Source organism: Oncorhynchus clarkii, chromosome 28, assembly GCF_045791955.1.
Source record: "Oncorhynchus clarkii lewisi isolate Uvic-CL-2024 chromosome 28, UVic_Ocla_1.0, whole genome shotgun sequence".
NCBI classification, from domain to species: Eukaryota; Metazoa; Chordata; class Actinopteri; order Salmoniformes; family Salmonidae; genus Oncorhynchus; species Oncorhynchus clarkii.
The window spans coordinates 5,144,409-5,288,587 of NC_092174.1; the positions used below are offsets into that span (position 1 = coordinate 5,144,409).

The 144,179-nt window shown below is 43.0% G+C and overlaps 5 protein-coding genes across 17 annotated transcripts; 1 reads left to right on the forward strand and 4 right to left on the reverse strand.

Moving 5' to 3' along the window:
- The first annotated feature begins 2,982 nt into the window (after nt 1-2,982).
- LOC139387594 (nucleolar transcription factor 1-like) lies at nt 2,983-25,256 on the forward strand. 7 transcript variants are annotated; one of them, XM_071133947.1, is made up of 20 exons: nt 2,983-3,143; nt 8,204-8,310; nt 8,632-8,813; nt 8,994-9,077; nt 9,227-9,382; nt 9,608-9,672; nt 9,884-10,004; nt 10,164-10,274; nt 10,581-10,702; nt 11,066-11,207; nt 11,548-11,589; nt 11,711-11,848; nt 12,212-12,373; nt 12,644-12,772; nt 13,776-13,861; nt 19,879-20,068; nt 20,393-20,440; nt 23,670-23,810; nt 24,433-24,525; nt 24,709-25,256. In XM_071133947.1, the coding sequence occupies exons 2-20, from the start codon at nt 8,250-8,252 to the stop codon at nt 24,778-24,780; spliced, it is 2,145 nt and encodes a 714-aa protein (XP_070990048.1). In that variant the 5' UTR covers nt 2,983-3,143; nt 8,204-8,249; the 3' UTR covers nt 24,781-25,256. The 7 variants fall into 7 exon arrangements, with proteins under 7 accessions (XP_070990048.1, XP_070990050.1, XP_070990051.1 ...); XM_071133949.1 differs by having other exon boundaries at nt 24,436-24,525; XM_071133950.1 differs by having other exon boundaries at nt 12,644-12,754.
- Nucleotides 25,257-25,948: 692 nt separating this feature from the next.
- LOC139387592 (FAST kinase domain-containing protein 3, mitochondrial-like) lies at nt 25,949-62,606 on the reverse strand. Of its 5 annotated transcripts, none has more exons than XM_071133942.1 (12): nt 62,449-62,606; nt 61,896-61,944; nt 44,257-45,091; nt 43,646-43,961; nt 42,550-42,737; nt 40,646-40,794; nt 34,447-34,663; nt 33,974-34,133; nt 33,726-33,817; nt 30,461-31,088; nt 30,106-30,220; nt 25,949-29,828 (listed from the first exon to the last, which is right to left on the reverse strand). In XM_071133942.1, the coding sequence occupies exons 3-12, from the start codon at nt 45,047-45,049 to the stop codon at nt 29,742-29,744; spliced, it is 2,745 nt and encodes a 914-aa protein (XP_070990043.1). In that variant the 5' UTR covers nt 45,050-45,091; nt 61,896-61,944; nt 62,449-62,606; the 3' UTR covers nt 25,949-29,741. The 5 variants fall into 5 exon arrangements, with proteins under 5 accessions (XP_070990043.1, XP_070990046.1, XP_070990044.1 ...); XM_071133945.1 differs by having other exon boundaries at nt 25,955-29,828; nt 61,896-61,940; nt 62,464-62,598; XM_071133943.1 differs by having other exon boundaries at nt 25,955-29,828; nt 62,464-62,598.
- Nucleotides 62,607-72,057: 9,451 nt separating this feature from the next.
- Nucleotides 72,058-77,136, reverse strand: LOC139387542 (histamine N-methyltransferase-like). Its single transcript, XM_071133846.1, has 7 exons — nt 76,794-77,136; nt 76,662-76,704; nt 76,236-76,260; nt 76,038-76,145; nt 74,423-74,553; nt 72,743-72,836; nt 72,058-72,571 (listed from the first exon to the last, which is right to left on the reverse strand). The coding sequence occupies exons 1-7, from the start codon at nt 76,928-76,930 to the stop codon at nt 72,210-72,212; spliced, it is 900 nt and encodes a 299-aa protein (XP_070989947.1). The 5' UTR covers nt 76,931-77,136; the 3' UTR covers nt 72,058-72,209.
- A 13,381-nt stretch (nt 77,137-90,517) lies between these two features.
- Nucleotides 90,518-101,802, reverse strand: LOC139387096 (ATP-binding cassette sub-family F member 2-like). Of its 2 annotated transcripts, none has more exons than XM_071133098.1 (15): nt 101,722-101,802; nt 100,332-100,495; nt 99,903-100,115; nt 99,261-99,443; nt 98,736-98,907; nt 98,419-98,514; nt 97,054-97,156; nt 94,213-94,308; nt 93,458-93,577; nt 92,868-92,957; nt 92,590-92,700; nt 92,275-92,337; nt 91,906-92,034; nt 91,374-91,577; nt 90,518-91,052 (listed from the first exon to the last, which is right to left on the reverse strand). In XM_071133098.1, the coding sequence occupies exons 2-15, from the start codon at nt 100,465-100,467 to the stop codon at nt 90,936-90,938; spliced, it is 1,833 nt and encodes a 610-aa protein (XP_070989199.1). In that variant the 5' UTR covers nt 100,468-100,495; nt 101,722-101,802; the 3' UTR covers nt 90,518-90,935. The 2 variants fall into 2 exon arrangements, with proteins under 2 accessions (XP_070989199.1, XP_070989198.1); XM_071133097.1 differs by having other exon boundaries at nt 100,332-100,510.
- A 3,054-nt stretch (nt 101,803-104,856) lies between these two features.
- On the reverse strand, nt 104,857-110,489 carry LOC139387104 (phakinin-like). 2 transcript variants are annotated; one of them, XM_071133107.1, is made up of 8 exons: nt 109,919-110,489; nt 108,369-108,451; nt 108,061-108,217; nt 107,446-107,607; nt 106,989-107,117; nt 106,466-106,701; nt 106,087-106,169; nt 104,857-105,067 (listed from the first exon to the last, which is right to left on the reverse strand). In XM_071133107.1, exons 1-8 carry the CDS (start codon nt 110,363-110,365, stop codon nt 105,045-105,047), a joined length of 1,320 nt encoding a protein of 439 aa, XP_070989208.1. In that variant the 5' UTR covers nt 110,366-110,489; the 3' UTR covers nt 104,857-105,044. The 2 variants fall into 2 exon arrangements, with proteins under 2 accessions (XP_070989208.1, XP_070989209.1); XM_071133108.1 differs by lacking the exon at nt 106,087-106,169.
- Between the last annotated feature and the right edge of the window lie 33,690 nt (nt 110,490-144,179).

Genomic DNA, 144,179 nt, shown 5'->3' on the forward strand with positions numbered 1-144,179 from the left:
CAGTACCTCGTGGATTGGGAGGGGTACGGTCCGGAGGAGAGGTGCTGGGTGCCGGTGGGGGACATCTTGGACTCATCTCTGCTGAGTGAGTTCCACAGTCTCCATCTGGATCGCCCCGCGCCTCGCCCTCCGGGTCGTCCGCGAGGCCGGCGTCGGTGCGCTGCAGGAGCCGCTCGTCGGGGGGATACTGTCACGACTTCCACCGAAGGTGGCTCCTCTCCCTGTTCGGGCGGCGCCTACTAGCTGCCACCGATCCCTTTCCTTTTTCGTTCGGTTTTGTCTGTCTTGTGTTCACCTGTGTCTAGTTTACCTAATCAGTGGGGTATTTAATCTCGCCCTACCCGCTAGGTTTTGTGTGGGATTGTTTGTCTTACTGTCGTTGGTTTGGGTTGCGTTTTTTTTACTGCTTAAGCAGGTTTATTTTTCGGGACTGTTTTTCCCGCAAGTTAGTTTAGTAGAGGAGTGTGTTTCCTCCATTTGTTTTTTACTATACTGCGTTCCTGTTTTCTTGTGGCTGCTTTTGTGGTCCTGTACCTGTTGTGTTGGTGGACCAGTAATAAAATGCCCTTCTTGGAATTCTTGCTCTCCTGCGCCTGACTCCACACCCACCTCTCCTAGGGAGATTCTGACAAACCAATCATAACCCGAGGGAAAAATGATGTGTAATTCCCCCCAATTCCATGTGGTCAAAACATCAGCTTGTGTAATGTAGTAGCACATACTTTTCACACCATGGAAAGTAAAAAAAATACATACTTCTCAATAGTTTAACCATTTAGAGATGTAAAAAATGCTTCAAAGCATGATTTAACCAGGCGCTCTAGACTAGTGTCCATATGGCCTGTGCAACAGGCTAAATGTTTGATGTTTCTAGGAATAGGTTCATAACCTTTAATTGCATTGCCTGAAATACCATAGCCTGCTACATAGGCCTTTACAATTAAATTGTTCAATGTTCACTATCTCAGCTATTTCACATGACATGCCACCGGCCTACGGTGATTATTACATTCCAGTCCCAACTAGATGATGTGGGATTCCAGTGAAGGCTTTCTCCTTTCCCCATCTATTCGACCAGTTTCATTTAATTCTGTGGCAGTGTTGGCTGTGTTGGTGAGGAGGGTGCAATTGGGCCCGCAATTCTGGGCGTTCCAGCATGTGGGCATTCCTGCTTCTGCATATTTATACTTCTATTTGTCATTTTTTTAGTTAGCACAGCTGTCCTACAGTAAGCTGTCCTACAGTAGGTGACATTAATTCACAATAACATTGGATGTCGCCTATAAACCCCACAAAAGAAGGGGTGGGGGCAACAACGGTAGCTAGCTAGCTGTAGAATGGTAGACAGCGTCCTTTGTTCCCACTTGTCGGGAACTGTTTTCCCGCAGGCCTGTTAACGCTTAGCCGGCTAGTCCTAAGGAGGACTCCGGTACACAGCAGGTGGGAGGCAGGGACGACACTGTGTGCTAGCTAGTCAACTAGCAACCTAGCTAGCACACAGTGTCGCTTACTATCAAGCTAGTTAGTACACGGTGTCGCCCAAGCCTCTCGCCTGCTATGCTATGCTAGTGGCAGGTGGGGACAACCAGTAGGCAGTGTCCTTCGCTCCCGCCTGCTGTGTACCGGAGAAATCTGTGCCTGACACAGTGTGCTAGCTAGCTAACTAGCATGTTAGCACATGGTGTCGCCCCAACCTCCCTCCTGTAGTGCTAGTGGGAGGTGTGAGCAACCGGTAGACTGTGTCCTTCCCCCCCGCTGGTTGGGCACTGTTTTTCCGCAGTTCTGTTAACAATGGCAGGTGTTTGGCAGGCAGGAGTGAAGGACACTGTGTTCTAGTTTAGCCAGCTAGTCCTAAGGAGGACTCCGGTACACAGTTTTCTCCGGGAGGCGGGGGCAACATTGTGTGCTAGCTAGCTAACTAGCAAGCTAGCACACGGTGTCGCAGCCTCCCGCCTGCTGTGCTAACATGAAGCAGGGGCGACCGGTAGTGTCCTCGCCCTCATATGTCGAGGGTGAGGGCAGGTGGGAGCGAAGGACACTGTCTACCGGTGAAAAAACTCAGATACTTTTATTGCCCTTTTGACCCACATTCAAAAATGTCACACAAGCGTGAAGATGTTGTGCTTGTGGGGAGGGGGGAACAATGGGGTGCTCAGGGTGGGTGTTCATGCAGGAACCAATAGGATACTCGACATGGGGGGGACTCATGAAGGAACCAATTGGATGCTCAAGAGGAATGCTCTGAATTTCGGGCTGCAGTTTCACTGGGTGCTCGAAGGGGGGTGTTCATGCAGGAACCAAGGGGGAGGGGTGTTCATAAAGGAGACACAATGGGACTCTAGATCACATGCAGGAATGCCCTGAATTACTGGCTGCAGTTGCACACTATTGGTGTTGGTAGCCTACATGAAAGGCTGGACTGAGGAAAAAGTGAAGTATGTCCATGGTCTAGAGTTGTCATTTCAGAATAGGCATTAGCAAACAAGACCTTGGATATTATCAGGACACCTGCATGCAAATATATGGCTTGCTAGTGCTATAAGGCTATAGGCTCCTTGAACGTTTCATTTATTTTCCCTTGCCTTTCGAATTCGAGCCTTGAATGAAACTTTACATCCATCCTTGGATCTCTCAAGTCCCATTTTGGCTTGTTCTGAGGCCCCGTGTTATTCCGAGGATAGGCTAATCGGTTTAGCAGTCATGGACTCTGGCTAAAATGAAGGGGGTGGCCGATAAATGTCTAGTTAGAATTAAGGATTTTAAATAAGACACTATTGATAATCACTATAAGAATAAAATACAATCATGAATTGTCAACAAATACCGAAATGATTTTAAATTGATAAAATGTGTAAAATAAATGCGTTATTCATTAAAGATATTACAGAACCACAATAAAACAATTTCTTATGAAATACTGCCGCCTTTGTCTCCTTTTTTCTCGCATGTTTTCCCTTGGAGTTCCTCCCCCTGCGGCGTTGGGCGGAGTTTCATACCGAAACAGACGCTTCTTTTGTCGGATCCGTTTCAACCTGACTCCCTGGGGTTTACGGCTGAAAAATAGACACTTAAACAGCCCTAAAATAATTAACACGAATACCTTGATTTTTAGTATCAACGCTGGTTTCTAACTGTCACGAAAGGTGAGTGAAAAGTTGTGTTTTGACGACGTTATAAGCGATTTTCAAGTCGTGTCTCCCCCAGTCTTTGTAACACTCATGGCGGCTCTGCAGTGAGAGCTTTGGGGCAAGAGCAAACAGATGCGCCCGCTCGCGTATCTGTTTTTCAGGAAATCCTCACTTTATAAGCGTTTCTGAAATGTGCACTTACTCATTTTGGTAGCTTATAAAACCACATGGATAGTTAATTGTGCAATCTCCTCCAAATTATACCATTAACACGACTTTTCACAAAATAACGAATTATACTACCAAACTGCACGTGTCCTACACATCCAGGCTGTTAATAAGAAATTAAGTCGACTGAGCGTTTTTTTTATGTAACATTTCGTGGTATAATATAATGTTATTTTCAAAAATGTGTTCGGTAAGAATACTTTTCTTGCCAGCGGAAGCTGCGTTTTGACTCCTGCCGGAATAAGGGCGCCATTACTGGGGTAGGAAGCAGAAAACGGTCGGTGTTCCCAAGACATTTATAAGGCTATGAGTAGCCTTGACTCAAAAATAGAAGTACATTACATTAGCAATGCCACGGCCCCTCGAAATATTTGAATGCAGTATATGATGAGCATTTAATATATTTTCATAGTTTTAGATATTCCCAAAATGTATCGGTAGATGGGAAATGCATGCATGTGGCAAGTTTTTTTGTGTGCAATGTAGGAGGCCTATGTTCTCGAATAAGTTTGGAGGATCTGTTGTGTGTTCCGAAGTTTGACCTTATGAGCGGGCCATAACACTGTAGCCTATACACCGAGAAAGCGGCGCCTCGGTTGAGTGCACAGCTGCGCCACCGATTGGGGGATACGGGCGGGGGTAGTCGCGCACTTTCTGGCAGTTCGATTCAGCCCGCCGCCATGGAATGTTCAAGCTGTTCCAACATTCTATTCTCTAAAACGCTCCCTCCGCCTAGGCTATCTACCAAGGCTAGCCTATATACCAAACCAGTCGCGGTTAGTTAGGCTTTCGGTTAGGGGCCCGATGGAAAATAAGCAGAAAAATGCCAGCCTGGCCGCGGAACTAATCGGTCCCAAGCCCTTGATCATGACTCCGAGGTCATTGGACCTCGGTGTCTTCTGTACGGGAGTTAAGAGCCCTGTAGCTTGGTCTGAACATTTAACACACGCTCGCGGTACAGTTTTGGAAGCATAAGGACCTTATTTTCATATCTGCAACATAAAATAATTCCGCTGCCATTGAAAAATCACACGATGAAACAAAACATTGATCGGTCCTACAATTATATTGTGTGCCACTGCCCTGAAGTAGGCTACGCAATGTTGTTCTCTCATATGATAAAGGTTGGATAGATAGATAGGATGGACTGGGACCGAGGGTCCATGTAACGCTTATTAGTCTAATGATCTAATACACTGATTAAAATATAATAATATAATGTTAGTTTCAATCTCTTAAGTTCTCTATTTTCTGATCCACTTGTTTAAATTGAATAATATAAAACTGTTTTTAATTGACACATTTTCTACACTGTAGAATTGAGATTTTGATATTGTTGTGATAATTTTCTAAATCATCTTTATTCCTTTGAAAATGAATGGTACTGTCACTGACTGTGAAGACATGGAGTTGTGTGCATCAGTTCCTACAGGCTTCCCTTCAAATTCACTACAATGTTATCCTCAATCCCCTGCATATGCCAACACCTTGCATAGAGTCTAACAGCTAGGCCTAGCCAATATGTCTAAATGGATGGTTAATTTACAAATATGCGTAATGACATGGTGTTTTAGTACAATTCCAATGAAGTAGCCCAATAGGCCTAAACATATTATCTTGTGAATGTAGCCTAATGCACGGATTGCGTCGAAGGATTGTGCATCCCGGGCACATTGGCTGCCCCGGAACCCCTGTGATGTGCAGCTTGCATAGTAAAGCCCTGTCTGAGCAATTTTACGGTCCATTATTATAACCTATTGCAGGTCTAGAGTAGACACTAGCCTCTATACGATGAACAAGTAGCTTAAGTTAGCGGTATAGCTGAGAGGAATGCATAGCCTGTAACGGAGACGATGCCCCTGTTTTGGGATAACCTATGCAGCCTTCATTCCTCCCATCCTCGAAGACATCACCGATAGATGTGTGAAAATAGATTTTATGCTAGGCTACCAACCAAGTCATGTCAGATCAGGGATTATTTCTGTAACCTATAATCATTGGTCACCAGTGATCATATATATACACTGCTCAAAAAAATAAAGGGAACACTTAAACAACACAATGTAACTCCAAGTCAATCACACTTCTGTGAAATCAAACTGTCCACTTAGGAAGCAACACTGATTGACAATAAATTTCACATGCTGTTGTGCAAATGGAATAGGCAACATGTGGAAATTATAGGCAATTAGCAAGACACCCCCAATAAAGGAGTGGTTCTGCAGGTGGTGACCACAGACCACTTCTCAGTTCCTATGCTGGCTGGCTGATGTTTTGGTCACTTTTGAATGCTGGCGGTGCTTTCACTCTAGTGGTAGTATGAGACGGAGTCCACAACCCACATAAGGGGCTCAGGTAGTGCAGCTCATCCATGATGGCATATCAATGCGAGCTGTGGCAAGAAGTTTTGCTGTGTCTGTCAGTGTAGTGTCCAGAGCATGGAGGCGCTACCAGGAGACAGGCCAGTACATCAGGAGACGTGGAGGAGGCCGTAGGAGGGCAACAACCCAGCAGCAGGACCGCTACCTCTGCCTTTGTGCAAGGAGGAGCAGGAGGAGCACTGCCAGAGCCCTGCAAAATGACCTCCAGCAGGCCACAAATGTGCATGTGTCTGCTCAAACGGTCAGAAACAGACTCCATGGCGGTGGTATGAGAGCCTGACGTCCACAGGTGGGGGTTGTGCTTACAGCCCAACACCGTGCAGGACGTTTGGCATTTGCCAGAGAACACCAAGATTGGCAAATTTGCCACTGGCACCCTGTGCTCTTCACAGATGAAAGCAGGTTCACACTGAGCACATGTGACAGACGTGACGTTCTGCTGCCTGCAACATCCTCCAGCATGACCGGTTTGGCGGTGGGTCAGTCATGGTGTGGGGTGGCATTTCTTTGGGGGGCCGCACAGCCCTCCATGTGCTCGCCAGAGGTAGCCTGACTGCCATTAGGTACCGAGATGAGATCCTCAGACCCCTTGTGAGACCATATGCTGGTGCGGTTGGCCCTGGGTTCCTCCTAATGCAAGACAATGCTAGACCTCATGTGGCTGGAGTGCGTCAGCAGTTCCTGCAAGAGGAAGGCATTGATGCTATGAACTGGCCCACCCGTTCCCCAGACCTGAATCCAATTGAGCACATCTGGGACATCATGTCTCGCTCCATCCACCAACACCACGTTGCACCACAGACTGTCCAGGAGTTGACGGATGCTTTAGTCCAGGTCTGGGAGGAGATCCCTCAGGAGACCATCCGTCATCTCATCAGGAGCATGCCCAGGCATTGTAGGGAGGTCATACAGGCACGTGGAGGCCACACACACTACTGAGCCTCATTTTGACTTGTTTGAAGGACATTACATCAAAGTTGGATCAGCCTGTAGTGTGGTTTTCCACTTTAATTTTGAGTGTAACTCCAAATCCAGACCTCCATGGGTTGATCAATTTGATTTCCATTGATAATTTCTGTGATTTTGTTGTCAGCACATTCAACTATGTAAAGAAAAAAGTATTTCATAAGAATATTTAATTCATTCAGATCTAAGATGTGTTATTTTAGTGTTCCCTTTATTTTTTTGAGCAGTGTATATAAGCAAAAAAAAGAAACGTTCTCTCACTGTCAACTGCGTTTATTTTCAGCAAACTTGTGAAAATATTTGTGTGAACATAAGATTCAACAACTGAGACATAAACTGAACAAGTTCCACAGACATGTGACTAACAGAAAGGGAATAATGTGTCCCTGAACAAAGGGGGGTCAAAAGTAACAGTCAATGCAGCTGGTGGCCACACCAGATACTAAGTACTGCAGTGCCACAGACACGTTTGCGAATTATCCCTGCTTCACTCCTCACACAGCCGTTGGATAGGTCTGTAATGCTGAAATGCTATAGTCTAATTTATAGTCCCTTGCCCACTGTAGCTTACAGGTAATGGTTACTCAATTGAGTGGGCTGCTGAAGGTATAGTCTGGCTTTGGTGTATAATGGGCTGCAAAATAGTGGTGATGCAAATTTGGAGGGCAGGTCAATATAGGACATTTATTTACTAAATAAACTAAAGTAATTTTTTTTTTTAACAAAGTAGCATTTAACAAGGCTATATACAGGGGTTCTACACTATGACTATGCAAGGTGTTCACCTAGGCTACGCAGTAGAACTTTGCAGCAAATTCGGATGGCAGACTGACAGGGACTCAGTCCCAGGTCTCTTCGCTGTCAGTTACAGTGCAAAGAGTTTCTTCATTTGGTTGTGCTTATAACGCATCATGGTCGTTTTAAGAGTGTATGCCTATAGTCTGAAGTTGCCAGGGGGAAACTTGTGTGCACAGTGACGCCTGTTATACCAAACATTAGGAACACCCCATGGCAACTGTGCATGGCCTATTGGTTAGCCTACTTGTAGTAAAGACGTTTGACCTTCGTCAGCTGAATAATATGCACGACGTGCACCCTCTCCGTGTCAATGTTTTTGAACATATTTAGTCGTGGACATAACCATAGGATAACGTATTAGAACCCGTGGTTGGAACGTCAAAAGTCAGTTCTTGAATTTGAGAAATCTTCTTGTGTAGATCAATATCTTTACGTATTGGAATATCTGCCTACATGTACAAATTACCTCAACTAACCTGTACCCCGCACACTGACTCTGTACCGGTACCCCCTGTAATATAGACTCGTTATTTTGTGTTACTTTTAAATGATTTTTTACTTTAGTTTATTTGGTCAATATTTTCTTAACTCTTCTTGAACTACACTTTTGCTTAAAGGCTTGTAAGTAAGCATTTCACGGCAAGGTCTACACGTATTCGGCACCTGTGACAAATAAAGTTTGCTTTGATTTTGTGGTTCCAGAATCTCTAGGAATCGGGTCAGTTGAGCTGCCCACAGACGCTGCACCATGAACGGCAGCAGCAGTGTGCCCTCTGCCTCCCAGACCATTCAGATAAAAACTGAGCCAGGTAGGCCAAATAATCAAACCACCATTCATCAACCACAAGCTATATAATTTCTTCTAGTAATAGTTTTGTAATTTTGTGTATCCTTCCTTCATGCTTATGTAATTACATGTAGGTGCATGTTTTTATGTTGTAATATTGTGTTGAATTCTGGTTGACTTTGAAAGATCAATGTTTTTGACATTTGCTTAGGTATGTCTGTCAGTTGTTTATCTATTCCAGTGTCAGCTTGAGGTTTATTGTGTCTACTAAAGGGGCCAGTCAAAGCAAATTAAACACATGCCCTTTGATGTTGCTTGATGGTTGTCAGTTTGTCTGTTTTAGTTGTGGATGCATGGAGTAAGGAGGACTGCCTCACTCTTTTGGAGAGGATTCAGAGCTTGTTGCCTGATGGTGATGCCATGAAATACAAAACCACCGAGTCCCACTTTGACTGGGAGAAGGTCTGCTTCGGAGACTTTACTGGTGACATGTGCAAACAGAAGTGGGCGAAGGTGTCTACTGAGGTTAGCCAATCATAATTTCAGCCAATCACAAAAGCAGAAAATCTATTTTCTGTGTGGAGGGAAGAGTGTCACAGAAATTGCAGAAAAAAATGTCTGTCGTCTCTATCTACTGGCAAAATGGCACTATAAAAATGTTTACAACAGAATTTCAGTTTTTTATCTATTTGATACTGTCTTCAGGTGCGGAAGTTTAGGACTATGACAGAGCTCATAGTTGACGTCATTGAGTTTGTGAAGAACCCTTACAAAGGGAAGAAATTGAAGGTAAAGAATCAGATTTTACCTTGTACTCATGACATTCCATTAAATACTAGGGTTATTTGGAGGAGGAGACTTGATCATTCACAATACTGTTGCCAATCTCACGCCTTCTACCATATGAATGGCAATTATTCTGTTTTCCACCCTATTAGACACACCCGGACTTCCCAAAGAAACCACTTACACCGTATTTCCGGTTCTTTATGGAGAAGCGAGCTAAGTATGCCAAGATCCACCCGGAGATGAGCAACCTTGACCTCACCAAGATTCTGTCCAAGAAATACAAGGAGCTCCCAGACAAGAAAAAGGTGATGGTCAACTCTACCCTGCTTTTTCATTATGCCTTTGGGATCATCTTTATTTAATTCAAAGCAGCTCTCGCATCTAAACATGACATCACTGAACTAATTACTTTCTTTTCTTGCTTCAAATTTGATATCTTTCTGTACAGCTACACATCTTCAATTGTAGCAGCTCTGTTAGTTTTTCAGTTAATAGCTAATTCACTGAGGGTTACTCTCTGTTCCCTACAGCAAAAGTACATCACAGAGTTTCAGCGAGAGAAGGAGTCATTTGAGAAGAATATGGCCCGATTCAAGTGAGTGGCATTTTCTGTCTCTTTTAAGCCGGTTAACAAGTTACTTAGTGTTCGGTGGCCAAATTAACTTCCTCTACTGGATAATAACCAACACTTTCCAAAGCTGACTAATTTCCCTTGAAAAAAACCCGCAGGTGATCACCCTGTTTGTTGAAAGGGTATACCACCCATATACAGCTGCCTTAATATCTTTGCTCTTGTTCACGTCCAGAGAGGACCACCCGGAGTTGATAGAGGAGAGAAAGAAGTCGGACCTTCCTGAGAAGCCCAAGACGCCCCAGCAGCTGTGGTACAACCATGAGAAGAAGACCTACATGAAGCTCCACCCTGATGTGAGTGTTTGCAGAGGACCCATCCAGCTAAGTCTGGGATTTTGCTGAATGGAAATGTTGAGTGTTGTGCTTCCATTAATTCACCCTCAAAAGAAAATGTCCCTGTTGGAGTCCTTTGTGGTGAATGGTGAATGCCTTTCCTTTCTCTGGGGTTACCAGGTGAGCCAAAAGGAGCTGAAGGAGGCTCTGAGGAGACAGTGGTCCCAGCTCTCAGACAAGAAGAGACTAAAATGGATCAGCAAGGCCCTGGAGCTGCAGAAAGACTATGCGGTAAGAGGTTAGAGGTGAAGGGTCAAGAGTAAATATTTAATAGTATAGCACCTTGTCAGGACACAACTTGGTAATCCTTTACTACCTTTTCCTGGTAGAGTAAACCAGCACATTTTCTAATTCATCATGTGTGATATACACTGCCTAGAGAGTAACATGCACATTCTAAATAAATAGTATTTAATCCCTTTTAGGAAAGTCACAATCAATTACAATTTCACAGATTAAGTCTTGATGAGGAGAAATTGTCCATAATTTCTCATTGTCAACCAAAAAGTTTGATTGAATCTATGGTTCTCACTACAGGGCAGTATGAAGGTCTACCAAGAGGCCCATCCAGATGCTGAAGAGCACGTCAAGTCCGTCCTCACCAAAGCCGAGCGGCAGCTCAAGGACAAGTTTGACGGCAGGCCAACCAAACCACCGCCGTAAGTTGCTTGATCGGAGTCACATTATTTGAATGAAAGAATAGTGGGCAAGTGGAGAGAGGGTAGAGGAATGTATAGGGGCACAGAAAAGCGACTGAGGTGGCGCTCAAACCCCCTGTCGCCAGGAAATATGTGGTCCAGTGTCGGCAGCGCTACTACTGCCAGACCCCTGTGGTCTTTAGGCAGTTCTGTAAAGACCAAAAGGGATTTTTGCCCTCATTATTTTTTTTAATCCAGAGATTATGGATAGGAGATCCTTTATTTATTTGCAAACAGTAAGTTAGCTCTTGGTTTCTGTGGGGTTTAAAGACCTGTGGTGTAGTTAAATTCTATGGCGCTGAGCTAATGGTTTTCGGTCTTCAGGAACGGTTACTCCCTATACTGTGCCGAGCTGATGGTGAACATGAAGGATGTTCCCAGTACGGAGCGTATGGTGCTGTGCAGTAAGCAGTGGAAGGTGATGACGCAGAAGGAGAAGGACATGTTTCAGAAACGCTGTGAGCAGGTCAGTCTTGTTCAGCTCCGTTCATGAGGAAATGCAATGAAACACCAGTATTTTCTTTTTCATTTCGTAAACAAGTCCTGGACTTGGTCCTCTGCTTCTTTTTAATAGCTGCTTCAAGTATTTTGGCCTCTATTGGTTTCAATTGTTTGTTTTTTGCTGCCATGTCATTCTGCTTCTGGGAAACCTTGCAGAAAATATAGATAAATACCTGTTTATAGCTGTAGAAGTGTTGTGAAGGTTTAAAAGGATTTCTGTCATGATAACAAAGTTGTTTTTTTGTCATTCACAAATCTGAGCAATGCTCTTTCTTTCACCCTGCTGTTGGTGTTTCTGGCTACAGAAAAAGAAGCAGTATGAAATTGACCTACAGAGGTTTCTAGAGGTAGGTAGAACTGAATATAACCATATCTGTAGTACTGTACATATCACACTACTCATGCTTAGCTAACCTGAGTTTTAGAAGTGGAAGTCTATGAAAGCCTCTGTCGGTTCTGTTTCCCCAGAGTCTCCCAGAGGAGGAGAGGGACCGCGTGATGACGGAGGAGAAGCTGGGGGGCTCGCGGCTGGGCATGGGGGCTGCTGGCAGCCCGCATGGAGCCAAGTCCCCCTCCGCCAAGGTGGGTCTCACAAAACTACAACAGGTATGTCACCACCTATCAGCCACTTGGCAAGTTGGGATATAGCTTTCTAAGTTACAGTGAATGCTTTTTTCACCTGGTCAGGCACAAGTAAGGTTTACTAAGCGTTTCATATGTTGGGTCATGGGGATGTTTGAGCTGTTAAGCTACAGTGAGGGTGGATCGTTTACATTTTAAAGCAGTGGATGCTGGTGGAAGGAGCTATAGGAGGACGGGTTTATTGTAATAGAAAAATGGAACAGTTTCAAACACAGTTTGATATCCATTACAATGAGCACGTCCTCCTATTTCTTAAAAGTGTACTAGGTACACAATGTATATGTCACCTGCATTGACGCCAGGTTTGTCTCTATCGCATTCCTTCAGGAGCGCTGTCGCGAAGCTGAGCTGGAGCACTGGGTGCACGCTGGCCTAACGGCGAAAGAGAAGCGTGACGGCAAGAAGAGGACCAAAATCCCTGAGACGCCCAAGACTGCCGAGGAGATGTGGCAACAGAGCGTCATAGGAGACTACCTGGCCAAGTACAGGGTGAGCCCTAGATAAAAACATTTTTTTATAAACTGTAGGTCCATATACATAGTTTTCTATTTGGTTTTAGTGTTTTACATTTATATTAAAGTAGTTTTCTTTTCCAACAACATAACTTTACAACATTTTTTAAACACGGTATACCTTGGTGGGTCAAATCAAATTGGCTCGTGGGCCAGTTGTGGCCCCTGCCGTACTGCATCTAGGGATGCGTTTTAATCCATAGAGTCCTAAGGTTTAAAAATTCTGTGTCCTGTGTCTTGTGGTTAGAGTGACCGCAAGAAGGCCCAGAGTGCCATGGAGTCGGCTTGGAAGGCCATGGAGAAGAAGGAGAAGATCCCGTGGATCAAGAAGGCGGCCGATGACCAGAAGCGTTACGAGGTTCAGTACCGGCCCGTGGTCAGTGACCAGATGTTTGACCGCTGTCTTCTTCGGTTGTGCTGAAGAAATGTCAAAATGTTGGTTGCCCTCCCCCTCCCCACCCCCTGCCCTTTCTCTTTCCTCTCTCTCCACCATCCCTCCAGCCCAGACGGAATGTGGAGTTGGTGGATCCATCCCGTCTGAATGCGTTTGCGTGATCTCAGTTTTTCTCGTTCTTCTTTGTTTCTTCTGCTTTCTGCCATTGTACCAGAGTCTTGACATTTGCGTGTTTGTTTGCTGGATGTCACTGTTTGCACACTGTTGAAGTATGTAATGTGAGGGCCTCCCAAGTGGCACAGTGGTTTAAGGCACTGCATCGCAGTTGCTAGCTGTGTCTCTAGAGATCCTGGTTCGAGTCTGTCGCAGCTGGCTGTGACCTGGAGACTCATGGGGTGGCGCACAATTAGCCCAGCTTCGTCCGGGTTAGGGGAGGGTTTGGCCGGCAGGGATGTCCTTGTCCCATCGCACTCTAGCGACTCCTGTGGCGGGCCGGGCGCGTGCACTCTGACACGGTCGCCAAGTGGACGGTGTTTCCTACGACACTTTGGTGTGGCTGGCTTCCGGGTTAAGCAGGCATTGTGTCAAGAAGCGGTGTGGCTTGGTTGGGTCGTGCTTCTGTGAACGCGTGGCTCTCGACCTTCGCCTCTCCCGAGTCCATACGGGAGTTTCAGCGATGAGACAAGACTGTAACTACCAATTGGATACCATGAAATTGGGGAGAAAAAGGGGTAAAAAATTAAATGTATGTAATGTGTATTTCTATTGATTATCCATTCAACTGTCCCGGTGTGTAATTTTCATGGGCATACCATTAACCCTATTGCTGACCGGGTCAAATACTTTCAAATACTTGATTTAATTTGCCCGATACAATGGAGCCCCCGTATTCCAAGTATTTGACATGTACAGTACACCCAGGTGTGTGTGTGTGTGTGTGTGTGTGGACTGTGCTCGTGGTGTAATGACAGTTCTTCTCCCACAGAGGGAATTGTTGGAGTCTAGAATGCCCCAGTCAGGAGCAGGCCAGAGGAAACCCAAGTTTGAAGGGGAGCCCAAGAAGCCACCAGTGTGAGTATCCACACGCTGACTCTTTTGAGTGTTATTGCTATTACTGGTGTCTTTTTATCATATGGTTTCTTTTCTTGGCTTATCCTGGCCCATGTTCTTTTTCATTTTCTCTGTCTATTTGCTCAGTCCTTTTTCATGTCGTTCAAAACCTTATTCAGGCACTTTGTCTAGAACCTCTTAGATTCACTTGCTTTTGTGTGTTGCTAATTGTTGTTTGTGTAGGTCCCTTGTATGTCCCTTTATCAATTTATATAGTGCCTTCAGAAAGTATTCACACCCCTAGACTTTTTCCACATTTTGGTGTTACAGCCTGAATTTAAAACGTTTTCAGTTTTTGGTCACTGGCTTACACGCAATACTCCATAATGTCAAGATGGAATTATGTTTTTCAAAATGTTTACAGATTTTTTATAAAAAATTAAAAGCTGATATCTTGAGTTAATAAGTTCAGGAGTAACAATATGCTAAATAAGTTGCATGAACTCACTCTGTGTGCAATAATAGTGTTTAACATGATTTTTGAATGACTACTTAATCTCTGTACCCTACACATACAATTATCTGTAAGATCCCTCAGTCGAGCAGTGAAGTTCAAGCACCAATTCAACCACAAAGAACAGGGTTTTCCAATGCCTTGCAAATATGGGCACCTATTAGTAAATGGGTACAATTTTTTTTTAAAGCAGACATTGAATATCCCTTTGAGCATGGTATTTATTTCACTTTAGATGGTGTATCAATTAACTTAGTCAATGCAAAGATACAGGCGTCCTTCCTAACTCAGTTGTCGGAAACCGCTCAGGGATTTCACCATGAGGTCAAAGGCGACTTTAAAACAGTTACAGAGTTGAAGGATGGGTCAACAACATTGTAGTTACTCCACAACACTAACTTAACTGACAGTGAAAAGGAAGCCTGTACAGAACAAACATTCCAAAAAATGCATCCTGTTTATGACAAGGCACTAAAGTAATCATGCAAATGTGGCAAAGTAATTCACTTTTTGTCCTGAATACAACATGTTATGTATTCAGCAAATCTAGTACAAAATATTACTGACTACCATTCTCCATATTTTCAAGCATAGCGGTGGCTGAATTATGTTATGGGTATGCTTGTTACTGGGATGGGAGTTTTTCAGCAAATAAATGGAATGGAGTTAAGCACAGGCCAAATCCTAGAGGAAAACTTGGTTCAGTCTGCTTTCCACAAGACACTGAGATGAATTCACTTTTTAGCAGGACAATAACTTAAAAGGCCAAATCTACACTGGGGTTACGAGTTAGATTTTCAAGCAGATTTTTGTCTAAACTATGGCAAGACTTAAATGGTTGTCCAGCAATGATCAACTACCAATTTGACAGACCTTGACAATTGGGGAAAGGTTGCACAATCCAGGTGTGGAAAGCTCACCCAGAAAGACTTGCGGATTGTAATCGCTGCCAATGTTGATTCTAACGTGTATTGACTCGGGGTATAATATGTAACTAATCAACATATATTAGTGTTCAAATGTTTCTTCCACTTTGACATTACATAGTATTTTGTGTAAATTGTTGACCAAAAATGACAATTAAATCCATTTTAATCCCACTTTGTAACACAACCAAATGTGGAAAAAGTCTAGGGGTGTGAATACTTTCTGAAGGCACTGTAAATATGTATACTGGACAAAAATAAACGCAACATGCGACAATTTCAAAGACTTTATTGAGTGACAGTTCATATAAGGAAATCAGTCAATTGAAATAATAAATGGGGCCTTAATTTATGGATTTCAAATGACTGGGAATACAGATATACAGTGCCTTGCGAAAGTATTCGGCCCCCTTGAACTTTGCGACCTTTTGCCACATTTCAGGCTTCAAACATAAAGATATAAAACTGTATTTTTTTGTGAAGAATCAACAACAAGTGGGACACAATCATGAAGTGGAACGACATTTATTGGATATTTCAAACTTTTTTAACAAATCAAAAACTGAAAAATTGGGCGTGCAAAATTATTCAGCCCCCTTAAGTTAATACTTTGTAGCGCCACCTTTTGCTGCGATTACAGCTGTAAGTCGCTTGGGGTATGTCTCTATCAGTTTTGCACATCGAGAGACTGACATTTTTTCCCATTCCTCCTTGCAAAACAGCTCGAGCTCAGTGAGGTTGGATGGAGAGCATTTGTGAACAGCAGTTTTCAGTTCTTTCCACAGATTCTCGATTGGATTCAGGTCTGGACTTTGACTTGGCCATTCTAACACCTGGATATGTTTATTTTTGAACCATTCCATTGTAGATTTTGCTTTATGTTTTGGATCATTGTCTTGTTGGAAGACAAATCTCCGTCCCAGTCTCAGGTCTTTTGCAGACTCCATCAGGTTTTCTTCCAGAACGGTCCTGTATTTGGCTCCATCCATCTTCCCATCAATTTTAACCATCTTCCCTGTCCCTGCTGAAGAAAAGCAGGCCCAAACCATGATGCTGCCACCACCATGTTTGACAGTGTGTTCAGGGTGATGAGCTGTGTTGCTTTTACGCCAAACATAACGTTTTGCATTGTTGCCAAAAAGTTCAATTTTGGTTTCATCTGACCAGAGCACCTTCTTCCACATGTTTGGTGTGTCTCCCAGGTGGCTTGTGGCAAACTTTAAACAACACTTTTTATGGATATCTTTAAGAAATGGCTTTCTTCTTGCCACTCTTCCATAAAGGCCAGATTTGTGCAATATACGACTGATTGTTGTCCTATGGACAGAGTCTCCCACCTCAGCTGTAGATCTCTGCAGTTCATCCAGAGTGATCATGGGCCTATTGGCTGCATCTCTGATCAGTCTTCTCCTTGTATGAGCTGAAAGTTTAGAGGGACGGCCAGGTCTTGGTAGATTTGCAGTGGTCTGATACTCCTTCCATTTCAATATTATCGCTTGCACAGTGCTCCTTGGGATGTTTAAAGCTTGGGAAATCTTTTTGTATCCAAATCCGGCTTTAAACTTCTTCACAACAGTATCTCGGACCTGCCTGGTGTGTTCCTCTGCGCTTTTAACGGACCTCCGAGACTATCACAGTGCAGGTGCATTTATACGGAGACTTGATTACACACAGGTGGATTGTATTTATCATCATTAATCATTTAGGTCAACATTGGATCATTCAGAGATCCTCACTGAACTTCTGGAGAGAGTTTGCTGCACTGAAAGTAAAGGGGCTGAATAATTTTGCACGCCCAATTTTTCAGTTTTTGATTTGTTAAAAAAGTTTGAAATATCCAATAAATGTAAGGAGGAATGGGAAAAAATGTCAGTCTCTCGATGTGCAAAACTGATAGAGACATACCCCAAGCGACTTACAGCTGTAATCGCAGCAAAAGGTGGCGCTACAAAGTATTAACTTAAGGGGGCTGAATAATTTTGCACGCCCAATTTTTCAGTTTTTGATTTGTTAAAAAAGTTTGAAATATCCAATAAATGTCGTTCCACTTCATGATTGTGTCCCACTTGTTGTTGATTCTTCACAAAAAAATACAGTTTTATATCTTTGTTTGAAGCCTGAAATGTGGCAAAAGGTCGCACAGTTCAAGGGGGCCGAATACTTTCGCAAGGCACTGTACATCTGTTGGTCACAGATACCTTAAATATTTTTTTATCCAGTCAGTATCTGGAGTGACCAACATTTGCCTCATGCAGTGCGAAACATCTCCTTCGCATAGAGTTGAACAGGCTGTTGATTGTGGCCTGTGGAATGTTGTCCCACTACTCTTCAATGGCTATGCGAAGTTGCTGGATATTGGCGGGAACTGGAACACACTGTCGATCCAGAGCATCCCAAACATGCTCAATGTGTGACATGTCTGGTGGGTATGCAGGCCATGGAAGAACTGGGATATTTTCAGCTTCCAGGAATTGTGTACTGATCCTTGTGACAAGGGGCCATTTATTATCATGCTGTAACATGAGGTGATGGCGGCGGATGAATGGCACGACAATGGGCCTCAGGATCTCGTCATGGTATCTCTGTGCATTGAAATTGCCATTGATAAAAATGCAATTGTGTTTGTTGTCTGTAGCTTATGCCTGCCCTTACCATAACCCCGCCGCCACCATGGGGCACCGCTCGCCCACACAACGCCATACTGTACACGTAATCTGCGGTTGAGAGGCCGGTTGAACGCATTTCCAAATTATGTAAAATTATGTTGGAGGTGGCTTGAATTAATATGAAATTCTCTGGCAATAGTTCTGGTGGACATTCCTGCAGTCCAATTGCGCACACACACAAACTTGAGAAAACTGATCATTTTAGAGTGGCTTTTTATTGTCTTATATTTGCTTATTTATTTTTATCCCCTGTCCCCGCAGGAGGCCTTTTGCCTTTTGGTAGCCCGTCATTGTAAATAAGAATTGACTTGCCTAGTTAAATAAAATACCATTTTTTAGAGAAATAAGCTTTTTGTGCATATGGAACATTTCTGGGATCTTTAATTTTAGCTCATGAAACATGGGACATGTTGCGTTTTTATATTTTTGTTCAGTGTATTTAGATGGACCTATGCCATTCCTTTGCTTATGGATTGCAGTTTGTATCAGGGATGCGACAAATGGACAACGTTTAAACTGCAACATGTAACTTTTTGGGCGACCTGACCAGATTCACACTTCTCATTGAAAGCAAGTCCAAAAAGCGGTAAATCTGTTCTATGTGCGCCATTTCTAAGCTTCCCGTTCAGAAAGTTTTTAGTTTTGATGTCTTTTACTTTTGGTTTTGTACACCAGCTTCAAACAGCTAAAAATACAATATTTTTGGTTATGGAAAATATATTTCAGTGGTTTAGATGGAACAATTATTCTCTACACTATACTTGCTTGTTTTGTTACATAAACTGACATTTTATCCTGAAGACAACCGTTAATTCACGTTGACTTCTTTCCATTTCATTTCATGTATGTGCATTAGCGACTCGCAACAGAGTAAACAGCCAAGTGATCACAGTTCTTCTCCCTACATTCTCTTTTCCCTCCATTTACGTCTCTCACTCAATTTCGATTCGACCATTACTTATACACACACGAATGCTGCGCGCCTCCCATGAGAAATTACTGCCTATAAAAACGTATCTATCTAACTGATGGGATACACAAACAACTGTACAGGAGCAACATTCCTTGCCAAACCACAACGGCTTTACCATAAATTCAAAATGGACTGGTTGATTAAAGTAGGGAAATATGATGCCGTTTAGAATAATACATTAGTCTTGTTTATTTTAAGATGTTTTGCAAACTGCTATAGTGTGCCATTTTTAGAATAGGTTACAACCCCCCATAACTTTAGACAGGATCCAGACTGAAATATGCACAAAAAAAAACTTGTTTTGATGGAGGCAAATTGTGTATTCATTATTCTAGGGGCCAAGTTTGTTTCATGTTTAACAAAATTCTGCCCACTAAGTTTAAACTCACAAATGAAACACAGGGCAAAATAAAACAAGCACCAAATGTGGGTATCTACTGGTTAAAAGGGGAATAATTGTTGCTTTCTAATGCTGCTAGCTGTATGTCTCAACTCCCACTATAAAAAGAATAAACACCCTGTTGAAATGGGAGTAATGGTGAACAAGGATATTGCTGAGAGAGACGCACCTGTTTCAGTAGCGCAGGTTGCGGCTCAAATGGGCTTGGCAGTCCTTTAATTTGGCCGCATATCAACTGCAATCATTTCTGTAATCAGCGCTTTGTTAAAGATGTGTGTAGTGCTTTGTATCTGTGGCAAATAATTTGAAAGATGCTGCATATCCCCACTAATATTACAGCTATGTTGCGTTAGGTAGGCCTATTTTGTTAAATATTTCCCTTTAGGATGAGGAGAGGGACCTGTTAGTGGTCGTTTTGTGATAACTGCACTGTGATTTAAAAAATGTTAAGTATTACATTTCATTTAAACGTTCACACCCTTTAGTTTATATTGACTGATCTGTGGGTGTAATTAATCTTGAATTAAACCATTCTCCCTGTCGCTCTCTTTCTCTGCAGGAGCGGCTACCAGATGTTCTCCCAGGAGCTGCTGACCAACGGCGAGCTAAACCACTTCAGCCTGAAGGAGCGCATGGTGGAGATCGGCAAGCGCTGGCACAAACTCAGCCAGAGCCACAAGGACAAGTACAAGAAGCTGGTGGAGGAGCTGCAGATTGAGTACAAGGCCGAGCTGGAGGCCTGGGTCAAGGTAAGGGAGGGTAATCTTTGGGTCAAATAATGACTATTTGTTAGGCAACTTTCTGAACAGTGGACACCGAAGGTCGCCTTGCCTGAAAATAATCAAATAAGCATTAAAATATCAAACTGAACGAGACAGATTGCGTAAGGCGACATTGATACACGACGCAAACTTATAACCTGTGTTGTATTCTTCTAAAATCATTAAACAGTTGAAATGATAGATCAAATGTTAACATCAGAGCCTTTGGAAGAAATCCGTTTTAACAGAATTTATTTTGTCATTTCTTCCCCCTTACTATTTTTCCCTCTTTCTTTCTCTTTTCCCCTTCAGTCTCTCTCTCCCCAGGAGCGAGCTGTTTATAAAGAGTTCTCCACCACAGTGAGTTGCACTCTCTCAAATATGTTCTTGACATCCCACTCAACCCTCATTCAAGATAGCACTTCATATACAATGCCCCAAACATTTTTTGAACTGTTTATTCATCCGTTATTTTACCAGGTAAGTTGACTGAGAACACGTTCTCATTTACAGTAACAACCTGGGGAATAGTTACAGGGGAGAGGAGGGGGATGAATGAGTCAATTGTAAACTGGGGATGATTAGGTGACCGCCAGGACACCGGGGGTTAACACCTCTACTCTTACGATAAGTGCCATGGGATCTTTAATGACCTCAGTCAGGACACCTGTTTATGTCCCATCCGAAAGATGGCACCCTACACAGGGCGGTGTCCCCAATCACTGCCCTGGGGCATTGGGATATTTTTTAGACCAGAGGAAAGAGTGCCTCCTACTGGCCCTCCAACACCACTTCCAGCAGCATCTGCTCTCCCATCCAGGGACTGACCAGGAGCAGTAGTATGCAGGGTGGTATGCTGCTGGCAAACATACATTCATGCTATAACCCTTCAAATTGTATTTGTCACATATGCCGAACACAACAGGTGAAATGCTTACATACAAGCCCAACAATGCAGTTACGAAAAATGTGTTAAAATCCCGTTAGCGGGATCATTTGTCAACATCCGCTGAATTGCAGAGCGCCAAATTCTAATTAAATTACTAAAAATATTAATGTTCATGAAATCACAAGTGCAATATAGCAAAACACAGCTTAGCTTGTTGTTAATCCACCTGGCGTGTCAGATTTCAAAAAAGCTTTACAGCAAAAGCTATCCAAGCGTTTGTTAGGACATCTCTCTTAGCAGACAAAACATTACAAACAGCTAGCAGCAAAGTAGATTGGTCATGAAAGTCAAAGCAATAAAATGAATCGCTTACCTTTGATGATCTTCGGATGTTTGCACTCACGAGACTCCCAGTTACACAATAAATGTTCCTTTTGTTCCATAAAGATTATTTTTATATCCAAAATACCTCCATTTGGTTGGCGCGTTTTGTTCAGAAATCCACAGGCTCGAGCGGTCACGACGGTGCAGACGAAAATTCCAAATAGTATCCGTAAAGTTCGTAGAAACATGACAAACATTTTTTATAATCAATCCTCAGGTTGTTTTATTTCAACCGGACCGTAGCTTTTTCAATAGGAGCGAGATAATGTCTGCTCCAAGCTGTTGCGCATGCAAAACTCTGCTGGCACCCAGCCATCCACTGACACGATGTGATCCTTCTTGCTAATTTTTCAGAATAAAAGCCTGAAACTATGTCTAAAGACTGTTCACACCATGTGGAAGCCACAGAGAAAGGAATCTGGTTGATATCCCTTTAAATGGAGGGAAGGCATGCAATGGAACAGAGAGGTTTCAGGAAAAACAGCACTTCCTGGTTGGTTCAGACTATTTTGATAGTTTTGGAAACTTTAGTGTTTTCTATCCTAATCTGACAATTATATGCATATTCTAGATTCTGGCCCTGAGAAATAGGCAGTTTCATTTGGGTACGTTTTTCATCCAAACATCAAAATACTGCCCCCTACACTCAAGAGGTGAAGTAAAATTGTTTAAATAAAAGTAACAAATAATTAAACAGCAGCAGTAAAATAACAATAGTGAGGCTATATACAGGGGGTATATAATATAGAGTCAATGTGTGGGGGCACCGGTTGAGGTAATTGAGGTAATATGTACATGTAGGTAGAGTTAAAGTGACTATGCATAGAGTAGCAGCAGCCTAAAAGAGGATTGGGGGGGGTCAATGCAAATAGTCTGGGTTGCCCTTTGATTAGCTGTTCAGGACTGGGGGATACCTAGTCAGTTGTGAAACTGAATGCCTTTAACTGAAATGCGTCTTATGCATTTAACCCAACCACTCTGAATCAGAGATGTGTGGGGGGCTGTCTTCATCGACACCCACGTCTCCGGCGTCCGGGGAACAGATTTCTACCTTGTTGCTGGATCGAATCCCCGAGCTGACCTTTCGGTTACTGGCCCAACGTTCTAACCACTAGGCCGCCCCAGGAATCTTATGGCTTGGGGGTAGAATCTGTTAAGACGCCTTTTGGACCTAGACTTGGTGCTCCGGTACTGCTTGCTGTGCTTGACAATGTTTAGGGCCTTCCTCTGACACCACCTGGTATAGAGGTCCTGGATGGCAGGAAGCTTGGCCCCAGTGATGTACTGGCCTGTACGTACTACCCTCTGTGGTGCCTTGCGGTCGGAGGCCGAGCAGTTGCCATACCAGGCAGTGATCCAGTGCTCTTGATGGTGCAGCTGTAGAACTTCATACTCCTGCTATAACCCTTATCACTAATGCTATTATACTAACATTGAGTGGCTGCTGCCAACACACTGACACTGACTCAACTCCAGCCACTTTAATAATGGGAATTGATGGGAAATGATGTAAATATATCACTAGCCACTTTAAACAATGCTACCTTATATAATGTTACTTACCCTACATTATTCATCTCATAGGCATACGTATATACTGTACTCTATATCATCGACTGTATCCTTATGTAATACATGTATCACTAGCCACTTTAACTATGCCACTTTGTTTACATACTCATCTCATATGTATATACTGTACTCGATACAATCTACTGTATCTGCCTATGCTGCTCTGTACCATCACTCATTCATATATCCTTATGTACATATTCTTTATCCCCTCACACTGTGTACAAGACAGTAGTTTTGGAATTGTTAGTTAGATTACTTGTTGGTTATTACTGCATTGTCGGAACTAGAAGCACAAGCATTTCGCTACACTCGCATTAACATCTGCTAACCATGTGTATGTGACAAATAAAATTTGATTTGATTTGTATTCCCCATTCATATCCTTCATATTCCATAGCTACTCTTCTCTGTAGCTGGAGTACTAAAAGCTGACACCAAATATATTTGATTTAGATTAGTAAATTAGATTGCCTTGTTCTGTCGTTGTAGCCTGATGTGACTGCAGTAGAGACTATCTGTATGCACAAGCGGGCATCTAACGTTACTGCATTTGAATGGGGGGTAAAAACGTAATCATATTAGCATCTAGCTACTAATCATCATTGCTTTGAGCTTGAACCGTGTTTGTGTGCTGCCCACCCTCCATCTTTGCCACCCTGTTCTCCCTCTTCGTTCTCTCCCTCCACACCTTCCTCCATCTATTCATCCTCCTCCTAATTCTCTCCCCCACCCCGCATGCAGAAACGGCGGAGCACCACCAAGGCACGGGGCACCCAGGGGGCCAAGGTGTGTTTGATGGCGACAGTGAAGGGGAAGGTGGTAGGTGCCAGAGCCTCAGCAGAGGTCGGAGGGGGCAAGCGGGCCATGGCGTACCGGGCCAAGGTAACTCCGCCGCTCTCGCCAGACTGCTTCTCTCTCACACACAGAGAAGCATTAGTCACACTCACTCACTCACACACAAACACTCGGACTTTGAGGCAGCTGCATGGGTGGTGGTCAGACTGTGGTACCCTGTGCTGTGTGTGTGGGCTCCTGCAATTTTAATGGTTTAGGATTAGTTAAAGCAGGAGTTCCCATACTTGATCCAGGGGCCCCCCAGGCGCTAAACAGTATAATTATTTAAATCAGCTGTGTAGTGCTAGGGCAAAAACCAAAACATTCACCCAGGGGGCTCCCAGTACTGAGTTTGGGAAACCCTGAGTTAAAGTAGATCATCAAGACCTGGATTCCTCTGTGGGCTTTAGTCGTCCTTACTGTGATTAAGGCTCAAACAGTCTGCGGCAGTTGGAGTGTGACACTGATTACTCTTACATGCTTTTACGTCAGTATGTTTTTAGTTTGTGTGTTTAACTTGTTATCTTAAGGTGTTTGTGTGCGTGGTATTTGTTATGCTATCATGTTTGTCCTGTAATTGTGTATTCCATGTGCTGTTATAAATGTATATGCTGTGCACCATTCTGTAAACGTGTGAGTTTGCAGTAAAGACCCTTTACCTGCTCTCCAGCAGGATACGTCCGACTCGGACGAGGATGATAAGACGGACTCGTCAGACTCTGATGATGAAGAATCGTCTGGCAGCTCCGACAGCGAAGATGAGGTGAACGGCACTATGCTTTAGTGTAGACTTGGGTCAAATACAAAGTATTTGAGGTGTGCTTAGTTTACCTGAGTTTGCATTTTGAGAGATCTGATTGGACTATTCGATTGATTTAGTTTGCCTAGTACAATCACAGCACTAATAGTAAAATGGATTTGACCCAGATGTTCTACTATCCTCTAGAATGACGACGACCCATCCGAGGGCTCCAGTAGCTCTTCCTCAGAGGACAGCAGTGACTCGGACTCAGATTAGCCACCCCTCCAAATAGGAGGGGCTGTGCGGGACACACCTCCTCGCGAGTCAGGGGCGTCATCAAATCGCTCACACCTTTCTCACAAGGAGAAATGAGACTGGAGAAAGCGAGATGAAATAAAGGGACGAATGGAAAAGTCATGCTCCCCCTGTTGACCTGGAGCACTTTTATTCAACTGGGACGAGATCTTTTACAGGGGCTGTTACGCGTTCAATGCCTTTCTAGGTGTTTATGAACTTGTTGCAACTTTTTTTTTTTTTTAACTTAAGGAAATTTCTAATTAAAGCGGTTGAGGCTTTTTTTATGTTTTTGAACAAGACTGGTTTCTACAGAGTTTTTGACTGGGAGGGGCATATTGAGGAGTTTTTTGTCCTTGGGTCTAACAGTCTGTGCAGAGGGAGGACTGTTGCTGCTTTCCCTCCATTGAAACATCTGGTCAAACCCTCTAAAATAAAATGCACTTTTTTCTTGTGAATTCTTCGTGTGTGATTTCAACCGTTAGTTGATATTTATAGAGCTTTAATGTAAGAAGTATGCTCAGCTCTGTTACTGATGGGGTAGGTTTGCAACCGAAATGGCAGCCTATTCCATATAGTACACTACTTCTAGCCATAACCAAGTGAGCAGGTGGCACTTGAACGTGTGGGAAGCTAGTCTTATTATCCCTGAGCTCTGACACCTAAGGAAATTACATGCATCCACGACTTGACTGGTAATTAAGAGCTTCCGACTTGGGCATGAACGCAGCATTAGACGATCCACAAAGTACAGCTATACTTTTCCCCACTAACCTTGGCTGTAGGCGATTTCCCTAAACAATTTGTAGTACCTGTATGTATTAAGCTTCAGTATGACATTGCAAAAGTCTCCCTTTCTGGGCAAGCTGAGCAAATTCACAAATGTGTGTTACAGATCCATCACTCACTGAAAGCAAGTCTAAGAAGCGGTAGATCTATTTCTATGCTTGCAGTTTCAAACAGCTGAAAATATATTTCTCTATACTAGCTTGTTTTGTTAGGCAAACTCTTAGAATATTTGCAACCAGGAAATGGCAGAGTCCACCTTTAAATTCTGTTTTATCAATGTCAAAATTCAAAACTAAGTCATGCAATTTTCCATTGCTCATACTGTCGTTATGCAAAATGTACATAATTCACAAAACAAAAATGACATGTTGCTTTTGTTTTTATACAGACATATCAATATTTAAACAATCTCCAAACTTGTCTTTCCCCAGATATAATACACACATCCCCTGTACCAGGAGTGATACCAATAAATAAACACTCAACCACCTGTGCATAATGCATTTACAGTGTTTTGTAGACTTGCAACAAGCATTCAGAACAGCCATAAGATCATAAGGAATGATCCTTACGAATGCATTCATTAATATAAACCCTGTAATGTCGGTGTCCACAACATAAAAACATCCCCGTTATTTATGCATTGGATGTATCTCAATCCACCTGTGTCACACTTCCACATCTGCGGTGAAAGAGAGCTAGCGCCGTGTTTGTCAGACCATAAGACATCCTGAAAATCCATCTTCTCACACAATTGTCTGTGGCATCCGAACAGTTTGGCCTACATTCTATTATGAACCCTCTATGGAAAGATGACTCTCACGAACACGGCGGTTGTTTTTGTCTGAAGGGCCCCTGGTAACAGTTGAAAAAATGTATAGTGCCAAAAAAGAAAGGGGTTAGATACATGTAAACATTTTTAAAAACAAAAATCCTGATCTTTCACATAAGGGACAGACACTTCAGAACAAACTAACTTTAGATTTTTTTTTGGGTGGGAGCTAGCTGTTTCATGTAGTGAATGTTATACAATGCGTTTGCATGGGCTAAAAGTAGTAAGGCCCCATTTCTTTCTTCTATCAAATAATTTACTATTTTTTTTCATACTTCAAGGGGTCTTATAGTAAAATGATCCTTGGTATGACCTTAAAACAATTGCATTTAGCTTTGCCTGGGGAGTGTCAAGATGGAGGCACGGTGACTTCACAGTGCCCTCAGTCATCTAGTGTCAATATAAATCCTTGGCATTACCCTATTCTCTTCCTGATCGGCTACATAAACAGAGCAAAGACAAAACACCTAGTAATACAGGGGCGAAACCACAATTACAAATCCCATGAGCCATTTCTGCCTACCTAACAAAGTCCAAGTCTTTGGGGTCCTGTAAAAAGGTAATGGACTGTCTCTACAAATATTTGTGTCATTTTCAGCAAGTCCAGTATCAAACACCAATTTGTCCATGCAAACCACTGCACGACTTAACGCATTACCTCAATCATGCAAAACCTAGGTCAGGGTTCTATTTCAAATGCCACTGAGAAAACAAAAAGGTTCTCAGATTAGCTGTATTCACTTGTCTATTTCATAGCAATACACCTAATTTAACTAGACTGGTGTCTGGCAATTCCCCATTGTCAATGCAATGGTGGAAACTCACTTAAGGAATCACAAAGTCCTCTCTGAATGAAGTAATTAATTGAATGTCATAAGTAAAGTGTACCAAAGACAAAAAGAGACCAGGTAGAAAATAGATGCTCCAAAGTGCATTGCTTAGTTCTGGACAATGGAAAAGCCATTCTAGTGAAGACAAAAATATATAACACTTTTTTTTCTCATTAACTTAATTTATCCATCCTCATCCCTCATTTACAGACCATACGTTGCACACAAGTATTAGAAAACACAATGAAGAGGTCCCATTTGTTAGTCTCAATAAACCCCATGTCACTCAGTTACATTTGATCCGAATGAACAGTTGCGGTTCTGACGTCCGTAGCGAACCTATTACACAGTCCCAACATGCGTTACAACTGCAGTTCAATAAAACATTTATTTTATTTTAAAAAAGGGACTTCTTTTTTCATACACCACCAGAACATTGAACATCTCCGTATGACTATTATTATTATAATAATAATAATAATAATAATAACTTACTTCCCACTCGTTCACACCAAACCATGATCAAAACTAGAACTATAGAAATACGCTGGTCAAAACCTAAAATGAACACAACTATTTTGTCACGCTATTGTGATATATTAGAAATAGTCCGTAGATCAACAGCGCCTCTTCAACCTCAGGAGGCTGAAGAAATTTGGCTTGGCCCCTAAGACAACTACTAACTTCAACAGATGTTACCATTGAGAGCATCCTGTCGGGCTGTATCACCGCCTGGTACGGCAACTGCACCGTCCGCACCCACAAGGCTTTCCTGAGGGTGGTGCTGTGAGCCCACGCATCACCGTGGGCACACTGCCTGCCCTCCAGGACATCTACAGCAACCAGTGTCACAGGACCTCAGCCACCCAAGCCACGGCCTGTTTACCCCGCTACCATCTAAAAGGCGGAGACAGTACAGGTGCATCAAAGCTGGGACCGAGAGACTGAAAAACAGCTTCTACACTACATGACCAAAAGTATATGGACACCTGCCTGTTAAATATTGCATTCCAAAATCATGGGCATTAATATGGAGTTGGTCCCCCCTGGACACTGATGTTGGGCGATTAGGCCTGGCTTGCAGTCAGCATTCCAATTCATCCCAAAGGTATTCGATGAGGTTGAGGTAAGGGCTCTGCATAGGCCAGTCAAATTCTTCCACACCGATCTCAGCAAACCATTTCTGTATGAACCTTGCTTTGTGCACGAGGGCATTGTCAAAATAGGGAAGGGCCTTCCCCAAACTGTTGCCACACAATTGGAAGCACAGAATCGTCTTGAATGTCATCATATGCTTCAGCATTAACATTTCCCTCCACCGGAACTAAGGGGCCTAGCCCGAACTATGAAAAACCTCCCAAGACCATTATTCCTCCTCCACCAAACTTTACAGTTGGCACTATGTTTTGGGGTAGGTAACATTCTCCTGGTATCCGCCAAACTCAGATTTGTCTGTCAGACTGCCAGTTGGTGAAGCGTGATTCATCACTCCAGAGAACGATTTCCCCTACTCCAAAGTCCAATGGCAGGAAACTTTTCACCACTCCAGCCGACGATTGGCATTGCGCGTGGTGATCTTAGGCTTGTGTGTGGCTGCTCGGCCATGGAAACCCATTTCATTAAGCACCCGATGAACAGTTCTTGTGCAGACGTTGTTACCAGAGGCAGTTTGGAACTCGGTAGTGAGTGTTGAAACCAAGGACAGATGATTTTAACGCGCTACGCTCTTCAACGGTCCCATTCTATCAGCTTGTGTGACCTACCAATTTGCGGCTGAACCATTGTTGCTCCTAGACGTTTCCACTTCACAATAACAGCACTTACAGTTGACTGGGTCAGCTTTAGCAGGGCAGAAATTTGACGAACTGACTTGTTGGAAAGTCACTGAGCCCTTCACTAAGGCCATTCTACTGTCAATGTTCGTCTATGGAGATTGCATGACTGTGTGCTCGATTGTATACACCTTTCAGCAACAGGTGGGGCTGAGATAGCCAAATCCACTCATTGTGTCCACATACTTTTGTATATATGGTGTATTTTGGGGGGTTTCGGACTGACATTGCTCGTTCTAATATTTATTTTGTTCTTAATTCCTTTCTTTTAGATTTGCGTGTACCGTTTTTGTATTTTTAGGCATTACTGTACTGTTGAAGCTATGAACATAAGTATTTTGCTACACTTGCGATAACATTAGCAAATTATGTGTACGTGACCAATAAAATTAGATTTGAACCGTTGTGAAGTGACAATGACAAGATTGCATTGACAACAAGCGTGGCAACCTGACACTACACATGCCATCAACTGGGGACGTGACTGGTTGCAAATAGGCTGGCGCCATTTTGATAAGTTGCCAGAAACTCTTCCGTTTTAGACTTTGACCAGGGTTTGTCTTCCACCTCAAACAAAGCCCCCTTCCGCAATCCCACCAATAACCGTCCTATTCCAAGCCGCCAAAATGGCATACACTCGCGCACACAAGTCTTTTGTTGTCATAAGGGGACCTCCAGGAGCTTTTTGTGGAGGTACTGCTTCACCTCCTCTATACCATTCAGCTTCTCCAGTTCATGATAGGGCAGCTGTGGAATAGAGGAACAACAGAGGGAGTGAGGAAAAAGAGGAGAGAGGAACACAAGGAGGGATGTCAGTAACACTGTTAGTTTTATACTTATTGGGCAAAGCGGACCATTAGTAGACCAGTTGCCAATTCAAAAGCGTCATTGGATGATTGTAATGGAGGTAAAGGAATACTGACATTTGGTTGAAATGTGGTTGTAAGATGTTTAAAATGTGGTTTATAATTATATATATTTTTTAAATGTTGTTTTTAAGATGGTTTAAATGGTATGGGCTCACCTGCAGAATGACATATCCCAGGAGCAGCAGGTGACGGTCTCTCATGGCCCGGGAGCCCACCAGCACCTTAGAGTTGTGACAGTAGTGCCACTTGTCATTCACCGACATAACCACTCTGAAAGAAGAAAGGAAGTGGTATATAGCGATTAACAAATTATTTCTCATTTAGAAATAAATTCCTTATTCACACAAGTGGCAAAAGGTGGTAGAAAGATGGCAGACCTCCCAGCAAAACAGTCTTTCTTAAAGTTATTCGCTAACTTGCATTGCTCCACTGATGTATTATCAAGCATTTAGTTGTAGTATAAGGATAGAAATCTGACTGGACAGATTTGGGAATCCCATCAGCACTGACCTCTTGAGCTGCCGCTGGTCCCCAGCTCGATCAGCCGGGTGCAGTTGAAGTGGTGAGGTGGGCTTCACCTCCCCGTTTGCCTCATAGAATGCAGGAAGCTCGCAGTTGAGCCCCTGACTCGCCGGCCCCACCTGCACCCCTCCCTCGTCCTCCAGGATTTTTCCAATGGAGAATTGGAAGAGGGAATTGGGGGCAGCCGTGGCAGATCCCCCTACCCCGGAGGCCCCTGGATGTGCCAGGCTGTCTGAGGGAGGGCTGCTGAGCGTGGAGCTGTCTTGGCTCTCCAAAGAGTGCTCCTTGGCCAGGCTGTAGTAGTAATCGGCCGACGTGTAGTAAGAGTTGTAGTCCAGAGGGCACCCGCCGTTAGGGCCCGTCCTCTGGGCCGAGGAAGGGTTTGCTCCTCGCTGCATGTGGTAGGGCAGAAAGTTCACCGCATCGTCCCCCTCGACGGGTCGCTGGTCCCTCCCTACCTCTAGTGGGGCGAAGGGGGAGAACTTTTGAAAGTCTGAAGTGAGGGCTGTCACGGCTGCGGATCCTTCTGGGGTTTTGGGGGCCATACCTAGGGAGGTCCCTGCCCCTGTCCGGATAGGGAGAACTCGGCCAGAGCCATCAATCCACAGCAGGAAGTCTAAAAAGGAATGGGGATATCGAGGATTAGGGTTGCAACATTTAGGGTTGAAACTTTATTCCTCAAACTTTGAATTTAGGAAAAACTGGGAATTTTGTGAAAGTTTCCAGGATTCTACAACCCCAAAGAGATTAAAGTACTACATAATGATACACCATTGTGTGGTATCTTACAGTAGAGCCTGCATCAGGTTGGATATCAGCGGTTCCCCGCAGTTGACCTGCAAAAAAACTCTGCTGGTGGGTGAGAATGAAAACATTCTTTCAACCCGCGTGTCGGCTCGCAGTTTGAACAATTATATTGCGGGTCAGAAACATTTGAAAACAAGATAATGTTCCACAAACCCAGGAGCTTGTTGTGTTACAGAATGGAATTCACAACATCATGCGAGAGATGAGGCAGACATAGAGCTCTGGAAAAAATGAAGAGACCACTGCAAAATGATCAGTTTTTCTGGTTTGACTATTTATAGGTATGTGTTTGGGTAAAATGAACATTTCTGTTTTATTCTATAAACTACTGACAACATTTCTCCCAAATTCCAAATAGAAATATTGTCATTTAGAGCATTTATTTGCAGAAAATGACAACTGGTCAAAATAACAAAAAAGATAGTGTTGTCAGACCTCGAATAATGCAAAGAAAATAAGTTCCTATTCATTTTTAAACACAATACTAATGTTTTAACTTAGGAAGAGTTCAGAAATCAATATTTGATGGAATAACCCTGATTTTCAATACCCAGCTTTTATGAGTCTTGGCATGCTCTCCACCAGTCTTTCACATTGATGTTGGGTGACTTTATGCCACTCCTGGCGCAAGAATTCAAGCAGCTCGGCTTTTTTTGATGGCTTGAGACCATCCATCTTCCTCTTGATCACATTCCAGAGGTTTTCAATGGGGTTCAGGTCTGGAGACTGGGCTGACCATGACAGGGTCTTGATCTGGTGGTCCTCCATTCCACACCTTGATTGACCTGGCAACATTGCATCTTTTTTTGTTATTTTGACCAGTTGTCATTTTCTGCAAATATATGCTCTAAATGACAATATTTCTATTCGGAATTTGGGAGAAATGTTGTCAGTAGTTTATAGAATAAAACAAAAAATGTTAATTTTACCCAAACACAACTATAAATAGTAAAACCAGAGAAGTGGATAATTTTGCAGTGTTCTTACATTTTTTCCAGAGCTGTATACTGTAGGGCACAAGCGATGTACACAGTGAATCAGAGAACTGTCCATTATTCGTGTGGTGCTGAAAACATATATGTTTCATCCCCCCCCACATGAGAATACGTTGCCAAGCTTGGCCTACTTTTCCTGGCTAGCGTAGCTCACGTGAAAATGGCTAACGTAACTGGAGAAATAGAAAGGTTATGAAATACACTATAGTGGAAACAGGTGAGTGAAATCTCTGGTTTGGAAGGATTTTGGAGTCATTGTGGGCAAGGACAATAACCCAGTAGATGGATACACAGCCTGCAAAAAGTGCAAGCCCGTATTTGTTTACTATAGGCTAATTCAGTTTATCATCAGTGAATTATTATGTAAATTCAGGCTTTTGTTCATTTAGACCATAGGCTACGCAGGCCACATCAAGTTTATTTGCCAGCAACATAACACCCTGCATCCCACTGCTGGCTTGCCTCTGAAGCTAAGCATGGTTGGTCCTGGTTGGTCCCTGGATGGGAGACCAGATGCTGCTGGAAGTGGTGTGGAGGGCCAGTAGGTCTAAAAACATATCCCCAGGGTAGTGATTTAGGGAAATTGCCCTGTTTGGGGTGCAGTCTTTCAGATGTGGAGTTAAACAGATGTCCTGACTCTGTGGTCACTAAAGAGCACATGGTACTTATCGTAAGAGTAGGGGTATTAACCCCAATGTCCTGGCTAAATTCCCAATCTGGCCCTCATACTATCATGACCACTTAATCATCCCCAGCTTCCAATTGGCTCATTCATTCCCATCCTCTCCCCTGGTCGTTGCTGCAAATGAGAATGTGTTTTCAGTCAACTTAGTTGGTAAGATAAGGGTTAACTAAAAGTTTAAGTGCGGCTGGTAAAGATTTGAGTAAGGCTATAGCCTACAAAATACATGTATTTTTGCAGCCTATATTCGATTCTGGGAATTGTTTACTTAAGTTTCAATTAAACTATTTGATTATCATATTAAATGTTAATGTCTTGTTTTGTTGTTGGCTATAGGATTTCATTCGGTAAGAAAGCTAATTAGAACAAGCTTTTCCCCACAGAGCGATTCAAGTTGTCAATGTGCCGCATCTCATTGTGAAAATAAAAATATATTGTTCTTAGTTCATGCCATGGTTTCCTTTATCCCAATATTGATTCTACATGTAGACAAATTAATTAATGCAGGGAGAGGAAAAATAGCCTACTAGCCTAATCTAAAACAATTAAATAAAGTGTTATTTGGTGTGTCACGGATCAGCTCTCAGAACAATTCTATTTGGGTGGGTCGGGTTGTTGAGAAAAATCTGTCCTGGTGTCGGGTGGTGTTTGGAATTGATAAAGGCCGGCGTGGGGCAGGTGCGGCTCAAAAAAAAACTGACCCGTTGCAGGTCTCTATCTTACAGTGGCTGTTGGGTTTAACACACAATCTGGTGTTTGTTCAATGTACCTGTGTAATACCCAGGGGCCAGGACTTCATCTTGCTTGTAGCCATGCTCTCCAACCAATTGTCTGAGGGCTTCAGCTACAAGACCCTTGTAGCTGAAAAACACACACAAATACACTCATGTCAACCAGATACTTTTCATGCTTCACTTGGATTTGCAATGAAAGGGCAGACATAATTGAATAAAGAAAATAGATGACCATGCACCAACTAACAGTTGGTTAACCAATCACTCTAGGACTGCACCGTACCTGTATTTGCGGTTGACCTCATCAGCGGTCAGCGCATGGTCAAACATGAGCACCTTGTGCGTGTCCTGGAGCCGTGGACCGGTGTAGTCCTGGTACTCCAGTTCAACCGCTGCGTCCAACAGAGACAAGTAGCGAAGCACGATCAGAGCATAAGGACTGTCTACAAATGGGGGAAGAAGATCCACAGAAACAAAGACATGAGCGAGAGCAACTGTTTAAAATGGCGATCAATAAAATGAATCACATACAACTGACTGGGATTGAGTTGGGGTATGTGGGGGTACTATTCCACTTCATGCATCAGTTCATTTATGTGCGTGTTCATTAGTTGTTTATTAGGGGTCAGCTTGAGGTTTATTGTGTCTACTGAAAGGGGTAAGTCAAAAGACATGAAACACAGCTGTTCTTTGATGTTGCATGATCACTTTATGCGTGCGTGTGTGTGTGTGTGTGTGTGTGTGTGTGCCACTCACTGGTGACGTTGCTGATGAAGGCAGTGGAGAAGACCCTGTGCAGCACCAGGCCGGGAAAGTGGCCCAGCTGGAACAGGGACATAAGGATATTGACGGTGGCTAACGGGGAGCTCAGGGCCTTAAGCTCCAGCACCACCTCCAGCTTGGAGAAGAACTGGACCTTGTTGGACGGCAGGTAGTTCATCCGGCTGAAGGGGAACACCAGCTTCTGGATAACCTGTGGGGAAAAGAGAAAAGCCATTATCGTGATATTACCAAGTATCAATTTTTCCTGCGAAGAGACAATCATTAGATCATTTGTTTTGGTCCTGTCCGTATGTAGCTTGTTTTTGGTCGCAGGTTCAGGAATGTATGGAAAAATTGCAACATTTACCAGGAGCTAACTCGGCAAATAGCGGTGCTGGATGTTTTTAAAAAGTCAGTCAATCGATCAATAATATAATAATACTCTTAGCAAAACAATGTATCTTTAATTTACAGTCTGTAGAAACTGAGAATAGAAAGGTTCAGAAAGTTAGTGAAACATCACAGCAAAATATATGGCAAATAGTAATCAAAAAAGGATGGTCTTTATTGATAGAGGGGAGTTGTAGAGGGTAGCTGAAGGATGGGACTAAAAACAAACAAAAGATAACTATTGTAAAATATATTGTGTCTGTAAAATGTATATAGTATGTATAAACTGGATGTAGAAGCCTAAGTGGTGTTGTCCATTAGTTTACTCCAAACAGGGGAGGGGTGGTAGGGTTAGGGAAAAATAAAAGGAAAATATATAAAACAATTCATATTTTTATAGATAGACACACACACACAACACAACCGTTCAAAAGTTTGGGGTCACTTAGAAATGTCCTTGTTTTCCATGAAAACATACATGAAATGAGTTGCAAAATGAATAGGAAATACAGTCAAGATGTTGACATGGTTATAAATAATGATTTTTAATTGAAATAATAATTGTGTCCTTCAAACTTAGCTTTTGTCAAAGAATCCTCCAATTACAGCCTTGCAGATCTTTGGCATTCTAGTTGTCAATTTGTTGAGGTAATCTGAAGAGATTTCACCCCATGTTTCCTGAAGCACCTCCCACAAGTTGGATTGGCTTGATGGGCACTGCTTACATACCATACAGTCAAGCTGCTCCTCCCACAACAGCTAAATAGGGTTGAGACCCGGTGACTGTGCTGGCCACTCCATTATAGACAGAATACCAGCGGACTGCTTCTTCCCTAAATAGTTTTTGCATAGTTTGGAGCTGTGCTTTGGGTCATTGTCCTGTTGTAGGAGGAAATTGGCTCCAATTAAGCGCCGTCCAGTGGGTATGGCATGGCGTTGCAAAGTGGAGTGATACCTTCCTTCTTCAAGATACCTTTTACCCTGTACAAATCTCCCACTTTACCACCACCAAAGCACCCCCAGACCATCACATTGCCTCCACCATGCTTGACAGATGGCGTCAATCACTCCTCCAGCATCTTTGAATTTGTTTTGCGTCTCACGAATGTTCTTCTTTATGATCCGAACACCTCAAACTTCATCTGTCCATAACACTTTTTTCCAATCTTCCTCTGTCCAGTGTCTGTTCTTTTGCCCATCTTAATCTATTATTTTTATTGGCCAAGTCTGAGATAGGGCTTTTTCTTGAGACTGGTGTTTTGCGGGTACAATTTAATGAAGCTGCCAGTTGAGGACTTGTGAGGCGTCCGTTTCTCAAACTAGACATTCTAATGTACTTGTCCTCTTGCTCAGTTCTGCATCAGGGCCTCCCACTCTTTCTGTTCTGGTTAGAGCCACAATTATCAATTAGCCTTTTAAAATGATAAACTTAGATTAGCTAACACAACATGCCATTGGAACACAGGAGTGATGGTTGCTGATAATGGGCCTCTGTACGCTAATATAGATATTCTATTTTAAAAAATCTGCCGTTTACAACATTAACGTCTACACTGTATTTCTGATCAATTTGATGTTAATTTTAATGAACTTTTTTTTGTGCTTTTCTTTCAAAAACAAGGACATTTCTAAGTGAGCCCAAACTTTTGAATGCTAGTGTATATACAGAACTAGTCAAAAATCTGTACACATCTACTCATTCCAGTTTCCCCCCCCCCCCCCCTTTTCCCTCTATTTTCTACATTGTAGAATAATAGTGAAGACATCAAAACTCTGAAATAACATACGTAGTAGCAAACAAAAAAAAGTGTTAAACAAATCTAGAGATTCTTCAAAATAGCCACCCTTTGCCTTGATGACAGCTTTTCACACTCTTGGCATTCTCTCAACCAACTTCATGAGTCACCTGGAATGCATTTCAATTAACAGGTGAGCCTTGTTAAAACTTAATTTGTGGAATTCTTTACTTCTTTTCTAATGTGTTTGGATGCCAGGGAGGGGTGGACCCAGCCATGACTAAGCATCTTTCGTGTCAGCTACATAATAACTCGGAATTGTATGTAAGGGTTAGGCTGCTCGGGTTGACTAGTATCATTATTGCAGTAATTAATCGATATTAAATAAAGATGATTTTTTGATGAAATTACAAAAAGTCTCTCAGTATTCATTTCCACGACACCTGCTTGGGCCAAGAGACATGAGCACTAGACATTAAACTGGTGGAAATCTGTCCTTTGGTTTGAGATTTTTGGTTCCAACCGCCGTGTCTTTGTGAGATGCAGAGTAGGTGAACGGGTGATCTCCGCATGTGTGGTTCCCACCGTGAAGCATGGAAGAGGTGGTGTGATGGTGTGGGGGTGCTTTGCTGGTGACACTGTCAGTGATTTATTTAGAATTCAAGGCACACTAAACCAGCATGGATACCACAGCATTCTGCTCTGGGACAAATCTCTGAATGTCCTCGAGTGGCCCAGCCAAAGCCCGGACTTGAACCCGATCGAACATCTCTGGAGTGACCTGAAAATAGCCGTGCAGCAACGCTCTCCATCCAACCTGACAGAGCTTGAGAGGATATGCAGAGAAGAATGGGAGAAACTACCCAAATACAGGTGTGCCAAGCTTGTAGCGTCATACCCAAGAAGACTCAAGGCTGTAATCACTGTAAAAGGTCCTTCAACAAAGTACTTGAGTAAAGAGTCTGAATACTTATGTAAGTGTGATCCTGCAAAAATGTATGAAAACCTCTTTTTAAATTTTTTTTATGGGGTATTGTGTGTAGATTGATAAAAAAAACAATCTACACACAATACCGCATAATAATTTTAGAATAAGGCTGTAACGTAACAAAATATGGAAAAAGTCAAGGGGTCTGAATACTTTACGAATGCACTGTATAGGGGATTGGAAATTATGCAGACAGTTACATTGATAGAAGCCACAATCTGCAATATGAAAGCTACCCCTTAACTTAATTTGTGGAATACTAAGTATCACGATAAATGCTTTTATCAAACCCATAATGTAAATACACAACATGTATGTAGTGATTTGGCTACAACCATTGGGTGGCCAGACAGCTAGGGGGCAGCAGAGCCTATTGTGGAATGGGGAAATAATGTATTGTTAATTCTATGCTTTGAGAAATGTCAATAAAGCATAATTTATAGCTTTTACTATGGAGTAGCGTTCACTCTTTACAAGGTGTCAGAAGTTTGAGCCCACAATGTGTGTAAATAATAGGGATGTGTCAAATATCCAAATGGACATTTCTTCAGAAATATTAGTCAGTAGTTGTGTGGTTGTGGTCAGTAGTTGTGTGGTTGTTGTCAGTAGTTGTGTTTGTAATCAGTTGTTGTGGGTCAGTAGTTGAGGTCAGTAGTCATGTGGTTGTGGTCAGTAGTTATGTTCATTAGTTGTGTGGTCAGTAGTTGTGTGGTTCAGTAGTCATGGTCAATAGTTGTAGTTAGTAGTATGTGGTTGTTGTCAATGGTTGTGGTCAGTAGTCGTGTGGTTGTGGACAGTAGTTGTTGACAGTGGTCAGTAGTTTAATGGTCAGTGATTGTGGTAAGTAGTTGTGTCGTTCTGCTCAGTAGTTGAGTGGTTCAGTAGTGTGTGGTTGTTGTCAGTAGTTGTAGTCAGTAGGCATGGTCATTAGCGGTCAGTCGGTGTGTTTGTGGTCAGTAGATGGGTAGTTGTATTCGTGATCAGTTGTGTGGTCAGAAGATGGGTGGTCAGTAGTCGTAGTCAGTAGGTTAGGCCAGTAGCGGTGTGATCAGGATTTATGGTCTGTCGGTATGTGGTTGTGGTCAGTAGTTGTGGTCAGTTGTGTAGTTGTGGTTGGCAGTTGTGGTCAGCAGTTGTATTGTTGTTGTCAGTTCTGTGATCAGTAGTTGTTTGGTTGTGGTCAATAATCGTGGTCAGTAGTTGTGTGGTTGTGTTCAGTAAACACCTTATTTGTATCCAATTAGAGCAGCAGGATCAACGTACAGCCCGCCCTTTTCTTTACAGACAGGCAAAATTGCCAGTTATTTAGAGAATGGGGCATGTGCTTGAGCTGATCGATTTTTTAAACAGATTCACAAATCATGGGAATTTGTCAAGCTATAAAGAGTTTTCTCCCTCCGAGGCATGTGTTGCTAGGCAAACAGTTGCCTTGGCAGGCCTGCTCCCTCCACGGCTAAAGCCACTGTGAGGAACATGCTAACAAACATTTGTGCAATGAAGTTAAATGAATACTGCACTCTGACCCACAAAACTTTTTTGCTAGATTCATGATAGTGTTGTTGGGCAAAGCAAGGAAAGTAAACTTCAAACTTGATGTCATTTTATTGAAATTTGCAGCTGTTGTTGGTAAGTAATGAATCTGCTAGCTTCTGATATGACTTGGTGCATCTATAAAAGAAAGCAGTTGATGAGTTACTAAAGCAGCTTTATCTATTGATTGCTAGGAGCTATTCCTAATCTGTTTTCGGATTTGAAAAGCAAAGAAGTAGCGGAAGATTGTATATGCCCTACGTTTCTGACTTGTTGGGGGTGGTCAAAAACAGCAGTTTGGAAAAAGTTGGTAAAAAAAATGTGTTACTGTAAACAGCAGTATCGTTAGATGCGTAGCAGATATTTTTGTTCCTCAAACAGATTTGAAAAGCAGAGAAGTAGATGTTCTAACTTGTCGAGGTTGTTGGCAAAGTGGTCGAAGTAGCTGATTTGTGTCAAAAGTTGCATTTACAGGAAATGGAATGTTGGAAGTGATGTCACAATGGGGGCAATTTAGAATGTTGAAAAAAGTCCCATGAAAGTGAATGAAGATGGGCAAAAAAACTCAATCCAGACCAGTCAACACGTTTTAAAATTTGAACTGCATTTCTAGCTTAAACGGTGTTAGAGGAGTTGAATGTAAAAGAATAATAAGTAGTATGTATAAGATTTAAGTGGGGACTGTTGTTTCGCAAGCCCCACAATAATAATAATAATGAGTATGTAAGAAATCTATAGTTCTGCATTGATGACATACAAATGATATTCAAATTATTAATTTAATAAAACAACTATCTTTTCTATGTAGTTTCTATGATGTGCGCCCCATAAAAAGGCAGCCTTCACATCTGTAGATTGTTCATGTTAGCCAATGAAAGCATTAAAGAGGCTGAGTGTGTAGCAAGTGGAGTGAAAGTTCACTAACGCAATGCAAGATGGAATAAAATGAGGGAATTAAACATTTGCGAAATGAGAAGGAGTAGGCTACAATGAGCAACCAACAGGTAAGCTGTTGTTTTATCTGAATGGGGTTGGGGAGAAAGCGCAGCATGTAGCCTCAATTAGCCTAGCTAGCTTAGCTTCTCTGGGCAACTCCAGTTAAGACAGGCACTGTTATATGGGATAATAAATAACATTGTGACTGCTACAATTTAGCTAGCCTTGGTTATAGTTGCCGTGGCTACTGCGTCTCTCTCTCTTTCGGTCTGCTCGCTCCTGCACACACCGGCCCCTCGGCAGTGGCAGTCTCTTTCCCTCACGCAGCAGTGCTCAGGTTAAAAACACAAGTAAAAAAAAAACTACATGTATTTAGCAAGTATCCGGATATCGGACAATGTTACTATTCGAATAGTGAAATGATTTCAAACCCCCATCCCTAGTAAATAACCAACATTTCAGGTGTAATAATAGCCATTCATAAAAAAACAGTATGCCCAATAATAAGCAGCAATAAACAGATAGAGTACGCCCACAGTCGCAACACCGGAGTTGCTCAACAGTGGTTTAAATGTATGACAGAGATTTTCTAGAGATGAGTGGGCCTCCTTACCTTGCTGTCCAGGTATTCGCCCTTTTTGACCAGAAAATCAGCGATGGTGTCAAGAAGTCGAACCTCTCTGAGCCGGTGGCGGGCAATGTATTTGGCAATGAGGGCCATGGTGAATGGGGTTATACTGTCCACTTTTTCAGGCAGTTGCTCTATCGAGAAAAGAGCAGACTTATCTTGGAAATTATAGAATAATATAATATAGACAGTATATCACAAAAGTGAGTACACCCCTCACATTTTTGTAAATATTTGAGTATATCTTTTCATGTGACAACATTGAAGAAATGACACTTTGCTACAATGTAAAGTAGTGAGTGTACAGCTTGTATAACAGTGTACATTTGCTGTCCCCTCAAAATAACTCAACACACAGCAATTAATGTCTAAACCGCTGGCAACAAAAGTGAGTACACCCCTAAGTGAAAAGGTCAAAATTGGGCCCAATTAGCCATTTTCCCTCCCCGGTGTCATGTGACTCATTAGTGTTACAAGGTCTCAGGTGTGAATGGGGAGCAGGTGTGTTAAATTTGGTGTCATCGCTCTCACACTCCCTTATACTGACTGGTCACTGGAAGTTCAACATGGCACCTCATAGCAAAGAACTCTCTGAGGATCTGAAAAAAAAGAATTGTTGCTCTACATAAAGATGGCCTGGGCTATAAGAAGATTGCCAAGACCCTGAAACTGAGCTGCAGCACGGTGGCCAAGACCATACAGCGGTTTAACTGGACAGGTTCCACTCAGAACAGGCCTCGCCATGGTCGACCAAAGAAGTTGAGTGCATGTGCTCAGCGTCATATCCAGAGGTTGTCTTTGGGAAATAGATGTATGAGTGCTGCCAGCATTGCTGCAGAGGTTGAAGGGGTGGGGTGTCTGTCTGGCCTGTCAGTGCTCAGACCATACGCCATACACTGCATCAAATTGGTCTGCATGGCTGTCATCCCAGAAGGAAGCCTCTTCTAAAGATGATGCACAAGAAAGCCCGCAAACAGTTTGCTGAAGACAAGCAGACTAAGGACATGGATTACTGGAACCATGTCCTGTTGTCTGACGAGACCAAGATAAACTTATTTGGTTCAGATGGTGTCAAGCGTGTGTGGCGGCAACCAGGTGAGGAGTACAAAGACAAGTGTGTCTTGCCTACAGTCAAACATGGTGGTGGGAGTGTCATGGTCTGGGGCTGCATGAGTGCTGCCGGCACTGGGGAGCTACAGTTCATTGAGGGAACCATGAATGCCAACATGTACTGTTACATACTGAAGCAGAGCATGATCCCCTCCCTTTCGGAGACTGGGCCGCAGGCCAGTATTCCAACATGATAACGACCCCAAACACACCTCCAAGACAACCACTGCCTTGCTAAAGAAGCTGAAGGTAGGGTGATGGACTGGCCAAGCATGTCTCCAGATCTAAACCCTATTGAGCATCTGTGGGGCATCCTCAAACGGAAGGTGGAGGAGTGCAAGATCTCTAACAGCTCCGTGATGTCGTCATGGAGGAGTGGAAAAGGACTCCAGTGGCAACTTGGCAACTCTGGTGAACTCCATGCCCAAGAGAGTTAAGGCAGTGCTGGAAAATGATGGTGGCCACACAAAATATTGACACTTTGGGCCCAATTTGGACATTTTCACTTTTGTTGCCAGCGGTTTAGACATTAAATGGAGGTGTGTTGAGTTATTTTGAGGGAACAGCACATTTACACTGTTATACAAGCTGTACACTCACTACTTTACATTGTAGCAAAGTGTCATTTCTTCAGTGTTGTCACATGAAAAGATATACTCAAATATTTACAAAATGTGAGGGGTGTACTCACTTATGTGATATAATGTATGTAGAAATCGACAGATTAAACAGCTGCCAGATAATGGCAGAGGAGGGGAAGAGAGGAAAGGAAAACTCACCAGCCAGGCTGCACACAAACCTCTCCTGCCTGTTCTGGTAGAAGAGGTGCGAGCTGAAGATGAGCTCTAGGCTCTTGTTGCTAGCTTCACGTGCACACACAGCCAGCATCTCATCCAGCAGCGCCATCTCCTGGTCGCGCACACCACTTACGCTAGCCAGTGTGTGTTTGACCAGTCGCAGGATCTTCCTGTTGGTAGGTAGAGCGGACAATGGTGGTTGTTACTAAATGGAGTACAGCTACAAGTGGAAGTTAATTTTCGTAGCTGGTTAAGAGAGCATTTTAACTAGCCCTAACCGTAACCTAATTCTCATAACCTGCTGCGAAAAAGTCACTTCCGGTCTTAGCTGTATATCACCTAGTCAAAACTGACAATGGTGGAATTTGGAATCATGTCAATTATGTCAATCATGTCAATCAAGTCAATTATTGTGATAAAAGCGGTTATCAAGATTTGACCAAGTATGACGATTAAAGCCATTATCGCGATATCGCCAAGTATCGCGATAACTGCTTTATCACAATAATTTGTATATATATATTTTTTTTCACCTTTATTTAACCAGGTAAGCTAGTTGAGAACAAGTTGTCATTTACAATTGCGACCTGGCCAAGATAAAGCAAAGCAGTGCGACAGAAATAACAACACAGAGTTACATGGAATAACCAAGCCTACAGTCAGTCAGTCAGTCAATACAATAGAAAAAAAAAAAAAAAGTCTATATACAGTGTGTGCAAATGGCATGAGGAGGTATGGCAATAAATAGGCCATAGTAGCAAAGTAATTACAATTTAGCAGATTAACACTGGAGTGATAGATGAGCAGATGATGGTGTGTAAGTAGTGATACTGGTAGTGATAACTCATCACGCTAGACCTGTGTCGTGTTCAGTAAACAAAAATGGCATGTCTCCATTGATTTCCTATCGAAAGCAACCCAGTTGTACTTCATAACCCTGCATTACCTCTACTTGGATGGCTAGTAATGAATTATGAATGGACCTCTTACAAACAAGATAACCCAATATAACATGTAAAGTTGTATACATTTGTCTATATTACCCTAAACGGGTAATTAACCATCATACCAAACCTACCTGTTGGCCAGAAGCTGCTCTGGGTTGGGGCGTACATTGGAGACGTTCCCGGACGTCGTAGTGTCGGTGGGTTGCAGCGAGTGCCACTTGAGCCGGTAGTAGGAGAGTAGCAGAAAGAGGGTCTGCGGGTGGCGCTCCCGCTCCAGGTTCTTCTCCAAGCCTGCGAGGCAGGCCTCGGTCAGGGGGTGCTGGCTGCTGGGGTGCAGCTTCATGCTGGAGCTGAACACCATGGAGACATCCTTCTGGTTGAACTGGTCCAGCCGCGACTGTGACTCTGCCTCCAGCACCTGCACCACCTGCGAGTCGCTGGGAAGGCCTAGAGGAGGAGATGGGATGTTCAGGGAGTTTTTAGTTTACTTCATTTCGTTATAAGGAATATAGTCCGTTTTATATATCAGAATATTGCATTCAGGGTTATGTATAATAATTCCTTTCATATCCATAAGAAAACAATTGAAAGCACGTATAAACTAGTAATTAGAAATTAAAGTAGTAATTGCCATTTCACTATGTTCATGTCTCATTCATAATATCAAATGCATAAAAACGATGATTAACCTGCACTAGCAATATTACTTTCAAACTGCCTCCATGCGACCACCTAGCCTCACCTAGTGCAGCCACAGCGTACAGGCAGTTGACGATGCTGAAGTTGTCGAACTTGACACAGTCGCTCACGATGGCGTTGCACAGTGTCTGGAAGTCCTGGTGCTCCAGGATCTGTCTGCCTTCGTTCTCAGCTCCTCCACCGGCTCTGGGAACCAGGGCTGCCTCCGAGTCACCACCGCCCCCTCCTGCAGCCCCGGCCTGTAGTAGCTGGCCGATCTTCTGCAGGGCGATGGGGTAGTGGTTGTGCGAGATCTTGCCCGGGTTCTGAGTCACCCAGCGCAGCACCTCGTCGCCCCGACGCGAGCGCTCTATTAGCCTCTTCATGGTGAAGAAGGTGTCGTAGCTCATCTTCTCGTGGATGAAGTTCCACGTCTTCTTCTTGTTGCCAGCGGCGCCAACAGTGGCGTGGTGGTGCAGGTGGGCGTACAGGGGGATGGGGGGAGGCAGAGGAGGGGGGGCCAGGTGCGGGTGGTAGTGCTGCTGGTGGTGGTGACTGTGGAAGTGGGGCCCACGGTGAGGGTCAGGGCGCCCCTGGTAGAGGGGCGGGTAGCTGGGGGTTGGAGTGTGCACGTGGTGGGGGTGGTGGTTCTCCAGCATGGGCAGCCCTCTATCCCCCAGGCCCGGCCAGTGCCCTGGCTTTCCCCCTCCTCCACCTCCTGAGCTGTACAGGCGGGTAGCATACATGCCGGCGAGAGCAAGGACACTAGTGCGGCAGGCGTGTCGTGGGTAGAGGGGCGAGGGGATGATGATGCTGCCGCAGCTCAGGAGGCCCGGGCCGGAGTGCAGCCACAGCATAGTACACGGGCTAGTCCACCGCTGGGGCACTGCACACTACACCTACAGGGAGAAAGGAAGGGACAGAGAGAGGAGAGAAGATGGAACGAATAGGCTAAATAAAACACTCCAGTTTAGAATGTGTGAGAATCCCTGGAGGGTCACAAAGTACATGTACACACTAGGGGTGAAATTGGGATACTTGAGTATTTTGGGTAATTTCCTACTTAACCAGAGTCAGACCAACTCATGTATACCATTTTTTGGTCTGTGTGCAGTTTAAAGGAGGTTGGAGGTTGAAGGTAGTATATCATTAACTTAATGCAATTTCTGGAAATCTATAGGTATCTACTAGCCAGCTCCTCTCAAAAGAAGGGAAATAGACCCAACTAGTCCAAAGCTGGGTGGTTAATAATTTATTGTCTTAAAGCTATACCTATAGCGCATTCGGAAAGTATTCAGACCCCTTGACTTTTTCCACATTTTGTTACGTTACAGCCTTATTCTAAAATTAATTCAATAAAAAAAATTGTTCTCATCAATCTACACAAAACACCCAATAACAAAAAAGCAAAAGCAGGTTTTTATACATTGGAGTCCACCTATGGTAAATTCAATTGATTGGACATGATTTGGAAAGGCACACACCTGTCTACAGTATATAAGGTCCCACATTTGATAGTGCATGTCAGAGAAAAAACCAAGCCATGAGAATGAATGAATGAATGGTCTGTAGAGCTCCGAGACAGGATTGTGTCAAGACACAGATCTGGGGAATTTCTGCAGCATTGAAGGTCCCCAAGAACACAGTGGCCTCCATTATTCTTAAAAATGGAAGAAGTTTGGAACCACCAACACTCTTCCTAGAGCTGGCCGCCCAGTCAAACTGAGCAATCGGGGGAGAAGGTCAGGGAGGTGACTAAGAACCCGATATTCACTCTGACAGCACTACAAAGTTCTCTGTGAAGATGGGAGAACCTTCCAGAAGGACAACCATCTTTGCAGCACTCCCCCAATCAGGCATTTATGGTATAGTGGCCAGACGGAAGCCACTACAGCCCGCATGGAGTTTGCCAAAAGGCACCTAAAGGACTCTCAGACCATGAAAAACAAGATTCTCTGGTCTGATGAAATCAAGATTGAACTATTTGGCCTGAGTGCCAAATGTCACGTCTGGAGGAAATCTGGCACCATACCTATGTTGAAAGGGATGGTGCCAGCAGCATCATGCTGTCGGGATGTTTCTCAGCAGCAGGGACTGGAAGACTAGTCAGAATTGAGGCAAAGATGAACAGAGCAAAGTACAGAGAGATCCTTGATGAAAACCTGCTCTAGAGCGCTCAGGACCTCGGAAGGTGAAACTTCGCCCCAATCTAACAGGACAACAACCCTAAGCACACAGCCAAATACCACGCAGGAGAGCCTTTGGGACAAGTCTCTGAATGATCTTGAGTGGCCCAGCCAAAGCACAGACTTAAACCGGATCAAACATCTCTGGAGTGACCTGAAAATAGCTGTGCAGCACGCTCTCCATCCAACCTGACAGAGCTTGAGGATCTGCAGAGAATGGGAGAAACTCCACAAATACAGGTGTGTCAAGCTTGTAGCGTCATACTCAAGGCAGTTTTTTAAATTAAGTTTGCAAAAATACAAATAAAATGCATAGATTGTGCAGATTGATGAGGTGGAAAAAACAACTTAATCCATTTTCGAATAAGGCTGTAACGTAACTAAAGGGATCTGAATACTTTCCGAATACATTGTAGTAATTCATATATAATAAATTAGTTAATTTTACTGATAATCGTAAGAAACGAGATTCTATCAACTTCCTCATTTACGGACTACTTTGGGTTCTGCCTGCGCTCTCTTCTGCCGAGACTTGGTGTGGTTTCGTAAACAACTCCCAGGATGCAGCCAGCTGTTGCGTACTCTAGTAACTTGCTTATTGGCAAATCATCATCATCACAGTTAATGAATAATGTCAGACTTTGTGGTAGAAGAATAGCTTTTTTTATTCAGAGCCATATTTATTTAAGCCAGAATTTACTGAAGAGTACTTGTGTAGTTAGACGCTGAGCGAGCACAGAGGGGGGCTGAATCAGCGGGAGCCGGTCTAAGGGGGATTGATGGTACAACTGCTTGTGCTGCACAGTGGGACTTGTTACTGCCATCGATTAGGGCCCTTGATATCTACGGCGTAGAAGGCAGCGCACCCAGATTGCTTTTGTTACACAGAGGACTTTTCTGCGCTCATCAATCATGGAGTAATAGATACCTTCTTTGTCCCCAAAAATTAACTGGAAGCAGCAGCAGCCCATACCTGCTGGTCCAAATGGATATGTAAAATAAGGGCTGCGTTACGTGTAGGTTTACCCTGGCAAGGGGTTTTGATAACCGTGTAAATCTCTCTCCGACAACGTGACTTATCAGTATATTCACCCCTCAAAATGAAACGCTAATTAGCTGCTAATGTGGCTATCATAAAGCACTGCAAATGCCATGAGCTGGACGAGAGTGCCGAATCGAGGCAAAGATAAGAACCCCTGGATTATCTATCAAATGTTAGCTAAATGAAGTAATTAGGGCTGTCAAACGATAAAAATAATTAAATCGCATTAAAATTCTGCAGTTAAATCGCACATTTTTTATTTGCTCAAATTTGGTGCTAAATAAAGATTTTTCCATTTAAAAAAAAAAGCTGTGTATTGAGTTATAGACATGTAGGGCCTGAATCCCAAAAATTGTTCTGTATCAGAATGTTTTTAATGGCATATTCACCATAAACAAGTTAAGCAACACAAAAGTACTGTAACTTACTAATGCTCCCAGTAGGCCTACAAATGCTCCCTAATAAATTCTCAAGAAAAAAAATAACTGGGTCTATGGATACAAAGACCATAAACTTGTCCAATGAATTCAACAGAACATAAACCTGTGACCATACACTTCAGTCGTCCTATTTATTTTCATTGAGCCAGTTGCATAGACATTTTCAGATGATAGAACTGCTCTCGTCTTTGGCGGGATACGCCCAGAAAGTGAAAACAACCTCTCACAAGGTACTGACATAGCAGGAGATGCCAGGTACCTTCGTGGAGATGCCAGGTAACTCAGAAGCAGCTTTCTTCTTTAGCGGGTCTGACTGTTGCTTTATCAAGTTGCTGTGCAGGCCTCTCTTCCTTCAGCAAGTTTCTGACCAAAGCCCACACCTCACCCCTCTCAGGTCTAGGAAGGCACTTCAGGTTCTTAAAACCTTCGGTCGAGTGCTGTGGCGATCTCCAGCCATGTGAGGTTGGTGTTTCTCCAGGTCTGTTGTGAATGTCAGCTTAAATCTTACCATGTAGGCAGTGTCATTTCCATCACTTGAAGGAGATGACATAGAGCAGGCAACACCACCGAGCAGGAAAAGTACTACTCTCTTCCCAGAAGTAAAGTCAAGTACCTGCATCTCTCTCTCTCTCTCTCTCTCTCTCTCTCTCTCTCTCTCTCTCTCTCTCTCTCTCTCTCTCTCTCTCTCTCTCTCTCTCTCTCTCTCTCTCTCTCTCTCTCTCTCTCTCTCTCTCTCTCTCTCTCTCTCTCTCTCTCTCTCTCTCTCTCTCTCTCTCTCTCTCTCTCTCTCTCTCTCTCTCTCTCTCTCTCTCTCTCTCTCTCTCTCTCTCTCTCTCTCTCTCTCTCTCTCTCTCTCTCTCTCTCTCTCTCTCTCTCTCTCTCTCTCTCTCTCTCTCGCGTTGGACTAGTAACCGAAAGCAACTTCAAATCCCCGAGCTGACATGGTACAAATCTGTTGTTCTACCCCTGAACAGGCAGTTAACCCACTGTTCCTAGGCCGTCATTGAAAATAAGAATTTGTTCTTAACTGACTTGCCTAGTTAAATAAAGGTAAAATAAATTCACATTTAAACACACACACATCTTATTATAACACTAATAGTGAGATAAAGAATATTACCTGCAGGGCTTCAGTAGTGCTTCTGCAGTTTAGCTGTGGTTGGCATGGCATTTACAATTTCTAGAGTGGAATTCCATCTTGTTGTAACATCTTGTGTGAGTGACTCCTTTAGCACATTTGCAACTTGCTGTTGTCCTAGATCTGCAGCGTTTGGTGCGCTGTGTTTGAAATGCCCAACAATTTTTCGGCATTTGGCTAGGGTATTGTCGAACCCGCTGTTCTGTAGGAACACCGATGGACCTTTGGAGACTTAACACCTGTCCTGCACTGCGCACAAAAGCCAGATGTCTCGCAGCTGCAATCATGTTCCGTGCAAACTGTGGTTACATTGTTTTCAATGTTCCACTGCTTTGCTATATCCATGAAATGCCGGGCGCACATTTCAGCATAGTGCCTTGGTCTTCATTACCAGATTTCATTGATGTGGTTCGCAGTAACCCCAAAGTAGTTGTGATTACTGTGGTCTCTGTGAGAGCAACAGCCCATTTATGTTTCAACACCCCTGCTTTCAAAGCCCTCTAGCTTTCATACAGCTTGTGTATTCTTGTAACGATGGAAGCTCTCGAGGGGAAGTCATAAATTGAGTCGTTCGATGCTATCCGAATGCTATCCGAATGGCACCTCCACTGTGGGGCTCTATAATGCCCAGGTAAAAAAAATATATATAAAATAATCAGAGCAAACTACTGTGGGATTCTGTGTTTTACATTATAGCCATTACCATATGATATATGATTAAATATTATCTGATGTTGGCTGTGTGAAGTATCTGCATTTGTGCACTTGAGCATCATCATGAGATTAAACAACTGCTTGCTACATCTACTTGCCTGTTTGTGTGTGTGACAAGAACTGAAGTACATGGTGTGACCTGCATGTTGCAAAACTGTAGATAACAGCCCAGCAGATGCTTTTTCCTTGTGTTTGTATGTAACAATATTGAGGACATGGTGTGACTTGCTGTATCTTACAAAGTTGTATTTAATCAAGTATAGGGAGGGGTGGTCATCACGAGGTTTAACTGAGATGGAAAAATACTGAACAACACAATAGCAGGAACTGAGCAACTGTTATAACTAAGGGGTGATACCAGAACAGTAGGAATCTATACATCGACGGAGGGAGGACTCCAAGAAGCGCCAAGAGGCGGGGACCAGCCTGAGCGCCTGCGATAGGCTGAGCAAGTCTAAACCACGCTCAGCCTCTACTGTGATAGACATTGTTCCAACCAGTCTGTTGGCCTATCACAGTATAAGAACAACGGTTTACGTACATCCTGTCAGTTCCCTGTTCTGCCCTGCGTGGTATTCCAGTGAGCCCGTATATACGAAAGTTGCATTTGCCATTTATTGCTTAGCTAATAAAAAAAGACATAGTATACAATCGGTGACTCATTGTCATATTTATCCTGATACCAGATTCGAATTTACGCAACTCTAACACTACTAACTTTCTGAGGTCCTTGGTCGGAGTGTTATCTACATTCAGGGTAACTAGCCATAGTTTCAATCGGTCCGGATCATTCAATGGAAGTTTGTTAAAGATTATAGCCAACCACTTCCTTGGTTTTTAATTGCACGTTTTTAGAGCACACCCACAAACTATTCTTGATATTGGACAGGTGATGGTAGTCCATCGATGTAAAACACGTCTTATCACACTTAGCTACGTAAGCTAGCTAGTAACAGTAGCTTGAAAATACTCCCAGCAGTGTTAACGATCTTCACAGTCACTGCTGTGAGGTAAAAAATATTGCTTTGGACGAGCAATGAGTCTGTTGATGTACTCTTCTTCTGTAGGGTTTATCGTTGATGTCTTTTCACACTTTGCTTACTTGACATCTAGCAAACACGTTTGAAACTGTGAAGCTGTGTTGACACTCATGCACAGCCTATCCTTGAGCCAGCCCAACATCACAGCGGATGAGATAAATAGTTCAGAATTGTTTTTTTCTTCTTCAAACAAACACATTTAAATAAAAATATAATAATTTCAGATAGACTTGTAAAGAATACTTAAGAGTACAAAGTGCTAACCACCCAGCTTTGGAGGAGTTAGGTCTATTAACCTGCTTTTTGGAGGAGCTGGCTAGTAGATACCCATAGACTTCCAGCATTGTGCTAAGCTAACGTTATGCTACCTTCAACTTCCTTCAAACTGCATGCAGAGCCAAAAATGTTATGAGTTCGTCTGACTCTGGGTAAGAAGGATATTACCCAAAATATTTTTTTTTACTTTAACTTTAGATTTGAAATAGCAATTGATAACAAATGTGTATTTTGTGGTTGAGACCCATAGCTCTGAGATACGAATAATAAAATCAGCCAGCTAACGTTAGCTAGCTAACAGTACAGTAACTTGAAATTAAACCACTTTCTTACCCATATACATCATAGATGGACGCATCTCCTGTCTCGGATGCCATGGTTACCATTAGTTTGAAGATATAAATCGGGAGACAGGTGTTTTCTCCATCTACTTAGCTATCATACTCGAATTCCACTAAACTCAGTCCTCCAGAAAGTGGAGAGCAACACTTATGCAGTTTTACTACGGAATACATTTTTTAAAGCTGCGTTCGACAGGATTACCAACCCATACTGACCAGCTCAAATAGACAGAAGCGTGCTATATGGCAGACCACTCCAATCTCTCTGCATGTCCAGCCCACTCATTCTCAGATACTCATGGCTAGCGGAAAGGTTGCTGTCTTTTTCTGTGGCTTAACCAACTAGGCTCGTAATTTAACAATTTTATTAATGTTTACAGATGGCATACAAGTTAGTTATTAAGACACAAATGTTTACATGTTCGAGAAGTGAAGTAGTGACCCGAGAAATACAGTGGGGCAAAAAAGTATTGAGTCAGCCACCAATTGTGCAAGTTCTCCCACTTAAAAAGATGAGAGGCCTGTAATTTCCATCATAGGTACACTTCAACTACAACAGACAAAATGAGAGAAAATATCCAGAAAATCACATTGTAGGATTTTTTATGAATTGATTTGCAAATGATGGTGGAAAATAAGTATTTGGTCACCTACAAACAAACAAGATTTCTGGCTCTCACAGACCAGTAACTTCTTCTTTAAGAGGCTCCTCTGTCCTCCACTCGTTACCTGTATTAATGGCACCTGTTTGAACTTGTTATCAGTATAAAAGACACCTGTCCACAACCTCAAACAGTCACACTCCAAACTCCACTATGGCCAAGACCAAAGAGCTGTCAAAGGACACCAGAAACAAAATTGTAGACCTGCACCAGGCTGGGAAGACTGAATCTGCAATAGGTAAGCAGCTTGGTTTGAAGAAATCAACTGTGGGAGCAGTTTTAGGAAATGGAAGACATACAAGACCACTGATAATCTCCCTCGATCTGGGGCTCCACGCAAGATCTCACCCCGTGGGGTCAAAATGATCACAAGAACGGTGAGCAAAAATCCCAGAACCACACGGGGGGACCTAGTGAGTGACCTGAAGAGAGCTGGGACCAAAGTAACAAAGCTTACCATCAGTAACACACTACGCCGCCAGGGACTCAAATCCTGCAGTGCCAGACGTGTCCCCCTGCTTAAGCCAGTACATGTCCAGGTCCGTCTGAAGTTTGCTAGAGAGCATTTGGATGATCCAGAAGAAGATTGGGAGAATGTTATATGGTCAGATGAAACCAAAATAGAACTTTTTGGTAAAAACTCAACTTGTCGTGTTTGGAGGACAAAGAATGCTGAGTTGCATCCAAAGAACACCATACCTACTGTGAAGCATGGGGGTGGAAACATCATGCTTTGGGGCTGTTTTTCTGCAAAGGGACCAGGACGACTGATCCGTGTAAAGGAAAGAATGAATGGGGCCATGTATCATGAGATTTTGAGTGAAAACAAGGGCATTGAAGATGAAACGTGGCTGGGTCTTTTAGCATGACAATGATGACAATGACAATGACAATGATTTCAGCAACATACCACCCGGGCAATGAAGGAGTGGCTTCGTAAGAAGCATTTCAAGGTCCTGGAGTGGCCTAGCCAGTCTCCAGGTCTCAACCCCATAGAAAATCTTTGGAGGGAGTTGAAAGTCCGTGTTGCCCAGCAACAGCCCCAAAACATCACTGCTCTAGAGGAGATCTGCATGGAGGAATGGGCCAAAATACCAGCAACAGTGTGTGAAAACCTTGTGAAGACTTACAGAAAACGTTTGACCTCTGTCATTGCCAACAAAGGGTATATAACAAAGTATTGAGATAAACTTTTGTTATTGACCAAATACTTATTTTCCACCATAATTTGCAAATAAATTCATTAAAAACCCTACAATGTGATTTTCTGGATTTTTTTCTTCTCATTTTGTCTGTCATAGTTGAAGTGTACCTATGATGAAAATTACAGGCCTCTCATCTTTTTAAGTGGGAGAACTTGCACAATTGGTGGCTGACTAAATACTTTTTTGCCCAACTGTATGCCTACTTTCCTGAAACGAGTCACGTATGATCTGTAACTAGGTCAAATCTTTGAAATTGTTGCATGTTGCGTTTATATTTTTGTTCAGAATAATAACAAGTGAAATGAAGAACGCAATGTCCTTCATCACCTAACATATTGCACAAGTTGACTGCAGGTTTATTTTTTTATTTTTTATTTCACCTTTATTTAACCAGGCAGGCTAGTTGAGAACAAGTTCTCATTTGCAACTGCGACCTGGCCAAGATAAGGCATAGCAGTGTGAACAGACAACACAGAGTTACACATGGAGTAAACAATTAACAAGTCAATAACACAGTAGAAAAAAGGGGAGTCTATATATACATTGTGTGCAAAAGGCATGAGAAGGTAGGCGAATAATTACAATTATGCAGATTAACACTGGAGTGATAAATGATCAGATGGTTATGTACAGGTTGGTGTGCAAAAGAGCAGAAAAATAAATAAATAAAAACAGTATGGGGATGAGGTAGGTGAAAATGCGTGGGCTATTTACCAATAGACTATGTACAGCTGCAGCGATCGGTTAGCTGCTCAGATAGCAGATGTTTGAAGTTGGTGAGGGAGATAAGTCTCCAACTTCAGCGATTTTTGCAATTCGTTCCAGTCACAGGCAGCAGAGAACTGGAACGAAAGGCGGCCAAATGAGGTGTTGGCTTTAGGGATGATCAGTGAGATACACCTGCTGGAGCGCGTGCTACGGATGGGTGTTGCCATCGTAACCAGTGAACTGAGATAAGGCGGAGCTTTACCTAGCATGGACTTGTAGATGACCTGGAGCCAGTGGGTCTGGCGACGAATATGTAGCGAGGGCCAGCCGACTAGAGCATACAAGTCGCAGTGGTGGGTGGTATAAGGTGCTTTAGTGACAAAACGGATGGCACTGTGATAAACTGCATCCAGTTTGCTGAGTAGAGTGTTGGAAGCAATTTTGTAGATGACATCGCCGAAGTCGAGGATCGGTAGGATAGTCAGTTTTACTAGGGTAAGTTTGGCGGCGTGAGTGAAGGAGGCTTTGTTGCGGAATAGAAAGCCGACTCTTGATTTGATTTTCGATTGGAGATGTTTGATATGGGTCTGGAAGGAGAGTTTAGAGTCTAGCCAGACACCTAGGTACTTATAGATGTCCACATATTCAAGGTCGGAACCATCCAGGGTGGTGATGCTGGTCAGGCGTGCGGGTGCACTTATTTGCTTAATAAAACGGTAGCAAAAAATATTCAAATGTATTAAAAAACTTCAGAGGTCGAAGGTTCAGGTTTTCATAACAATCTGAAATCGGTAATTTTGGACGATGATTTTGCCGTTTAAAAAAAAAAAATATATATTTATTTAATCTTTATTTAACTAGGCAAGTCAGTTAAGAACACATTCTTAATTTCAATGACGGCCTAGGAAAGGTGGGTTAACTGCCTTGTTCAGAGGCAGAACAACAGATTTTTAACCAGTCAGCTCAGGGATTCAATCTTGCAACCTTAAGGTTAACTAGTCCAACGCTCTAACCACCTGCCTCACGAGGAGCCCGCCTGTTACGCGAATGCAGCAAGAAGCTAAGGTAAGTTGCTAGCTAGCATTAAACTTAATCATAATCACTAGTTATAACTACACATGGTTGATGATATTACTAGTTTATCTAGCGTGTCCTGCGGTGCATATAATCGATGCAGTGCGCATTCGCGAAAAAGGACTGTCGTTGCTTTATTGTGTACCTAACCATAAACACCAATGCCTTTCTTAAAATCAATACACAGAAGTATATATTTTTAAACCTGCATATTTAGCTAAAAGAAATCCAGGTTAGCAGGCAATATTAGAAAATAAAAATAAAAGAGCCGCACACTCTAGGAGCTCAGATGCATTTAATTACCAACGTTTCGACAGCCAAGCTGTCTTCATCAGGGTATAATCACAAACACTGCGGGATGACTCGTTTATGTAGTGTCAAAAGACACAGGTGTCTGTAATCATGGCCAAGAGTGGCCTAATATCATTGGTTAATTATCAAATATTAACATGTCATACAAACAGCATACAAACAACAAATGGATAGCATACGATCTTACATTCATTTGACTACACAAGCTTACAAACAATTACAATGGCAAAGTCACAATAATCACAAGAATAGCTTCAGATCAAAGTCTACGTTGAGACCGAAGGGCGCAAGGGTCTTTAAGTTAAAGATCCAGGCAGCCTCTCGTTTTATTTATTTTCAAGTTGTCTACTCCGCTTGCCAGCACCTCGCCTAAATAGGTGTGCGTTTATTTTTCTTCTAGCAGGCAATATTAACCAGGTGAAATTGTGTCACTTCTCTTGCATTCATTGCACGCAGAGTCAGGGTATACGCCACAGTTTGGGCCGCCTGGCTCATTGCTAACTAATTTGCCAGAATTTTACGTAATTATAACAGAACACTGAAGGATGTGCAATGTAACAGGAATATTTAGACTGATGAATGCCACCCGTTAGATACAATACGGAACAGTTCCGTATTTCACTGAAATAATAAACGTCTTGTTTTCGAGATGATAGTTTCCGGATTTGACCATATTAATAACCTAAGGCTCGCATTTCTGTGTGTTATTATGTTATAATTAAGTCTATGATTTGATAGAGCAGTCTGACTGAGCGATGGTAGGCACCAGCAGGCTCATAAGCATTCATTCAAACAGCACTTTCGTGCGTTTTGCCAGCAGCTCTGCTGTTTATGACTTCAAGCCTATCAACTCCCGAGATTTGGCTGGTGCAACGATGTGATGTGAAATGGCTAGCTAGTTAGCGGGGTGTGCGCTAATAGCGGTTCAAACGTCACTAGCTCTGAGACTTGGAGTAGTTGTTCCCCTTGCTCTGCATGGGTAACGCTGCTTCGAGGGTGGCTGTTGTCGTTTTGTTTCTGGTTCGAGCCCAGGTAGAAGCGAGGAGAGGTACGGAAGCTATACTGTTACACTGGCAATACTAAAGTGCCTATAAGAACATCCAATAGTCAAAGGTATATGAAATACAAATGGTATAGAGAGAAATAGTCCTATAATTCCTATAATAACTACAACCTAAAACGTCTTACCTGGGAATATTGAAGACTCATGTTAAAAGGAACCACCAACTTTCAAATGTTCTCATGTTCTGAGCAAAGAACTTAAACGTTAGCTTTCTTACATGGCACTCAACTTCCGGCGCCGACAGAGATGGCCGCCTCGCTTCGCGTTCCTAGGAAACTATGCAGTTTTTTGTTTTTTTACGTGTTATTTCTTACATTAGTACCCCAGGTCATCTTAGGTTTCATCACATACAGTCGAGAAGAACTACTGAATATAAGATCAGCGTCAACTCACCATCAGTACGACCAAGAATACCCTTTTCGCGACGCGGATCCTGTGCTCTGCCTTACAAACAGGACAACGGAGTGGATCCCATGCAGCGACCCAAAAAAACGACTCCGAAAAAGAGGGAAACGAGGCGGTCTTCTGGTCAGACTCCGGAGACGGGCACACCGTGCACCATTCCCTAGCATTCTTCTTGCCAATGTCCAGTCTCTTGACAACAAGGTTGATGAAATCCGAGCAAGGGTAGCATTCCAGAGGGACATCAGAGACTGTAACGTTCTTTGCTTCACGGAAACGTGGCTTACTGGAGAGACGCTATCCGAAGCGGTGCAGCCAACAGGTTTCTCCACGCATCGCGCAGACAGGAAAAAACATATTTCTGGTAAAAAGAGGGGCGGGGGCGTATGCCTTATGACTAACGTGACATGGTGTGATGAAAGAAACATACAGGAACTCAAATCCTTCTGTTCACCTGATTTAGAATTCCTCACAATCAAATGTAGACCGCATTATCTACCAAGAGAATTCTCTTCGATTATAATCACAGCCGTATATATCCCCCCCAAGCAGACACATCGTTGGCTCTGAATGAACTTTATTTGACTCTTTGCAAACTGGAAACCATTTATCCGGAGGCTGCATTCATTGTAGCTGGGGATTTTAACAAGGCTAATCTGAAAACAAGACTCCCCAAATTTTATCAGCATATCGATTGCGCAACCAGGGGTGGAAAGACCTTGGATCATTGTTACTCTAACTTCCGCGACGCATATAAGGCCCTGCCCCGCCCATCTTTCGGAAAAGCTGACCACGACTCCATTTTGTTGATCCCTGCCTACAGACAGAAACTAAAACAAGAGGCTCCCACGCTGAGGTCTGTCCAACGCTGGTCCGACCAAGCTGACTCCACACTCCAAGACTGCTTCCATCACGTGGACTGGGACATGTTTCGTATTGCGTCAGACAACAACATTGACGAATACGCTGATTCGGTGTGCGAGTTCATTAGAACGTGCGTTGAAGATGTCGTTCCCATAGCAACGATTAAAACATTCCCTAACCAGACACCGTGGATTGATGGCAGCATTCGTGTGAAACTGAAAGCGCGAACCACTGCTTTTAATCAGGGCAAGGTGTCTGGTAACATGACCGAATACAAACAGTGCAGCTATTCCCTCCGCAAGGCAATCAAACAAGCTAAGCGTCAGTACAGAGACAAAGTAGAATCTCAATTCAACGGCTCAGACACAAGAGGCATGTGGCAGGGTCTACAGTCAATCACGGACTACAGGAAGAAATCCAGCCCAGTCACGGACCAGGATGTCCTGCTCCCAGGCAGACTAAATAACTTTTTTGCCCGCTTTGAGGACAATACAGTGCCACTGACACGGCCTGCAACGAAAACTTGCGGTCTCTCCTTCACTGCAGCCGAGGTGAGTAAGACATTTAAACGTGTTAACCCTCGCAAGGCTGCAGGCCCAGACGGCATCCCCAGCCGCGCCCTCAGAGCATGCGCAGACCAGCTGGCCGGTGTGTTTACGGACATATTCAATCAATCCCTATACCAGTCTGCTGTTCCCACATGCTTCAAGAGGGCCACCATTGTTCCTGTTCCCAAGAAAGCTAAGGTAACTGAGCTAAACGACTACCGCCCCGTAGCACTCACTTCCGTCATCATGAAGTGCTTTGAGAGACTAGTCAAGGACCATATCACCTCCACCCTACCTGACACCCTAGACCCACTCCAATTTGCTTACCGCCCAAATAGGTCCACAGACGATGCAATCTCAACCACACTGCACACTGCCCTAACCCATCTGGACAAGAGGAATACCTATGTGAGAATGCTGTTCATTGACTACAGCTCGGCATTCAACACCATAGTACCCTCCAAGCTCGTCATCAAGCTCGAGACCCTGGGTCTCGACCCCGCCCTGTGCAACTGGGTACTGGACTTCCTGACGGGCCGCCCCCAGGTGGTGAGGGTAGGCAACAACATCTCCTCCCCGCTGATCCTCAACACTGGGGCCCCACAAGGGTGCGTTCTGAGCCCTCTCCTGTACTCCCTGTTCACCCACGACTGCGTGGCCACGCACGCCTCCAACTCAATCATCAAGTTTGCGGACGACACAACAGTGGTAGGCTTGATTACCAACAACGACGAGACGGCCTACAGGGAGGAGGTGAGGGCCCTCGGAGTGTGGTGTCAGGAAAATAAACTAAGGAGATGATTGTGGACTTCAGGAAACAGCAGAGGGAACACCCCCCTATCCACATCGATGGAACAGTAGTGGAGAGGGTAGCAAGTTTTAAGTTCCTCGGCATACACATCACAGACAAACTGAATTGGTCCACTCACACAGACAGCATTGTGAAGAAGGCGCAGCAGCGCCTCTTCAACCTCGGGAGGCTGAAGAAATTCGGCTTGTCACCAAAAGCACTCATAAACTTCTACAGATGCACAATCGAGAGCATTGTGGCGGGCTGTATCACCGCCTGGTACGACAACTGCTCCGCCCTCAACCGTAAGGCTCTCCAGAGGGTAGTGAGGTCTGCACAACGCATCACCGGGGGCAAACTACCTGCCCTCCAGGACACCTACACCACCCGATGTCACAGGAAGGCCATAAAGATCATCAAGGACATCAACCACCCGAGCCACTGCCTGTTCACCCCGCTATCATCCAGAAGGCGAGGTCAGTACAGGTGCATCAAAGCTGGGACCGAGAGACTGAAAAACAGCTTCTATCTCAAGGCTATCAGACTGTTAAACAGCCACCACTAACATTGAGTGGCTGCTGCCAACACACTGACACTGACTCAACTCCAGCCACTTTAATAATGGGAATTGATGGGAAATGATGTAAATATATCACTAGCCACTTTAAACAATGCTACCTTATATAATGTTACTTACCCTACATTATTCATCTCATATGCATACGTATATACTGTACTCTATATCATCGACTGTATCCTTATGTAATACATGTATCACTAGCCACTTTAACTATGCCACTTTGTTTACATACTCATCTCATATGTATATACTGTACTCGATACCATCTACTGTATCTGCCTATGCTGCTCTGTACCATCACTCATTCATATATCCTTATGTACATATTCTTTATCCCCTCACACTGTGTACAAGACAGTAGTTTTGGAATTGTTAGTTAGATTACTTGTTGGTTATTACTGCATTGTCGGAACTAGAAGCACAAGCATTTCGCTACACTCGCATTAACATCTGCTAACCATGTGTATGTGACAAATAAAATTTGATTTGATTTGATTTGACATATTGCACTTTTACTTTCTCCTCCAACACTTTGTTTTTGCATTATTTAAACCAAATTGAACATGTTTCATTATTTATTTGAGGCTAAATTGATTTTATTGATGTATTAAGTTAAAATAAGTATTCATTCAGTATTGTTGTAATTGTCATTATTACAAATACATTTTTAAAAATCGTCCGATTAATCGGTATCTGCTTTTTTTGTCCTCCAATAATCAGTTTCGGTGTTGAAAAATCATAATCGGTCGACCTCTATTCAACAGTATTGAAAAGCCATCCTGTGGCTTTTTCTAAATACCCCGGTTACCGCCCAAGCCTAATTCCAAACTTGTTTAGCATTAACTAGTACAATTGTGGCATGTTTTCACTATTTGTCTGTTTGCATCAGTTTCAAATGGGGGACTTTTATTTTGAAGGAGAACTACCGATTCCATTATTGTGGTTCACTACACACACTCACTAGGGCCAGAAACATTTTCAGCTACCTTATTTATTTTATTGAACTAGGCAAGTCAGTTATGAACCAAATCTTATTTACAATGATGGCCTACCAAAAGGCCTCCTGTGGGGATGGGGGCTGGGATTAAAAATACAAATAAATTAAATAAAAATATAGGACAAAACATACATCACGACAAGAGAGACAACATTACATAAAGAGAGACCTAAGACGAAAACATAGCATGGCAGCAACACATGACAACACCGCATGTAGCAACACAACATGACAACACAGCATGTAGAAACACAACATGGTAGCAGCACAACATTGCAGCAGCACAAAACAGGGTACAAATATAGTTGGGCAAAGACAACAGCACAAAGGTCAAGAAGGTAAAGACAACAATACATCATGCAAAGCAGCCACAACTGTCAGTAAGAGTGTCCATGATTGAGTCTTTGAATGAAGAGATGGAGATAAAACTGTCCAGTTTGAGTGTTTGTTGCAGCTCGTTCCAGTCGCTAGCTGCAGCGAACTAAAATGACGAGCGATCCGGGGATGTGTGTGCTTTGGGGACCTTTAACAGAATGTGACTGGCAGAACGGGTGTTGTATGTGGAAGATGAGGGCTGCAGTAAATATCTCAGATAGGGGGGAGTGAGGCCTTAGAGGGTTTTATAAATAAGCAACAACCAGTGGGTCTTGCGACGGGTATACAGTATAGAGTGCAGTGATGTATAGAGTATAAAGTGCAGTGATGTGTCCGATAAGGAGCATTGGTGGCAAATCTGATGGCCGAATGGTAAAGAACATCTAGCCGCTCAAGAGCACCCTTACCTTCCGATCTATAAATTACATCTCCATAATCTAGCATGGGTAGGATGGTCATCTGAATCAGGGTTAGTTTGGCAGCCGGGGTGAAAGAGGAGCGATTACAATAGAGTAAACCAAGTCTAGATTTAACTTTAGCCTACAGATTTGATATGTGCTGAGAGAAGGACAGTGTACTATCTAGCCATACTCCCAAGTACTTGTATGAGGTGACTACCTCAAGATCTAAACCATCAGAGGTAGTAATCACACCTGTGGGGAGAGGGGTATTCTTCTTACCAAAACACATTACCTTTGTTTTGGAGGTGTTCAGAACAAGGTTAAGGGCAGAGAAAACTTGTTAGACACTAAGAAAGCTTTGTTTAAGAGCGTTTAACACAAAATCCGGGGATGCTGTCTGAGGCCATTAGTTAGGTCGGCTACAGCTAGCTACGTTACCATCGTATGGCTTGATGTAAAAAGCACTGGATAAAGAAGGTGTCTAGCTAGAGTTGCTAACTATTGATACAATGTCATGACAATCACTCTTTGATGAACATACTTACATGATGTCAACGCAGGAGAGGGATATCCAGATGGGTGGTGGTGTTCTATCTAGCAGGGAACAATAACAATTCATCTGACAGTGACACTCCCAATCATTTACCACAAAGCTCAGTAGTAGCTAGCTAGTTATTAACGAAGTTTTATCAAAAGGATATTTCGCTTGGTAGCCCAATAAAGGCCTTGCCTTCTAGGGTACTTGATGAGACGCCGACTGTTAGATAATTTAGCTATTTACGTAAATTAACTAGTTAGCTAACAATCTAATCCGGTGACGAATTAACGTTAGCAGCAGTGTTAGCTGTCAAACATAAGAGTGACAACCAGCCCGTCAGTGAAAACCTTGACAATCTATATTGACCAATTCACTTAAAAGTTAATAATGGCATAATACTCTAACTTATTGGTCGTGGACGTCCATGCAATGATACCGTCGTTTGCAAACTAACTAAGGTACTATAGTTGCGCTAACTAGCTACACTGCTAAGAATTCCATCTGACTCGCTCTGCCTGCCCAGCAGCAGTGGACATGGGTTGGTGTATATTCACACTAACCGAAGGAGACTTTACCCTGGTAGCTTGGACGAATCTACACTTGGAAACACGATTGATGTCATTTGCCGCAAGAACGACTTGGTTACCCGTCCTCTCAGTCCACGTTACTAACGACGTTAGCATCCTCAGTGTCGCCCATCTTCCCAGCATGCAACTTTTTGGTCTTCTTCTGTTGATGGCTTTGCCAACATTTGGTGCATTTACAGCCACCTACCGGGCTGGAAGAGTATGATGACGGCAGAAAAGACCCCTCAGTCTATTGGTGGGTTCAATTCACTAATAAAGCCTTAGGACAGCACTTAGGATGGCCCAACCAAACAAAAATCGAATTAAAATATCACCTATTGGAGAGTACCCAAAGCACACTTGAATGGTATTTGGTCTGCAGTAGTACTCTGTAACAGATGTATGATCACTGTGACTAACAGAAAACTGAGGAAAATACTGACTTGACTATGTACAGACTCAGTGAACACAGCCTGGCCGTAGATACCCTAGGTTCATTATGGGACCTTGTAGAAACCGGGCATCACAGGCAGACCTGGCTACCCAGAGAGGACATGCAGGCTGTGTGCACTCTGCCCTGAGAGAGGTAGAAACAGAGCTGCATTTTCTCTTACACAGCAAGACAGAATAAGGAGAAGAAGAATTTGATAGGTGCTTATATTTGTCTGATATGTAACATACACACACATTTCTTAAAATCAAATGCTAAGATTTTGAAAAAAAGAAGATCCAATAATTGCTTTCTTGTTTCATTTGTTGTTTCTTTCTATGTAAATGTTTTTTGGTGGAGTTCCACCCGTCATATACTGCTATACTTGTAAAATTAGTGTAAGCTTGACTGTATATTCAAAAGTAATATTCTTTAGTAAGCGTACTGTCTTGTTTTGCACACTTTGTACAAAATAATAAAATGCAGAACTACAGGATATTTCTTAACGTAGCTCTTTATTAGCTAGCTATAACTGGCATGTTCACGTATCGCCAACCAGGATCAAACTGCCGATCACCTAACTATTTGGGTGGTCTTAACCAATCATAGCACAGTATGATATGGCGGGAAAATACATCCAATTACAATTCAGTATGTTTACACATATGAATATTACACGTACAACATTGTAATAAGCAGTGGTGTAATCCATGTGCATCTTAAGTAGTAGAATGTTTTCACTTTTGCTCTTAATATATGTGGAGAATCAGGAAAGAAGGATAAGTTTAGCATTTTGCCCTATGTGGTTTAAGACAATATAAGGATTTAAAAGACTCCTTCAAAAGAGAAATCAAGAGCATTTTTGATACCGCTGCATTGTGTTGAAACTCCCAACTGAAGGGATAGGCCCAATAAAGGCAACATTGAAAATACAAAGACAGAAGCCCTTTATAAGAACTGCTTCTGACCGTCAGTGCTGGGCTTCCATTACTTATCAGGAACATCCAAGGCATCCAGTCTTAAGGTGCCCTTTGGCAGTTGAGGCTAAAAGTGTAGTCCCTTCATGATAAGGTGTTGAACATTTCTCTGGCATCTTACATTTCTCATATCGAATCGGATGAAATCAAGCTGAAAATAATATTAATATTGACAACAAAAAAATCTGTCACGTTCTGACCTTAGTTCTTTTGTTATGTCTTTGTTTTAGTATGGTCAGGCCGTGAGTTGGGTGGGTTGTCTATGTTCCTTTTTCTATGTTATGTTTTGCGTTTGGCCTGGTATGGTTCTCAATCAGAGGCAGGTGTCCTTAGTTGTCTCTGATTGAGAATCATACTTAAGTAGCCTTTTCCCACTTGTGTTTCGTGGATGATTATTTTCTGTTTTGTGTCTGCACCAGACAGAACTGTTTTGGTTTCGTTCATTCACTTTGTTGTTTTATTCTTTAGTGTTCTGAGTTATAATAAATATCATGAACACTTACAACGCTGCGCATTGGTCCTCCGATCCTTTCTACTACTCCTCCTCGTCAGAGGAAGACAACCGTCACAAAATCAGGATTAAAAAAAAAGTGTTTAATGAAATCAGAATTCACATTTTTTTAAGGGTTTTAAAAATGTCCTTTCAGAACAACGATGTCAATAAAAATATAAGGTCCGCAAAGCAAAAACTTGACAAAAATTATTTTATAAGAATGCTGTAAATACATAAATAGTTTGCTCTGTGGGAAATTAATATTCCGTACAAATGTGCGTAACCGCGACATTCAAACGAGGCTGCAAAGAAAACTAATGGGACTGTAGCGACTGTGTTGACGTCAAAATCGGGGGTGTGAACTAGGTTTCTATTCAAGCGTTGAATATATAGTATTGGAGAAACGTTGAAAAAACGGACCCTCCATTATATCTAGACGTATCATGTCATAACGTACAGCACGCATAAAGCAACTATTTCTGTTTTACAATCTCTCTCCACCAGGTGTAGTACTTCTCTCATCGTTTAAAAACAAGAAATGGACAGTGACGGTGGTAAAGGGGGGATAACTAGTCATTGTTTCCGTCTTCATTACATGCCATCATCATTCTCAAAGCCGCAGTTTACTTCTAAGATCACTTTAGCACTACCCTAAAAACCCGATTCAAAATCGACACAAACCTTCAATTAGATATGTAATGACACATTATATAAACTCTTTATAGTGTTTTATTTACATTTTAGAGGCGATAAGTTCCCACACGACATCTGTCCTTCTCACTATCACTACAATTAATCTTAATGGTTGTACAGTCGTCTCAAATAAAACTGTGAAGGACCTTGGCGTTACTCTGGACCCTGATCTCTTTTTTGAAGAACATATCAAGACCATTTCAAGGACAGCTTTTTTCCATCTACGTAACATTGCAAAAATCAGAAACTTTCTGTCCAAAAATGATGCAGAAAAATTCATCCATGCTTTTGTCACTTCTAGGTTAGACTACTGCAATGCTCTACTTTCCGGCTACCCGGATAAAGCACTAAATAAACTTCAGTTAGTGCTAAATACGGCTGCTAGAATCCTGACTAGAACCAAAAAAATTGATCATATTACTCCAGTGCTAGCCTCCCTACACTGGCTTCCTGTCAAAGCAAGGGCTGATTTCAAGGTTTAACTGCTAACCTACAAAGCACTACATGGGCTTACGCTACGGTCACAAGACGCAGGCCTGGACTTTGACTTGGCCATTCTAACACCTGGATATGTTTATTTTTGAACCATTCCATTGTAGATTTTGCTTTATGTTTTGGATCATTGTCTTGTTGGAAGACAAATCTCCGTCCCAGTCTCAGGTCTTTTGCAGACTCCATCAGTTCTTCCAGAACGGTCCTGTATTTGGCTCCATCCATCTTCCCATCAATTTTAACCATCTTCCCTGTCCCTGCTGAAGAAAAGCAGGCCCACACCATGATGCTGCCACCACCATGTTTGACAGTGGGGATGGTGTGTTCAGGGTGATGAGCTGTGTTGCTTTTACGCCAAACATAACGTTTTGCATTGTTGCCAAAAAGTTCAATTTTGGTTTCATCTGACCAGAGCACCTTCTTCCACATGTTTGGTGTGTCTCCCAGGTGGCTTGTGGCAAACTTTAAACAACACTTTTTATGGATATCTTTAAGAAATGGCTTTCTTCTTGCCACTCTTCCATAAAGGCCAGATTTGTGCAATATACGACTGATTGTTGTCCTATGGACAGAGTCTCCCACCTCAGCTGTAGATCTCTCAGCTGTAGATCTCTGCTGTAGATCATGGGCCTCTTGGCTGCATCTCTGCATCTCTGATCAGTCTTCTCCTTGTATGAGCTGAAAGTTTAGAGGGACGGCCAGGTCTTGGTAGATTTGCAGTGGTCTGATACTCCTTCCATTTCAATATTATCGCTTGCACAGTGCTCCTTGGGATGTTTAAATCCGGCTTTAAACTTCTTCACAACAGTATCTCGGACCTGCCTGGTGTGTTCCTTGTTTTTCATGATGCTCTCTGCGCTTTTAACGGACCTCTGAGACTATCACAACGGAGACTTGATTACACACAGGTGGATTGTATTTATCATCATTAGTCATTTAGGTCAACATTGGATCATTCAGAGATCCTCACTGAACTTCTGGAGAGAGTTTGCTGCACTGAAAGTAAAGGGGCTGAATAATTTTGCACGCCCAATTTTTCAGTTTTTGATTTGTTAAAAAAGTTTGAAATATCCAATAAATGTCGTTCCACTTCATGATTGTGTCCCACTTGTTGTTGATTCTTCACAAAAAAAATACAGTTTTATATCTTTATGTTTGAAGCCTGAAATGTGGCAAAAGGTTGCAAAGTTCAAGGGGGCCGAATACTTTCGCAAGGCACTGTATAATCTCCACCCGGCACAGCCAGAAGAGGACTGGCCACCCCACATAGCCTGGTTCCTCTCTAGGTTTCTTCCTAGGTTTTGGCCTTTCTAGGGAGATTTTCCTAGCCACTGTGCTTCTACACCTGCATTGCTTGCTGTTTGGGGTTTTAGGCTGGGTTTCTGTACAGCACTTTGAGATATCAGCTGATGTACGAAGGGCTATGTAAATACATTTGATTTGATTTGACTATCACGCATTAGTTTCGCTTCCCCACCCACCATTAAAAAAAATTTTAAAAAAAGACCCGACAGGGCTCATTGCCTGATTGAATTATGCAGTAACGGGCAGTGTTTGGGTCCTGTAATTGATTTTGTTGGAAAAGAGAGAAATTGTGCATTACAGTTGATCTGTAAGTATTACGTTTTTTGGGAGCTAAAATAAGGGCAACTGTAGGGACCAAGGCGATGTACGAGTTTACGTTAGTCAGTTAACGTTATTTCTGGTTTTGTAGGTAGCTGTCTTTTTGATAAAGCAAGGTAGGCTAGCTAACGTTAGCTGTTAGCCTACAACTCGGATTTGCAAGTTAGTTCGTATGTCATAAAAGTGTATTGTGTATTGTCTTGGGCAAAACTAAATAATGGATGCAGCTATGGTGGTAGCTAACTCATGTCTGAGTCTGACTAATACAGTGAAGTAGGAGTAACAAACCATAACGGCGTCTAGAGATGCAGTCGGTCTACATCTGTAAAGCATTGAATTAGCTTGACCCGCGTTACTACCCTGATGACACAGACGTCTTCATCAACAACAGTAATGTGTGTTATGTAAAAGGTTGTATAAAAAATACCTGGTTTGATAAACTAGTAGGTTAATTACCCAGCCAAACAGATTCAAGTAGTAGAGTCATTTTGGTTGAGAAGTGCATTATCAAAAAGCCTCGTCCATTCTTCATAACAAAATGCAATTTACCAACATAGAGAAGACCAGCAAGGGGACCCTCAGCATCACACAGACATGCCCTCGCTGTGAGCATTCCTATAAATGTAACAAGGAGGACACTTGAATCAGGTCGGAGTTTCGAGTTTTGTCCCAATTCACCTTCATAACCTAGTCTGGTGGAATCGGTCTGATTGCTGCGTTTACCACATGATATCTGAAGTGAAACAGAAAGTTGAATACAGTGATGAGGTTGGTTCCACCGTGCTAATCATAAGCACCATTGATTATGTAATCAGTGCTCTGTGTGTGTGTTTGTGTGTGACAGATCAGTATCTTTGATGAGGGGCCAGTAATGGGCCGCTGGCAAAGACCTTACCTCTAGCCTTAACTCTTGCCTGCTCACCAATAGTCCACAATGTGGAGGTCAGAATTAGGTAGGTTTAGTCTAACTGCCATTGGTAATAGAACCGTGACTGTGTATGTGTTCACAATACTTTTATGGAGCCTGCACCTGGAGACTTGCAAGATGATGTGATGGAATCCTGACCGACAGACAGGCTTGATACTGACTTCGCTGAATGGAGAGACACCTGGCACTCAACACATCCACAATGTGGTTCTGAAGGTGATTACTAATAATACAGTACAGCAGAACTGTCCAGTATTTGCAAAAGTATTTTCATTCTATGTGTCACTAATGAACTCTGCCTCAACTCTTTATTTCTCATCTATTTCTACAGATGAAGAGTACTAAAGATGCTTTTGCCAGACGCCAGCCTCAGTCGTTTGATAGAGGGACCATAATTGGGTAGGTTTTATCTGACCTGTTCAAACTTCAACACAGTACCTGTTTTTCTGTCAGATACTGTATTACCTATCCTAACTGCCATTGGTAATAGAACAGTGTGAAGGTGTTCACAGAAACATGTATAGAGAAAGCACATGGAAACTTGCAAGATGTGATGAAGTCCATACTGACAGACGGGCTTGATACTGATGCCTCCAAATGGAGAGAGACCTGACACGGCATTAAAGTTTTACTACACACAACTTGTACTTCAATTGTTGTTGTTTTTTATTATTTAATTGAATGGTATCAGTCAATATGGGGAGGGAGAAACCTTGTGTATTCTGCACCAGGATCAGGGAACTCCGGTTGTATACTGAACACCACACAGGAAGATATGACAACTCTGACATGTTTGCCAAGGTAACCCCTTCACCACTAGACAAAATGCCAATAGGCACAGTATCTGTATCGGCTGGGAATGACAATGGAAGCTGAAAGGTGCACATTGTTTAATTAGCAGAACTATGGTATTATGGAATGGGTTGTTTGTTCTACATGGACCTGTTACTACATTTGAAAGTTATCAAAACTCTTAGCTTAGAATATCTACATAATTCAGCAATTGCATTCTCATATTACTCCGTAGGCTACTGACATATTCAAAGCTTCCTCCGGCATCTCACCATACATCTGCCTGGAGTTATTGAACTCAACCTGCAAGAGGGTTGTTTGATGGATGCTACCATGACTACAGATAATCCTGAATAAATTGTGAATAACGATGAGTGAGAAAGTAACAGACGCACAAGTATCATACTTCCAAGACATGCTAACATCTCACCATTACAATAACAGCGGAGGTTAGCATTTTTGGGGGGTATGACATTTATGCGTCTGTAACGTTCCCAGCTGGCAATGAGGAATCGGCCCAGGAGCGGTCCTCTTCCGGGGCACCGGAACTGATTGGATTGGCTCGGAACAGCGTGATGGGAAAAGGACATCCCAAACCCCCATAACTCGGACGACGCTGGGCCAATTGTGCATCGCCTCATGGGTCTCCCGGTCACGGCCGGCATGGGTATCGAACTAGCATCTGTAGCAACGCAGTTTGCAATGCAGTGCTGTGTCTTAGACCGCTGTGCCACTCATACTAAAATTCTACTTAAACAGGACTCTTTTAACACCTTAAAATGTGAATTGTATTTTTTAATCACAGAAACAATAGTTAAATAAAAAAGAACAAAGAGAAAATATGGAAATAAATAAATAAATAATGAAATGTTATATAAAGCAGTGTAATGATCTGCATTTGGATAACTCACACCGGAATCAGTCCGAGCTCAATCCCCGCATCCTAGCCATAAGTAATACTGCCTAAGGCGGCCCAGATCCACTGTGCTAGCTGGGTTCTCACTCATCATTATTCATAGTACATTCAGGATTTTCCATAATCATGGTAACATCCACATTAATGTATAAGTGTTTAGAAGCATATTCTGTTCTTATTTACAATAAAAGTGACTCCAAAATGACACTACATTATTTCGTGTTAATTTCTATTGGGCACAAAATAATCTGAAACACAACCAAAACAAACAGTAAATGCATCCAACAAATTTGCAGATGCACAAGCTTGATGTAGTCATTGCGTGCTATGAATATGGGACCAAATACTGAACTTTTTACTACTTTAATGCACATAAGTGAATTTGTCCAAATACTTTTGGACCCCTAAAATGGGGGGGACTATGTACAAAAAGGGTTGTAATTTCTAAACGGTTCACCCGATATGGATGAAAATACCCTAAAATTAAATCTGACAGTCTGGACTTTAACCTCATAGTCATTGTTTGATTTTAAATTTAGAGCCAAAATGAAGAAAAAATGCTTCACTGTCCCAATAATTACAGAGGGCACTGTATATTGAGGCAAAAAAATGGAGAGTAGCCAAATAGTTAAATAAAACTAAATTGAATGAACATGAAATATCATTGAAAGACAGTATATAGGCCTACACTGTAGGTAGGCTTTTTATCCTTAGCTTGTTTGTAACAATGGCAAAGACTTTGGCATCTTTGTATTTGCAGTCAACTTCATTGTGAAGTGGAATTTGGTGATGAATTTGAAATTAAAATCAATATTCAACAAATAAGAACACAAATAATTGTGATGTGACAACGTACCCAACTTAAGTGTGACAATTTACCCGCTGATGGGGCAAATTGTCACAAGTGCACACTTTCTATTTAAAGGTCTACAACTCCATACTGAAATAAGATATGAAGATGTAATGAATACAAAATATGTGCCCAAGACTTCCATCTTTCATTTGGTATGACATTTATACCATTGTGATGTATTGTCCCCAGTAAATGTTGAAAAGTGTGACAACATACCTCGCTCTCCCCTATGATAGATGTTTTCACAATCTAAATGTCTAGTCTTTTTAACTTCCAATGTAGTGAGACTGACTTTATCACGGTTCTAAGTCGTACCGGCTGGATTACTGCCTACTTGAACGCCAATAAATCAGATACACGTGAAAACATGAAATGACCCAGGAAATCAATAGAACATCACTCAGATGCACAAAAACAATATAACATTCAAAACGGGTGAACCTTTCCTTTAACTTCTGAATGTATTGCCATTCAGGACGTCGCTGCTGTTGCTTCCCCGTCTCACTCTCCACCATTTTTCCAACTGTTAACAGAGATGAGGTGCGGAGTGCTTTATGTCTGTAGCAAATCATTTGAAAGATGCTCATCTCCTCCTACTAATGTTACAGCAGTGTTGCATTAGGTATTCGCTTAATTTATATTTTTCCCTTTATGATGATGATCGGGATGTGTTAGTGGTAGTTTTGTGATAAACATTTTATGGAGAAAAATAAATAAACATATTTTCTCAGTTTGTGTTTCTAAACGTTAACAATCCCAATTTCGTTCATGTTCACACTCCTAGTACAGAATAATGTTCTGTATTGTGCTGTACTGTACCCCACGGTACTTTACTACACTCTATGGCACTGCACTGTAATCTACTGTGCTCTTCTGTACTGAACTTTGCTGTCCAAATTGATTAAACATAGACGTCTCTGATTGGTTCAGATTTGGTCCAGTCTGGAACGACCAAATTAGGTATTTCTTTGGGTGCGGATCTCATTAGAATACCCAAGCTCTGCGCCTGCAGGCCTATGTATCAAAACCATACAATAATAGCTTACAATGCAAGTAGCAGATTGATTAGAAACTATAATGCATTAACAATATATTGTATGCTTGGTCACCTTTTCAAATACTGTATGTGTTGTGCAAACAATATATAAAACATAAAAGAGTAAGTACATGGACTACAAGTTTACTTTATACAGAGCACATCTGAACAAAGGTAAGACTGGTCATCGTTTGGTCCCACTTCTCTTGATATCACTGAGACAGATTCAAAATCCACACTGGCTAAATTATTACTGCCAGTTAAATATTGATGAACTACTTCCACAGACTGATTAGCCTATTGTTAAGAGTACATGAGACACATGCTGATATCTGCAGTCATTCAGTAGACTGGTGGATCATATCTTATCATAACTGATAGAGGTAATAGCAAAACTGTGTACATTCACATATAATTGAAACAAGATGTCAATCAAAAAGCAACTTATGTCAGGTTCTGATGTCGCTCAATTCATCATTGTTGCTACAGTATTTAAAGTTATTGTAAATGGTTAACAACTAGTTACTGTAGAGGGTCAACGACCAGCACGCCCAGGGTGTTATTGAAGATAACCCTTCCCTCTACCTCTTTACTACAGTCTGGGTGTCTCAGCAGCTTCAGAGCTCTAGCCTTCAGCTCTGCAGGAGCCGTGCTGCTGAAGTTCAACACCTCAGTCAGGAAGTCTAGCAGTAGCTCTCCTCTCTGGTTCCCCTTAGTGAAACACTCTGTGATATCAATCTGAGAAGGTAGCTCGTAGCTCTGGTAACTCACTGTCTTAGAGTCCAGGTAGGTTTTAATATCACCTGTAGTGACAGAGTGACTCCTCTCTGTGTTACACAGCTGGGTCTTGAAGGTCTTCCAATGCTTCCCCCAGCCACTCTCACCTACAGAAAAAGTATAACAGTTAACACAGTATTTTTGATTTTGTGTATGCCAGGAATCCCTGTATTGTTGCCAGACAAACATTCCTATTAGACAAGTATGTATTCAAATCAATAAATAAAACATATAACAGGTCTGGCAGGCATGGGTTCTGATAAACCTATTTGACTCACCAGACACCAGAATGATGAGTAGTTTTCCTTTCTTGTCCAGGAGGCTCTGGTAGAATGACACTGTAGCACAAGGATCCTTCACATAATACAACATCTGGATGGAACCCAGAGGAACTATCTGATTATTCTCATAAAAGACTGGATGTGATCTTAATGCAATACAAATTAATAGCAATAGCTATGTATGGTACATGCAGTACATTCGGAAAGTATTCAGACCCCTTGACTTTTTCCACATTCTGTTACATTACAGCAAAAAACAATTTTTAGAAATGTTTGCAAATGTTTTAAAAACAAAAAACAGAAATACCTTATTTACATAAGTATTCAGACCCTTTTCTATGAGAGCTCCGGTGCATCCTGTTTCCATGATCATACTTGACATGTTTCTACAACTTGATTGGAGTACACCTGTGGTAAATTCGATTGATATGACATGATTTGGCACACACCTGTATAAGGTCCCACAGTTGACAGTGCATGTCAGAGCAAAAACCAAGCCATGAGGTCAAAGGAATTGTCCGTAGAGCTCAGAGACAGGATTGTGTCGAGGCACAGATCTGGGGAAGGGTAGCCAAAACATTTCTGCTGCATTGAAGGTCCCCAAGAACACAGTGGCCTCCATCATTCTTAAATGGAAGAAGTTTGGAACGACCAAGACTCTTCCTCGAGCTGGCCGCCCAGCCAAACTGAGCAATCAGGGGAGAAGGGTCTTGGTCAGGGAGAAAGATCACTCTGACAGAGCTCCAGAGTTCCTCTGTGGAGATGGGAGAACCTTCCAGAAGGACAAACATCTCTGTAGCACTCCACCAATCAGGCATTTATGGTAGAGTGGCCAGATGGAAGCCACCCCTCAGTAAAAGGCATATAACAACTCATTTGGAGTTTGCCAAAAGGCACCTAAAGGACTCAGACCATGAGAAACAATATTCTCTGGTCTGATTAAACCAAGATTGAACTCTTTGGCCTGAATGCCAAGCGTGACGTATGGAGAAAACCTGGCACCATCCCTACGGTGAAGCATAATTTTCAGCGGCAGGGACTGGGAGACTTGTCAGGATTGAGGGAAAGATGAACAGAGCAAAATACAGAGAGATCCTTGATGAAAACCTGCTCCAGAGTGCTCAGGACCTCAGACTAGGGTGAAGGTTCACCTTCCAACAGGACAATGACCCTAAGCACACAGCCAAGACAAAGCAGGAATGGCTTTGAGACAAGTCTCTGAATGTCCTTGAGTGGCCCAGCCAGAGCCCGGACTTGAACCCGATCGAACATCTCTGTAGAGACCTGAAAATAGCTGTGAAGCGACGCACCCCATCCAACCTGACAGAATTTGAGAGGATCTGCAAGGATTAACAGGAGAAACTCCCCCAAATACAGCTGTGCCAAGCTTGTAGCGTCATAGCCAAGAAAACTCAAGGCTGCAGTCGCTGCCAAAGGTGCTTCAACAAAGTACTGAGTAAATGGTCTGAATAATTATGTAAATGGATATTTCCGGTTTTTAATTTCTAAAAAAAAGTTTTTGCTGGGGGGGGAATAATTTAATTCATTTTAGAATAAGGCTGTAACGTAACAAAATGTGAAAAAAGTCAAGGGGTCTGAATACTTTCCGAATGCACTGTACTGCAGCACACACACCAGGCATCCACTACTACACAAATCCATGTGGTTAGTTCTAACCTGTATCATGTGTATGAAGTCCATCTTCTTGGTATAGTTCTTCTCTCGCCAGTCCTTCTCAAACTCAGTGGCAGTCATCTTATTCCAGGTGAATTTAATGTAATCTAGATTTGGTTTCTGGGACACCAAAACTACACACGATAAAGATATACACAAAACATTAAGAACACCTTCGTAATATTGAATTGCAGCTTTTGCCCTCAGAACAGCATCAATTCGTCAACAAGGATGCTGGCCCATGTTGACTCCAATGCGGGGCGACAGTGGTTATAAAATCAAATCAAATTTTATTTGTTGCATACACATGGTTAGCAGATGTTAATGCGAGTATAGTGAAATGCTTGTGCTTATAGTTTCGACCATGCAGTAATATCTAACCTAACAATTTCACAACAACTACCTTATACACACACAAGTAGCATACCAGCAGCATACCACCCTGCATACCATTGCTGGCTTGCTTCTGAAGCTAAGCAGGGTTGGTCCTGGTCAGTTCCTGGATGGGAGACCAGATGCTGCTGGAAGTGGTGTTGGAGGGCCAGTAGGAGGCACTCTTCCCTCTGGTCTAAAAAAAATATCCCAATGCCCCAGGGCAGTGACACTGTGTAGGGTGCTGTCTTTTGGATGGGACGTTAAACAGGTGTCCTGACTCTCTGAGGTCATTAAAGATCCCATGGCACTTATCGCAAGAGTAGGTAGGGGTGTAAACCCTGGTGTCTTGGCTAAATTCCCAATCTGGCCCTCAAACCATCAGTCTCCTAATAATCCCCAGTTTACAATTGGCTCATCCCTCCCCTGTAACTATTCCCCAGGTTGTTGCTGCAAATGAGAATGTGTTCTCAGTCAACTTACCTGGAAAAATAATGGATAAAGACATTTGTAAAAATAAAGAAATTAATAAGAATATGTACATAAAAATATTTGAATGAGTGATGGCTGAACAGCATAGGCAAGATGCAGTAGATGGTATAGAGTACAGTATATACATATGAGATGAGATGTAAGGTGTATATATAAAGTGGCATTGTTTAAGGTGGATAGTGATACATTTATTACATAAATGTTTACATTATTAAAGTGGCTAGAGTTGAGTCAGTATGTTGGCAGCAGCCACTCAATGTTAGTGATGGCTGTTTAACAGTCCGATGGCCTTGAGATAGAAGCTGTTTTTCAGTCTCTCGGTCCCTGCTTTGATGCACCTGTACTGACCTCACCTTCTGGATGATAGCGGTGTGAACAGGCAGTTCAGTGGGCATATGATAACTAATGTTTTGTGTGGAAGTATGTGTGTCACTATAAAATGAAGGTCTTTGTACAGTGCACGCCAGAACGTTCCCGTGAATAAACATTGACTATTGTGGACTGGGCCTCTGTCTGTTTTCATTCCAACCAGTATCTTACAAATCCTGGTTGCAGACAGAGTCATTAAATTGGGGTATAAACATTGAGAACCTAATTCTCGTGACAAAAATATACACTTATAGTTAGTTGTCTTAAACCTTTCCATTGGAGTCTGCAGTCCCGTAATTGTAATAACGTTAAACCCTTTAAATTGTGGTACTGGTAAACCCTTGCATTACAGTCTACTTTATCCTTATAGTAACTCTAACCATACCCTTATAAAGGTGTAACTGCTGTGCGCTGGGCTCCACCACCTGATTGTCCACGGTTACGGCAAGATGCTTCAGGCGCAGCTCTGAGAACATCTCCAGGTCAACCTCACCTGTTAATGTGGGAACATCAGAAACACACAGACAACCTATGAAGAGCTGGAACCAGACCCTAAAGCAGGGGCACTCAACTCTTACCCTACGAGGTCCAGTGCCTGCTGGTTGTATCTGATCATTAATTGCACACACGTGGTGTCCCAGGTCTAAATCAATCCCTGATTAGAGGGGAACAATGAAAAAATTCAGTGGAACTGGCTTCGAGGTCCAGTTGAGTTTGAGGCCCCTAAAGGAAGGCTTTTCTTCTATATTCAAACAGAAAGAGTTAGAACCGCAGGACATAAAGTCATGTTATCTTATAAATAATGTTAGCTACCAAATAAGTAACAGACATTGTGCGAACCAAAAATAGATTGTCATCAGTTATGATTTGCAGAACTTGGTGGAAGTAATCTGCCTAGAATAAAACAGGTAAATTACTTTACTTGGTATGCTCTTAAATAAATCAATGTCGTTAAACAAATATTTGAATTGTTTATCTATAGTACTTTAATCCCTTGTATCTTTCTCACCTGCTCCACTTCCACATTAAGATTGGCTTTTCCCTCTCCAATGCTGGGGAAGACAAAGGCAGGATATTGTGCTATTGGGACAGGTAGCTACTATCATAAAACACCCCAGAGTCTTAGCTACATCCTTGTTACCTGGCTAGTATGTCAGGCAGGATGACGTGGATGAAGTCCTGCATGCACTGATGTTCAGAGGAGCATTCCCGGAACAACTGGAAGGACTTGAGGTATCTTTTATCATCCTCCACCAGACTCCTCATAGCATAGGACATTGCTAAATGGTCTGTCAAAACAATCACAACGTACACTCCTTTCAGATGAGAAACATAACCCCTCCCACTGTACTTTGTTCTTTGTGAAGGCGGATCCTTTTAAGGTTGTATCGTTCTTTAATTCCCATGGTGACAATTTGACAATTGAGGATGAACCAGCTAATCAAGGGACTTGGGTTTTCCAGTCAATCTACCTCCTCATTCATTTTCGGAACATCTCCTTAATATTCATTATGTTCTTCCTTTGCACTCAAATCTGTCAAACAACATTAAACACTATTAAAGTGATGTGTGTGGCGGTAACTACGGTAACAGATAAATCATGATTAAACTGAGATCTATATCTCCCAGCTGTTCAGAATGAGCTGATGCCTGGGACTAAAACAGACTCAACCAGATGAATTAGATCTAACAAGAACCCGTGTTCAGGGCTGCTCATCTGGCTGGCCGTGATACTACCGCTCTAACTCACTTCAGCCTTAAATAGAAGTGACAATCTTAACTAAATTAATTGGATTAAACAAAATATTTTAACTCCACTTCCCCCATCCCCTGAATAGATTGAAATTAACTGAGAGGCTGTCGGTCAATCTATGCAGAGTGTGTATCCATGATGCATAAATCTGAAAGGGAAACCACTTGTTCATAACATCATCAACAACTCCATTAACAATCAACAACTCAAACTATTATGTCAAGCCAGGTCAACCAATCACCTATAATCTGAGGTAAATGTTCTTGCTTTTCTCACACAAACAAAGAGAGAACTAAAGTAAAACCAAATTATGAAATTAATTCAACTGGACAATTAATTAAAATATTCCTCTCTGCTGTTTAGTAAGGAAGAACAACATAATCTCCACAATTATTATCACAGGAGACAACAGAGGCAAAAATAAACAACACAGATCGGTGCCATTTTCAAGATCAAACTTCACTCAGTCTCGGATCAATTCATAAACTTATACAGCAGGTTGCTGAACTATACTGTATACAGCATTTCACATTTCACATTAATTTTGATCTTAAATCATGCTTGGAGTTGCCAAGTTGGGATGAGTTGTATGAACAACCGACTAAATAAAAATAAATAGCAACATTAAATAAAAAATATAATTTGCATTATAAATGAATACTTATGACTGTAAATAAAGTAGGAAATACAGAGACAAACATTTTAGGACCTTAAACCTATCTGGTCATAATTATTATATGCTGCAAAATACAAACACAACATGGTCTTGTGTCTCTGTTATCTGTATTCCCTGCATGTCTCAGCCTGTGCTCTCGTTAGAGCTCCATTCTAACGCACTAATTCACAGCACAGCTGGGAATTTAAAGACAGAGGAGAACCCAGGCCAGATGCCATATCCTTACATATCTCTGCTTATAATCATAACAGGAATAGCCTAACCTGCTTAAAATGCTTACACATACTGTATCTAAAAAGGTAGAACTTTCTGTACTGAAGTACAATAATTTTTCTAGTGTTTTTCCATCACCCCTGTTTATCAGATCAAAAACGACACTTTATGGCCCACATAAAGTAGCCAAAGTCTTGCTGTAACGTCATGGACACAACAGTTACCAGAATCTAGACACTGTGACAAACTCGTGTTTTATGACAGGAAGACACTGAATAATCATGATATTATAATGAAGAGCATAAAACATTGACAATGAAGACATCATTGCATTAGCCTTTGCATTTTCACATGACCATGTCTACCCCAAAGCTCTGTATTAAAACTTTTACTTTAACCGGATCCTGGAAGTCAAGTCTTTAACCTTTTCAAAGTCAACGTTACACTCTTCAGTTTGGTGTAAAATAAGGAGGATTGTCTTGTTGATTTAGGGGCTTATTTAATGCTCACACATTGTGATAATCGTAACGGCATACAAATAGTAGTAATATACATGTCAGGTGTCCCCAACTGGCGGCCTGTGATTTAATATTTTATTTGTACCCCTCCCCCCCAACGTCCTTGAGCCCCAAAACAGAATAATGTTGGACATAAAAGACTAAAAACACCAGTAAATTAGCTCCAAGTGATTTTGATTTTGAACATATGTTCCAAAATATTCCCACGCATAATAGAGAGGTGATGATGATCGTATGAAATTTTAAGGTTTGAAATTATTACGCTTTAGTCAAATATTATATTTGTTTGGGCTACTTGCGGTCAATTTGCAGTCTACAAATGATTCATAATGATGTTCCGGCCCTGTGTTCTCAATAAAAAAAATCGGAATTTAGTTGATGATCCCTGGTATATGGGGTATGTATGCACTTGGGGGGAAGGGTTTCTCGATGTCTCTTGCAGGTTGAGTGACGGACGATCGAGTATAAACTGCAGTTTCAGCTTCCTGGCAGAGGCAACCAGGTTTTCGGCAAAAATGTACTGGTACTGGGTAGATTGTACCAATAATTTAGACCCCCATCCCTTTTAGATTAATTACAAAATATCTTTCTCTGCGCAATTGTATTAGAATAAAATTATATAATTGTCCTATTTAAAAATAATGCATACAATATTCCTCAGTATTTTTATTATTTATTTTATAGTCTTTTTTACTCGTTTTTATCAAGGTTGCCAAAAAATGTTGGACATGATTGTACCTAACTAGATGAGGCCTGACTGAGACTGGTAATGGCGGACTAAACGAAGTTATGTAGAGCACCTCAAGATAAAAACGTAATATTCAATATCGGCAAGTTAGACTAACTAATAGCACTACACAACCTGTTAGACTAAATAATAGCACTATACAATATGTTAGACTAACTAATAGCACTACACAATCTGTTAGACTAAATAATAGCACTACACAATCTGGTGGGTGATAACCTTCAATCTGAATAATAACACAAAACAAATTTTAAGACTAGAGACATTTATCGACAATATTGCGAAAACAAGTAACACCCAAACATGACGGAGAGTAAGACAGGGGAAACGAAAATGTGACTCTTCTACAGACACAGACGATTTAATATTTTCACCACCGGGAATGGTAAAGGTCAAACCAATCTGATAAAATCAATAAATGACAAACTGTGGTATACTTGAATTAGTCAGTAAGGATATAAAAGAGTTGAAGGCAAGCCTCGAGATGAGTGATGAAAAAGCTGCGACATTGGAGAAGGAAACACAAGCTAAAAGGGACAGTCAATAAGATTGAAACCGAAGTGAATGAATTTAAAAAAGGAGAACACCGTTCTTAGAGAAGCCAATCTGGTACTTACGGGTATCCAAGAGAAGGAAATCCAACTCGAACGCGTACACCGCTTCTGAAAGAGAGGGCAGAGGTATGAACACCCAATCGTTGCCAAGTTTGCTTCCATAAAATAATGGTTAAAAGCCTGGGTAAAATACATGCTGGGACCAAGATTGGCATGAATGATCAGTTCCCGAAGGAAATTGCAGAACGGCGTAAAGTTCTGTATCCAATTTTAAAAGAAAATAGATTAAAAGGGAAACGAGTAGCTCTTGTCGCCGATAAACTACATATTGATAACCAGTTGTTCAAAGACACATAGACTACTCCATGGTTATTTTAAAAATGACAAAGTTCTCATAGACGAGGAAAATAACGAAACACAATTTTAGCCCGGTTATGGATTGTAACAATACACTACAAAAATATAGCTTTTCTATACATCTTCAAATATAACTCATTGGAACACACAAGCACTAATTCAACATGGTGAAGATAAAAACTCAGTAAGCAGAAGGAACAGTATGTGTGGTGTGTGTTTATATATTTTTTTGCGCGAATTGAATGTGAGGTTGGGCTAAACCCGGACGACGATGAGCCAATTGTGCGCCGCCCTATGGGTCTCCCATATATAGCTTTTTTTCCCTCCCATATAGAGCTGTGAAGTGAAGACCATGAGCTCTGACGTCATATATTTCATGTTACTGTACAGTCACTTCGTTCCAATTTAAGCACTTATCAGTGTCCTAATCTGCCATTGTCAACCCGTATCAGTAAAGGGTTAACTCTAAAATCTGTAAAGGGTTACATTTATCCTATAGATCTACACAACCTACTCCGCATTTTTTAAGTGAAAAAAAACTTCAAAAACATTTTCCAAATTACTAAGAAATAGAAATAGAGGTTGTATTGATTGAGTATGTCTTCACACCACAGAGTTAATAATTGGTGGAAGCACCTTTGACAGCCATTACAGCTGTGAATACTTTTTTTATAAGATTCTACCAACCTTGCACAATCCTGAAATAAATACATTTTTATAGAAAGTTAGCAAAAATAGATAAGATCTTGCTACCATGGAAAGGACCTGTCTATTTGAAGAAAAAAATCACTTTGATTAACTCTTTAGTCATATCCCAGTTTAACTACAGTGCCTTCAGAAAATATCCCCTTGATTTATTCCACATTTTGTTTGGTTACAGCCTTATTCTAAAATGTATTAAAATGTTTTTTCCCCCTCAACAATCTAAACACAGTACCCCATAATGACAAAGCAAAAACATGTTTTTAGAAATTTTTGCTAATATATTAAAAATCAAAAACTGAAATATAACATTTTATATGAGTATTCAGACCCTTTACTCAGTACTTTGTTGAAGCTCCTTTGACAGCGAATACAGCCTCAAGTCTTCTTGGGTATGACGCTATAAGCTTGGCACACCTGTATTTGTGGAGTTTCTCCCTATCACGGAGGCTCTCCGCACTGCCAAAGCTGAATCACTCCCTTTCTCATCCTCCTAGATCTACAGTGCCTTCGGAAAGTATTCAGAACCCTTGACTTTTTCAACAATTTGTTAGGTTACAGCATTACTCTAAAATTTATGAAATCGTTTTCCCCTCATTAATATACACACAATACCCCATAATAACAAAGCAAAAACAGGTTGTTAGAATTTTTTGCTAATTAGAAAAGTATTCAGACCCTTTATTCCGTACTTTGTTGAAGCACCTATGGCAGCAACTACAGCCTACAGTCTTCTTGGGTATGACGATATAAGCTTGGCACGCCTGCTTTTCTCCCATTCTTCTCTGCATATCCTCTCAAGCTCTGCACAGCTATTTTCAGGTCTCTCCAGAGATGTTTGATCAGGTTTAAGTCCGGGCTCTGGCTTGGTTACTGAAGGACATTCTGAGACTTGCCCCGAAGCCACTCTTGCGTTGTCTAGGCTGTGTGCTTAGCGCCGTTGTTCTGTTGGAAGGTGAACCTTTGACCCCAGTCTGAGAGCTCTGGAGCAGGTTTTCATAAAGGATCTTTCTGTACTCCGTTCATCTTTGCCTCAATCCTGACTAGTCTCCCAGTCACCACAGCTGAAACACATCCCAACAGCATGATTCTACCACCATCATGCTTCACTGTAGGGATGGTGCCAGGTTTCGTCCAGACGTGACGCTTGGCATTCAGGACAAAGAGTTCAATCTTGGTTCCATCAGACCAGATAATCTTCTAGTCGTCTGAGAGTCTTTAGGTGCCTTTTAGCAAACTTTTAGTTTCCCTCAAATTTGCTTTGTTAAAATCCCCATCTACAATAAATGTGGCCTCAGGATAGGTGGTTTCCAGTTTGCATAAAGTCCAGTGTAGTTCCTTGAGGGCCGTAGGTGTAGGCTTGAGGGGGAATATACATGGCTGTAACTATAACCGAAGAGAATTCTCTTGGGAGGTAATATGGTCGGCATTTGATTGTGAGGTATTCTACGTAGGGTGAACAAAAGAACTTGAGTTTCTGTACGTTATCACAATTGCACTATTAGTAGTTGATCATGAAACATACACCACCACATTTCTTCTTCCCGGAGAGTTCTTTATTTGTCTGTGTGATGTACTGAGAACCTAACTGGCTGTATGGATGAAGACAGTATATCCGGAGAGAACCATGATTCAGTGAAACAGTATGTTACAGTCCCTGATGTCTCTCTGGAGGGAGATTCTCGCCCTGAGCTCGTCTACGATATTGTCCAGAGACTGAACATTAGCGAGTAATATACTTGGATGTGGTGGATGGTTTGCACGCCTCCTGAGTCGGAATAGAAGTCAACTATGAAAACCTTTTCTCCACTGGCGGCGTCTTTCCGGCTGTGTGTAATAACACAAAAAAACATTTGGGACTAATAACATAAGAAATAACACACAAAAAAACAGCAAAGTTGCTTAGGAGCTAGAAGCAGAGCTACCATGTCTGTCGGCGCCATCTTCCAACCATGGTGCTTACCTACAGAACAGCAAGAGGGACTCGCCTCCCTACTTTTAGGCTATGTCATAGGCCAGGCCCTGTGTATCCCCAGGCACTCTCATTTGTTGACTTCTGCAACCGTAAAAGCCTTGGGTTCATGCATGTTAACATCAGAAGCCTCCCCCTAAGTTTGCTTTATTCAGTGCTTTAACACACTCCGCCAACCCTAATGTCCTAGCTGTGTCTGAATCCTGGCTTAGGAAGGCCACCAAAAATTCTGAAATTTCCTCCCCAATTACATTTTCAGTTAAGACAGAACTGCTAAAGGGGGCGGAATTGCAATCAACTGTAGAGACAGCCTGCAGAGTTCCTTCATACTATTCAGGTCTATGCCCAAACAGTTCGACCTTCTACTTTTAAAGATCCATCTCTCCAGAAATAAGTCCCACACTGTTGCTGCTTGTTATAGACCCCCCTCAGCTCACAGCTGTGCCCTGGACACCATATGTGAATTGATTGCCCCCCATCTATCGTCAGAGTTCGTACTGCTTGGTGACCTAAATTGGGATATGCTATTCAAAAGGGGGGACACTCTAGACCCAAACTGTTACAGACCTATATCCATCCTGCCCTGCCTTTCTAAAGTCTTCCAAAGCCAAGTGAACAAAATTTAGAATCCCACCGTCCCTTCTCCGCTATGCAATCTTGTTTCCAAGCTGGTCACGGGTGCACCTCAGCCACGCTCATGGTCTTAAACGATATCATAACCGCCATCGATAAAAGACAGTACTGTGCAGCCGTCTTCATCGACCTAGCCAAGGCTTTCAACTCTGTCAGTCACCGTATTCTTATCGGCAGACTCAACAGCCTTGTTTTATCTAATGACTGCCTCGCCTGGTTCACTAACTACTTCTCAGAGTTCAGTGTGTCAAATCGGAGGGCCTGTTGTCGAGACCTCTGGCAGTCTCTATGGGGGTGCCACAGGGTTCAATTCTCAGACCGACTATTTTCTCTGTATATATCAATGATGTCGCTCTTGCTGCGGGTGATTCTCTGACCACCTCTACACAGACGACACCATTCTGTATACAGCTTCATCGCCATACAACACTTCTTCCGTGGCAGTTGGAACTGCTCTTAAATGCTAGTAAAACTAAATGCATGCTCTTCAACCGATCACTGCCCGCATAGCCTCCGACACTCTACTCAGCAAATAGGATGCAGTCTATCACAGTGTCATTTGTTTTGTCACCAAAGCCCCATATACTACCCACCACTGCGACCTGTATGCTCTCGTTGGCTGGTCCTCACTACATATTCGTCGCCAAACCCACTGGCTCCAGGTCATCTATAAGTCTTTGCTAGGTAAAGCTCCGCCTTATCTCAGCTCACTGGTCACCATAGCAACACCCACCCATAGCACGCGCTCCAGCAGGTATATTTTACTGGTCATCCCCAAAGCCAACACCTGTTTTGGCCGCCTTTCCTTCCAGTTCTCTGCTGCCAATGACTGGAACGAAATGCAAAAATCACTGAAGTTGGTGACTTATATCACTAACTTTAAGCATCAGCTGTCAGAGCAGCTTACCGATCACTGCAACTGTACACAGCCCATCTGTAAATAGCCCATCCAACCAACTACCTATCCACATATTTGTTTGAGTTTTTCTGCTCTTTTGCACACCAGTATTTCTACATAAATCACTCCAGTGTAAATTGCTAAATTGTAATTACTTTGCCACGATTGGCCTATTTATTGCCTTGCCTCCTTTGCGCGCACTGTATACAGATTTTTCTATTGTGTTATTGACTGTACGTTTGTTTATCCCATGTGTAACTCTGTGTTGTTTTTGTCGCACTGCTCTGCTTTATCTTGGCCAGGTTGCAGTTGTAAACTTGTCCTCAACTGGCCTACCTGGTTAAATAAAGGTGAAATAAATTTAAAGAAATTGTAGTGTGAAGATCTCAATTCACTGGAACTAAGGGGCCTAGCCGGAACTATGGAAACGGTTCTAGTGCAGATGTTGCTTCCAGAGGCCGTTTGGAACTCGGTAGTGAGTGTTACAACCGAGGACAGACGATTTTAAAGCATTAGGCACTTCAGCCCTCGGAGGTCCCGTTCTGTGAGCTTGTGTGGTCTACCACTTTGCGGCGAGCCATTATTGGTCCTATACGCTTCGACTTCAAAATAACAGCAATTACAGTAGACCGAGGCAGCTCTAGCAGGGCAGAAATCTGACAAACTGACTTGTTGGAAAGGTGGCATCCTATGATGGTGCCACGTTGAAAGTCACTGAGCTCTTCAGTATGGCCATTCTACTGCTATTGTTTGTCTATGGAGATTCCATCCATGTGCAGCAGGTTGAATGTTTGACGTCCCTACCCAAACTTTGTCGTATGCTAGCTAAGTGAACCGTCTATGACAGTTCAGATTTACAAATCATTTTTCACAAACTACCTTTTCAAAGTAATACTATAATGTTATTTTTCTTACGTGTAGCTTAACTTCTTCCAGTGTGAATTGGTACAGAAGCTTGGTAAACTTTTTTCCTACAGTAGCTTCCCCAACACTGCTTGTGCCACTCTAGTTAGCCATTAGCCTATGCATATTATTAATCTCCGTAAATTTATTAGCTAGCTAGTTTGCCAACTACATATAAACAAAAACGTAACTTTACAACTGACACCATTTGCTATCGTTGCTAAGGAACAGCAACCTAAATTCAAATCAAATGTTATTAGTCACATGCGCTGAATACACCAGGTGTACCTTACGATCCCCTAACCAACAATGAAGTTAAAAAATACAGATAAAAGTAACAAGTAACGTAAACTCGTACATCGCCTTGGTACGTACAATTGCCCTTATTTTAGCTCCCCCAAAACGTAATACTTCCAGATCAACTGTAATGTCAATATCATTGTAAAACACAATTTCTCCCCTTTCCAACAGAATCAATTACATGACCTAAACACTGCCCGTTTCTGCATAATTCAAGCAGGCAATGAGCCCCGTCGGATCTTTAAAAAAATGGCGGGTGGGGAAGTGAAACTAATGCATGATAGTGAGAAGGAGAGAAGTCGCGTGGGAAAATAGCTTTTTTTCACTCGATCTGTCCAACTTATCACCATATCGCCTCTGAAATGTAAATACAACACTATAAAGAGTTTATATAATGTGTCATTACATATCTATTTGAAGGTTTGTGTCGAATTTGAATCAGGTTTTTAGGGCGGTGCTAAAGTGATCTTAGAAGTAAACAGAGGCTTTGAGAATGATGATCGCATACAATGAAGACGGAAAAAATTATTAGGTATCCCCCTTACCCCCCCCGTCACTGTCCATTTCTTGTTTTTAACGATGAGAGAAGTGCTACACCTGGTGGAGAGAGATTGCAAGACAGAAATAGTGGCTTTATGCCTGCTGTACGTTAAGACATGATACGTCTAGATATAACGGAGGGTCCGTTTTTTCAACATTCTCCAATAATATAGAGCCATTACCATGTCGATCAACGGTTGAATAGAAACCCAGTTCACACCACCGATTTTGAAGTCAACACAGTCGCTACAGTCCCATTAGTTTTCTTTGTAGCCTTGTTTGAATGTTACGGTTGCGCACATTTGTACAGAATGGGGTGAGTTTACTTAATTAAAGCGCAGCAGTAAAATAACAATAGTGAGACTATATACAGGGGGGTACCGGTACAGAGTCAATGTGCGGGGTCACCGGTTAGTTGAGGTAATATGTACATGTAGGTAGTTATTAAAGTGACTATGCATAGATGATATCAGTAGCAGCGATGTAACAGGGAGGGGGGGGGGGGGGGGTAATGCAAATTGTCTGGGTAGCCATTTGATTAGATCTTCCGGAGTCTTATGGCTTGGGGGTAGAAGCCGTTTAGAAGCCTCTTGGACGTAGACTTGGTGCTCCGCTACCACTTGCCATGCAGTAGCATGTAGTCGTGCTGCTGCTCCAGTTTCAACTGTTCTGCCTTATTATTATTCGACCATGCTGGTCATTTATGAACATTTGAACATCTTGGCCATGTTCTGTTATAATCTCCACCCGGCACAGCCAGAAGAGGACTGGCCATCCCACAAATGCTCTCTCTAATTCTCTCTTTCTTTCTCTCTCTCGGAGGACCTGAGCCCTAGGACCATGCCCCAGGAATACCTGACATGATGACTCCTTGCTGTCCCCAGTCCACCTGACCGTGCTGCTGCTCCAGTTTCAACTGTTCTGCCTTATTATTATTCGACCATGCTGGTCATTTATGAACATTTGAACATCTTGGCCATGTTCTGTTATAATCTCCACCCGGCACAGCCAGAAGAGGACTGGCCATCCCACAAATGTTCTCTCTAATTCTCTCTTTCTTTCTCTCTCTCGGAGGACCTGAGCCCTAGGACCATGCCCCAGGAATACCTGACATGATGACTCCTTGCTGTCCCCAGTCCACCTGACCGTGCTGCTGCTCCAGTTTCAACTGTTCTGCCTTATTATTATTCGACCATGCTGGTCATTTATGAACATTTGAACATCTTGGCCATGTTCTGTTATAATCTCCACCCGGCACAGCCAGAAGAGGACTGGCCACCCCACATAGCCTGGTTCCTCTCTAGGTTTCTTCCTAGGTTTTGGCCTTTCTAGGGAGTTTTTCCTAGCCACCGTGCTTCTACACCTGCATTGCTTGCTGTTTGGGGTTTTAGGCTGGGTTTCTGTACAGCACTTTGAGATATCAGCTGATGTACGAAGGGCTATATAAATAAATGTGATTTGATTTGATTTGAGTAGCAGAGAGAACAGTCTATGACTAGGGTGGCTGAAGTCTTTGTGTGCTTGGACCATATTAGTTTGTTGGACACCAAGGAACTTTGAAGCTCTCAACCTGCTCCACTGCAGCCCCGTCGATGAGAATGGGGGTGTGTTCGGTCCTCTTTTTCCTGTAGCCCACAATCGTCTCCTTTGTCTTGATCACGCTGAGGGAGAGGTTGTTGTCCTGGCACCACACAACCAGATCTCTAACGGCCTCCCTATAATCTGTCTCATCGTTGTCGGTGATCAGGCCTACTACCACTGTTGTGTCATCGGCAAACTTAATGATGATGTTGGAGTCGTGCCTGGCCGTGCAGACATAAGTGAACAGGTAGTACAGGAGGAGACTGAGCATTCACCCAAGGGGCCAGTGTTGAGGATCACCGTGGCGGATGTGTTGTTACCTACCCTTACCACCTGGGAGTGGCCCGTCAGGAAGTCCAGGATCCAGTTGCAGAGGGAGGTGTTTAGTCCCAGGGTCCTTAGCTTATTGATGAGCTTTGAGGGCACTATGGTGTTGAACGCTGAGCTGTAGTCAATGAATAGCATTCTCACATAGGTGTTCCTTTTGTCCAGGTGAGAAAGGGTAGTGTGGAGTGCAATAGAGATTGCATCATCTGTGGATCTGTTAGTACGCTAATTGGAGTGGGTCTAGGGTTTCTAGGATAATGGTGATGTGAGCCATGACCAGCCTTTCAAAGCACTTCATGTCTATGAGGGTGGTTCGTTCTGCGTTCTGTACTTTTAATTAGGACACTGCCACAACTGGAGGTCTGCTGATTGCATTTTTTTTATTTGCCCTGCTGTTAAGGGAACATTTATCAATATAGACTAATTATGTATACATTTCCATCAGGACTGACTAATCAGAATACTATTATGTTACTGTATATGTACCAATCAGAATACTATTATATTACTGTATATGTATGAATTTTCTTTCTAATCCTAGTACTGAATATAGTGTGTGTAAATATAATCAAGAATTAGAACAATGACCGTCTGTTCCTTGGTAGAAATGAATGAACTATATCGCCAGACTGGCTAGAATGCTTATCTACACAGGCTGACCTTGGCTCTAGACAATGTGGGAAGGCTTGAGAACTATACATACAGCCTTTGTACCAGTGTTGAGAAGAAACGGAACAGTTTAGAAAACGCTGACGTCATTTTCAGTTTATAACCTGTGATAAAATGTATAATGGGCAGTACTCACGAGAATAAACGCAACTGGTTGATTTCAAAGACTGGTCTCTGTCCATTTTATACAAATAAGGGTCTTACAAACTCTTATGAATTGACAGTGTTTAATTTTAATTGGGTATTAAAACAGAGGAATTTAATTCCTGTAACACCTGCACACGAAGAGACAACACACAATATTTTAGCCCTTGGCGCAGTCACAAGCACATGGAAACTCACTCAAACACTGTCCCAAGTACTCACAATAGGTACCCTAGTAAGCGAGCTCGGGGAAACTTAACATAAATCTTTATTGCCCACATTAGAACAAAATGGTTGTATACCAAACCTTGTCTAACATTCCCAGTTTTATATTGAACAATTGCGGAGCCAAGGACAACATACCTTGCTGGCCGAAGGTCAGGCAAAAGAGAACAATAAGGGGGTACGGAAATACAGAACCTGCGATGGACCAAACCAAAATAAACTTTTACAATCACATGCACAATATAGATATGAAAGTGTCTGTACACCAAAAAAATAACATTAGCTATGCAGCTGTAATTACATTTAAATAACACTGCATTATGAAATTATTAACATCCTCTCTTGACCTGGCCTATTTGAATTGGTCCTTGTGTGCAACTTCGTCCATAATCTAGGGGAACAACATCACACTGCTACATCTACAGACATGAGTGCTACGGGTCAGTAGTCATTTAGGCAGGTTACCTTAGTGTTCTTGGACATAGGCACTATGGTGGTCTGCTTGAAACATGTTGGTATTACAGACTCGGACAGGGAGAGTTTGAAAATGTCAGTGACGACACCTGCCATTTGGTCAGCGTATGCTCGCAGTACACGTCCTGGTAATCAGTCTGGCCCCACGGCTTTAGTAAATGTTGACCTGTTACTCACATTAGTTGCGGACAGCGTCATCAGTCTTCCGGGAACAGCTGGTGCTCTCATGCATGATTGTGTTATTTGCCTCGAAGCAAGCATTGAAGTAGTTTAGCTCATCTGGTAGGCGTGTCACTGGGCAGCTCTCAGCTATGCTTCCCTTTGTGGTCGAATGGTTTGCAAGCCCCGCCACAGCCGATGAGCGTCAGAGCCGGTGTAGTACCATCTTGTTAACCGGTAGCCAATTTTGAACTAGCTACCACGGGAGCTTACATGTCCATTTTGACGTCGCTGGACTAGATATCAAATTATTTGTAGTTGTCGTAAGCTAGCAGAATGCCAATGAGACAATGTTTTTTTTTTTTTTTACCTGCTAGTTGTCAATCGTGCAATTATGACCCAAATGCAAACACGTAGAAAACGCCTAAAAATAAACAGAAAATGCTTAATGTATGCTTTAGAACTTGGTCCATGAACTGATGAGTCAAAGTTCAGTCATGTCACTAAAAACAAAACAAGTCAGTTATTTTGCTCCTTTATTCATACAATCCCATTATTGCAGGTACAGTTAAATAATAAAAAGCTATTTTAGAGTAAAAGGAAATAAATTGGTACAGGCGGCTAACGTCCTACTATATCTGAACTGTGGAAAAATGCACGCGTTCTCTACCACATTGATGGATAAATTATTTATTTTAATTGAAAAATCAAGATACCATAAGTATGCCTGTGAAGGGGGTAGCAATGGAAGGCAACTAGGTCGCACCACAACCTTCCAGCAGCCTATAAAGAGGCATTAAAAGCAGGAGGAATTGGGCATCTTGAAATGGAGTAACATGCGTCAAGTTATATAGCCACGTGAAGAGGGAATGGGAAAAATGGGAGTCCACAGTCTTGGGACAGTGCAGTCTTGAATCTGGGGAGGTATTTCAATTTTCTATACACCATGAGAATTTTTGTCGATCTTCTTTTTCAAATGGTCTTTGTAAGCCAAGATGTCCCGGTTCCATTTGGTGATGGTTTGCTTTTCGCACACCCAGATCTCCTGGGCCACCTATGGAAAACAAAGGAGAAAGGGGGTTAAATAGGGACACAAAAACAGGACAAGCACATACAAGTGCATTAATCCCAGTTGTTCCAACAAATAATTCCAATAAGTAAACTAGAGCCATTTCTGATAAGATCATTCAAAATGTTGACTCCGCTGCTGTATACTAGTGGAGTCGGCTCAGCACCGGTGTGCTATTGGCATGGTCGAGTATGTTCAGACACTGTGGCCCACAAATGCATTGCCCTCATTAGGGTTGGAGTACATTTCTGTTCATTTTAAAGCAACCGTTTCAATCAAATCTGTTTCCAATTGTTCGATCCTCACCTGCTGGATGAGCCTGAAGTCATGGCTAACCAGCATCATGCCGCCCTCGTACTCGTTGATGGCGTCGGCCAGGGCATCGATGGTCTCGATATCTAAGTGATTGGTAGGCTCGTCCAAGAAGAGCATGTGGGCGTTCTGCCCGGCCAGCCAGGCAAAGCACACCCGGCACTTCTGCCCATCGGACAAGTTTCTAATGGGGTTCACCTGAGGGAAAAAAAAAGAAGAAACGTCACCAATGTCAGAAGACCGTTCCCCCAATTCATATATAGGGGTTTAATTAAATTACCGACTTGGGTTAAATTACAATTGACTACAACCCGGCCTGGGTTCAAATAGTTATTTTCCTGTCCTTAGAGCTTTCATGATACAAATGGAACAGTCCCAAAAGTACAAACCCCACTCCCCTGGCACAACAGACAGGCTCAAATGTTAAAATGACTTGAAAGCAAAACAAAATGTTATCTGAAGGCAGGTCTGCAATTGGGAGAACAATATTTGAGGATCACAATTGGTCACTAATGATCAAACTGACCTGCTGTTTGCCTGTCAGCCCATAGCGGCCAATGATCTTCCTCATCTCCTCCCTCTCCTTGATCTCTGGGTAACACTTCATCATGTAATCCAGGGGGGAGAGGTCAAGTTCCAGCTGCTCTGTTAGATGCTGGAGAAAATAGAGTATAGGTTCAGCCATGTGAATCATGGAGATTTGTAAAAATGTCTAACAAACTTAACTCCAAGTCAAATAAAAAAGCAATCCACTTCACAACCACGCACAATCAGTTGGTGGAACCACAGATTCACTCAAATTCGCAGACAACTCCAATTTTGGAGTTGTAGGAGCATACGCACTTAAATGATCTAAGACAGTTTAGTATACCCGTGTGCTTTAATGGTATGGTACCTGGTGATATCTGCCAATCTTGACGTGGGAGTTCTTGCGGATCATACCATCAGTGGGGAGGAGCTGAGGACAAAGACAATGAGACATTGGTAGGTATGGAGAGATGGCAGTTGTGGGATATCTGTTCAAAGAAATGCACAGGCAACTGAACAGGAAATAAAAACGACCGTTTACATTTTGTTTCTACTTATGGACCATTCTCACATATCAGTAAAAATTAAACTATAACTATTTATGGTAACGTGTCATGGTATGGCTGAATGACAGGAGAACAATTCAAGTCTGCTAAATGGCCGTAACAATGTCAAGACTAACCTCTCCCATGAGGAGTTTAAGCAGGGTGGACTTCCCGGCCCCGTTGGGCCCCACAAGGGCCACTCGGGTGTCGAGGTCGATACCGAACTCAAGGTTCTTGTATATATGGGGCTGAATCATCAAACAAGGGAAAACATAAGACAACAATATTGAGAAAAACATGATACAGTATAGTTTGGAGCTGGAATCTCTTTAGGGCTTTGGTTTTAGGAACAGTTACAAAAAACAAGTTGAGCAAAACATTTGTTAGGCAGAAGTGAGGTTGGACAAACACGTACCTGGTCATCAGAGTACTTGAAGCTGACATTTTGGACCATGATGACAGGAGGGGGAATCTTCCCACAGGGAGGAAAACAAAATGACAGGGTCTAAAAAAGGAAAAGAAGAGTTTAGGATGGTTTGCATGTGTTATTCTTTGATTCCTGCCTTGTGACACCCTGAAGGAAGCTATGGAATTATGGATTCTCTTTTGCAATTTACTATTATCCCGGAACTAACAAAACCTGTGGCGTCTGCCCTCTACACTCCTTGGCATGCTGCTTAGATCAGAAAAACTTGTCGGACAATTGTGTGTCACCATGCGCCTTTACGGTGAACACACTGCCTGGCAGGGGCACTATAATTTGGCCTTTTGTTTACATCATACCACAGTAGCAATAATAAGAGTACACCAAACTCTGGTCAGCTGCCTGCATTAATATCCACTATAACTAAGGTCCATAGATTTTCCTGATCATGTGACTTGCATGTCCAGGAAAAACTCTGGGCTGTAGCCAAAACGACAAACTTGTTATACCAAAAAGAGCACCTGTTCCTACCCTATACGGGAAGCACCATCAGCCCTGTCAAAGTCACTAAACAGACTTACTTGGTCATTCTTAACACTCTCAGTCAGGCCAGAGGCCACCATCTTCTGCAGAGTCTTCTCTTTACTCTGGGCTTGACGAGCCAGCTTGGCTGAGCCGTGCCCAAACCGGGCTATGTAGTTCTGGTGGGGTAGTAAGGAGAGAGAAGGGTTTACAAAACGACGAATGTTTGGTGAAGCAGTTCACTCCCATCGGCCACAAGCTAGGTGGTTCCAAAATAACCCATCAAATCAAATTTTATTTGTCACATACACATGGTTAGCAGATGTTAATGCGAGTGTAGCGAAATGCTTGTGCTTCTAGTTCCGACAATGCAGTAATAACCAACAAGTAATCTAACTAACAATTCCAAAACTACTGTCTTATACACAGTGTAAGGGGATAAAGAATATGTACATAAGGATATATGAATGAGTGATGGTACAGAGCAGCATAGGCAGGATACAGTAGATGGTATCGAGTACAGTATATACATATGAGATGAGTATGTAAACAAAGTGGCATAGTTAAAGTGGCTAGTGATACATGTATTACATAAGGATGCAGTCAATGATATAGAGTACAGTATATACGTATGCATATGAGATGAATAATGTAGGGTAAGTAACATTATATAAGGTAGCATTGTTTAAAGTGGCTAGTGATATATTTACATCATTTCCCATCAATTCCCATTATTAAAGTGACTGGAGTTGAGTCGTCAGCCCGAATTTCACATACTACTTGTGAAAGTGTCCCAAGAGAAAGGGGAGTTTACCTTCATGTGTTTGATCTGGTCCTGCTCCCAATTGAACCGCTTCATCTGGTTCTCTTCCAACTCCTCCCTGGTCTTAATGTACTGGTCGTAGTTGCCCTTCGAGGTGGTAAACAAATATTTGTTTTTAGATGATTGTGTACCATTTAACAATAAAAAAAAAAGGGATGTACCCCCACATCTTTCATTTATTTTGTTTTTATGACTTGAATATAGTACGTTTTTAAATCATAGTAACTCACCAAGGCAAAATACACGATAACGTGTAAATGCAGAGTTCAACACACATTCTGACAGATGGAATTTCACGACATCTAGCCAAATGTCCATGACCACCAATTGGTGGTGTCTATGCATGTATAAAAAAAGTAAGCGTAATGTGGTATTGTCGCTGGGAGGCTGCTCTGATCCCATGTACCACCTCTTGTCATTGTGTAAGGTCGAGCAGCAGCTCATAAAAACAAGTGTACAAGACACCTGTCTGACTTGCGCCTGTGAGTGGAGGCTGTGGAGATGGCACAGTCCATCAGTCCAAGACCTGTGCTATTGAAAAATTGTATATGGTGCAACAAATAGAAAACATTTTAGAACAAAAAGGCGCTTTCCCCCGCGTTAGATACTGGGCACGGTCCTGAAACGCATCAGTGTGCTGTTAAATCGGCACCTTTCCATGTTCCCATGTGCGTAATAGCAAAGTTAACCACCATATTGGTTCGTCACAAATCTGTCTGTTTTTAATCTTTGCCATGCCTTCAGAGGCTGTACATTTTGTTAGACCAGCCACTCAGGTATTATTTATTTAGTGTTTTTTTACACTGTCCCAAATTGTCTGGAAAATTATATAATATGAATCAATTTTTTCCTTGATCTCATTATCATGATAATAAGTAATGTCATTATCATTAGTAGGCTTAGTATCGCAGCCTTGTATAACCACCACCGAGCTGTAGGCCAAAGAGCACATCCTGTTTAGTCTAAAACACCATAACTTACTTAGGCCTATATTTCAATACTTATATAGGCTACTGTATCAATAAATGATTTATTTGTTCACGTCATACAGCATAAACGAGTCATTCATGATTTGAAATGCAATCAAGCATTTAATTTAAAAAATAAAGCAACCATTGAATAAATAACGTAAAAAAATAGGCATTAACCGTTCCATTTTGGAAATTGAATTCACGAATGAATGCGACTTTAGTATTTACTGTAATAAGGGCTAAACAAAAAAAGACAGATATAATCTCTACATTTTTATTTAGGGGGTAATTTATTAGTGTTTGCTTGTCTGAGGTAGAGGACCTCATAAGCTGTAGACCACACCATCTACCAAGACCGTTCTCATTTATATTTTTCATCAAGGGTCTCTGTACTTCGCTCCGTTCATCTTTCCCCTCGATCCTGACTCGTCTCCCAGTGCCCACCGATGAAAAACATCCCCACAGCATGATGCTGCTGCCACCACGCGTCACCATAGGGATGGTGCCAGGTTTCCTCCAGACGTGACCCTTGGCATTCAGGCCAAAGAGTTCAATCTTGGTTTCATCAGATCAGAGAATATTGTTTATCATGGTCCGAGTCCTTTAGGTGCCTTTTGGCGAACTCCAAGCAGCCTGTCATGTGCCTTTAACTGAGGAAAGGCCTGTGTTTACTTATGGTAAAGTGTGGCCACTTTACCATAAAGGCCTGATCGGAGGAGTGCTGCAGAGATGGGTGAACCTTCAAGCTCTGTCAGTGACCATCGGGTTCTTGGTCACCTCCCGACCAAGACCCTTCTCGCCCAACTGCTCAGTTTGGCCGGGCGGCCAGCTGCAGACATTTTTTGGTAGCCTTCCCCAGATCTGTGCCTCGGCACAATCCTGTCTTGGAGCTCTACTGACTATTTCTTCGACCCCGTGGCTTGGTTTTTGCGCTGACATGCACGGTCAACTGTGGGACCTTAGGTGTGTGCCTGGACCCAAACCATGTCCAATCAATTGAATTTACCACAGGTGGACTCCAATCAAGTTGTAGAAACATCTCAAGTATGATCAATGGAAACAGGACGCACCTGAGCTCAATTTAGAGTCTCATAGCAAAGGGTCTGAATACAAATGTAAATACTTTTTTTTCCTCTTGCAAAAATGTCTAAAAACCTGATTTGCTTTGTCATTATGGGGTGCTGTGTGTAGATTGATAAGGGGAAAATATTTATTCAATTTTAGAATAAGTCTAACGTAACAAAAGGTGGAAAATGTCAAGGGGGCTGAATACTCTCCGAATGCACTGTAAATAACATTCACTCCCCAATAGCTAAACAGTTACCTATAGGGTACAATATATGTTTTGAATTGCCAACCTAGTTAGTCTTATATCATATTTCATAGGCTAGGCCTACCTGATGCTGCAATGTCCGACTGTTTCTCTCCTTGAGCAACGGCCCACTTGTCTCGCACACATGTAGGTGATGCACACAAACGTGTCATTCCGATCCTGGCAGACGTTGCTTTAAATTTTATTGATATAATATTAACTGCCTGAATAAATTTACACCAACAGAAATTAATGTTCATGACTTTTCAAAATTCTCAGATTTGATCATTTTCCAAAACTTACCAAGGCCTGGAAAACATCATTTTAAAATTATGACTTTTCCAGTATTTTCATCACCGGACAAACCCTGTAAATGGTGGAAGTCTGAGCTTTAACTGGGTCCATTTGGGTAAGTAAGTTTAGGGAACTAGTGTTTATTTATCAACTGAGGACAGGAAATGCAACTGCTCAGACCTGGAGAATTATTGTAAACCAGATAAACAGCTTGTTGGTCCATGGTGACCCATGACAGAGTGCAGTTGCTCTTACCGTGTAGTATTTCAGCTTGCGTTCGTGCAAGTGCATGATGTTGGTGCACACGCCGTTGAGGAAATCTTGCGAATGGGAGATCAGGACCAGAATACGTTTGAATCTGTAGAATAGGAGTAAGGCTGAAACTTCAGACACTTCTAAATAGCAACAATGACAATTCTTGAGTTACACAACCAATAGGCATTATCCTACAATGTCAGGGACCAAAGTCAAAAGGTAACTGCCAAAGTAATGGAAACAATTGAATAAATGAGGGATACAAAGAATATTGAAAGCAGGTGCGGTTCCGGAGCTATCATGCTTAGGGTCATCTATTAAAATGCTGGGCAGGCCATTACTTTGGTTACCACGGCTATGCCTTGCCTGGCTACCCAAATGCCTTGCTCCGGCCAAACACTACGCCCACGGACATGAGTTTCTCCGCAATGAGTCAGGATTGGAGTACCTCCCCAATGAGCTGCATTTAGAAAATGTGTCATTGGCTGTGATACTGATTGGTTAGAGATAAGCCAATCGCTGATTGTACAACACCCCTCCCTTTGACATCACCACAAACGATGGCAGTCTCCGACTGAAACATGTAGTGAATACAGAGCAGCGGAGGAATTCAGTTTGAGTCCCCAGGCAAGGCTATGACACCATAGGATGACAATGCCCCCACCCACAGGGCACGAGTGGTCACTGAATGGTTTGATGAGCATGAAAACCATATGCCACCTCAGTCACCAGAGCTCAAGCCAATTAAACACCCATGGGAGATTCTGGAACAGCACCCGAGACACCATTTTCCACCACCACCACCAAGAAAACACCAAATTATGGAATTTCTGGCGGAAGGAATCCATCCAATAGTTCCAGACTTTGTGGCGGCCCAATGCCCTATTAAGACACAATGTCATTGTTTCCTTTATTTTGGCAGTTACCTGAATATAGCTAGTTAGCACATAACTATAAACTCCATGAGAAATGTCTAAAACAAATCTGTTATCTTGGAACTAACAAACCCTGTGGCATCAGCTCTACACTCTTTTTGGAATGCTGCTTAGATCAGATAAACGCTTCGGTCTAGTTTTTGTCAACGCGCCCCCGCACGGAGAACAAACTGCCTGGCAGGGGCACTATAATTCGGCCTTTTGTTTACATCATGTCACAGCAGCAATAACAGCATGCAATAGCAGCTTAAAGTGAGTAGATCATGTAAATGTTCCATGATTTTCCAGTTTACCTCTGGAGTTGCCACTTAAATGCCAGAAGAACCCTGCCTTCAATCTAAGGTGGCTTTTCACATTAAAAGTAATGATACAGGCACAATTGTTTCTAGAAAAGTCGTGTCCTACATCTCACACGTCTAAATGGCCTTACTGGCTAAGCTCTTCCTCCAGCCACACACAGGCATCCAGGTCCAAGTGGTTGGTGGGCTCATCCAGCAGCAACATGAACGGCTTCAAGAACAGGGCCCTGGAGACAAGGAACGCACAAAACCAGGTTAGTAGGTCTTCAAAACAACAGTGCTAAAATAGGCTTATTCACACCCTCCACTATGATCCAAAAGTGAACTGATGCTAGATCAGCGCGCCTACACTTGGAACCTTTATGAACAAGGGCCCAGATCCCAAATATGCACTGAGACGCTTTAATAGTAAAGGTTTGTCTTTGTATTGTAAAGGGTGGGTTTGTACCTGGCCAGAGCAACGCGCATCCTCCAGCCTCCGCTGAAGTCCTTAAGCTTCTTCTGCTGCATGGAGGCAGTAAAGCCCAGGCCGTGGAGGATCTGGGAGGCCCGCACCTCAGCCTTATCTGCGTCCAGCTCCTCCAGGCGCTCATAAAGCTCCATCAGCTTCTCACACTCGGCTTTAGGGGGGAGAGAAACAGAGAGATGAGCGTTTGGGTGGAGGACAATGGAAAAGAGGGAGACGAGCAGGAGAAGATAACAGTCGGGATGGGCGGAGAGAAACTTCTACTCTACGGTGTTTATTTTAACTGGTTGGAGCAAAATGGAATCACGGTTATTATCACACCAATTAAGCCTTTGTGCCCTTGTCCCAATGCTACATCATGAAGGGAACACATTATGCAGGACTATTCGGGACATGGGAGGTAGTGTACCACGCCTAGGAAGGGAAGCTGCCACAGTGAGCACAGTTCCCATGGTAACATGGTAATTCACAGTACTACAACCAAACCACCATTACAAAGCAACTCACAGTCCTCGGATGCCAGGCGCTCTGCCTCCTTCTCCAGATGGATCCTTTCCGCGTCCACCTCCATGACACACTGCAGGGCAGTCTTCTCACTGGGAGACATCTCACGGGTCAGGTGGTAGATGTCAATGTGCTCTGGGATAGGTACCTCACGGTGGCCAATGGCTGCCAGCAACATGGATTTACCTGGAAAGAGAAAGATTTGTAAGTGTGCCCTTTAAGTGTCCCCGTAGAGCTCAAATGTGTATGTGTAAATAAGGTGGGGATACTTCAAATAAACTTCTACACAGAAGATAAAGGGTCTACCGCTGCTGTTCGGTTATAAATGTCATAAGGGGCCAATACATATACACAAAAAGTAACCCTACCCCAGCTAGAGGTTGCTCCTGGGAAAACTAGGGCATATTATGTCCTGAGAAGATAAAGGCTGAGTTGGCTGAAAGATGTCCCGTGTGGACAGGTGTGACTAACACCGAAAATGACCAAACGAGGTGTCCCAAAGGCACTGTTCATTAGAGCACACCATAACAAAATGTTTTCCAATGAAAAGGGTCTTAACGGATAAATTCTTACCCAAAACACATTCAAAGCGCTTACTTTCTCTTTGTGCCCACCGAACACACCCCATGTGATGTAACCACTTACCAGTGCCATTGAGGCCAATGAGGCCGTAGCGGCGGCCCGAGTTGAGCTCCAAGCTGGTGTCCTGCAGCAGCTCCTGCCCATGGAAGGTGAGCGACATGCTGGTGACGTGCACATCTGTGCTGTTGGGGTGCGAAGCCAGCACGCCAGTCACCGCCCGCGCCTCAGTCTTCTTCAGCTCAAACTCATCCATCTCCTTGGTCAGGCTTTCCACACCTGTAACTCAGTGACATGGAGGGCCATTTAGTAAGTCATTTCTCCAAATGAAGTGTTACCCATCTCTACTTACATTAATCTGAAGAACCAGCCTATCCATTCAACATGAGAGAACAACCACCTGGAATACAAATACATTTCTGAAACCTGAACTAGCAGTGAAGAGGATTTAAACTTAAACCCTTCTTTAGTTGCTCTATGATTATCAACCATTACCGTTGCTTATGGCTCCATTCTCCTGGCCTTCCTCTGGTTTCTCGCCCTCTCCATCCTCAGTTTTTTTTGTCTTCTGGCGGGATTTGGCGGCTTCCTTCTTCTTCTGCGCCTTCTTCTTGGCCAGGTCTGAAGGCATGGCTGCTGCTGACCTCGACAAAATTAAACTTGAAGACAGAGAGCTGGGGGTCAAAGCAGGGAAAACTGGTTCAGTAAGTAACATTGTATTGCCTGCATCTGGATTATCAGGAGTAGCTAATATGGTAAGCAGTCATCAAGTGAATCAAAATGCTGGTGCCATTTCGTTTAGTTTGATACACCTCATTACCACTACCAAGACAAATGGAAGTAATATCAATTTGGTTGGAAAGGGTCGCCCGTTTGTTATCCTCATTCATGAAGCATGTTGCTGACCAGCCAAATGACACATTAAAATGTACCTAAAACTCTTAAAGCTCTGCTTGATCTGGCTTTAGTTGAACTGCTTGCAAGTCCTACCTTCGTTGTCACTCATATGAATCGCAATCGAAGACAAAACATTTAAAAAATGGCTAATCCATCTATGGTTAGACCGAGGATAGATTTTACGCGCAGTTACCTAATCACATTGCGCAACTAGCAAGCGTTAGTTAGGAAGCTAATCATATTGCGCATTGCATTATACATGCCAGCATCCTTTACCTGGTCAGCTGAGTTAGTCATCTTCCAGCACAACAGTAAGCACTGAGTAACTGGGGTAGCTAGCCAGGTGGCCTAGTATGGCTAATCTCACGTATCGTCCTCTTTTCCTGCCATTTAACTTACCATGGCTGGCTACATGACTATGTTATATTCGCTCAGAACTGTAACGAACGTTCGCTAGCTATAGACATTTAATCAGTTTGCCAACTGCAAATTAACGTTAGCTACCTAGCTGTTAAACTGGCACCCTGGGCCACTATTTTAGTGAGTGAAATATTTAGGCCCTACCAGTTAGCTGAAACTGGCTAGCCAAATTACCTCCGAATCTCGAGCTAGTAATTTAGCTAAGCAATTTTATCACAAATCCAGGAAGTCAGTGTGGGCTTTTATATCTTTCGATTTGTCAGATGCCAATCATCCCACTGGATAGAAATCCCCAAATGATTTTAGAGTCAGACGCCGGTAAGATAGCTAGCTGGTGGCTAATGCCGAGAAACTCGTGGTCATCTTTTCATTGCATTGTGTAGTAACTAGAAACTAACGTTAGCTAGGTTACCTGTATGCTAGCTAACGTTTTCAAACAAATCAAAACTAACAACAGATCCTGCCAACAATTTATCAGATACATTTTTACTACATCCAAAAAGATTTAAACACTATTTGTGACTCTGTTAGATATATACGTTTTAATATCCTGCTGGCGTTTTCTTACCGGTCTTTTTCCTGTTCACCCGCGGCTGCGACGATGTTGGAAACGCACAAGAAAGAATGAGCTCGTTGTCGCGTGTCCCAATGCCGGCTCACCAACCAATGAAACGCCGAGTTGTCTTTCAAGACCAACTTTCGCATTTTAATAACGGGCGGGTAAAATAAGAAGGGTTGTGGGAAATGGTGTCTTCTGAACGTTATTACGTAAAGACCAGAAATGATTCATTATTGCAACATCATTGATAGAGTGGACCTCATTTTTCACAGACAGTTCATGGTTACCGCTTGGCAGAATTGTCACTTTTTTTTTACTGGAACACGTTTTAGGCTACATAGAACTCAAGTGAAACATAAATAATGATTATTATTCATTAGGCTTAAAATAAATAATTGTAACTATTGAGGCTTATTTACACATCTAAAGACTCAAGCAGGGTTGGGGTCAGTCAATTCCATTTCAATTCAGTCAATTCAGGAAGTAAACTGACAATTAAATTTTTTCTCATATTGAGTAAAATCTCAAATTCAGTTACTATATTGGTTTGGATCAGTTTAAAAATATATATGACAAGACGACAACATTCATTCATAACAACAGCAAATACATATAATCCATAACCAAATACATCTATCTAGATTTAGAAATTGCACTATGGCTCAACTGTCAAGGGTTAAACCTTGCTTAATAAATCAGACTGTGATACCAGCTTTCTAGGGACACAGTCTAAATTAAAGCACTGCAAAAACGTGGATAGTTTCCTTACAAGCAAGAATGCTGAATAAAATTACATTTGAACTTACTGTACTGGTTGTCTGAAAAATATCAACAGGAAAGTATTATTTACCCAACTTTTTGGAATGCCTGTACTACAGTTGAGATTTCTATCACCTGGCACATGCACAAATGAATTCAACCATTTTAACACCTGCAAGACTTCGGTTAGTATGCATCCATTTTATATGCCTTAGGTGACGAGCAAACAAATTGTGATAACCACACACAGAGACCTGCGTTTTGAAGTCGGTTTAGTAATACTATCAGAACCCAAAATATAAGCTTGTTTCACTCCATTGTTTGTAAACGATATAATTAAACAAACAGTGTAGGCTATATCCTCAAAACATGGTTAAAACTATCATTTTAATCTCAAAGATGATCCGTCCTTGCATCCATAGCTCTGTCTATGAATTTGAGAGTGGTTACAGGCTGGTTGAGAGTGACCGCTTGTTTTAACTGCAGATTGACCCTTTAAGTTTCCGTTCTTAAGGTCGAATATACACTTTCTGAAGCCAGGGCATACATTGCATGTTTTGATTTGTGATTAAATATTGGTGTTAATATGTTAAACATAAATTCAAGGACGTTTTCACTTGTCAACATACTGCTTTTCCATGGCATTCTACCTTAAAACAACCACGTCACAATATTGCTTCCTTCATCACAAAAAGGAATGGCATAGAACAGTCCCCGCCCAGCTGTAACAGACGTGCCTATTTAGATTTAAGGTTGTCTTGAACACAGCAGATTCCCTCCGCCACAAGCTTTGACAGAAGAGACAAAATGCAGCGGGTATCATTGGCATTGGTCATTTTCACCATTGCAATAATTACAATCCAATCGGTGCCCATAGAAACAAGTGGTGAAATGGTAAGCTTGCTATATGATTTCTTCTTCACTGTCTTAAAAGTTTTTGGGGAGTAACATTGTTTTTTTGTGATTGCCTTTGATGAGTAGACTAACAATGGTGAGCAATCCTTTGATTCTTTGACTCTTGGATCGGAGGAAACTTTTTTTAATGTGGGACATTCATTGCAGCATTTCATTTAGTTTGCTTTGGAATAGGATGGTAACATGTAAGAGATTTGACATGTAGGGGCACTAGCTATAGAGATTATTTAACAGTTAATCATACTCATCAAAGGGTTAAAAGCACAAAGTTATGTACCGCCAATGAAAAAAAAATACAAAAAAGCAAGCACCTGATCATAATCAAATTGGCTGATTTTCTTATTTTCCCTATAGTCCCAAGCTTAACTTAAGATCTGTGTGTTAGTCTTTACTTTCACATGAATTATGAATTGATGTCAATGGAAGATTTGGGTAAACTTCGGAATTACACCTATAGATATAGTAAACAGTAAGTGTTGGTTCACTGTCCTCCGCAGATTGAGAAAATGCAACACGTCAGCATGAGCCAGTTTCGCAGGAGAAGGGGGACTGATGACTCATTCAAGAAACCCTCACGGTCCTGCTCTGGCTGCTACTCTGTCATAGGAGACCCCACTACGACATGATCATCCCGCTAGTGAGGTGAGCCATAATTTCACAGCCCATAAAGACCTCAGTGACTGAATACCCTCAGATCAGTAGGACTAAATGTACTGTAATGAAACGTAACTTAAGTTGAGCTGTTTATTAATACTATATACAACCACATTGACTCACCCTGCAGGAGCTGGTTTCACAAATCAACAAATGCGGAATCACCAGAAACTCCACTCCAAAGAGCAAGAAGAAAATACTAAACCAAGGAACTATCCTCAAAGTAAATATCATCACTGGCACCCCCCGTTTTCTAAGACAAATGAATGACACTTTCATATGAATCGTGCATTGTATTGATGAACGCTGGCTGTGTCTTGTGGGAGCGCCTGTTGAAATGTCCTTTCCCCATCCTCATTTTGACTCATAAGGGCAAGAAGTACAATTTAGGCATGTCATTATCAATGACTTCAATTTAGAGCTTTACACATGCTGAGTCACAGCCTGCTTAAACCAGACTGAATGCTGTGCTAATGATTGTTTCACGTCATGTTGAGCACAAGTTTCAGTGTGGTTTAAGCAGGCCAGCTGAGTCATAGGCTGGTTGAGGCACAAGTGGTATTTAAAAAAATGAGTCATTGAAACCATGCCACAACTCCAAAACCATATTGGCTAAGTTTGAAACCAATTAGCGGTTTTAACCAATCAGCATCCAGTATTGGACCCACCCCTTTGTATAAGCTTTGTTAATGTATCAACAAAGTAGTCTTATGTGCCATAACTGAAAGAAGTGTCCCCAAAAGGAAAATTCCAATCTAACCCCAGTCTATTTGAATAAAGAGGCCTAGTTGAAAAAAGAGGACCAGATGCTTTCTTGCAGAGGTTTCAATTTTATTACACTCTTTAGTAAGAACATGGTCTCTGAAGGAAACTGCACAGATACCTTGGAGATCAACGGTGTGAGAGCTTCATTGGTGTTATTCCAAACCCAAGGACAGTCGATGATAACTTGAGCACCAAAATTAAGAAGTGGCCTTGTCCCCAAATGGTCATCAGTCTTTCCACTAGTAACTAGATGTGTTGGAACCTGATAAGACAAAAAAATGCCGGAATAGTATCGGACCCCAGAAAGAAAAGCTGTCACCATTGGAGTCGGCTATTGGGGACGCTAATAAATCAAATCAAGTATAAAGGACTTGAACAATATTTAATAGATATATAATTTACAAATAGTATGAAGAAAGGTGAGAATGTGTTTCTGTACTTGCAGAAATGATTTCCGTCCTCAATGAACCAACAACCTACTAGTATGGTGGACCAGGAGTGACAAAAAAAATAAAAAAATAAATGTGAACATAAACCAATGATTAAATTAGAAAAGTAATTGACTATTAATGCGTTAATAATGCACTTCTAAATTAATAAACAAATAATAGAACATTTGAAAACTGATGAGGAAATATATACATTGATTTCTGTACATTTTCAATATTCATGTATACATTTTTCTAAAAGATTTTGTCACTCCTGGTCCTCGATAATTACAAGCAACCTAACAACAACTTACTCCTACTGGTTTCTACAAGGGTGACTAGCACTTGGAAGATGCTCCCAAAAACAGGGAACAACGTCACACATCGCTCACATGCCAGTCAGCTTTCACATGCAGGTGTGTGAAATGTTTGAGGAAATCAAGATAATTGTCATCTGTGTGTGGATATGCTTTAGGAAGAGATACACAGGTAACTGCCAAAATAAAGGAAACACCAACATAATGTGTTTTAATAAGGCGTTGGGCCACAGCGAGCTGTCAGAGCCCCAAGAACAGCTTCAATGCACCCTGGCATAGAGTCTACAAGCCTGGAACTCTATAGCAAGGATTCGGCACCATTCTTCCATGAGAAATTCCATAACTTGGTGTTTTGTTGATGTCAATATTCTAAACAATCAGGCTGTTCTCCCTGACGAATGCTTCACATTCAGAAAAAAGTCGGAGTTTTTAAGATATTGTTCAATTGAACTTGCCTCCACAATAGAGGTATTTTAATATCATGAAGAGTGCCTTGCTCCTCCTCGGTTTTTGAACGGAACTGTAGTAGACTTTACCTTGAGGTGCTGGGCCGCCGTGGGGCTCCAAATGGGGAGGAAGGGGAGTTCGTCTCCCTTCAGGCTCTGATGCACCTGTGCACCTGTTGAGAGGAACATCGTGTCAAAGGAGGTCATGCAATCTCACCCATTGGAATATATTGCGTGGAGTTCACCTTGATAATATAAACAGTACCGGCTCCCAAAATGAGTACTGGAACCTATTTCAGTCCAAGTCAAGCACTGTTACTATAATAGCATAAACAGAAAACAAGTTTACAACCAGAAAATTATATCATTAAGAAGTCATGTGCCAATGGTATTTTGCCTGCTGGGCTATTAATCTTCTTTTTTGATATGGCCTTTGCCTCAGAGGTTATCTCTGAAGTTAGCTACTCACATCGAGGGTTGGTAGCGGCTCTCCTCCCCATCCAAGATGCCGTGGTAGGTGCCGATCTCCAGCTCCAGGCGCATTTTGTTGCCCAGCAACGTCTCATAGTCACGGCGTTGCTGTTCAATGTCGCCATGGACGTCGCCCAGCTCTGACTCCAGCTTGCCAATGACGGATCCCAGGTTCTGCAACTCGATGTCATGCCAATGCTTGGCGTCGTTCAGGGAGTTCTCCAGGCCGCGCTTCTGTTGGAGCAAGTTGACACAGTTGATGCAGTTGACACCTACACACACACACACACACACACACACACACACACACACACACACACACACACACACACACACACACACACACACACACACACACTTTGTGTTTCATTCGTTCCATTCTAACCATTCCAATTAGCCCGTCCTTCCTATTTCTACCTCCACCATTCTCCACTGACATACACACTATTGGTGGTGTTGGGCTGTCCCCAAAAACGTTGCCCTATATAGGGACACTGTAGAGGTGACGGCTCAATACGTACCAGTGCTCTGATGGACTCGGTTTCGGCCTGCAAACTCTGGATTTTACAACCAGCATCGTTATACTCCGTCTTCAGACTCTCCAGCTCCTCCTCCTCATGACTCAGCTTACTGCCGACACTCTCCTCCTGCTGAACACACACACACACACACACACACACACACACACACACACACACACACACACACACACACACACACACACACACACACACACACACACACACACACACACACACACGTCAAGCTATGTCAAAGAACAGGTGTATTCCGTTTGTTTTGCCTGGCCCCTACTAGACACAATAAACCTCAGGCTGACCTCATAATAGATAAACAACTAAAGACAAATGTAAATACATTTCAACTACACATTGATCTATCAAAAGTAAATATTGATTTCTCCCCTTTTTACTCAGATGTTTTAGGTTGTAAGTGTGGGGAACTACAGTATGAACTTACCTTGTATTCCAGGTAGGCATCGGTCTCGGCACGGTTCTTCTCGATGACTCTTTCCCAGTTGGAGCGGATGTAGGCCAGTATCTGGTCCAGATTGGTCTCAATGGGGGCATCCGGTTCGTCCACCTCACGGCCTGCCATCTGGTTGTATAGCACCCTCACGTTCTGGAGGGAGCAGAAGAACACCTGGGAAAAGGGCCTTTGTTCCACCCCAACACCAATACACCGGATTCATATAATCAATATGATCCTTATCATCTGATTTCCAATAACAACCAGCTGGATGAGGTGTGGGTTTTCACTCTGGGTTGGAGGTAAATGCTTGTCAGTGGGCAAACCCCACAAGAAAGGAATCCTATGGAAATGCTAGCAGTTAGGGTTTCTTATGTGCTCCATTTATTTCTATGCTGGGTAAATAAACTTAACGAATACTCAAGAACTGTCTTGGGGATTCAACTAAGTGGGAAATTGTATTTTGTTAGATTGTATTTTGACGGGAATATCCCCTTCTCTAATATCCCACTCTAAAAACCCGACAAGGAACCCTATGACAAAGTTAGCGGTCTGCTGGTAATCTGTTTTTTCCAGTATGTGCTCCATCCTTCATGCTTGACTCACCTCCTCGTGGTTGCGGGCCAGGTCTCGGAGCTCAGCCCTCATGCTGTCCATCTGGCTCTCCAGGTCTGACTTGGTCAGGTTGGCATCGTCAATCACCTTGTACAGAGAGCTGATCTCCTCCTCAACCGCTTTCCTGAAGGGCTGCTCATTCTCATACCTACATGATGGAGAGAAAGTGAATCTCAAAAGTCAGGGTGTTCTTCTCCATGCTCTTCTCGATTCTCCAGGTTCTGACGTTTTGGGAAGGAGGTGAGAAGAGAGGAGGTGAGGAGAGAGGATGTAAGGATGTGAGGAGAGTGTACACTCACCGGTCCTTGAAGTCCTCAGCGTTGGCCTGCACATTCTCTGTCTGCAGCATTAGCCTGGCATTGTCAAGGATGGACTCACTAACCTATGGGGGAGGTTTTGCAATATGTCAGTCTGTCCACTAGGGTGCAACAGATGCTCTGAAGTCCAACTTAGGGTGAATTTTTCGATAAATGGGTATTCTGCATGCAGGTATAATGCAAAATGACTTGTTAAAAGCATGGATGCGCCTTTACAATGTCTTATTATAAGGCGTATGGTATGTTAAGTCTCTCTATGCAGGTCATTTTCAATGGACTCAAAATAGCTGTTATTAAGCGAGGATCATTATGAGATCCTCATAATAAGACCAGACATTATAAGCAGTGGTGTAGTGGAGGGTAAACGCAGGTAGACATCATTTACACAACCTTTTTATTTTGCACGAGCGTTTACCCACCTATCGCTGAAAACTGCATAAAGGGAGTGTTACTTTATACACCGCGAAAGATGGTCAGCTTTTACCCACCTATTTTGTTTTACTCACTACATCACTGATGATAAGGGAGTCATGCATAGCTGTGGCAAGTCTTGGAGTGCATTATAATGGCATCACAATGCATTGCACCTCATCAATGGAAGACTGCTATACTTCAACATCATTTCTTAATTGGAAATCCAGCCGCCATCAGACTCCCTCTCAAGGCTGGCTGGCTCTAGAGACTCTGTGGGACTCCACAGAGTCCGGAAGATTGGATGTATTTATTGTGCCCCTAGCGCATGGAATGACCTGCAGGCCACTTTGAGGCTTGACTCTCTGGTCTCGAAGGGTCAGTTTGGGACTTTGAGGAGGAATGTGGTGATGTTTTGATTGAGGTGTAATTTTATCTGTCACTTTTGAATTTGATTTGTTGTAATGTGTCATTATAACTGTATAGTATTGTATTGAGGCTGATCATGTTGATGTATTGTTCCCAGGGCAGCCTTATAAATGAGACCCTGGTGTTAATGGGTTTCCCCTGGTTAAATAAAGGTAAACAAATTAAAATATGCTAACAGTCTCACAGTGCAATAAACAATTGAGGATCATGAACACTGCTTCATAGTTAGACTCCCCATTCCAAAACTGTCACTTTTAAATGAACGCACTATCCAGCGCAAATCCCGCCACAATCTCCAGCTCCAATCACCCACTCAATCAGTGCTTCAACCTACTCCCATCTGGTCGGAGGCACAGAACAGCAAAATGCTGCACTGCTGCATCGGCAGGAGCTTTCTTAACTTCATCCTAGGACTTGTGAACAATTCAACAACTCCCTCTCTTATTTACCTGTACCCAGTTGTCTTCCCAGTCCTTCTCTACCCCTCTCCTCCCATTCTTTCTCTTTCCCTTCTTATCAGTCCGTACCCTCTACCCATCATACTCAACTCCCTCCTCCCTCTCCCTCTTCCTGTAGAAGTCATCCTAGTCCTTCTTTACCCCTCTCCTCCCTGCTCTTCCTTTCTCCCCCTTACCTATCTGTATCCTCTCTACCCATCATCCTCAACTACCTCCTTCTCTCCCCTTCCTTACCTGCCTGTAGACGTCCTCCCAGTCCTGTCTGAGGGGACCCCAGACTCCGGCACTGGACGCCTTACGATCCAGGCAGTGTCGGATCTGCTCCTCCAGCTGCTGGTTGAGCAGCTCCAGGGCGTGCACCTTGTCCCTGTACTCCATCAGGCAGCAGTTAAGGCTCTCAGCACCCCCGGGGTGCTGCCTGCCACCAGCCCCAGCCCCATGGGGCATAACAGGCACAGCCGTGCTCCTCAGCCCCTGCAGGAACACACTGCTGATGCCCAGGGCACGCCGCGACACTCGCGTGCCCAGGCTGCAGGTGCCGCCTGTGGGGGCTGTCCCCACAAAGACGCCCCGGGGGGCTGTGGTGATGCCCGCGGTGCCAGCCCTGGTGCTGGCGCTACCGGGGCGCTCTGCAGCGGAGTGCTGGTCCAAGACGGAGGACCGACGTCTTGGCAGAGGCATGGCCCTTGTACTTGGAGAATGTGGGTATGAGACGAGAGAATGCGGGAGCGTGTGCGTGTCAGAAGAAGGCTAGTCACCATGCATAGACATCATTGAGTGGCTTGAGAATATGTTGGGTGGCCTGTGGTGTCAAACAGCCCGTGTCCCTGGGCGCATGGCTCTTTATTGCAGCCTGGGCTTCTGGAAAGCAGAGGGGCTTATTGTTCCCCTGTTGTGTTTGTGTTGTCATTGTGACAGTGGCCTGGTTCAGGTTGGTGTATTGGGGCTCTTTGTGTGGGTGCTGGTTGTTTGTTTTTGCTGCCTCAGCATTGGAGCCCTCTCAGGAAAACTCCATTGAGTGCTGGCATGCGCACCCTTTCCCCAAGCACAAACTGCCACCGATGCGTCGTCTGACTAGACAAAATCTGACTGGAGATGCTTCTACCTCCTCTTTTTGTATGTGTGCATGACTGAGTGAGTTTGTGTGTGTGTGTGCGCATTTATACAGTGCCTTGCGAAAGTATTCGGCCCCCTTGAACTTTGCGACCTTTTGCCACATTTCAGGCTTCAAACATAAAGATATAAAACTGTATTTTTGTGTGAAGAATCAACAACAAATGGGACACAATCATGAAGTGGAACGACATTTATTGGATATTTCAAACTTTTTTAACAAATCAAAAACTGAAAAATTGGGCGTGCAAAATTATTCAGCCCCCTTAAGTTAATACTTTGTAGCGCCACCTTTTGCTGCGATTACAGCTGTAAGTCGCTTGGGGTATGTCTCTATCAGTTTTGCACATCGAGAGACTGAAATTTTTTCCCATTCCTCCTTGCAAAACAGCTCGAGCTCAGTGAGGTTGGATGGAGAGCATTTGAACAGCAGTTTTCAGTTCTTTCCACAGATTCTCGATTGGATTCAGGTCTGGACTTTGACTTGGCCATTCTAACACCTGGATATGTTTATTTTTGAACCATTCCATTGTAGATTTTGCTTTATGTTTTGGATCATTGTCTTGTTGGAAGACAAATCTCCATCCCAGTCTCAGGTCTTTTGCAGACTCCATCAGGTTTTCTTCCAGAATGGTCCTGTATTTGGCTCCATCCATCTTCCCATCAATTTTAACCATCTTCCCTGTCCCTGCTGAAGAAAAGCAGGCCCAAACCATGATGCTGCCACCACCATGTTTGACAGTGGGGATGGTATGTTCAGGGTGATGAGCTGTGTTGCTTTTACGCCAAACATAACGTTTTGCATTGTTGCCAAAAAGTTCAATTTTGGTTTCATCTGACCAGAGCACCTTCTTCCACATGTTTGGTGTGTCTCCCAGGTGGCTTGTGGCAAACTTTAAACAACACTTTTTATGGATATCTTTAAGAAATGGCTTTCTTCTTGCCACTCTTCCATAAAGGCCAGATTTGTGCAATATACAACTGATTGTTGTCCTATGGACAGAGTCTCCCACCTCAGCTGTAGATCTCTGCAGTTCATCCAGAGTGATCATGGGCCTCTTGGCTGCATCTCTGATCAGTCTTCTCCTTGTATGAGCTGAAAGTTTAGAGGGACGGCCAGGTCTTGGTAGATTTGCAGTGATCTGATACTCCTTCCATTTCAATATTATCGCTTGCACAGTGCTCCTTGGGATGATTAAAGCTTGGGAAATATTTTTGTATCCAAATCCGGCTTTAAACTTCTTCACAACAGTATCTCGGACCTGCCGGGTGTGTTCCTTGTTCTTCATGATGCTCTCTGCGCTTTTAACGGACCTCTGAGACTATCACAGTGCAGGTGCATTTATACGGAGACTTGATTACACACAGGTGGATTGTATTTATCATCATTAGTCATTTAGGTCAACATTGGATCATTCAGAGATCCTCACTGAACTTCTGGAGAGAGTTTGCTGCACTGAAAGTAAAGGGGCTGAATAATTTTGCACGCCCAATTTTTCAGTTTTTGATTTGTTAAAAAAGTTTGAAATATCCAATAAATGTCTTTCCACTTCATGATTGTGTCCCACTTGTTGTTGATTCTTCACAAACAAATACAGTTTTATATCTTTATGTTTGAAGCCTGAAATGTGGCAAAAGGTCGCAAAGTTCAAGGGGGCCGAATACTTTCGCAAGGCACTGTATGTGAGAACTTAATAAATCAGGTCATGCATCACTGTAAAGAGTATGCCCAATTGCTGTAAACATGAAAGACTGGAGAAGGGGCCAGAGGAATGTTCAGTATGGCCTGTTTTTTTCAAATCCAAAGTTAGGATGTGTTTGATCAAAATACAGTCAATGAAAGCCCAAGGATTTATTAAATAATTGTATATTTTAAATATAAATGTTCTAAATTCTATTTTCAATAATATTCTGAGAGCCTGATTATATTCTTGTTTTCAATGATAGTCATAGGCGTGTGTATCGGTGGCAAGGAAGTCAGGCGCAGGGGAATCGATCTTGGTAAAATGGAGTAGTTTATTAATAACTTAAAACATAACCCCAAAACCATTAATAAATTAACAAAACAAAGTGGGTACGAGGACCCGTCGCACACCAATACAAACAACACGAAATAATAACAAACAATCTCTGACAAAGACATGAGGGGAAACAGAGGGTTAAATACACAACAGGTAATGAATGGGATTATTTTTTTTAACCTTTATTTAACTAGGCAAGTCAGTTAAGAACAAATTCTTATTTTCAATGACGGCCTAGGAACAGTGGGTTAACTGCCTGTTCAGGGGCAGAACGACAGATTTGTACCTTGTCAGCTCTGGGATTTGCAACCTTGCGGTTACTAGTCCAACGCTTTAACCACTAGGCTACCCTGCCGCATTGAAACCAGGTGTGTGGAAGACAAGACAAAACCAATGGAAAATGAAAAATGGATCAATGATGGCTACAAGACCGGTGACGTCGACCGCCGAGCACCGCCCAAACAAAGGGAAGGCAGCGACTTCGGCAGAAGTCTTGACAGATATTCGGATTTAATCTCTTCAGTTTGTGTTGGAAAGGAAAGGGTTAAAACTGATGATGTGTGATGTGATGGTGATGTTGGCTATCTAAGCTCATGTGTAGCAACATATCATCGGGTCCAACGGTTGTCTCACACTGTACTGTTCATGTGCAGGCCATCAAATTAAAGGCACTTCTTCGATATAAAGTAGTTTTTGACCTAAATGAAAACGTGTCAGTTTGTCACTTTCACAAGGTTGGAGTAATATCATGACCAACTACTTAAGACATTGGCTCAAATCTAGGTCGAGCCTTTCAATTTCGAGAGAATTAACAACTAAGGAATATTTGTTCATATGTTTCATTGACTTCTCAAACCCAAAACCCCGACCTGGTCTGCTTCTGCTTCCTGGGAAGTCTTGTGATGTTGCGCCTCTGGGTTTAGAAACTCTGTAGATACATCTATAGATAACTCACCACTGACTAGGCAGGGGTAGGCAACCCTGTTCCTGGAGTGCTGCAGGTACTGCAGGATTTTATTCCAACTAGACACCACACCGACCAACTGAGCTAACTGATCAGGTCAATGATTGCCTAAATTCAAAACACCTGGTCTTCCAGGTTGGTTCAAAAACATCAAAAACATGAAGTGCCTGTGGCACTCCAGGACCAGGGTTGCCTACCTCTGGGCTAGGCCCTCAGAAGTTTGATAGAAGGCTGTCTTTCAACTGTATTAAGGCAGACAGTAGAATCAACCAATCACATTTGGACTTATAATGGGTGGGACCATTTTTACAAAAACATATGGAAACGTCTGCCTTCACGAAGGCCTACAGATCACTGCTCAATAGCGAGCAGTAGTTTTCCCACGGTCTAAGCAAGTTAGTTTTTGTTGTAGGATAGTGTGCGCGGGCTGCAATAGCTGCAGGTGTTATCAAAGAAGATGTTGGTGCTCATTTATTATCTTAGACCCTTTTCAAGATGAACTTTCAACAAGAAGTTACGTTTCAAATGATCATCTGGTGAGTGGAAATGTTATTTTATTATTGCAGCTCACTTGCGGTTGTTAACTATCACTTTGAAAAAAATGTGTTCTGTGTGTGAAACATTGTTGCATTTAAACTTTGTTCACTGGTTATTTTTTTGTGCTGAATGTAATGAAGATGTTTGCAATGGGAAGTACAGTATAAGGAGGACCAAAGTACTTAACATTTAATTATATATAAAATTAAATACCACATACTCAAGATAAAAATACATAAATAATTAATTAATAAATACATCAAATATAAATGATTCAAGAATAGGTGCTGCATTATTATGAAATCTTTTTTCATAGTGTAACTTTTCAAAATAATGTTAGCATATTTCACATTGTATTTCCCAATGTTTTTTTTCATCAGAACATTTATAATTTTATAATGGAGCTTTGTCACATGATGTATTTCCATAGAGGAAGAGAGGCCCAACTCTGCGGACAATTTGTCTCCCTCCAGCAGGTTGTGTTTTTTCGTTGTTTTGCCCACCAAGCAAGGAGTTTTTGTTTGGAGGTCAATGAGAGGTTCAGTAATGGATTACAATAATAAAATGTATCCACCAATCCAAAGAAAGGATAGGCGTGAGCTAGACAGCAAAGAAAGGACAGGTGGGCGCTTGACAGCCTGACGTGCCGCTGTGTGGACAATGACTCCCATTGTTAGGGCAGAGAGACGTGTCTGGTCAGTATATCCATAATCTTTGGTATTTCCAAATTTCATAACAATAATCGCAAGGGGATATGCCAATCAATGCAAGTGGGCGTGGTCAAGTAGGTAATTGGTTCAAAGCCCTTGAACAAGATTGTTAGGCAAAAGTGGTGGCTAAAGTCAAAGAGAAGGATGATTTTGTTGCATTTATTGCACAGGGGATGTATTGTTCAGAACAGAACAAAAATTATTGTGAAAGCGGCTAAAATAATCTGGGCTCTCTAGGATTTCACTGCTGAAACACTGCAGGGAATACTATCTGAAGATGCTTCACCCTCTGTGTAGGGATCGGAGTACATTTGACTAAGTGAAGGAGTATATTGACTTTTGTTTAGTTTTTTTAGAATAATATGAGTTGGTTTAATTTATTTATTTTTGTTAAAGTATCTGTTTTTACCCCACCCAATATGTGGCGGCAATAACCTGATGTAGTCCGCCAATAAAAGCTTAAAGAAGAAGTCGAGCTTATGCGTTCTCGCGTTGCCCTGTTTTTGATGTAGCTACTTTTCTTTACAATGGATGAAACCACAAGTCTATAGTTTATCCGTGAAGCCGCCAATCGTTTGGAGAATTCTGCACCAAACACTCCATATATTGGGAAAATACCGAAAACCTCCCTGGATGTTTATAGACCGAAAATGCTGCAGATTTGGAACAGCGCATGGAGAGTGTGTGTCTCCTCAACTTTTGCTGTTTGCTGTCACTCAGAATGCGCATCAACATTTATTTAAAAAATAATTTTCGCTCACTTGTTAGATGCAATACACATTGCTTGCTAGTAAACATCCTCACCATCCTCCTCATAGTAGCAGGCTAACAGGAGGCAGCAGCAATCTTAGTGATCAGACCGAAACAGGAGAAGAGGAGGAGGAGAAGTGATGGCGTGAGCGAGTGGATTGTGAAATACATCTTCTCTCTATCCAATCAGAGCAGCAGGATCAGCATACAACCCTCCCTCCTCTTTACAGACAGGCAAATTAGCTAGTTGAGCTATTTAGACCATGTAGCACCTCGCACTTGATTTAAAGTTGCACGTTGGCACCCGAACCTTTATTTTTTCCAATTACGGATAATAACAAAAAATACTCGGATCATAATCATATCAGGAAAATGTGCCATATCCGTCCGACTGCTCGGCACACCCCTACACAGAGATATGGCATACCTAGCTCTGCCTTAACTGTCAGGTCAAGTTCAACAGGATGAAGTAATCGATTGTGAATGATTACACAATCAGTGACTAAAGACTACCCACCTGGGCTGATTGACATATGAGGGATATATACTGTATGGGCATGAAATGAAAAATACAAATGCAATCGGAAATACATTATGAAATTAAAAAACCATTGGGAAATACAATGTATTATAATTAAATTAAATATGGTAACATTATTGTGAAAAGTAACATTGTGTAAAATATTTCAAATAATGTAGCACTTATTCTTAAAATATTTTAAAATAATACATTTCATTATTTATTTATTTATTTACTTCATTTTGAGTACTTTGGTCGTCCATCATTACGCATAGGTATTTCCCCCAATTTTTTTCTACTGGTGACGTCAGGTCCAAGTGCCACTTCCGAAGCAACCAGGGATGCCTCAGCTGGCTCGTCAGGCTTCCATGCCTCAACTGGCTCGTCCGGCTTCCATGCCTCAACTGGCTCGTCAGGTTCTCAAGCCTCGGTTGGCTCAGCAGGCTCCCCATGCCTCAGCCGGCCTTTTCAGGCGCCCATGCCGACGTTTTCAGGCTCCCATGCCGACCTTTTCAGGCTCCCATGCCGACCTTTTCAGGCTCCCATGCCTCAGCCGGCTCTACAAGTTCCTGCGCCTCAGCAGAAGCGACCGACCCGCTCCTGGTCCTCAAGACCGTCCCTCTGATTGGTGTCATCTGGAGTCGAGCGTCAGGGATAATGTTACGTTTACTCCCGCTCTCTCTCTCTGGCGCTCAACGTCGCCAGTTGTCTCATTACGCACACCTGCCACCATTGTTACGCACCTGCGCCTCATGACCCATGGATTCCATCACCTCCTGATTATCTCCCCTTATCTGTCACTCCACCTTGGTTCTTTCCTAAGGTGTCATTGACTCTGTTTCTGTTTCATGTTCTATTTATTATTAAATTTGCACTCCCTGTACTTTCTTCCCAACTCCCAGCGTACACGTTACAAAACTGTAACAATGTGCTCATATGAGGTATTTTGTGCTGTGTTGTGATATTGCATCTTCCAAATGTCAAAATGTAAATTCATTTGAATTCTTTCCACTTCATATAGATTTTTTACTTTCTTGAGATTGTACAAATTTCGGCATATCAGTGTGAACACTCTTTAAGTGTTTCTAGGAGAGGGTCGTGGCTTCGTGTCAATAGTTCCGGCAAAACACTTGCAAGAAAGAACCTTTCAGCCTTAGGTAGGGCTTTTTGTAGCATTTCTTCATCTCTGATTATGCGACGCACAATGACCTCAGCACTTGTCCAAACCACAAAGTCACAGTATTGGACATTGCAAACAAACATGTGAAGTTGAACTTGGTGGTAATATTCATGATTCTTCTTTAGGTGCAGTGATTTGTCCAAGCAGAACTGTGTGTCATCACGGCACCCTGTAAGGCCATCACGGTATTTGTATGGGCACTTAACTTCAAGGGTTCCTCTCCCACAACAGGAACAGTTGACTAATCCATCTGGAGACGCCCCGAGATGTGGTTGATCGTTCCGCACGACAAGACCAGAGAGCTTCACACTGAAGTTGGCATGGATTTTGCTCATTTCTTCCGTGTAGTACTTTCTGGCTGTGTCCTCCATGTCTCTTCCCCAAAGTACAGCTGGGACATGATGCAACTCACTGTCATTGTAATGCATTGTCTTTTTCACCAAGTTGATTTTGTCTGTGTTTCTGCCTGCCGTGCACACACGATGGAAGGCGGTGCTTGTTATCCGTCCGATTCGGTTGATGTGCCAGGCCTGGCATTTGGACTGCTCCTTGGAGGTAAGCTCAAGGGTTTCACACTGATCACGGGTCAGTTTCTGTTTCAATCTCTGGAAAGCTTCTTCACTTTTCTCCTTTATTTCAGGTGGTGAGAGGTCCCTTAGATTGGCATCATACAGAGCTGTGAGCGGCTCTGGCAGGTCTTCTGTGTTGGTGTTTGAATCTCCTGATGCAGTATCTACATCACTGTGGTCCTTCACGATCCTGGTGAGTACAGTTGATTTTAATGTAAGGAATTTCAGCTCTGCCATGTTTTATCTATTCTTTAGAATTTTTAATTAAAAAAAATCCTAGGCCATGAAGCCTGCTACATATAGACCAAGTGGTTGCTACGAGACAACTTCTTCACTGAATGTAGCTACTGCCATCAACACGTGCACATCCACATATCGTGCCAGTATTTGTACACAAAGGAAGAGGTCTATAGCGACCTGGATTCTTCTACAAAGACCTACACTATTCAACCCGTACATCACCTCTACAAAAGCTTTTCAGGACCAAAAGCTGTTGGGTAGTTCCACGAAATGAGTCCCTTTTGGGTAGTGTAACTTGGTGGGAAAAATAGTTTTATTTCACCTATCATAACAAGCACATGTTCAACTTAATTAAATAAACATGATGTTTTCCCATCTCAAGAGGGATAATAAAAGATGACTATAGTACGTGCCTATTAAAGGCCCAGTGCAGTCAAAAACATGACATTCCTGTGTTATATACAGTGTACAAAACATTAACGTCTGTTCTTTCCATGACATACACCTAACCAGGTGAATTCACATCAAAGCTATGATCCCTTATTGATGTTACCTATTACATCCACTTCAATCAGTGTAGATGAAGGGGAGAAGACGTGTCAAAGAAGGATTTTTAAGCCTTGAGACAATTGAGACATGGATTGTACATGTGTGCCATTCAGAAGATATTTGGACAAGACAAAATATTTAAGTGCCTTTGAACGGGGTATAGTAGTAGGTGCCAGGAGCATCGGTTTTAAAGTTAAGAACTTTTTTCAGACTGCGCTTTATATGCCACTCCACAGGGGACTATCTAGAAAAAACAACAGAGATGCACAATAGGTTTCAAAGGAGGCTACTTTCCACAATGTGTGGAGGAAGCTCTTCATTTGACATTAGGGAAAACATGAGATGAGCTGCTACAAAAAAGACTCACTAGAGCTAAAGACCACTCTGTAATGTTCACCACCACATATACAGTACTTTGAACTCATGCAAAGTGGGAGATGCTATCAAGAAACGCTGGCATGTTTTATCATCGGACCAAGGTCTGCCAGCTGAATTTAAGAACCCACCACTTCTTTGTTGTTTTGAAAGAGTATTGGAAAGTTAGTAGCTAGATGCATTTGGTATCAGTTGCTGGGACTGCTAATCTGTGTCCAGTGATCCTGCTGACCAAGGATGGATCTGAAGAACTTTTTGGCGTAGCAGCTAGCCTAGCTGATAGTTAGCTGCCTGTCAAGCTAGCTGGGTTTCTTGAGGGATTGAACGCAGCCCGCGACACAGTTAGCCATTGTGGCTAGGACCGCGGATTGTCTCGGGACAATGGGTGTCTAGCTCCCTACTGTTTGTTGTTTTCAATCTTCCCTGTGACCTACCATGTCTGTAACTGTGAGGAGTAACAGCATAACTATGTTGCTAGCTACCATGACAAAGACCAAAGCCGGAAGGAGTACCGTTGAGGACAGTGGTGTCTCTCTATCACTGGTGAAGGATCTTTTAAACAAATAAAAATAGTTATACAAGCAGTTATTACAACAACAAGAAAAAAGTGTTTTGTCCAAATACTGGTGGATTCAACTAATAAAATAATGGACAACCTGACCAGATAGGTCCAGGTCCTGAAGAACAGTTTGCAGTTCTCCAAGGGTCAGCTCGGTGAGCAATCTGTAAGTCATTGAGAGCGGACATCAGTTCTGTGTGTGAATCCATGATAACAATGACGGAAGACTTGATTGTCGAGGGACAATCAAGGCGGCGCAACATGGTTGCGGACGGAATTTCAGACTCAACATGAGATCTGGTTGGAGTCTGAGGACAAAGTGAGGGAAATGATCTCTGAGCAATTGAAGGTGGACCACAGGATGATCGAGGTGGAGCGTACCCACAGGACTGGAAACCCCCCTACCGGCCCAGGCCGATAGTGGTTAAGTTCCTGAGGTTCTGTTCTGAGGTAGCTGTTCTGGAAAGAGCCAAGAACTTGAGAGGAACGTTCATATCTTCCTCAACAAGGATTATCCTGAAGCTGTGCTGCAGAAGAGGAAAGAGCTTATCCCAGTCATGAAAGCTGCCAGAGTGTGTGGGGACATTGCTTATATTCGCTATGATAGGCTCATTGCTCACACTCCCTCCCAGAAGCCTGGAAGGGATAAGAGAGCCAAGCCTATGGGTTTGTAGCTTCAAACCCGCAGCACACACACACACACCAATTGATTAATGGACTGCTAAATGTATATATTTTTTCTCTTGCCTTATTTGATCTTTTATATATTATGTCTACCTCTGATAAGCTATCCAGGAAAGGGCTGAAAATAGCCCATATTAATATATGTAGCCTTAGTAAGAGGTTAATGAAATCAATAATTTGCAAACATCAGATAACATTCATAAATTAAGCATTGCTGAGACTCACTTAGATAATTCCTTTGACGATAAAGCAGTAGCAATACAAGTACACTGCTCAAAAAAATAAAGGGAACACTAAAATAACACATCCTAGATCTGAATGAATGAAATATTCTTATTAAATACTTTTTTCTTTACATAGTTGAATGTGCTGACAACAAAATCACACAAAAATTATCAATGGAAATCAAATTTATCAACCCATGGAGGTCTGGATTTGGAGTCACACTCAAAATTAAAGTGGAAAACCACACTACAGGCTGATCCAACTTTGATGTAATGTCCTTAAAACAAGTCAAAATGAGGCTCAGTAGTGTGTGTGGCCTCCACGTGCCGATATGACCTCCCTACAACGCCTGGGCATGCTCCTGATGAGGTGGTGGATGGTCTCCTGAGGGATCTCCTCCCAGACCTGGACTAAAGCATCCGCCAACTCCTGGACAGTCTGTGGTGCAACGTGGCGTTGGTGGATGGAGCGAGACATGATGTCCCAGATGTGCTCAATTGGATTCAGGTCTGGGGAACGGGCGGGCCAGTCCATAGCATCAATGCCTTCCTCTTGCAGGAACTGCTGACACACTCCAGCCACATGAGGTCTAGCATTGTCTTGCATTAGGAGGAACCCAGGGCCAACCGCACCAGCATATGGTCTCACAAGAGGTCTGAGGATCTCATCTCTGTACCTAATGGCAGTCAGGTTACCTCTGGCGAGCACAGAGGGCTGGCGGCCCCCCAAAAAAATGCCACCCCACACCATGACTGACCCACCGCCAAACCGGTCATGCTGGAGGATGTTGCAGGCAGCAGAACGTTCTCCACGGCGTCTCCAGACTGTCACGTCTGTCACGTGCTCAGTGTGAACCTGCTTTCATCTGTGAAGAGCACAGGGCGCCAGTGGCGAATTTGCCAATCTTGGTGTTCTCTGGCAAAAGCCAAACGTCCTGCACGGTGTTGGGCTGTAAGCACAACCCCCACCTGTGGACGTCGGGCCCTCATACCACCCTCATGGAGTCTGTTTCTGACCGTTTGAGCAGACACATGCACATTTGTGGCCTGCTGGAGGTCATTTTGCAGGGCTCTGGCAGTGCTCCTCCTGCTCCTCCTTGCACAATGGCGGAGGTAGCGGTCCTGCTGCTGGTTTGTTGCCCTCTTACGGCCTCCTCCACATCTCCTGATTTACTGGCCTGTCTCCTGGTAGCGCCTCCATGCTCTGGACACTACGCTGACAGACACAGCAAACCTTCTTGCCACAGCTCGCATTGATGTACCATCCTGGATGAGCTGCACTACCTGAGCCACTTGTGTGGGTTGTAGACTCCGTCTCATGCTACCACTAGAGTGAAAGCACCGCCAGCATTCAAAAGTGACCAAAACATCAGCCAGGAAGCATAGGAACTGAGAAGTGGTCTGTGGTTACCACCTGCAGAACCACTCCTTTATTGGGGGTGTCTTGCTAATTGCCTATAATTTCCACCTGTTGTCTATTCCATTTGCACAACAGCATGTGAACTTTATTGTCAATCAGTGTTGCTTCCTAAGTGGACAGTTTGATTTCACAAGATTTTTTAAGGGTTCCCTTTATTTTTTGAGCAGTGTATATAACATCTATAGAAGAGACAGAAATACTTATGGGGGTGTTGCTGTGTATATTTAGAGCCATATCCCTGTAATGCTTAGAGAATATCTTATGTCTTGTGTTATTGAAGTGTTGTGGTTGCAGGTTCACTTGGCACATCTAAAGCCTTTTCTTTTGGGGTGTTGCTATAGGCCACCAAGTGCTAACAGTCTGTATCTAAATCATGTGTGTGAAATGCTTGATAGTGTATGTCATGTAAACAGAGAGGTCTACTTTCTTGGGGACCTGGAAATTTACTGGTTTTCATCAAGCTGTCCACTTAAGAGGAAACTTCTCACTGTAACCAGTGCCTGTAATCTGGTTAAGGTTATTAATAAACCTACCAGGGTGTTTACAACCTCTACAGGAACAAGATCATCCACATTCTACAGTATTAGTAAAAACAATCATTTTTACTAATACTGTAGAACTTTGTTCTAAAGCTTTATCCGTATCCATTGGATGCAATGATCACAATATAGAATGGCGCCAATGTTTCTTATGACTAAAAAGACCTTCTGGATATCAGAACCGTGATTACTCACCTCGAACTGGACAAAGAGTTTTTATTTAATGAGTCGGACAAGAAGGATTTAGTCCAGATACCTGACCAGGCCCAAATCCCCATCATTCGCATGAAGAGAAGACACCGATACAGGGGACGCCTTGTCTGAATTCGTTGGCGAGTGGGTAACCCACCTCTACCGTCCTTCCTCTTGGCCAACGTGCAATCATTGGAGAACAAACTGGATGAGCACCGTTCAAGACTCTCCTACCATGGGACATTAAAAACTGTAATATCTTATGTTTCATCAAGTCATGGCTGAACGACGACATGGATAATATACATTTGTCTGGTTTTTCTGTGCATTGGCAAGACAGAACAGCTACCTCTGGTGAGATAACGGGTGGCAATCTTTGTCTATTTGTCAATAACAGCTGGTGTGCGAAGTCAAATATTAAGGAAGTCGATGTTTTGCTCACCTGAGGTTGAGTATCACATGATAAGCTGTAGATCACACTATTTACCAAGAGATTTCATCTATATTTTTCATAGGTGTCTATTTACCACCCCAAACTGATGCTGGCACTAAGATCGCACTCAACGAGCTGTATAAAGCCATAAGTAAGCAAGAAAATGCTCCTCCAGAAGCGGCGCTCCTAGTGGCCTGCGACTTTAATGCATGGAAACTTAAATCCGTTTTACCTCATTTCTACCAGCATGTTACATGTGCATTGAGAGAAAAAAAAATTCTAGACCACCTTTACTCCACACACAGAGAAAGCTCTCCCTCGCCCTCCATTTGGCAAATTTTAAAAGATAGGACTAAGATTGAATCATTCTACACCGGCTCCGACGCTCGTCGGATGTGGCAGGGCTTGCAAACTATTACAGACTACAAAGGGAAGCCCAGCCGTGAGCTGCCCAGTGACACAAGTCTACCAGATGAGATAAATTACTTCTACACGCTTTGAGGCAAGCAACACTGAAGCATGCATTAGAGCACTAGCTGTTCCGGACGACTGTTTGATCACGCTCTCGTAAGCCGATGTGAGTAAGACCTTTAACCAGGTCAACATTCACAAGGCCGCAGGGCCAGATGGATTACCAGGATGTGTATTCAGAGAAAACAATCTATGACTAGGGTTGATGTAATTCTTAGGGCCTTCCTCTGACACCACCTGGTATAGAGGTCCTGGATCTATGATCGTATGCTATCCAATTGGTTTTGTATGCTGTTCTTTGTATGCCATTTTAATGTTTGAGAATTAACCAATGATATTAGGCCACACTTGGCCGTGATTATGACACCTGTGTGTCTTTTGACACTATATAAACTAGTCGCCATGCAGTGTTTGTGATTATATCCTGATGTAGACAGCTTGCCTGTCCAAACGTTGGATATTACATTTTTGCATCTGAGCTCCTAGAGTGTGCGGCTCTCCTTTATTTTTAAGGTTTCTACTCCGCTAGCCAGCACCTCGCCTAAATAGGTGTGCGTTTCTTTTTCTTCTAGATTGTTCTGTTACCTAGTAAACAGCCCCCTACCGACAAAAAAAGCTCTAAAACGATCCCGAATGATAATTATTTTCCTGACACTGGGGTGGTGGTGCAAGATTACTTTGAATATAGCCAAAGGGATCGTGATAAGATCATAGTTTCAGAGTCCCTTTTTGACATGCCGGGAGGTAATTCTGACCTCTCGAAAGAACTGTTCAATTTATCTAAGAGCCAGACGAGAACGCATCTACATATAGTCACTCTTAGTGATTATGTGCGTCAAGGCATTATTCCACGGTGGCAAAAAGAACCATCATTGGGACAGAGCACAGATGATTTCTGTGAGCGCTGGTGTGCCATCCTGAACAAATGCTCTATTGATTTAATTACATTAATTGTTGACCAGTTGAAAAATGATTTTATTGAAATGGATAACACGATTAAAGACAAACGCACAGCTCTACAAATAGCTGTTAATGATGATGGCATATTCAATGAACTGATGAAAACTAACCAAGCGCTCCAGGACAAGTTGTCTACAGAAATAAAGGAACTTAAAATCAAGAATTCAACCAACATAAAAAAGACAAGGCCGAGGATAAAGTCTACTTCTGGAGAAACGCTGACAAGGGAGGTCCTGCTCCTCCTCTCCATGGCAGACGCAGGAGGGATGCCGCTTACTTCGATTCACCCCCGTCTGATCAACACTCTACAACCAGCGCCTCATCGGCTTCCAGTGGCAGTTTTTTAATTTAATGAGAGACTGGACCGACGGAAGGGCAGAGGCGGCCGTAGGCACGCGCATCGACGAGATGCCGCACCCGTCTTGGTAAGAAGAAACGACTATCAGAGGCAGAGGGGACCATTCACACGGTCCCAGAACTCACGGGACTGAGTGTCTTCAATTTATCAAGCAAGATATTGAGCCCTGCCCATGTGCCCTTGCTTAATAAAGGGCTATCTTTTGTACCTACAACTCAGTGCAACGATTTTGATGTTAAGGTAGACGTGTTTTAAGTTTTTTAGAAACATCTGTTTAAGGGAATACTTTAGCTCCTGTAATCCTGACATTTATATTGAACCAGTAGGTTACTCACCTGCACATACTCCGACTCCTTTTAGAAGCAAGAGTTATTTTATACCTCCCAGCCAATCGCAATCACTCTATTGAGACATATTGCAGACTTGTTGAAAAATATGTTGCTCATCTCATCTGCGATAGGACCCGAAAGATGGTGAACTATGCCTGGGCAGGGCGAAGCCAGAGGAAACTCAGGTGGAGGTCCGTAGCGGTCCTGACGTGCAAATCGGTCGTCCAACCTGGGTATAGGGGCAAAAAATGAATCGAACCATCTAGTAGCTGGTTCCCTCCGAAGTTTCCCTCAGAATAGCTGGCGCTCAAAGTCTCACAGTTTTATATGGTAAAGCGAATAATTAGAGGTCTTGGGGCCGAAACGATCTCAACCTATTCTAAAACTTTAAATGGGTAAGAAGCCCGGCTCGCTGGCTTGGAGCCGGGCGTAGAATGCGAGCTGCCTAGTGGGTCACTTTTGGTAAGCAGAACTGGCCCTGCGGGATGAATCAAACGCCGGGTTAAGGCACCCGATGCCGACGCTCATCAGACCCCAGAAAAGGTGTTGGTCGATATAGACAGCAGGACGGTGGCCATGGAAGTCGGAATCCGCTAAGGAGTGTGTAACAACTCACCTGTCGAATCAACTAGCCCTGAAAATGGATGACACTGGAGCATCGGGCCCATACCCGGCCGTCGTCGGCAATGAGAGCCTCGAGGTCTATGCCGCGACGAAGCCTAGGGCGCGGGCCCGGGTGGAGCCGGCGTAGGTGCAGACCTTGGTGGTAGTAGCAAATATTCAAATGAGAGCTTTGAAGGCCGAAGTGGAGAAGGGTTCCATGTGAACAGCATTTTAACATGGGTCAGTCGGTCCTAAGAGATGGGTGAACGCCGTTCGGAAGGGAGGGGTGATGGCCTCTGTCGCCCCCGGCCGATTGAAAGGGAGTTGGGTTCAGATCCCCGAATCTGGAGTGGTGGAGATGGGCGCTGCGAGGCGACCAGTGCGGTAATGCGACTGATCCCGGAGAAGCTGGCGGGAGCCCCGGGGAGAGTTCTCTTTTCTTTGTGAAGGGCAGGGCGCCCTGGAATGGGTTCGCCCTGAGAGAGGGGCCCAAGCCCTGGAAAGCATTGCGGTTCCGGCGGTGTCCTGTGAGCTCTCGCTGGCCCTTGAAAATCCGGGGGAGAGGGTGTAAATCTCGCGCCGGGCCGTACCCATATCCGCAGCAGGTCTCGATCTATAAGCCCAGGAAGATAGTGAAGCGGGGCAATCAAGTACAATACAACACAAGAAAAGGGAAATAAATAACCGAAATAAAAACGGTTGTCGACCGGAGGGCCACTAAATAATATAGATCGGAAGGCCGTCGAGCGAAATCGACAGATGAAGTGCGGGTAAACGGCGCGAGACTACGACTCTCCGAAGACGGTTTAGTCTCTTCCTTCCCCTCGGCTTGGGGCTCAGGGCCGGGAGAGTGGCTTCGGCCCTCGCCCGAGCTCAGTTCCCCGCATCGCCACATTGCCTGGGTTGTGCCCGACCGGCTCAATTCCCCCTTCCCTGGTAGGCACTAGTGAACAGGTGCGCCGGCCGTGTCCGAAGGGGGTGGGGGGGTTGCTGGTTAACCGGGTCTTCCCACCTCTGTCTCCCAGATCAAGCGCTACAGGTGTGGCTGCGGGTACCCAATAAACCGCTCGGGGAGCACCCGGACGCTCTCTTTTCAACCTCTAAACCCGCTCCGGGTACCCAATAAACCGCTCGGCTCCACAGCTCAGGCGGGGGTTCAATGTCTCCTCGTGGAGCACCCGGTAGCCCTCGTTTAAACCTCAAACCCTGTCTTGAAATCTCGCCCTCGCTTGGAGGGGATATACCCCTAGCGGGCCAGGATTGATAGCCTCTGGTTGGCTAACTTTGGGTCCTAGGTTCCGAGGACCCGGGTGCAATAACTTCCCCCATGGCGAACAGAGCGGACAAGAATGAAGGCCGAAAGGGAGTCACACTACATACATACACGCACATGGTAAATTGCGAAGGGGCGGAATGGTAACAGGTATCACTCACACCAGTTGAAACTCACACATAGTGGCACTGTTCCATAGAAATACATAGGGCGCTACCATCCGGCACACAATCTAATAACCCTACTCTTTTCTGTCGCCCTCAGGTCTCTCGCGGTGACGGACGGAGTTAAGTTCAAGGAATCGGAGGCCCTTCCCAGCTGGAGAACCCTAGATGAATTGCGCTAGTCCTTGGAGATCTCGCTTCCAGATAATTAGGGTGCAGCATCCTACTCCCTTCCCTCGGTGTGGGTGTCTTCGGTCCTAGCCCGGTTCCCCGCATTTCTTCTTTGCTTGGGTTGCGCCTGACTGGCTCCATCCCCGTTAGCCACGGCCACATGACGCACCTATGGGCGGGTGTGTCGGCTGCTACCGAAAGGGACTGGGGGTGTCTGGTGAACCGGGACCCCCGAAATGGTCTCCCATTTTTAAGCGGCTTGAGTATTGCCCAGTCAACCACTCTGCGCGCAGGCGGGAGTTTAATGTCTCCCCAGCCCTCCCAGCGCTTTGGCGGCGGTGGAGCACCCGGAGGCCCCCCTAACCTTAAACTGTTTGTCTGTGAAAGATGGCCTCTCGCTCTGACAAAGGCGGGCGGGGGGTAAGGAAGGCAACCTCCTCAACTCCGCCTAGCCACTAGCCTCTGGTTGAGGTAGAGCGACCTGTCTCTGGCATGTTAGTGCAGGGAGGTAGCCTTCTCATAAGGCTCTTTCAACCCCTCCTTGTAGTCCAACTGCTTCAGGTGTCGACAACAATGCAATGCAAACAAGAGCTACCTCGGTACCGGTCCATTGCAAAGAGGGTTCTGCTGATGGTGATGGCTACCGATCGCTAACGCGAGGGGTGTAGTCGGCCCTGGAATATGTGAAATATGGGGCTTTCGGCCAAGCATGAAAATGCGGTGGCGGTTGCACCAGACTTGATGATTTGCAGCAGAGCTCTTGCACACGAAGCTTGTCCCCCCCAGACAGGCGGCCAATCAGAGAACGATGGCCTGAACGCTGCCCCGGCTCCGGCCGGGAGAGGGATATCCAAGTTATTGGGAACGTGTTCTGCCGAAATCAGTCCGATCACAGAAGGCGGTGATGAAACAAAAAGCTTGCGTTCCCTGCATGCTTGGATAGCTCTAAACCGCGAAGGTTTAAATCGAACGATCGCCAGCCGAGAGTGAACATTAAATGGGGATGGCCAGTGTCCAGCGGTTAGTTTCTACCAGGCCTCGGATCCGGCTGAGTATGGGACTCTACATGTGACGGTGGGAGCTCTCTTCCACGCTCCTCGGAGCACGAAGTGGAATGGCATGTGACTAACAAACAGCGGGCACTACCAGGCCTCAGGCTTGCCTGAGTGCGGGACCTCACACATTGTAGGTGTGTTTGTCTCCCCTACTTTCGGAGACTCGAGACGGAGACAACCCATAGGCCCAGCGGCGTATCCCTATAGACAGCCTGGGTTTCCACTGGGCACGATCACTTGAAGCAATTCAAGGGAACGGGCCTACCGGAGCATTCGCACGCAAATCACCCTCGGGGTGACTGTGGCCCCCTCACGCGAGTGAGGAATATCGATAACGCAAAGGTTTAAAAAGTGGTACCCAGGGTGCAGTCTGAAGGGCTGACTGGGCAAGCATATGATTGAAAGGGGAATAACCTTTTTCTGCTGCTTCAGCCGATGCCCGGCTGAGGGTGGCACTAGACGTACAGACAGGTAAGTCTCCTTAAGTACTGCGCAGGCACTTGATATCGTTCGGGTGTAAAAGCCCATTGTAAAGTCCCTGGGGAGGTTAGTCCCGGGGCTACTGATGCGCAGTATGTAATCTGCAGAATAGAGTCGTGAGACACCGCTCGCGTGACTTGACTGGGTGTCCACGTGAGGATAGCCGACTGCAGCGTGCATTCACCCCTTTGTTGCGCCGACTTGTCGGCTGTGGTCCTGATGCGGAGGCGAAGGAATCCAATTCCTGATGCCAAATCGAAGGAACTTAATGAAGGGCAGGTAAAGGGTGGGATTCACTATGACTCGATTAAGGTAGCCAAATGCCTCGTCAGGCCCCCCTAACCTTAAGAACAAACAGGAGTCCAAATCTTTTCATAATTTACCGAAGGATGAAAAACAGGCGTTGCTTGATTTACAATCCGATACGTCAGTCCTTACTCACCCTGCTGATAAGGGTGAGTCGGTTGTACTCATGGATAGGACAGCTTATGTAAATGAGTGTCATAGACAACTACTTGACAACACCTTTTACAAGAAACTCAGAAGTGACCCCACTTCCCAATTTCAGAATACCATCTTAAATACCCTAGATGGGTATTTAAGTTCTGGTCAGATAACCAAAAAATAAAAACTTTTGGGCTATTCAACACCCTAAAATTGCCACTTTCTATACTTTGCCGAAATGACACAAGAATGTTACAAAACCTCTAGGGTGCCCTATTGTAGCGGGCATTGATGCAGTAACAGCCCCTCTATCTACTTTTGTTGACTTTTTTATTAGACCACTCGCAGAACAGCTCCCCTCCTTTGTAAAGGCCACCAGCAGTATGATCTCTATCATTGAATCACTTGATCCTCTCCCTGAGAATACCTTGTTAGTTACTTTTGATGTTGAGTCGTTATACACAAATATTCCACACGAGGGCGGTATTGAAGCTATGGAACATTTTCTTCTGCAACGTGACCCTAATGAACTACCTTCCATTGCCTGCATTATGACATTGGCTGAAATAGTACTCACACACAACTACTTCATGTTTCTAAATGATTTCTTTATTCAGATGAAGGGTACTGCTATGGGATCCCCCATGGCTCCTAACTATGCTAATTTGTATGTGGGTTACATGGAGAAAGTCTATTTTCAATCCTCTCAAAAATGTTTTCTTGCCTAACATCATTATTTGGAAACGGCATATTGATGATATTTTTGTTCTATGGAGGGTTGACATGTGACGACCCTCCCACTCTGTCTGCCGTATTCTCTCTTTGTTGTTTCCTTATTAGGATGCTGGTGGGCGGAGTTGGGAGGGTCGTCAGCTACATGGGAAACACCTGGGCCCGGTGTCTCCCAGGATAAATACACCACTTCCCCATTCATGGAGGAGACTCTCTCCATGCAGACACTTTGATAGTTTTTGTTGTGTTTCTTGGTGGTTTTTGGTTGTTTGCCTTAGCACCTTTCAAAACCCTGCATTATCACATTCATGCATGCAAAACACTCACTTACACTACTGATTACTGATTACACACACCATTGTATATTTTCCTTAGTTGCTTTAGTTAATAAATATATATTTTGTTACTCCTTATCTCCACGTTGTCTCCCTTTTGTTACGGGCTTTGAGCCGGTTCGTGACAGACGCAAGACAGCTCCAGGCGTTTTATGCTTTTCTTAACTCCTGTTCTGAACATTTGAGGTTTACTATGCAATCTGATACACGTCAAATCAGTTTTCTTGATCTTCTGATCTTGTGTGAAAATAATGTTCTATACAGTGACCTTTACAGGAAACCTACTGATCGTAACAGTTTGTTGAGGGCTGACAATTGTCACCCACTTCCCTTGAAAAATTGTTTGCCCTACAGCCAATTCTGTCGAATCAAAAGAATTTGAAAAAAACAAATCAGATTGACAGAAATATGGCTGAGACGCAAAGAAAATTCAAGGCGAAGGGGTACAAAAATTATCAGATTAATAATGCCATTGAGAAAATCCAAAACAAAATGAGACTCTATTCAAAGTGCTCTGAAAAAATTAAGGGAATCGTTCAAACATTGACACATTCCAATTCCAACACACATTCCAACATTGACACATTCCAAAATCCAATGAAAATCCCAGTAATGTGTTTTCGGACCTTCCCTTGGTTGTATTCTCGCGGGGCAGAAATCTCAGAGACCAATCAGTACTCTGATTTACCACCCCAAGATATTCCTGAACAAAGTCTATTTGCACCCCTACTGGATGGAAATTACAAGTGTAACGGCTGTGCTCAATACAATGACACTTATACATGTAGATCCTTCAAACACCCACAAACAGGGAAACAGATCCCAATCAAAGGTGTTATTACGTGCTCCACTAAGGCAGTTATTTATCTTATAACTTGTCCTTGTGGTAAAAATGATGTGGGTAAAAGAAAGCGCAAATTAAAAGTACGTCTCTCAGAGCATCGTAACACCATTAGGTGCAAAAACGCGACTTACCCAGTTGCGCCCCACTTTTTGGAAGCAAACCACTCGATTTCGTCTCTGTGTTATATTGGCATCGAACATGTCACCCTCCCTAGGAGAGGGGGTGACCTTGATCATTTATTGTTAAAACGAGAGGCTGCCTGAATCTTGCTCCCTTCGGTCTCAACGTAGACTTTGATCCGAAGCCATTCTTGTGATTATTGTGACTTTTGTAAAATTAATCTATGATCGTAAGCTATCCATTTGTTTTTTGTATGTTCTTTGTATGCCATTTTAATATTTGAGAATTAACCAATGATATTAGGCCACACTTGGCCATGATTATGACACCTGTGTGTCTTTTGACACTATATAAACGAGTCACCCTGCAGTGTTTGTGATTATAACCTGATGAAGACAGCCTGCCTGTCAAAACATTGGATATTTCATTTTTGCATCTGCGCTCCTAGAGTGTGCAGCTGTCCTTTATTTTATAGAGGTCCTGGATGGCAGGAATCTTGGCCCCAGTGATGTACTGGGCCGTATGCACTACCCTCTGTAGCGCCTTACGGTCGAAGGCCGAGCAGTTGCCATAACAGGTGGTGATGCAACTAGTCAGGATGCTCTCGATGGTGCAGCTGAATAAAATTTTGAGGAGCTGAGGACCCATGCCAAATCTTTCAGTCTCCCGAGGGGGAATAGCCATTGTCATGCCCTCTTCACGATTGTCTTGGTGTGTTTGGACCATGATAGTTTGTGGGTGATGTGGACACCAAGGAACTTCAAACTCTCCAAACGCATCCAGACGCTGCACTTGATGAATTTATGAAATTGCTTCTTCCAATTATTGATAAACATACACTGACTGTTAGAACTGTTAAGGCTCCATGGATTGATGAGTAATTGAAGAACTGTATGGTTGAAAGAGATTGGGCAGAAAGAGTGTCTAATAATTCTAGCTGCACATCTGATTGGCTGACTTACTGCAAATTGAGAAATTATATGACTAAACTCAACAACAAAAAATAAGTCACAATTATGAAGACAAGATCAATGATATGAAGAATGATGGAAAAAAAACTTGAGTGCTTTAAATAAAATTATGGACAGAAAAACAAATTCAACTCTTTCATCAAATCAGATGGTTTATTCATCACAAAAACATTTGATGTTGCCAATTATTTTAATGATTACTTCATTGGCAAAGTGGGCAAACATAGGTAGGATATGCCAACAACGAACAATAAGCTATTGTATTCATGCATTTAAAAAAACAAATAATGAAAGAAAAGCATTGCAAGTTTGAATTCTGTAAAGTTAGTGTGGGAGAGGTGAACAAATAATGACAAACCTTCTCGTATTGACAACTTAGATGGAAAGCTACTGAGGATAGTAGCTGACTCTATAGCCACTCCTATCTGTAGTATCTTTAATCTGAGCATAGAGGAAAGTCTTTGTCCTCAGGCCTGGAGGGAAGCCAAAGTCATTTCACTACCCAAGAGTGGGAAGTTACTGGTTCTAACAGCAGACCTATCAGCTTTCTGCCAGCTCTTAGCAAACTGCTGGAAAAAATGTTTGACCAAATTCAATGCTACTTCTCTGTAAACAAATTAACAACAGACTTTCAGCATGCTTATAGAGAAGGGCACTCAACATGTACTGCATTGACACAAATGACTGATGACTGGTTGAAAGAAATTGACAATAAGAAGATTATGGGAGCTGTACTGTTAGATTTCAGTGCATCCTTTGATATTACTGACCATAACCTGTTGTTGAAAAAACCTGTGTTATGGCTTTTCAACCTCTTATCGTAGATTCAGAACTGTCTATCTAATAGAACTGAAACACTTCTCTTTAATGGAAGCTTCTCTAATGTCAAACATGGAAAGTGTGGTGTACCGCAGGGCAGCTCTCAAGGCCATCTACTCTTTTCTATTTTTTACCAATGACCTGCCACTGGCATTAAGCAAAGCATGTGTGTCCATGTATGCTGATGATTCAACCATATATGCATTGGCAACTATAGCTATTCAAGTCACTGAAACCAGTCCGTGTTGGAAATGGTGGCCAGTAATAAACTGACCCTGAGCATCTCTAAAACTAAGAGCATTGTATTTGGCACAAATCATTCCCTAAGTTCTAGACCTCAGCTGAATCTGGTAATGAACTCGGACAAAACAGAGATGCTTGTTCTAGGTCCCAAGAAACAAAGAGATCTTCTGTTGAATCTGACAATTAATCTTAATGGTTGTACAGTCGTCTCAAATAAAACTGTGAAGGACCTCGGCGTTACTCTGGACCTGATCTCTCTTTTGAAGAACATATCAATACCATTTCAAGGACAGCTTTTTTCCATCTATGTAACATTGCAAAAATCTGAAACTTTCTGTCCAAAAATGATGCAGAAAAATTAATCCATGCTTTTGTCACTTCTAGGTTAGACTACTGCAATGCTCTACTTTCCGGCTACCCGGATAAAGCACTAAATAAACTTCAGTTAGTGCTAAATACGGCTGCTAGAATCCTGACTAGAACCTAAACATTTGATCATATTACTCCAGTGCTAGCCTCTCTACACTGGCTTCCTGTCAAAGCAAGGGCTGATTTCAAGGTTTTACTGCTAACCTACAAAGCATTACATGGGCTTGCTCCTACCTATCTCTCTGATTTGGTCCTGCCGTACATACCTACACGTACACAAGATGCAGGCCTCCTAATTGTCCCTAGAATTTCTAAGCAAACAGCTGGAGGCAGGGCTTTCTCCTATAGAGCTCCATTTTTATGGAACAGTCTGCCTACCCATGTCAGAGACGCAAACTCGGTCTCAACCTTTAAGTCTTTACTGAAGACCCATCTCTTCTGTGGGTCAAATGATTGAGTGTGGTCTGGCCCAGGAGTGGGAAGGTGAACGGAAAGGCTCTGGAGCAACGAACCGCCCTTGCTGTCTCTGCCTGACCGGTTCCCCTCTTTCCACTGGGATTCACTGCCTCTAACCCTATTACAGGGGCTGAGTCACTGGCTTACTGGGGCTCTCTCATGCCGTCCCTGGAAGGGGTGCGTCACCTGAGTGGGTTGATTCACTGATGTGGTCATCCTGTCTGGGTTGGCGACCCCCTTGGGTTGTGCCATGGCGGAGATCTTTGTGGGCTATACTCAGCCTTGTCTCAGGATGGTAAGTTGGTGGTTGAAGATATCCCTCTAGTGGTGTGGGGGCTGTGCTTTGGCAAAGTGGGTGGGGTTATATCCTTCCTGTTTGGCCCTGTCCGGGGGTGTCCTCGGATGGGGCCTCAGTGTCTCCTGACCCCTCCTGTCTCAGCCTCCAGTATTTATGCTGCAGTAGTTTATGTGTTGGGGGGCTAGGGTCAGTTTGTTATGTCTGGAGTACTTCTCCTGTCCTAATCGGTGTCCTGTGTGAATCTAAGTGTGCATTCTCTAATTCTCTCCTTCTCTCTTTCTTTCTCTCTCTCGTAGGACCTGACCCCTAGGACCATGCCCCAGGACTACCTGACATGATGACTCCTTGCTGTCCCCAGTCCACCTGACCGTGCTGCTGCTCCAGTTTCAACTGTTCTGCGTTATTATTATTCGACCATGCTGGTCATTTATGAACATTTGAACATCTTGGCCATGTTCTGTTAATCTCCACCCGGCACAGCCAGAAGAGGACTGGCCACCCCACATAGCCTGGTTTCTTCCTAGGTTTTGGCCTTTCTAGGGAGTTTTTCCTAGCCACCGTGCTTCTACACCTGCATTGCTTGCTGTTTGGGGTTTTAGGCTGGGTTTCTGTACAGCACTTTGAGATATCAGCTGATGTAGGAAGGGCTATATAAATACATTTGATTTGATTTGATGGTGTGGCTGTTGAACATGTTGAGGAGACTAAATTACTTGGTGTTACCTTAGATTGTAAACTGTCATGGTCAAAACATATAGATTCAATGGTTATAAAGATGGGGAGAGGTATGTCCGTAATAAAGAGATGCTCTGCTTTTTTGACACTACACTCCAAAAAGCAAGTCCTGCAGGCTATAGTTTTGTTTTATCTTGATTATTGTCCAGTCGTGTGGTCGAGTGCTGCAAGGAAAGACCTAGTTAAGCTGCAGCTGGCATGTCTTGCAATCAGAGGGCTGACATAAATACTATGCATGCAGTCTCTCTTGGCCAAGGTTTGAGGAGAGACTGACTGCATCCCTTCTTCTTTTCATAAGAAACAATGTGTTGAAAATCCCCAAAATTGTTTGCATAGTCAACTTACATGTAGCTCTGACACACACACTTACCGCAGCAGACATGCCACCAGGGGTCTTTTCACAGTCCCTAAATCCAGAACAAATTTAAGAAAGTGTACCATATTATAGAGAGACATTATTGCATGGAACTCCGTTCCATCTCATATTGCTCAAATGAACAGCATACCTGGTCTTCAAAAGGGGGAGACACTCTAGAACCAAACTGCTACAGACCTATATCTATTCTAACCGGCCTTTCTAAGGTCGTCGAAAGCCAAGTTAACAAACAGATCACCGATCATTTCAAATCCCACCGTACCTTCTCCGCTATGCAATCTGGTTTCCGAGCTGGCCATGGGTGCACCTCAGCCACGCTCAAGATCCTAAACGATATCATAACCGCCATCGATAAGAGAGAATACTGTGCAGCTGAATTCATCGACCTGCCCAAGGCTTTCGACTCTATCAATCACCGCATTCTTATCGACAGACTCAATAGCCTTTGTTTCTCAATTGACTGCCTCGCCTGGTTCACCAACTACTTGTCTGATAGAGTTCAGTGTGTCAAATCGGAGGGCCTGTTGTCCGGACCTCTGGCAGTCTCTGGGGGTGCCACAGGGTTCAATCCTCAGGCCGACTCTTCTCTGTATACATCAATGATGTCGCTCTTGCTGCTGGTGATTCTCTGATCCACCTCTACGCAGACAATACCGTTCTGTATACTTCTGGCCCATCTCTGGACACTGTGTTAACCAACCTCCAGACGAGCTTCAATGCCATACAACTCTCCTTCTGTGGCCTCCATCAGCTCTTAAAATCAAGTAAAATGAAATGCATGCTCTTCAACCAATCGCTGCCCACACCTGCCCGCCCGTCCAGCATCACTACTCTGGACGGTTCGGACTTAGAATATGTGGACAACAACAAATACCTAGGTGTCTGGTTAGACTGTAAACTCTCCTTCAAGACTTAAGCATTTCCAATCCAAAATTAAATCTAGAATCGGCTTCCTATTTCACAACAAAGCATCCTTCACTCATGTTGCCATACATACCTTCGTACAACTGACCATCCTTCCGATCCTTGACTTTGGCGATGTCATTTACAACAGAACGTCAGAAAGGTGTTCACAAGGTCAGTGATGCACGTGGTGAAAAAAGCTCACAAAAGTCACACTTTTTTCAGTCCCATCCTCAAGGTTACACAAAAACAAAGCAGCCCACATCTCAAAGGTTTCAGCCAAGTTGCTACAGATGTGGGGGAGAAAATCATCAGCACAGTGAATGTCGATTCCAAAATGAAAAGTGCCACAATTGTGGAAAGGTTGGACATTTACAGAGAGTGTGTAAAGCCTCGAAACGCACAGCAAGAGCACACAAAGTGTCAGACGCAGCACAAGAAGAGGAAGGTACAACTGAAACAGTATTGGAACTGTTCACAGTGTACACAGCTCAACAACTAAAAGATGGAATCTATCTCAACATGGAGTTAGCGGGAAAACCAGTAAAAATGCAGCTGGACACCGGAGCGTCTGTATCTCTGGTTCCAGAGAGACTCTACAAAGAAAAACTGAAAGAGTGCCCTCTTCAGCCCGCATCCATCCGCCTTTCTTCATACACTGGTGACACTATTCCTGTGTTAGGGCAGATCCAGGTACCAGTCCGGTATGAGGGGAAGGAGTGGACGCTACCACTTGTCATTGTTAAAGGAGAAAAATCAGCCTTGCTAGGAAGAAACTGGCTACAAAAGATCAAGTTGAACTGGGGAGAAATCTTCAATCTCAGAAATGACAAACCAGTGAGTCAGGCTACACTCACTAACATGCTGGAGACGCACAAATAACTTTTCAAAGATGGCTACGGTGAAATACAAGACTTCACAGCAAAAGTCAGAGTGCAAGAAGGAACCAAGCCTATCTTTCACAAACCACATCCGGTTCCCTATGCTCTTAAGGAAGCAGTAGAGAAGGAACTGGAACGCCTACAGAAGAATAACATAATCACGAAAGTAGCGAGGAGCGACTGGGCCGCTCCGATTGTTGTAGTCCCAAAGAAAGACAATACCGTCAGAATGTGCGGTGACTACAAGGTCACAGTAAATCGCTGCATACTACCAGAGGAATATCCACTACCAAACGCTGAAGATCTGTTTGCCACTCTAGCTGGTGGGAAGGTTTTCAGTAAGCTGGACCTGGCATTCGCTTATCAGCAACTGAAGCTGGATCCGGAGTCAGAACAGTATCTGACCATCAATACACACAAGGGACTATTCAGATTCAATCGCTTGGTCTATGGAATCTCGACAGCTCCAGCGATATTCCAACACACAATGGATCAGATCTTGGACGGTATAGACAATGTTGTGTGCTTCATGGACGACATCCTCGTGTCAGCACCAAACATTGCAGAGCACCTTGTAGTGCTGGACAAAGTGATGTCAAGACTGGAGAAATACGGAGTGAGAATGAAACGCAGCAAGTGTGAGTTCCTCCAGGACTCAGTGGAGTATCTTGGATACAAGATTGATGCGCAAGGCCTGCACCCAACCAACAGCAAGGTGGAAGCAATCGTAAACGCACCAGCACCCACAAATATCTCAGAGCTGAGGTCATTTTTGGGGCTCCTGAACTATTACGGAAAGTTTGTGGCAAACTTGTCCACATTGTTGCATCCGCTTCACCAACTGCTGCAGGCCGATACAAAGTGGAATTGGTCCCCACAATGCGAAGAAGCATTCAAGACTTGCAAACAGCGTCTGCTAAAGAGCAAGTGGTTTGCCCACTACAACACAGAGATGAAGCTGAAAATCACGTGTGATGCATCTCCATACGGAATAGGAGCCGTCATCTCACATGTTCTACCGTCAGGTGAAGAACACCCTATTGCATTTGCATCACGGACTCTGTCACCAAGTGAGAAAATTTATGCTCAAATTGAGAAGGAAGCCCTGAGCATAATATTCGGAGTGAAGAAGTTTCACAAATACCTCTACGGAAGGAAGTTCCAACTGCTGACAGATCACAAGCCTCTGTTGGCCATCCTTGGACCAAAATCAGCTATACCAACCCTTGCTGCACTTCGAATGCAACGTTGGGCTCTGATATTGTTAGCCTACGACTACGAGATTGAGTACAGACGATCCAGTGATCACGCAAATGCTGATGCACTATCAAGACTACCATGCAATAGTGACTCCGACAGTGAAGATGATAGAGCAGTCTTCCAGATCTCTCTCATTGATGAACTGCCCATATCTGCTTCTGACATAGCAGAGGAAACAAGGAAAGACCCAGTGCTTTCCAAAGTCTTGGACTTAACATTAGGCGGTTGGCCAACCTTCGTAAATGACGATAACCTTCGTCCATTCATCGACAAGAAAGACCAGTTGTCCACTGATCAAGGGTGTGTTCTGTGGGGATCAAGGGTGGTGGTACCTCACACATTCCAGAGGAGACTGCTATCTGACCTGCATGAGGGACATCCAGGGATCACTCGAATGAAAGCACTCGCTCGCAGTTATCTGTGGTGGCCTGGACTGGATCAAGACATTCAACAGCATGTAGGCCACTGCTCACCTTGTGAAGCTGTTTGCAACAAGCCTGCTGCTGCACCTCTTCATCCATGGTCCTGGGCTGCTACACCTTGGGAACGCATCCATGCGGATTACGCCGAAATTGACAAGCAACATTTCCTTGTTGTCGTTGATGTCCATTCCAAGTGGATGGAAGTGTTCCCTACTCAACTGACCACAGCTGAGAAGACCATCAATCTTCTCAGACACCTGTTTGCATCCTTTGGACTAGTCAAGGAGCTCGTATCAGACAATGGCCCTCTGTTCACGTCAAACGATTTTGAAATGTTTCTCAAGAACAATGGAGTAAGGCACATCCTTTCACCACCTTACCATCCGGCATCAAACGGAGCAGCGGAGAGAGCCGTGCAAACCTTTAAGAAGGCCTGGACTAGACTCGAGGTTCAGTCTGTGCCCACCCACCAAAGGCTTCCGCGGTTCCTGTTTACTTACCGTAACACACCACACACAGTAACGGAATGTACACCAGCTGAACTGTTTCTGAAACGTCAACCACGTACCCGCCTGACATTGTTGAAACCAGACTTGTCAAGCACTGTGGCAAAGACACTCAAAGACTGTCAGAGAATTCAAAGAGGAAGAGAGGGTGATGGTATGTGATTTCAGACACCCCAAGCGCCTGTGGAACTCAGGTGTGATCTTGCAACGCAGAGGACCTTTGACTTACCAAGTCCAAATTGGTCATCGCCAGGTCAACGTTCATGTGGATCATCTGCTACGGTTCAACGCCTCAGCAGAGACATGCCGAGAGAACAAGAACAATATCGACCCCCTATTCTCCTGACTGTGGACGTACGGGAGAGACAGAGCCTGACCTTCCACCCGAACCTGGCCCACCACAGGAAGCCCAGGAGGAGCGGAGATATCCTATTCGACAGCGAAGGGCACCTCAAAAGCTTGACCTGTGAGTTGAGCTGGTTAAGGAGGTAACGGACAGTAAAACAAACACTTTAATATGTCCTAGATAAAAGGAAAGAAAAAGGACATTACTTGGGTTAGTTATTAGGACACAAACTCCATCTTCGGGGCAGAATAATCCCCTGGATTTGTGCTGGACTCTGAAAAGTCTGCTTCAACCCAATAGTTGAATTTTTTTAAAGAATGCATTGTTCATATATTGCATTAGTAGTTACCTAACATATTTACCTTGTTCTCTGGGAGTTAAACACTATGGGGGAGGAGCGTAGTATCTGGGATATGCATCTGTTTATATTAGTTACTGTGCTGTTACTAAGCAGTAATGCATTACGGCAGTGTTACGTTACTACACCTAATAGGAAATGCACATGCGCACTGGGGTGCCGGGAACGGTAGAGCACGAGGGGTTTTGGACTAAACGAAAACTAACTGTACTCCCGTCTCCTGCCTGGTCATTTCTCCACAACACAAATATTACAGTCTCAAGCTGAGGGAGTGTGCAATTTTCATGCTGATTGCAGGAATGTCCACCAGAGCTGTTGCCAGAGAATGTAATATTAATTTCTCTACCATAAGCCTTAGAGAATTTGGCAGTACACCCCAACTGGCCTCACAACTGCAGACCACTTGTATGGCATCGTGTGGGCAAGCGGTTTTCTGATGTCAACTTTGTGAACAGAGTGCCCAATGGTGGCGGTGGTGTTATAGTATGGGCAGGCATAAGTTTTGGACAACGAACACAATTGCATTTTATCGATAGCAATTTGAATGCACAGAGATACCGTGACAAGATCCTGAGGCCCATTGTTTCAGCATGATAATGCACCAGACATGTTACCCATTGACAAAGTTTGGGATGCTCTGGATCGATGTGTACGACAGCGTGTTATAGCTCCGCCAATATCCAGCAACTTCGCATAACCATTGAAGAAGAGTGGGTCAACATTCCACTGACCACAATCAACAGCCTGATCAACTCTATGCAAAGGAGATGTGTCGCACTGCATGAGGAAAATGGTGGTCACACCAGCTACTGCCTGCTTTTCTGATCCATGACCCTACATTGTTTTAAGGCTGTATTCCCAGTTGTGAAATCCATAGATTAGGCACTCATGAATTTATTTCAATTGACCGATTTCCTTATATGAACTGTAACTCAGTAAAAATCTTTAACTGTTGAATTTATATTTTGTTTACTATATATTGCGTGAACATCAATGGAATATTATGTTAAACCAAAAACAAATATGCTATGAACGTCATAAAAACGGACTTATTTGAAATTGTGAAACATTGTGGTAATGTCCTGTGCAACCTAAATGAATATCACAATAATATTCTTGCAACATCCCAGACAACTCGCATAACTTAATGAAAGGTTCTGGGAACTTAGACCAGGTGTTCTGTCAACATTCTTATAACATTACATGAATGTCATCACAACTGAGCATATTTTGAGCTTTGGGGACCTATCTCTTGTAATGTACCCACAACATCAAAGGAATGATTAATGTACCCTGATACAAACATGATTTAAATGTCAGCACAACTGAACTGGACAGTTTTACAGTTTTAGTCTTTCGGGAACCTAGTCATATGAAATCAAATTTCATTTGTCACATGCTCTGAATACAATGGGTGTAGTAGACCTTACCGTGAAATGCTTACTTACAAGCCCTTAACAATGCAATTCAATAAATAAAGTTTTAAAAAAATGTATTCTCTATAAACTGAAGTGAAAAAAATTCATAAAAAAATAAACAAGAACTTAAACACAACTTGGCTATATACAGTGCCTTGCGAAAGTATTCGGCCCCCTTGAACTTTGCGACCTTTTGCCACATTTCAGGCTTCAAACAAAGATATCTTTATGTTTGAAGCCTGAAATGTGGCAAAAGGTCGCAAAGTTCAAGGGGGCCGAATACTTTCGCAAGGCACTGTACAGGGGGTATCGGTACCGAGTCGATGTGCGGGGGTACAGGTTAGTGGATTTAATTTGTAAAGTGACTATGCAGCGAGTCCGGGTGGCCATTTGATTAATTGTTCAACTTTCTTATGGCTTGGTGGTAGAAGCTGTTATTAAGGAGCCTTTTGGTCCTAGACTTGGCTCTCTGGTACCGCTTGCCATACGGTAGCAGAGAGAATATACTATGACTTGGGTGACTATGTCTGACAATTTTTTGGGCATTCCTCTGACACTGCCTAGTATATAGATCCTGGATGTCAGGAAGATTGGCCCCAGCGATGTACTCATCCTCATTTTGCCCTGTAGCGCCTAATGGTCAGATGCTGAGCAGTTGCCATACCAGGCGGTGATGCAACCAGGCAGGATGCTCTCGATGGTGCAGCTGGGGACCCATGCCAAATCTTTGTATCCTAAGGGGGAAACGTTGTTGTCGTGCCCTCTTCACAACTTTCTTGATGTGTTTGGACCATGATAGTTTGTTGGTGATGTGGACACCAAGGAACTTGAAACTCTCATCCCGCTCCACTTCAGCCATGTCGATGTTAATGGGGGCCTGTTCGGCCCTCCTTGGCACTCCTTTTCCTATAGTCCACGATCAGCTCCTTTGTCTTGCTCACATTGAGGGAGAGCTTTTTGTCCAGGCACCAAACTGCCAGGTCTCTGACAACCTAAAGAAACATTCTGGGAACTTTTAATAAAAGAACAGACGAAATGTGTTTGAGGAACATTCTTGCAACATCAGGTGAATGTTTTTTGCATCATAAAATAAACATTGTAGAATAATCCGCACAACTGGAAAGTCTATTTTTTAGGAACATTTATTTTGTGATGTCCCAATTTTTTTTTGCATCAGACTTTACCACAACCTAATGCAACATTCTGGGAACGTTTAAAATAACAGATGAAATGTGTTCCATGTACAGTATGTTTTCGCAACATCAGGCAAATGTTTTATACAAACATTCTATAATCATCAGCATGACTGGACAGTTTGTGTTTTGGGAACGAGGCTCAGCTCGGCGAGTATCGCAGTGCCCTGGAGACGCTCACCTTGGACACCATCAAACTGGAGATCGAGCTGGACAACATTCGCGGAAGGCCCACGAATTCAAAGCCAAGTGAGTGTCCGTTTCTTATAACTAATTTCACTTTCAGAAAATATTTGAAATCTAGAGTACTATCAAGTTGTAACATTGTGTAAACAATACATGTCACACACTGTTTTAACAAGGAGCGTCTCTCTCCTCTTGCAGATAGAATAGATACAGACAGCTACTGACAGGAGTTCAGAGGCTGTCTCAGAGGCCAAGATGGAAATCTCAAGGGCCTGGAAGGAGCTGCAGGCGCTCCGTCTAGAGTTCCAATGCCTGGTCACTTCAGTGAGTTGACCCTCCATCTAGCTACTTCAACTCACACAAAAAATGCACAATGGGCCAAGATCACAACTTGAGATCTGCATACTGCATCCATGTTAGGAAGTCGTCATTCATTCTTTTCACACAAGTCTCTGACATCAATGCATGATTAATGTAGAGGCCTGTCTATAATGTATTATTGGCTACCTCTGGTGTAATCTCTATACATTAAAGTCATGGGAGATTTGGGGGTGGGAGGGGACACCTAACATTTTGATTTCAAAAGTCTATCGTGGACTACAACTGCCACTAACACCACACAGTGACACAGTAGAACTGTTACCACATGGAGAATCCCTACCAGAGTAAGATCACATGGTCAATTTCAGAAGAAGATAAACAGTAAAAACAACTTAGCAAGACATTGCACATTGTGCAAACTGTGCCTTTACCAACAAAGCAAAAACATTTTTCACACGGTTTCCTAGCTAAAGCAACTGTTTACAAAAATGTACTTTCTTCAGTACACTGTAGTGC

What these genes read in the sequence shown, in the direction of transcription:
- LOC139387594 (XM_071133947.1), top strand. Translation starts at nt 8,250, where the DNA reads ATGAACGGCAGCAGCAGTGTGCCCTCTGCCTCCCAGACCATTCAGATA. An exon ending in ACCTACAGAGGTTTCTAGAG is followed by an intron (nt 11,590 to 11,710) that starts GTAGGTAGAACT and finishes CTGTTTCCCCAG; the next exon opens with AGTCTCCCAGAGGAGGAGAG. An exon ending in GCTCCGACAGCGAAGATGAG is followed by an intron (nt 24,526 to 24,708) that starts GTGAACGGCACT and finishes ACTATCCTCTAG; the next exon opens with AATGACGACGACCCATCCGA.
- LOC139387592 (XM_071133942.1), bottom strand. Translation starts at nt 45,049, where the DNA reads ATGCTGTGGCTGCACTCCGGCCCGGGCCTCCTGAGCTGCGGCAGCATC. An exon ending in GTACGCTGTGGCTGCACTAG is followed by an intron (nt 43,962 to 44,256) that starts GTGAGGCTAGGT and finishes CTCCTCCTCTAG; the next exon opens with GCCTTCCCAGCGACTCGCAG. An exon ending in GTTTGTGTGCAGCCTGGCTG is followed by an intron (nt 40,795 to 42,549) that starts GTGAGTTTTCCT and finishes TTTTCTCGATAG; the next exon opens with AGCAACTGCCTGAAAAAGTG.
- LOC139387542 (XM_071133846.1), bottom strand. Translation starts at nt 76,930, where the DNA reads ATGTCCTATGCTATGAGGAGTCTGGTGGAGGATGATAAAAGATACCTC. An exon ending in CTGCCTGACATACTAGCCAG is followed by an intron (nt 76,705 to 76,793) that starts GTAACAAGGATG and finishes TGTCTTCCCCAG; the next exon opens with CATTGGAGAGGGAAAAGCCA. An exon ending in ACTTCATACACATGATACAG is followed by an intron (nt 72,837 to 74,422) that starts GTTAGAACTAAC and finishes GGTTCCATCCAG; the next exon opens with ATGTTGTATTATGTGAAGGA.
- LOC139387096 (XM_071133098.1), bottom strand. Translation starts at nt 100,467, where the DNA reads ATGCCTTCAGACCTGGCCAAGAAGAAGGCGCAGAAGAAGAAGGAAGCC. An exon ending in CATTGGCCTCAATGGCACTG is followed by an intron (nt 99,444 to 99,902) that starts GTAAGTGGTTAC and finishes TTCTCTTTCCAG; the next exon opens with GTAAATCCATGTTGCTGGCA. An exon ending in GCAAGCTGAAATACTACACG is followed by an intron (nt 94,309 to 97,053) that starts GTAAGAGCAACT and finishes ACCACCTCGAAG; the next exon opens with GGCAACTACGACCAGTACAT.
- LOC139387104 (XM_071133107.1), bottom strand. Translation starts at nt 110,365, where the DNA reads ATGCCTCTGCCAAGACGTCGGTCCTCCGTCTTGGACCAGCACTCCGCT. An exon ending in GGGAGGACGTCTACAGGCAG is followed by an intron (nt 108,452 to 109,918) that starts GTAAGGAAGGGG and finishes CCTCCCCCATAG; the next exon opens with GTTAGTGAGTCCATCCTTGA. An exon ending in TGGCCCGCAACCACGAGGAG is followed by an intron (nt 107,608 to 108,060) that starts GTGAGTCAAGCA and finishes TGCTCCCTCCAG; the next exon opens with AACGTGAGGGTGCTATACAA.